This window comes from Lipophrys pholis (genome assembly GCF_963383615.2).
Source record: "Lipophrys pholis genome assembly, chromosome: 3".
Classification (NCBI taxonomy): Eukaryota; Metazoa; Chordata; class Actinopteri; order Blenniiformes; family Blenniidae; genus Lipophrys; species Lipophrys pholis.
In genome coordinates, this window is record NC_137627.1 from 18378640 (window position 1) to 18503177 (window position 124538).

Here is a 124538-nt window from a genome sequence, read left to right on the forward strand (position 1 = left end):
ACTAATAAGTGTTTCCTGTTCCTCTCGTAAAGTTAACATTTATGTGAGGAATACCCTTCAACATGACATCACAATACCAAGTAAAACGGTGATAGGGAGCATACAGAGAATAAGTGATTATAACTTGGTGCAACCAGAGGAAAACGTTGTTACTCCCGTTGTTACAGAAAGTTCACAGAGCCTATCGTGCTCCACCAACGGATCTCCTCAAGGCGGCTCTCAAGAGAAACCATATGATCCACCCGTCAACCTGGACCATTTGACCAGTGAACAAGAAGTCGTGGTGAAACAAATGCTCAGGGAGGAATCCGGCGCATTTGCCAGAAATTCAGATGATGTAGGTTACATCAAAAACTTAAAAATGGACATTAAGTTAACTGACGGTGTCCCTGTAGCCAAAACATACAATGCAATACCACGTCCATTGTATGATGAGGTCAAGAATCACATTCAGGACTTGTTGAACAAAGATTTTATCCGCAAATCCACTTCTCCATATGCAGCTGCAGTCGTTTGCGTGAGAAAAAGAGACGGGAGCCTGAGACTCTGCATTGACTACAGGGGGCTCAATAAAAAGACAATCCCAGATAGGCATCCTATACCACGCATACAGGAGATACTTGATGGTCTTGGTGGAAACGTTTGGTTCAGTGTCCTGGACCAAGGCAAAGCGTATCATCAAGGGAGCGTTAGTGAGGATTCAAAGAAATTCACTGCCTTTACTACCCCATGGGGGCTGTACGAATGGAACAGAATTCCATTTGGGCTCACAAATGCACCAGCAACTTTCCAGCGTAGTATGGAAGAGAGTCTAGAAGGCCTGAGAGACAAAATATGCATTCCATATTTAGATGATATTTTGGTGTACAGTAAAACATTCACACAGCATGTTGAGGATGTGCGAGCTGTCCTAAAACGACAAGAAGACTGGGGAATTAAACTGAGGCCAGATAAGTGTGACCTGTTCAAAAATGAAGTCTGCTATCTTGGCAAAGTGATCTCAGCTGAAGGCTACAGGATGGACAACAAAGAAATAGCAGTTGTTCAAGCGCTGAAAACCAAACCCCCAATGAACATAAAAGAACTGCGTAAACTTCTAGGTTTTCTAGGGTACTATAGAAGCTTCGTGCAAGATTTTTCTCGCCATGCAAAATGTCTCTATGACTTGCTCTCGACAGACGTAACCCCAAACACTGAGTCAAAGCCTACCTCCCGGTCAATTGGGGCTGGACAACTCCCCCCACATCAGAAAATAGTCTGGAATGACACCCACCAGCAAGCTCTGAACTATTTAGTTGATGTCCTGACTAATCCACCTGTGATGGCCTATCCAAGGTTTGAGGATCCATTCATTCTTCACGTGGATGCATCAGAACAAGGACTGGGAGCAGTCTTATACCAGAGGCAGGAAGGAAAACTCAGAGTTATTGGGTACGGCTCACGGACTTTGACACCAGCAGAAAAAAACTACCGATTGCATTCAGGGAAGCTCGAGTTTTTAGCGCTCAAATGGGCTGTTACAGACAGGTTCAGAGATTATTTGTTTTATGCTCCCTCTGTAACAGTCTACAGTGATAACAACCCTGTTACTTATGTCTTGAGCACAGCTAAACTGAACGCAACCGGACATCGCTGGGTGTCTGAGCTCGCAGACTTCAACATAACACTGAAGTATCGCCCAGGAAAAACAAACGCAGACGCAGATTTTCTGTCTCGTACTCCTGTGAGTATGGACTCTTATATGAGCGAGTGTACAGAGCAGTACACCCCTGACATGTTAAACGCAATATTCTGTGCTGTTGAAATGCAAAACCGTCAAGAAGTGGATTGGGTCTCAGCCATTACCTGCAACCCAAAGGTACAGGACTTAGCTGCACATGATCAGCTTGACATAAAGGTAACACTACAGGAGTTACTACAAGCTCAGTTGCAAGACCCACACATATCCCACATACTCCAGTTGAAAACATCAGGGGAAAAACCAGACAGGAGAGCTATAAAGATGGACACGCCAAAAACTAAACAGCTGTTACATGAATGGAAAAGACTACATGTTTCGCAAGATGGTCTGTTAAAACGTAAAACGGCAACATGTACTCAAATTGTGCTTCCGGAACAGTACAAAGAACTGGTGTACAAGTACCTGCATTGTGAGATGGGACATTTAGGGGTAGAACGAGTTTTACACCTTGCGAGGCAGAGGTTTTATTGGCCTGGGATGCAAAAAGATATTAACTTTTTCATATCAGAAATATGTAAATGCAACATCCAGAAAAAACCCCCAGTGCAGAGCAGAGCCCCAATGTGCCATGTGCCTGCAACAGCACCATTCGAAATGGTCTCAATAGACTATCTTCATCTTGAAAAAAGCAGGGGAGGGTATGAGTATATTTTAGTGATCATTGACAACTTCACTAAGTTTGCACAAGCCTACCCAACCCGCAACAAATCAGGCAAAACAGCGGCTGACAAAATCTTTAATGATTTCTCTCTTAAATTCGGTTTCCCTGCTAAAATACATCACGATCAAGGCAAGGAGTTTGAGAATCAGTTATTCAGACGGCTGCAAAAATACACTGGTATGACCAACTCAAAAACAACTCCTTACCACCCGCAAGGAAACCCAGCTGAAAGGTTTAATCGTACCTTACTATCAATGCTGCGGACCTTGGATGAAGAGAAGAAGGAAAAGTGGAGTGAATACGTGAGTAAAGTTGTACATGTGTATAACTGCACCATCAGTGAGGCAACAGGATATTCTCCTTTCTACTTACTTTTTGGTAGAAATCCCCGCCTACCAATCGATCTGATCTTTGGAATTAATGAGGAAAAAGGATGTAATTCACACCAGGAGTATGCTCAGAAATGGCAGCAACAAATGAAGGAAGCGTATGACATCGCATCTAAAACCATCAAAAAGACTACAATAAGGGGAAAAGTGTATTATGATCAAAAGAGACAAAGTTCAGTGCTGTCCCCCGGTGACAGGGTCCTTGTGAGAAATATGTCAGAGCGTGGGGGACCGGGAAAACTACGTTCATACTGGGAGAATCAAATACACATTGTCATCTCACAAAAAGGGAAGGACAGCCCGGTTTATGAAATAAAACCTGAATGTGGCACAGGGAGAGGCAGAATCCTCCATCGTAACATGTTAATGCCATGTAATGCTTTACCACTTCAAGAACCCGCCCAAAGCACTGTAAGAGGACAAAAACCTGATGGCCAACACAAAAAGACACTCAGGAGCAATACACAAAATGAAACATCAGAAAGTTCAGATGAGGAACAACATTACTGGGCTCATAGATTGAGGAACCATCACCACCAGCCCACAGATCAAAATGTTGCACCCCCTATCATTCCTGAAACGGCACCGCAGCCCGAACTTAATGTGGAAGCAGAGGAGTTCAGGGTTGAGACTCCGGTTCAAATGCTGTTGAATGATGACTTCTCCAGGAATGATACAACCGAACATGATGCTCCAGAGGACTCTCAAACTGGTCAGGCAGCAGACCTGCCAAGTTGTCTAGGACCCGAGTTCACTGACACACAGCCACGTAAGTCACAGAGAGAAAGACGACCCAAAGAGACGCTGACGTATGACTCATTGGGCCAACCTACTCACCGTGTGATAGGGCCTTACATTAACCCACTGTATGTGAACACGTTGGCATCAGTACATGGACAATACAGTGTGCCTTGGATACCTGTACAGATGTTTGGTCAACATCTGGTATATCCCACCCTCGTTCCCACAGGATATTACTAAAAAAAAAGGAAATTTTTATGTCACTGTGGACTGTTGTGATTACTCTGTGTGGGATCGAGACAGTAACATGGACTGTTTAACTGAGTGGTTACTGTATAATGTGAAAATATGAAGAAAGAAAATAACAAAACGTGATTTGAATGTGATGTCAAATTACCTACTGTGATTCTTACACTTGTCTGGTTTAAAGAAAAAAAAAGATTTTTCTTTTAAAGGATGATATCTGCTATGGGTTATGTAACAAAGGTTCCCGTGGTCATCTAGAAAATTTGGAATGAGTTATGACATTGAAATTATGTAAATGGCAATTTGGTAAAGGTATGTCAGTTAAGTTGAAGCTTCCATGGAATGTATAGAGAAATGACAGAAATTTGGATTTTAGAGCATTTAAATGAGTACTGCACTAATAATAATAAAAAAAAAAGAAAACTACTAAGAACTAGATTTTTCCTAGGTTTAAACACTGTAGTGTCATTGGAAAGTAAAATGTGATGAGGTCACATAGTAATGTACTTACTGGGTAAAACCCGTAGTAATGTCTTTTAGGTTCCAAAAGGAAGCTGTTGCCATTGTAGGAATGTGGAAACTAGTTATTTTTCATGTTTGAGTTATGATTAATAACATTGGGTGTGAAAGATACTTTTTAATTGCTGCTAATGTTGAGGACAACATTTATTTAGCAGGGGAGGATTGTAGCACCTGAAAGCGAATGCTTGTATATAATGTATTTCTGTGTTTACAGTTAATATTGTATTCAACTTTAGTTGGTTATTTTCTGTTCTTGTGTTCATGTAGTTAATCATATTGGCCAGCAGGGGGCCGAGTGAAGACTGTATAAGATAAACAGAGCCAGTCAAGTGAGAGAAGAAGAGTGGCTTTGGTTTTGGTTTCCGGTGTTGAAGGCGAAGCTGTGTGTGATCCCGTTTGGTTTGATGGTGACTTGATTCTGTACCTGTCCTGCCAGTAGTAAATAAAGTCAACTGATCTTCACGCCACGTCGATGCCGTCTGAGTGGTGTAACACACGCTGGTGCTCTTTCTGTTATAATTCTTAAGACCAAAACTAATTTAGGCCCCGTTTACTCGAACACCTTGAAAGCAGTGGCGGCTGGTGATAAACATTTTAGGTGGGGCTCTTCATTATGATTTATTTTCAGCCAATGTTAACTTCATTTAAATACGGTGCGTTTATAAAACATTTTACAACAATCTTGCATTTTCTGGACTGAGAGGGATCCCCGGTAATGAAACAATAAAGTTCTTTTAAACAGCTAGTGAACAGAGAGCACTTATTAATATGACTCTTTTATTACCAACCTTGTGAACAAATACAAGCAGAAGCTTCATTAGTCCCTTTTAGAAAATGAAGGTGTTTTGGGGCTGGTTTACTTGAAATGACAGTCTGAGTTTAGGAAAAAACAACGGGTATATCAGGTAGTATACTATCAAAGAACACATCGATTCATCTTTCAGAGCATTTACTGTAAGAACGGGCTCTATTGGCAGGAATAATTTTATCGCTACTGCAGCATTATTCGACATCTATCAGGTGTAATTGGTGAGCTTTTAGTCAAAATACACATGGAAACCCAACATTACCTTGATCTTGGCATTAGACACGTGCATACTGCTTCTCAGAAGACGCCAGAGCTCCTGCGTCAAACCAAGTGTTGTAGTATCATCAGCAGGGGACAAGTGAAGGCTGCAGTGACCACAGTGACACTGCAGTGAGCACCAGTGACATTACTGTGTATTTTTTATTAGATTAATATTGAAGTGTCTGTCTCCGCTGCTGCAGCAGTTTGCAATCTGCAGACTTTCCCTGGTACACAGGTTACACAGCCGGCTGCTCAGAGACCAATCTTATCTCTGCTGCTCCAAAGAAACAATGGCTACTTTTGAGAAAAATTAGCTCGGGACACATTTTGTTCCTCATGGCGATGAGAAAGAGCCTTCGTTTGTGTGTTGACATTTTGTTACAGAGTTACTGATGCCAGAAGTGTGAATCTGTGAATATCTTGGCAACTTTACTGAAGGTCAGTGCAAATGAGAGCCTGCAGTATGTGCTCGCTGCTCCAGCATCTTTATCTCCCAGTAAAGCCTTTTTGGATGTAAACCCAAAGTGTGACACTCAATTCACATTTGGAAAAGTGATTGAGTAGAAAAATTGTTCCTTGAAATGAATTAGGGATTCTTTTTTTGAAGTGATGTAGTGAAACGTTTCCACCGCTCTTGTAGAAATGTATTTTTTTTTTCTATGTTGGATGTGTAGAGCGGGTCTGTTGTTTGCGAAGGCACCCCGTTCTCTGACGAGAGGACGTAACATTTGTGGGTTTAACCAGCGTCGGTCCTGAATTTGAGACTAAAAGTCTCTCTAGATTCAACTATTGTGTGTCTGGGTATGTTAGTTTGTTTGGTCGTATGTCTTGTTACAGTTACGACCAAATATTTCTAATAGGGATGTCCCGATCACACTTTTTTGCCCCCGATACCGATCTGATTTTTCAGAATTGAGTATCGGCCGATACCAATACTTTCCTGATCCGATACTTACATTGCTATTGCAAATATACTCAATAGTCTATTTTTGGAGCAACTAAGATGTCTGAAGCTAAAAGCACTATTGACAGAAGCTTTGTTTAGCTAGAAATTATTGTAAAACTCACTTATTGAATCAAAATTCTTCTCAGAATGACTTAAGAACTTTATTCAGTCATAACAAAAAAACAAAACAATTACACTCTGCAGTCCTGTATCTCTTATTTATGTTAACTTAAACAACTTCACCTGGATTTTGTGGCAAATAAATTTTTTTTTAAAATGAAACCCAGTGAATCAGTTTGACTGACATATAAACTATAAAAAACTACAACATAAACAGTATTCAGTAAAACCAATCAGAAGAACCCAATTCCACTTCAAAGTGTCTTTGACTGGTTGGGTTGAAAATAAGTCCTAAAAAAGTGCAAAAACGATCATAAACATAAGTAAATAAATCTTATACGTAAATGCTCTTAGGCTACAATGTAACTTCTTTGTGTTTTCAGTTTCAGTTTCACGTATGAGAGGTTTGACCTGAATTGTCACAAAACATTTACATTTCAATGTGAATTATAAACACTTAATTCCACTTTAAAGTGGTAAAACCTGTTTGACAAAAGTAGTCTGAACATAGTTCCCTCAAAAACTTATTCAGAATATCCCAGTCTTCCTTCAAACTAGCGCAACCTTCTGGGTTATTTTTTTTGCCATGTCGCTCCCATGTGGGTACTTGTCCTCTATTTTAAAATCCTTTATTTTAAAGCCGCACCGAGTTTGCTGCTTCAGTGCGGCTTTTTCTTAAGTTGTTGTTGTGAACTGAGGGTACATCCACACGATGAAAAAACAATCTTTTGTTCTCCCTGGCCTGCTCCCACAAAACCGTCCACACCTCACTATGAACACGGTTCAACACGAGGCTTCCGGGCATGTAGGTACACATGGCATGCCTTTAGGGGCGCTGTGACTCACCAAACACAACAAAAATGCAGAAGAAGACAGACCACATAGAAATTTAGAAGTAGCCTTCTGTACATGAACACATAAACCACTATTTATAACTCTAGTTTTATAGGTCTATGGCCCCCCTCCGCCTGCTTCTAGCTTCTGCAGCTGGACCGGAGCTTGTAGTCCATGGTTCTTGTGGTTATTAGGAGACGTTGCGGACCGCCTTTTGTTTAGATCGGCGGGGTGATCGGCTGGATTTGCCGATTCCCGATCACTCACAAATCACCAATATCGCCCCGATCCGATATCTACCGATCTGATTGGGACATCCATATGTAAAAGATTTATTTAAGTTAGTTAATATTTCTGTGTAAAAATATAACAATCTTAAATAAAATGGGAAGGTGTGAAATCCAAGCACAGACTGTTACAAACCAGTGAATTGTCAACAATAACTACACAATAATCACCAAGAATCGTTCAATTCAGCTTACAGGCGTTTATTAACAAAATGTATTAATTCATAAATAATTCTGAAATCATCTCATAAATCAACACACTTAAATATCAAACGTCATCTAACACGGAGATCTAATCTATTAAATGGCAAACACTATGTACAGAGTGTGTGTGTGTGTGTGTGTGTGTGTGTGTGTGTGTGTGTGTGTGTGTGTGTGTGTGTGTGTGTGTGTGTGTGTGTGTGTGTGTGTGTGTTCTGGAATGATGAAGCTGATGGGTGTAATGACCTCAAACGTCCACCAGATGGAGGCAGACGTCGGCGGGTCAATATGAGTGGCTGTGATGACCTCTAACGTTGAGTTGGGATCCTCGTTGGTTCTGTCCCTTGGATCTACTGCTCTCTTTACCGTCCCGAGGCAGCACAGACGTGTGTCCCTCTCGGTGGTCGGATTGAGAAGCAGAGGACAGTTGGTTGGAAAGGAGCTTCACTAAGTTGACTTTTGGACCCCTGTGGTGTCTGGGTCGGGTTTGACCATCACCATTGGTTGCCAACCTGGGGGGATTGGAGACTTCCTGGCGTCTTTGGCCTTTTCCCTGCTGTTTTATGGCCTGTTCATTGTCCCTGGTGTTTCTCCTCTGTCACAGAAAATGCTTTGAGGAGTTCAATGGAATCTTAAGCCCAACACAACATTTCTTCATATTTACAGGAACAGACGACTACAGATCACAAACTGATCTTCTGTACTACGCGGTGCTGATTTAGCAACTATTGACTTTCAGGACTGCACAGTTTGAGATTAAATCAGATGTAAAGTAATTTATTGTGAACAAAATGGCAGAATTTATAAAACTGGAAGTGATCGTTGAGTTGGTTGAAGGCAATAATACAATTACAAGTGACAGTGAGACTTCAGACTGAAGGGGTTTATTTATATTCATCCATCATTGGATTGTCATTTATTTTATAAACAGGTCTACAAATTAGTTGCTACAGTTGATGGTAGTCATGACAGCAGGCCCAAGGGGTGGGGCTTAACTCCTTTTGACCCCGTGTGATGTCACACCGAGTCTTGAAGTTGGTAAAGGCCCTTTGTCCTATCACACTGAGCTTTCAAGTTGGTAAAAGTGCTTTGTGGTGTCATACTGAGCTTTGAAGAATCACCAAACAGAGTTCACTGTCCCAGCTGGCTCTTCACTCAGGTGTTTACCTCGGAGATACCAGTCCAGGAACCTTTTCAATGAGAACTGAGCCTTTTTTTGATCTGCCACTGAACTTTTTTCACGAGCGTTTTGACGGGAGAAGTGAGTATATTGATTGTTTTGTTGCTAAAAGAAGTGAAGGTGAAGCCGCTGATGGAGTTAGTATTGAGAACGTATATCAGTTTAGGTCTTTGGGAATCATATTCAGTCTGTGTGGGTTTTGAACTTTAGACACGAGGAGGCGCTGTTTGACGCAGAAGCACAACTACTTCAACTTCTTTAGCATTACACTTTAGCTTTCTTCAGCACCGGCTTTGTATTTTCTTAAGGAAATCCTAAACTTCTTTGTGATCTTGACATTTCTTTTCGTTTGATTTCTGCCCAGTGAATCCACAAACGACGACGACGATGACGGCGCCAATGAGTCCTGCGTTCATCGTCCCACAGGGTCCCGTGTTTTACGGCCCACAGGGTCCCGTGTACTACACCCCACAGGGTCCCGTGTACTACACCACACAGGGTCCCGTGTACTACATCCCACAGGGTCCCGTGTACTACACCACACAGGGTCCCGTGTACTACATCCCACAGGGTCCCGTGTACTACACCACACAGGTTCCCGTGTACTACATCCAACAGGGTCCCGTGTTTCACGACCCACAGGGTCATGTGCCCCCCATGCACCAGGCTCCATTTTACGACATCCCAGAGGTCAGTGCCTTCAATTCTTTGAATTTGAACTATTAGATTTAATTAATTACCTGGAACACTTCAAAATAGCTATATTAGGTCCGGTTCCGATCCAACCTGTCGATAATTCCCAATACATGAAGCCACGTCTGTGCTTTCCTGTTGCTGAAATGACTCTACAAGCGGTACTGATGGGTTGGCTGCGCTGCTCGCTGCCTGCAAACTGTGGACTGGATTTCCCGAAGGGAGGCGGGTCTCAATGAGACGTGGAGTAATGAGTCAGGAAATCCGTTCCACAGTTTGCAGCCAGCTGGCAGGCTGTGTCCTACTCCAATCAAAACTCCCTGAAAATAGTCCCAATTGCTTGTGGCGCCTTGCTAAAGCGTTTCCCCTGGGATTAATTGAGTAATTGTGAGGTTTTAAAGATATAACAAGTTTATTATGAGATGATGACATCACGCAGACACCCACATTGTCCAAATTGAACAAAAAAAGTTTGTAATGCTTCCTTTTCTGATCTTATACTAACCTCAAGTTGCCTTTTGGGAGAATACATGCATACATTCGTACATTTCATACTTGCCTGTAGAGAGGAGTTTATTAAAGCCTCATATAAAATCAACAGTAATGATAATAATATTATTAAAGCAAACAGAGTATCAGTATCGGCAGATATCCAAATTCAGGTATTGGGATCAGATCGGAAGTGAAAAAATACAGATAGATGGATTCCTAGGTCTCAGCAGAATCTAGACCAGTACTATTAATGTTCTGATACTTCAAGCTTCAACATTTACAACATTTTCTCTGACCGTTCTTGGCATTGTCTTGAGCTTTTCTATTTCTTTTCTTTCATTTTCTTCCACATTGATCCTCCATCCTCTGCCTGTTTCCTCCTGTCTTCTCCTCCATTGCTGTTCTCTCTATCTGACCACACCTCTTTGGACTCCTTGTTTCTGCTTTATCCTGCATTTTGGACTTGTTTATTTGTTTGTGTGCTTGCTTGCCTACATCTCGGTGCCTCATTTTCAGTTGTTTCTGTGTTGCTTGTTTTAATGGCCTCATCCTCATTATCCTCACATTTTCTACCTCAAATGGCAGGAACAGCTGAGCTTGAGCCCAGAGCTGCAGCTGCAGCCTCAGGATGAGGAGTGTCAGGATCTGGAGTGCCCTCAGCGCTTTGAGGAGCTCCAGATGCTGGAGGAGATCCAGCTGGGGGAGGTGCTCCAGGAGATGGAGCAGCTTCAGCAGCTGGACGACCTTCAGGATCTGGAGTGCCCTCAGCGCTTGGAGGAGCTCCAGATACCGGAGGAGATCCAGCTGGGGGAGGTGCTCCAGGAGATGGAGCAGCTTCAGCAGCTGGACGACCTTCAGGCTCTGGAGTGCCCTCAGCGCTTGGAGGAGCTCCAGATTCCGGAGGAGATCCAGCTGGTGGAGGTGCTCCAGGAGATGGAGCAGCTTCAGCAGCTGGACGACCTTCAGGATCTGGAGTGCCCTCAGCGCTTGGAGGAGCTCCAGATGCCGGAGGAGATCCAGCTGGGGGAGGTGCTCCAGGAGATGGAGCAGCTTCAGCAGCTGGACGACCTTCAGGCTCTGGAGTGCCCTCAGCGCTTGGAGGAGCTCCAGATTCCGGAGGAGATCCAGCTGGTGGAGGTGCTCCAGGAGATGGAGCAGCTTCAGCAGCTGGACGACCTTCAAGATTTGGAGGGGCTTGAGGAGCTGGAGGACCTTCAGGAGCTGGAGGACCTTCATGAGGTGGAGGTGTCTCAGCAGCTAGAGGTGCTTCAGGTTCCTCAGGAGCCGGAGAGGCAAGTTCTTGTGGAACCTCTGGCCTCTTTGGTTCTTGTGTCACCTCTGGCCCCTGTTCCACAAGAACTGGAGAGGCCAGAAGAGCCTCAGAGGCCAGAGAAGCCTCAGCACCTAGAGAGGACTTATTGGCTGGAAGACCCTCAGAACCTTGAGGAGCTTGAGGAGCCAAAACTCAGCCGGGGGACCCGGAGGACAAAGAACAATATTCTCAAGCTCTTCCAGTTGCTGGAGAAGCCAGAGGATTTCCAGAAACCGGAGGTCCTGGTACAGAGTCAGCAGCTGGAAGAGCCAAAGCCCGGCCGGAGGAGTAAGAGAAAACAAAAGAAGAAGAATCCCAACTGCCTGAGCAACTGGGACTGCTGGGAATCTTGATATCTCATGATATGAAGAGCAGACAGGTGAAGCCCACAGTCGAAATCCTCTTTAAGATTTATTATCCAGAATGACATCGGCACAACCAAAGTGTCTCAGGAAGCCTGCATACAGGCAGATTTCCTAGCTAGAAATACTTGGTAGTAACTGTAACAAGACATATGACCAAACAAACTAACATACCCAGACACACAATAGTTGAATCTAGAGAGACTTTTAGGCTCAAATTCAGGACCGAAGCTGGATTTGGGGAAACACACTTTGAATACCTGTAATGTTGTTGGACCTCTGTCACCCTGTGTGAAATTGTTGAGGAGCTGTTCAACATTTGACCTTTAAAAAGTCAATTTCTCACCGTGTGGTTGTGTGTTCCAGGCCCCTTCTCAGACACCTTCGTGGAGTGGGAAAGAGCAGACTGCAGGGAGAGTCTCACAAGAACAAGCTGCGCCCGCCATAACATGGCGCCACAGAACATGGACATCCTGCAGGGGATGGGTCAGAGCAGACCTCGAAGTCCAGAGAGGTCGCCCCCCCCCCCCAAAAAAAGAATAAAAAACCTCCAACATAAACAACAACAAAAAAGAGTTACATTACTACTTGTGGTCATTAAAAATGTCATCTGTGGCAACTGGACAAGTCGGGGCCTGAGCAATCATAATTAGGGACCGAGCACGAAAGGCCAGGACCAAAGGTCGGTAAGAATGTTGTAGAGAGCTCAAACCAAAACTCAATTGTTCATCTCATCAAGACCTACAAATCACGCACTGATACCCCGGACCTAAATCCAACAGGAAGTCCGCAATATATAAAGATAATGAGGATGCAGCCATAACATTTGCAACACAGACAACCAGAAAGCGAGGCACAGAGATGTAAGCAAACATGCACACCAACAAATAAACAAACCCAACTATTTACGGATCTGTCAGGTTTCCAAAATTATGATAATAATAATAATAATAATAGGTAGTAAATGCCTCACTTAGAATTTCTTTTAGCTATGAAGAAAATGGGAAGAATACAGTTAAATAAAGAAATGAAATAAAATATATTCTTCTCTCTGCTCCTCTCTTGAATGTTATTGACTAAAACAAGTTAAACATATTGATACATTACATTTAACATTACCAGCAGGTTGTAAAAAATAATAATCCGATTTTGTTATTTTACACAACAAATGTGATTTTTAAAATGAAAGCTTGCACAAGCAAACTGAATGAGGGTGTGTCAAATTATAATGTTGCAGTGCTTGAAAGTGATGTGCAGTATTTGTATATGTTCTGTGAAAAATCAAAAAAGATTGTCTTTTTAAATAATCTATTTTCTATACGTTATCTTGAATAAAAAGATGATTTAAAAAAAGAAAGAAGGAAAGAAAGAAAAGTGACGATCAGTGGACCAAGCACTGCTGCTTCAGCGGGCATGAACATATCTTTGTCAATGTTTGTTTCACCCGGACAAAATAAATACGCTCACCATGGACTGTGTTGTGGATAGCAATGTGAAAGTCTCCAGAAAAAGTAAAGACGAGAAAAAAGTCCTGAAAAAACAAATTAAAGCCAGCCACAGTTTGTTGAAGCATGAAGGAATCAGCACGACATCGCAGCCCACGAAGGTACGAGAAACACTGCCTTTATCAGCCGGAAATATCCGTCCGCTCGCTGTCGTTTATAGACACTGAGCGCAGGGAAGTCATCAATCTGAAGTTAAATCACAATTTAGGAAAGACGACATTCGGATAACATCATTGTCGTTATATTGTCTGACGATTGGGAGCTAATTTTCTGCCCTGGAGTGACTGACAGGTTGTGTTCCTAAAAACTGTACATGATGTTCCACACTGAACACAGAAATCCAAACTTACTGTTTCAGTAAATGTACAGTTTCTGTACAATATTTAACAGAGGTTCAAAAGTAAAGCAGTCCAAACATAAAATATCACAGTAGTTCACATTGTTAAGTATCATTTCATATGATCGATGTAGAGAAATACCCCAGAAGCCTTGCAGCGAAAGGCTCTACAAAGCATTGACTCGGGAGTATTGCGTCCGTACTATTGCATTTGTGGTTGTAATGTGACTAAACGTGGAAACATTCAAGGAGTACGAATACATTTCCAAGCCACTGTGCCTTTCACATTGTGATGAAATGTACCAGTAGTGCTGGCAACATCCTCAAACCATATGAATTAAAAATCTGAAGCTCCGCCTCCACCTGTCTGAGCCCATGAGCCCCTGGGGGGGAATTGTTGTGTCACAGTAGCAGATTGTAATTAATTGATTTAATTTCATTCTGATGAAACTTCTTTTTTTTAGGTTTGACTTACCAAAACTGTGTTACTGATCACACCATCCCCATCTCTTCTACTCTTGTGTTGCTTTTGCTCTCAAACTTTTACAATTTACAATGACAAAGCTGCGCCACAGAATTACACAACTCCTGATCACCACACACTCTATTAACGCAGTGTTTCAAGAAATCATCTGGAGGGGCGAGGTTCTCCTTCTCTATCGTCTAGGACAGTGGTTCTCAAACTTTTTACACCAAGTACCACCCAGAAAATACTTGGCTCTCCAAGTACCACCATAATGACCAAGACTATACAGTAGCCTAGTAAGCCTAAGCATTCATCAAAAACAAGGCAGAGGTTTTACTCCTAAAGAAGTAAATTTAATATTGTCAGCCATTGTAACATTTTACACAGTTGGATTAGTAACACTACGCTTAAATATAGGAAAATAAAAGACTGTACTTAAATAATGATTCAATTAAAATATATTGCACAGAAAATTTAAATAAACATCGTACTTAAATAAATTAAAAACAAACGAACAAAAAATAGTTCTTAAAGATTAAATAAAACTGTACTGTACTTTAACGTTAAGTAAAGAATGTACTGTACTTGATTAAAAAAAAATCAAAACAGGCTGCCTGAACTTCACACACTGCTGTATGGCTGAAACAGAAACACACACACACACACACACACACACACACACACACACACACACACACACACACACACACACACACACACACACACAGGAAGAACATTAAGATTAAGAATAAAACTATGATAAAAAAAGATGGTCAATGGATTCTAGTGAATGTCTCTCTATCATTCTACTATAGATCTGGGATGCCCCCTCCCTTCTCGTGTCACATTGCCCCCGCTTGAGCCAATCGAAAATGAAACATGGCTGTCATTTCAGGAATTTATGTTTTATTCACGGACTGAGTGTTTCAGACGATAAACATTATGAAGTAGGTAACGGCTTTAGAAGCGATCGAAGCAACTCATCTTCAATCGTCCAATTCATCCATATATGTAATCAGCGGGCAGCGTTACGGCAGTTGCGGCACTTCGTGTCACGATCGCCCGTAATGCTACGCTTAGCGACCCGCTGACCTCCGGGACTCGACGTGAAAAGTCATTTTACACACGAGAATCCGCTTAGATAGGCCTTTTCTCACAGAGCTGCTAAATCCCGTGTTTCCAGGTGCAGTACGGACTAAGTTACGGGTATAAACGCTCTACCGTGAGTTGCCGTGATGCGAACCCAGAAATGAGGTCCCTTTGTCGGGGTCAGTCCACAGAAAGCACCACTGAATAACCGTTTTCACATACAAACTTTATTTTTTATAAGAACTCGATTGTATATGTCGTTATTCATGGCACAGTGGAGGAACTCTTTGAAATTCATGTTCAGAAACGTTGTCCGGAGCTGTATGGGCGGAGATGCCCACCTGACAACGCCGACTGGCACAGCTGGTCACCCCGCAACCGATTAGTTCACGCGCCGGTACCAAATTTTCAAGAAAAACACTTTATATAGTGAGCTATGAACGTAAAAGCAACAGCAGTGAAAACAATCAAAATGAGCTTTAGGGCCCAAAGGTTTAAAAACCTCCACCTCTTGCCATCAATTCATGCCTGCTACCGTGAATAACTGTTGATGTCAACGCATTTATATTTATTTCAGTGATCCTTTGGATCACTGAAATAAAGTACCACACTTTGAGAATGACTGGTCAAGACAATCCAAAAAATGCTGTCCACATATGTGGACACCAGGTCCTAGGAGTCTATTTTATTTATTTATTTATTTATTTATTTTTGTAATTGTAATGCTCCGTCTTATACAAAGAAAATCTCAAATTCAACCTAAGCCAGTATTTTAGTGTGTTTTCCCCATTTTATTGATTGTTTCAAGTTGTTCAGCAACATTTTTCAAAATGTTGACCATGATCTTTTGTTATGATATCCTGTTTATAATAAGTATATTGTGAGTGTGATGCTGCATTATCAATTCTCTGTCAGCATTTACTTTCAAAGATGTCAGTGTTGGGGTCACTGGGATTCTTTCATGTGGCCAATAATAGCGTAACTCCAGGTTTGAAAAACATGCGTCTCTGGAATCGTAAAAAGTATTTTCAAAATGGTCCTTTTAAGAAGAACAAATAAGTTAAAGGTTTTTGTATTTATTATATTTTGATTAAATGTATTGTTTTGAAGGAAAGTATAAACGCTTGTAAGAAGTATAGGTGATGCAACGATTTGCAAACAAGGTAACTCAACTATGAAATTGTTTAGCAAAGTGAATGACGACAAACTGGACAGAAAACTTTAATCTTCCCACTCAAGAACATCATGAGTTGTGACATTAAGGTCTCTAGTTATACACCATGATAATAGCGTCACTGTTTAAGCCAAAAAATTGTCACTCGAAACAAAAGACAAACTATATCCATTCAGTTAGATTTCTACCATAAAATGCACAATTTCCTGAGTTTCAAAAGTGTGATGGTCTTCGGGAAAGTCTGCCTATTTAACATGAGCAAACAAATCCCAACTGTTTAGGATCAGGTTTCATTTTAATTTTGCACAAAGACTCATGATTATTCTTATATCATGACACTGCCTCAATTTTACAAGCATTAAAAGACATTTTGGTTCATTTGGGTTTCATACCTGTTTTCACAATATGTGTATGGTAATAATGGACCATTCAAACCGCACTGACAATTGTTGACACGCTTGTTAGAAAAATTAGATAATTTCAGACAAAACTGTTCATTTGTTGTTATAAATTTGTTTATTCAGTCTGAGGAATCAACTCATGCAGCACTTTGAACAACCTGAGCAGCTTTAGCCGACCTGACCGGACCTTAATCTGAAATATACGTGCTGACCCGTCACGTAATAGAGCTACTTCCCCCGTAAACAGAATTAAACTGACATCAAGTATAACAGAATGGTAAAATAAATTACATGAGGTGTGACTCTGTTCAGGTTGCCCATGAAAAGAAAAGACTACAATTTAGGCTGATCCAAACACGGCGCATCTCATGAACCGCTTTGTTGTATTTAAAAATTGGATCCATAAACAGTTTAAACCCCCCCCAAGAATTATTTCTGGTGTCCATGTGTTATACGTTACAATGTAAGTTTTGTCTCAGAGCTTGTTGGTCATTGTATGGACGTCTTTGCCGGGTCATTGCGACACGTTTTATAAGAACCATAAAACGATTTTTTTCCCCCATCAAAATCTCTCTAATGAGCGCACATTTAAGAATTAGTCGGAAACTTTCACCAACGTCTAGTTATGAAGCCACATTGCTGATGTGTTTCAATGTAAAGATCACCAATAGAGTTCATTAATTTCCGTTGTTGCAGTAGCGGACATTTGAGCATCAAAAGCCCCGTTTCCACAGTGCCCCTTGGTACCGGTGCCGGTCAGGTGGGGGGTCGACTATCCGTAACCAGACCCGTATCAGTGCCGCGTTTCCATTACACGGGGAACGGTTTGAAATGTAGGCGGGGTTATGAACGGCAGCGTAATCACGCAGGATGTGACGCCATTACGCAGCGGTCAACGCGGGAGAACTCGAGGAACAAACATGGAGGACTATGAGATCGTCGTGTTCTTTCTGCTGGCCTTTTGCTTCCTTGACAAACAGGCTGTTTTGCAGAGAAGGCTCCAGGCTTTAGACGAGGAGAGCGCCGAGGAGGAGAGCCGTGAGCAGGAGAGACGGGAGGAGGAGAGACGCGAGGAGGAGAGATGGGAAGGGGAGAGACGACTGTGGGCGAGAAGAAAGAGGCGACGCAACCGGGTAACTGTACTGTACTTCAGTGAAAATATAGAGCATACTTTTACTTTCACCCCAGGACGTTTGGCCGCGAGTATCTGCAGTTTTTACTCCATTACATGTCTAAAATGCACCTCATGATTAATCAGCCATTAAAATGTCACCTTCATAAAAAAGTTATGTTTTTTCAATAGTTACTACTAGTAGTTGTTTTACCGCTGCGGAAGCCATTTGTACTTACTTTAGTTTATTGTACAGTTATTGTGAAGAGATAAATTTCACCTGTAATTCATAATTCTTCAGATTATGTGTTACCGAAAACGGGAAGCCTCGTACTGGGCTTTTTTCATTAATTTAAAAGTGTTTCCAATTTTCTTATATCACTGGCTTTTAATTAAGATTAGATAAGATATCCTTTATTTATCTCACATGTGGAGAAATTTGCAGTGGTACAACAGGATAGTAAAAAAGAAAGAAGCCCACATAGCAGAAACTAGAAAAACAGCTAAAAATACAATATAGTAAAATAGAAATAGATTGATGTTTAAATGTTTATAAATGGGCTGTTATGTCTCCCAGGTCATCCTGGCAGCGCTGCAACAACACCGCCGCAGGCCTACAAGTTGGGCTGTCACTCGAAGTGCACATGATCGCGAGGGAACGGCGGGGTTTTTGTTGCAGCGAGTGATCGGACTGTGAATACGTCTCACTGGCTGCTCTCTCCAGCTATAACTTTAAAAGTGGTATTATATATATTATCGGAAATCAATCGCATGAGAGGAAACAGAATTCAAGTTCTTTATCGTTTCACTGTTTTCATGAATATAATGGTCTTCTTTTGTGCATAGATGTATAGATAGTGTCTTTGTTTGCTACAGAGTGGTCTGATATGAAGAAGAGCCTTCCTCTGAGCTGCTCTGTAGTAGTGGCTGCCTCTCGCCATAGCTCTTTGCTCTCTTCCTCCTCTGGTTACACTTCCACTTCCTTCTCGCCACGACAATCACCGTTGCAAAGATTGCTGCGATCGCAGCCCCGAGGATGCCGGCTCCCAGGAGCCACTGCCAGATCTCTTGGGCCTGCTCCATGTAAGGCGTCAGGAACTCCTGGACGAACCTCTGACCTGAAGTGAGACGGGCAGGATAAGACATTGAAATGACCGGCTGTATATGAACACATTTATTGAATTTGTCTGCGGTGAAACACTGACCAGGGTCTAGCAAGTAGGCGTACTCAAATCCCAGAGCTTTGTTTGACAGGAAATAATCTCCGTTTCGATAGAGAGGAAAGAAGGGCACCATGTAGTAGCCATCGTTGTGGCCAATAGGGGCGTTGGCTTGTGGATAGTTGGCACGGACGGGCTGGTGAGTCCTCAGCCAGCGTTCATAGATGCTGCAGAAAAGATGTCAAGGACAAAGGATAAGGGGGATATAAGGAACGTAAAATTCACTTCAATGCAAGATTGCCAGCATTACGAGCAAATACTGACGTTAACCTATATATCAGGGGTCTTAAACTCATTTGAGTTCACGAACCAACATAGAGACAAATTTAAACTCAAGGTGGCCAGATCAGTAAAATTATATTGTAAAAGAGAAGAAACAGCAAGGAATGATGTTATTTTAGTACAAACAATTCCAAGAACATCCTGAAAAACTCAACATTTAAGAAACAAAATCTGAACTGTGGTATTTTTTAAACAGTTCTTCCTTGTGTTATATATATATATATATATATATATATATATAGTGAATAGTCTTAAACCCATGTCCTCCCTTTGAATCCTGTATTTATTTATTTTTCTTTGGATTTTTTTGTATCCAAACAAAAGACTTGAGTTTATTCTGTGTTTGTAAAATCTGCCATCTGCCATCATGTTTCTCTTTAGATTTCAGCTCGATCATTTTCATCAATCTACTTTCATTGTGTATTTCTGATCGTAATGCTCCTACTTATGCTAGAAGTAAGGTAGCTGGCTTTCACTGCCATCTGCTCATAAAAACAGTGTGCCCCCAGTGGACAAATAAGGAACAGCAGTTATTCTTAGAAATGTCTTGATTTCATTTCCGTTTTCTTCTCTTCCGTTAATGTCTTCTTGTTGTTCTTACACTTCACAAGTCTTTGTGTAGGGGGGAACTTTCCTTTGGGCAGGCCAGTTTTGGCCCTGATTAACCATAAATGTTGTACCTGTCAATAAAAGCATGGTGGAGCAGGAATATGGGGTCGTTGGCTGAACCCTGGACGGAAGACATGGAGCCATTCATGAAGATATGTAAAGCGTTGTGCATGGTGCTCTGGCCCGGCACTATCAAACCAGTCTGTGGATTGGCAAAACCTGACAGAGACAAGGAGAGTAAACAGTCAACCAGAAATTAGAAACAATGCAAAGCAATGAGCACAGCATGGAGTAGGTAGACATGCTTAGACCAACAATAATAACATAAATATTGATAAAAGTTATGAGTAGATGGAAAAAAGTGTGGAGGAGTATCCCAGAGCGCCACCGTTCAACCAAAATTATTCATTCAATTTGCTTCCCTGTTATTTTGTGATGTTAAGCAATCATATTAAAGACATTGGAAATTTGGAAAGTGTGTCTGATGTTTCTTCACAAGTCCACCGGAAGCTTTTGATATAACTGAATTGGATTGGTAATAATTATTTCTGCTTGTTTGGGCCTCAGTGGATTATGGCTGTGTATTCTTTAAAGATGTGCACAGTGGTGGGACTCACTTTTAAACCCTCGTGTGTATAAAACGAGTATAAAAAGACCAAGAACAAGATCATTTAAAGTCCGTTTCTCGTTCCAACCTTCTATGACATTTCTGAAGCTGCTGTTGGCAAAGCGGTCCATCGGTCCCGTCTCGTAGTCACGCAGGCTCAACGTGAGCTCCACGTCAGCTGATGTGGGGAGTCGTGGAGTGCGGTTTGAATCGTGGTTGCCAGGGTTACGCAGCAGTGGTCCCTCCCCAGTAGCGTTGCATAACGCCTCTCGGCTGTTGTACTCCTCTGGCTGGGTGCAGATCACCTACACACAGATGCATACAGATCCATACATATATGTCAGCAACAAGGTTTTATTGTAGCCTTGATAAAAGGTCAATGATGTATCGCCCCCTTACAGGAATTGCTCTTTTTCCTCACTGAATCGAGGACTGAAATAAAAAGGGCAATAAAAAAGTCGTAATATTAGAATACAGCAGTAGACTGTGTTTTGCATAATATACCCTTGAAGCAGGATGATGATTGTTACCGAGAGTGTGAGTACGAGTGGATATTAGTGAAAACAAACTGTTGTCGCACTCACAGCAGAAAATGACGGGTAGTTACGGTGTAAATTACAAACATTTGTGGATTCCCGTGAATAAAGTGCTTTTGGCGCCAGTTAAGTCCTCAAAAGGAGTATTTTCTCTCTGTGTTGTTACTTTTTCTAAATCAACAGGATGGATGGATAATCTTTAGATGATCAAAGAACTCTGTTGTCTTTTGCAACGGGAAGGAGCTTTCACAAAATGATGGATCAGGAAAGATCTGCTTACGCAGCTCCAACCAGAAACATTCAGAGAGAGAGAGAGAGAGAGAATCGTTTTTTTCTCACCTTCCATGAGGAGAAGACAGACGCAGGACTGATGAGGTTGGGGTTGAGAGGGCTGCGTCCACCCATCAGAGCGTTGGTGCACACCTCACAGGACTGGGCATCTCTCCAGTCCCAGTAGGGGATGGTGAAGTTGAAATCTCCAGTCATCTTCCTTATCTCATTCTCCCAGTGAAGCAGGAACACTCTGTGCCAGGGCAGAAACCCTGCAGACTCGTGGGCAAAGTCGATTTCTCTCCACACGTTCCCTGGTCCTCCCAGTAACGTGTCCCGTGACACATAGTAGTGCATCCAGACGAACAGGTCGTACGTGTTGATGTCGGAAAACCTCGGGTTCTCACCGTTTTCGCCCATCTCGGCTCTTGTTGCAGTGGAGATGACATAGTCACGGCTGATGGTGTTTTTAGCCAAGTTCAGATAAGAGATGAACTTCTGCTGCTCTGCATTCGACATGGTCAGGATGTTTCTGCGCACCGATTCTCTGTACGCCGCACAGTTTGAGCCCCAGTAACCAAACTTGCACTCGCCACAGTTAAAGCCGCCATAGTTTCCGGCGCAGCGGCAAGTTCGGTTGAAGAAAGCTAAAGGCCAGCGCTCCCTGTCGTCGACCCCGCTGTGCGGGTACTGGGGCCCGTGGGGCTCCTCCGACACCAGCACCTCCGTGCAGAAGCCGCGGCCTGACAGGGCGCCGCAGGCCGAGCCGTCCCCGTCCCACACAGGGCAGCACTCTTTGGTTCGAAGCCCCTCTGAGTTGGCACATGGGCGAGGGAATTGGCAGAAACAAGTTCCAGTGAGCTGCAGCAGAAGTAGAGACACACACCAGCTTCTCATGGTGAAAACTCCAGTCACCGAGGGGATGGAAACTCCTGTTTGAAAAAGATAGAGAACCTGATTTGTGATTTCCTCACAGGCCTGGCAGCAAAGAAAATCACAAAACACACTGCGGGCAAGTTGCTTCCAGTTAGTGAAAGCAGAGAGACGTAAAATTACACACTCAATCAGCTTTAGTAATGAAATCAAAGGATTAATTTTACGCTACATAAATTTAAAGTACCTGTATTCATCCACAAGAAAACAACCAATTGTTCTAACTTTTACTGGCGTCTGAATCCTACCACCCCTCTAAGCTACCATCTAACCCGCGACTAAACCTCCCTGCACCCGCTCGCTTGTGCACCCACCCAACAGCCAGCCCGCCTTCTCCCTACTCATTGAGCCGGTTTGGGGGCTGTCCTCTCACAAATGTGTGTGATCTCATTGTAGTCTCACACACACTCACATACACACATATGGGGGCATGTGAGCTCACAAACCGTCACATGCTCGGGATAATATTCTTCATTCTTATTCCATTTTGTCTTGAGAACAGCTGACGTCTGATCCACCGTACCCCAGGCAGACTGTGTGTGTGTGTGTGTGTGTGTGTGTGTGTGTGTGTGTGTGTGTGTGTGTGTGTGTGTGTGTGTGTGTGTGTGTGTGTGTGTGTGAGTGTGAGTGTGTGTGTGTGTGTGTGTGCGGGCGCGCACCACCCCCTCTGCTTAACAAAGTCTGGCCAGGAATTTTTGCATTATTGTGTGTGTGTGTGTGTTTATATGTGTGTGGTGTGTTTAGTGTGATTTTAAAAGTGTCAAATGAGAGTTGGACAAGAAGCAGAAGTCAGCGGAGTGAAAAAGTGATTACACTGTAAATTACTGTTACTATTGTGACCTATTTCTGCCAGGGCCACACATCACATTCTCCTCTGGCTAAAGTAGTTCGTCATCTGCAATTTTTGCAGGGATTGACGTAAACTGGATACATCTTGGCAGAATTGATCTCTGGTCACGAAAATAGCAGAATCAGTTTGACAAGCCTGTTTTTTCAGAGATTTATTCCTTACTGAAAGACACCATAACATGAACACAACAATGTGTGGACATTAAAATAAAAAATGTAGTATGGTCTGTCACTAAACCAGGGTTTTTCTTGCTGTAAACTGCAAACAACTACGCCACTGTGCAGCTCTAACTTTGACTCACTTAACATAGTTATCTGGAAAATGATGAGACCTGCTGAAAACAGTGAGTGAAGTTGTGCAAAAATCATTATTGTTTCACATGACTGAAAAGGTTTTTGCAGTGGTTAGATGATTAGACTTCAACAATGACAATATTTCAGACGTTCACCATTACGATGGAAATATACTGTCTGCAAATAAAAAAGCTTCCCAATGGGAAATCTCTATTTCAGCAGAACCATAAGGAATATCAATGATTAGAAACTTCATTTGATTGGCATGTCTTTATAGGCAAGATTTATAGAATGTTGAACCTTTTTATAGTAAGGAATTCACTGGTTTTTAAAGTATTTTAAAGTGCAGCTTCAAACTAGCTGAAGAGGAGCTCCACTTTGTGTTACAAGCTTGTTGTGTAGCGGCTCATCCCTCCACACTTTGATAGATTAGAACAATAATTAGAATTTACTGCCATAGTTGACAGTGATGCTTGCAGCTCACATGTAGTACATGCAAATGCATTAATTTTATGACACATGAATGAAAACAGAAGCAGTTTCTTGTTATGCCACCACACAACAATAGATATGGAACATCAAGAATGAACATGACAATGGGGACAAACAGTACCAACAAAGACTGTGTAATACCACTGTGACTATATGACAGAAGGTAAAAACCCTTTCAGTTGGAAGGAAAAAAAATAACAAGGGCTATTCAAAGTAAATCCTATCATATGACGTAAACCTTTGATTGGTCTTATTTGTAACACCAAGGCCAGAAGTCTGCAACTTTTAGCCCCTTCCCAAATAGTACCCTTTTTCCCACTTTTAACCAAATAAAGTGTGTTTGAATCTGTAAAACACGTCTAACTTTCAAAATAAGAATAAAAGCTTCAGGAATGTTTCTGTGAATGCAAAAGCTGCAGCTTGGGTTTATTTATGAAACTAAAGAGCCAAAACCCATTTTCTTTAGAATGAATATGAAATCTTTAGCTGGTTTTGGTTTCATAGCAGGGTTAAGCAGTTTTACATTTTTAGCCCTATTAGATTCTAATAAATGAGACTACTTGAGTTTCGTCCAAGTATTAAAAAGAAATTGTTTATGTTGCTTGAATCATGAATGTATCTGGTGTGGAATTAAAAGTGACCACTTTATCTAAATTCAACTTTAGCACCTTTGCATTCAAGAACATTAATGCAAAGTGTACTTTGAGATCGACTGGTAATAAATAGATCCATAAATATCATGGATTACAACCAGTCTTTGACTGTGTCCTCATCATATGCTCCACATGGTTGCCGACATCGTGACAATGAAATGTGGGAACTTGGAGGCCGAGAGAGAGCGAGAGAGAGTGTGAAGGGGTTTCTGTCCCTGTGCTTGGCCCCTCTGGTTCCAGCATGCCTGGTACAGTCGGGCTCAGAGGAAACAGTCATCTGTGCAAGCTTCAGGATCACAAGAGGGTCACATGCTCCCACAGCCAGGCACGGGATGCAGCTTATCTGGCTGCAGGGACTCAGTGGAGCGCACAGGAATGACCATCACAGGATAAACCTGTCCTCAGGGAAGAGAGAAACAGGGGGAGATGTTTCTCTTGAAGACTTTCACTCAGAATTGTACCTCTCTCTAGTATTTTACCCCAAGTAGGAATATTATTGCGTCCATTTGACCGCAAGAAAGGACTTTGAGACTTTCCAATATAACTTTTTTTTTTTGTGTGTATAAAAGACTTTCTCGTCCGGCCACAGGAGGGCAGTATCAGCTGTTTCTTGCCTTCATCTGCCACAGCACACATTCCCTCATCAGTGGTAATGAGACACTAGTGGAGGAAGACCACCTGATGACCTCCTGCTGGTGTTTCTTCAGGTCCTTTAACTATTTTTTCATCTCATAAACCTTGTGCACATCAATATCTGACCTGCTGACCCGCGCAGATGAAAGATGAATCTTCCCGTTTCCTCACAATTTTTATAACATCATTTGCAACTTGATGCCCCAAGAGATAATTTGTCGCTCTCGCTAAAAAGTCTACAGCAGACTGAAAAAAAAAATGAAAAAAGAAAAGGTAAGGGGTTGGCAATTAAAGTGGTGGTTCTACACCAGCCTCTGAGGGAGCCAGTTGCTTTGATAGAGGGGGCATACACTATGTGAAGAGAAAAGGATGAAGAAGAAGAAAATAAGCCTTTGAGAACGTGAAATAGTGTTAGTTTCAGCGTTTCATTTGTACATTATACAAATGAAAACACTGTCAAACACATTCTTAAACGACACACTGGAACTCATTCTTAAATTCCAGCTCAAATAAACCCTCAGCCGCAAACTCTGTGTGACTCAAGGAACACTCGCTCCTCTGTAAAAAGTGGGACTCTACATCTCAGCCTCAGTTTTTGTCAACAATGGGTCTTTCTTTTCATGTTTTGAGTTTTCAATGCCACGGTTCAGGGTAATTGTGGCCTTTGTGTAATAGGCTAGAGGATATAACCTTCTAAATGAGGAGATTATGCTCATTACAGCTGGGAAGTAATGATCAAAGTTCAAAGCTGCTAATTCATTGATAACTTGTATTGCCTTGCATTTGTCCCTCTTCGGTGTTGACAAACCGGTCATCACAATATCAACTAGAACGGGCATACCTTCGCCAACGCCACATTAGTCACCATGGAAACCAGAGAAATACAAGGTTAGTTGATCCACCACGCCACTCCTATGAATTGCTTCATGTTATCACTGTTTGACACAGACGTACACACGTTTGACAATTTCTGTGTGACCGAGGTAATGATGTCATCATGTGGCATATCACAGGACAGGGAATTGAAAACTGAACGTTTTGGCGTTGGTTTGACATCAATCGGAGTACAACTGACCGCAGTAGGACGAAAATACCTTTTTGACCTTTTCGCGACCTTGACCTTTGACCCAATCACTCCCAAAAATGAATGGAACCATTCTTGGATAAAGACAAATCATGCAGATGTCATGCAATTTGGATCAATACATACATATCTACATTAAAATAAATAACCAAATAAATAAACACACACACACAGACAAAGCCATAACCTTTGACCCAACTTTCGGGGCTGAGGGAAATCATACTTATTTAAAAAAATTTTTTAAAACATAATAATTGAATTATCTAATCCTCTATAGCAAGTAGTTTCTACTTTAAGTGTGGTTTGTTTCCCCCCAGAAGTTTGTTGTCTCCCTCCCACAGGGTAAAGCCGCCACACAGCTGCAGTCTCCCCAGCCCGGGCGTCCTCTCTCTGATCAGAGTGCGTTGGTAGCCAGAGACACTGTGGCAGCTCGTCAACCTGCGCTGACAGTTAATGCAGACGCCGCGTTCAGTTTGTGTGCATCCAGACTCTGCAGCAGCCTTGCCTGTAGGCTTTCAGGACAAACTCTTTAGGTTGAGAACGAGCATTTCTCTGTATAAGACATGAAAGAACACGCAGGGCTGGGACATATTTAAACTCACACCCGCTTCATGGGGCTCCTCTTGAGAGCGGGAGGATCATGCTGTTTTTTTACTTTATATTTTCCTTTTAATTAGGTGTGAATCTGCCAAAAGGGGTGAGTCTTTTAAAGTAAGTCAACCTCTTTCAAGAATTTCATTGCACAGTATCAAAAAGATGAATGTAATTATATTTCATGTCAAACTGTCACATGAAATTGCTTCCATGGTGGCAAGTGGTGCAACTTTAATCTACTAGAAAGGACAGATATCATTCAAGGAAGGTTCGGGAAAAAATTGCGTGAAAAGTGTTTACCAACTATCATAAGCTTTATGTAAAATGAACTAAAAACAAATCAGTATCAATCAAAGGCAGTTCAAATGCAGATCGATCTTTCCCTGGTTTCACCGTTGGCATCATGCCCCGGTGACTGTTTTTTTTTTTAAAAGCTCTTATAATATTCGTCCTTCTCAGAATGGGAATATTACAGACAAGTGACAACCCTGCAAATCAGCTGTGTGTCTATGGTAACCATCCACTGTTGTTTTGAAATGCCATTGAATAATTGATTTGCTGACTGTGACATGGAATCTGTTATGCTTGTGATTTGCGGAGGAGTGCGGGGGGAAAAAATTTATATTTTTACCCTATGGATGTTAAGCTTGTGCATTTTGAACATAGCTGCACTATGCACGTATAAAGAGAAGGGACGTTTCCTGTACCGTTATGATCTCCTGCAGAGATTGTCGTATCGCTGTAATCTTGTTTTCTTCTGATCAGGAGATCTATTGCTCTACGATGCAGTTCCATCCAACAAACTCTGCCTGACAGAATCAATGTCACATTATGCACGTGCATCGAGGTAAATGAAGGATTTTTATCTGTCATATCGTTCAATTCAACTCTCCGTTGGGCGACGCACTTTGCTCAATAACGCTGGATTGATTTGTTTCACTTTCATCAATATTAATTCACTTATTGATGTGAATTTGCATCAATCAAGTTTCAAGTGTTCCTCCCCGTTGTTAACAAGATTAATATGAGCGTGTGTGTGGGAAGGAGGGAGAGAGAGTAAACATGACATTTTGAGAAGATTTATCTGGCTGCTTGTTGATTCTCTGTTTTATTAAAACAGTGAAGGTTTTCCATAGAAACATGGCCTCAGATCATTCTGTCATTTCATCGATGCTAAGCAGCACTGTTTGGGAGGTCAGTGATATGATGCGCTGTGACAACAGAAAGGAACATCCCATGTCCGGAAGTCTTTGTGAACACTGGTGGTGTGAGGAATGGAGGCCATTCTTAAATGGCTGATATACAGTTTTTATGTCAAAGGAGATCCCAGACTTATTTACAAAGACTTTTACAGGTCTTATTTACCTGCAAAGTTAACAAATGCACAGTTTTCATCCGTGCATATTTAAACTTAGCATATGGTGAAATGAATTTGCTTAATTCTCATTCAACAAATTCAAACTAAATCTAGTTTTTTTTTTTTTTTTTTTAAAGTTGAAAGTGTTCATGAAACTGTCCGGTTTACCACTGCAATACCACCGTCCGTCGGTAAATCATGGTAGTAATCGGTATCTCATAAGACTTTATGAGGATGTCCATTCTCAGTGAATCATTTAAGTGCAAACCATGCTGTGCTCATCGCACATGCTACCATTTAGTATCAACTTCCCTCAACACACAACAGAGTCTGGATCAATAAAGCTGCTCAACACCAGAAGAGAAAATATTAAAAATCATTTACACATGTCTGTCTTCTTGTTGCAGCTACTTTTCAATGTGGATGAATGAAATTTGCTTGAAATAGAACCATGTGTAACTTAATGAAGGACATCATGGTTGCCAAGTTGCGTTTGTGATCATTGTCACGCTGGAACATTTTTCTTCTGACAAGTTTCCTTATATAGCTGCATTTACGTTTTGATTCTGTGGAGACTCTGTGGTATATTGAAACCCATGCCATCCAATTAACCAATAATATCTCCAGGGAATTAAAAAAAAAAAGAAAGAAAAAAAAAGACTCATGTCAGTTAGATACTTTTTAAATTTTGAATATCTGATATTTTTATATGAAATATTCTCCCGTCACAACTGTAACACTTGTGGTTTTTCACCAATTCCTATGATTAAGTTTTAGTTTGGATTTGTCTCTTCCTCCCGTAAAACATCAACGTTTGCTCTCCACCTCTTTCTTTTCGGTCAATGATGTCTTCTCAAATAGTTCAAGCTGGGACGAGGTGTCCCACTGACCTGCAGGAGATGCTTGTCCCGCACTTTTACCACTAAGCTGAACTTTTTTCCTTTTTTCATGCACAAAGACATGTGAATCCTGTTCTGCTGATGTTCTTGCTACAAGCTTCAACAAGCTTATTTATGTTAGTGTGCCTATATTCAGCAGGCTCATTTGAATGTTATTGGACATACTTAAGTATCCCTGTTTAGTAAGCATTTTTTTTTTTAAAACATCTTCAAAGGTTGACTACGTGCAGTTTGATTTGCATTATGATCCACTTCAAGGTTGTGTAAATAAGATGTTTCTTCATAGTGTCATCTTTTACAGATGACACTTCTGTAATTAGGAACACAGCTTATTGTTTTTCTGCTGCAGTTATGAAGCCTCACAATCTGGTTTCTTCCATGAATGAACAGTTGCACATTATGTTGACCCATGCTGCAAGCATGGCAGCCTTCAAAAGATTCTATAATATCACTCGAAATCAGTACAAGACCATACCACACCTTTTTATGATAACTTTTAATTCCTTATTATGAGCCTGTTTTGCCTGAGGTCCTTTGGCTGTTTAACGTTTGGTTTCCCGACTTGTTGTTCTTGCCATTGCCACGAATGACAGAATTGAACATCAGGAAAGAAGATGAACAGCATATACAATATGTATTAAACATGGAAAACTTTCAGGATGTTGTGTGAAACACACACAGACACACACACACACACACACACACACACACACACACACACACACACACACACACACACACACACACACACACACACACACACACACACACACACACACACACACACACACACACACACACACAGAAGTCATTGTGGACCCGAGGCGGCCTCAGATGACTGGAGTTCTCTCTCACAGGGTGATGCTGATTACCACTCCAGCCCGAAACACTCCACGAGGTAGACTGCCACTGAAGGTTAGAACAATACAAATGCACACATGTAAAAATATCAGCTTTGTTTTCCAGGTATAGTGAAAAGAACAATTCGGGAACTATTTTGCATATCACACAGACAAATTCAGATGTATGGGCCATCTGTCCTCATGAAAGAGTCCAATTACTCTTTTTCTAATGGCAAAACAACCCCTCTCCTCAATCACTGAACCGTCCTGACACTTTTCCCTTCTTTCTGACAGCCTCACCTTTGAGTTTCCTTGTTGACTCATTGGACAGCAAGTTCCAAAGTAATTGCAGTTTTTTTCCCCTGTGCTTCTGTAGTGACGAGGTTAAGATGACTCACTGTAAAATTGAGGGGCATTGTTCCAGAATGAAGTTCAATTGCCATCCCATTCTGTTTTTCCCCAGTTACCTTGCAGTAACATACCAAATGATTATATCTTCAACAGCAGTTGTCTTCAGTGCGACTCTATGTAGATAAGTCCTTCACATTTCTGTGCATTGAGAGAAATACATTACATTTAACATGACCCTTTAAATTAGTTGGGAAAACCTCATCTCAGTTTAGGGCTCACGTAAAGCACACAGCAGGAAAAATATAGCACAAACACATATCAGCAAAGCATTTCACAGTTTGTAATCACAGTTTCAATGCAAATGGATACATGGACATTTAGAAAATTATTTTGAACAAAACCTGTAGTTTGATCGATCCTTAGCCAATTCACAATAAATAGGTGTGAGAGCTTACACTGGCGGAATAATGGGTGAAATCAGGGCACACTTTGAACAGGACACACACAGATAAAGACAAATAGACTAACATATACACTCACATTCACTGTGCAAGGTCACTGAACTTAGCAGAGAAAAACCATCAAAGAGAACCTGCAGACCCCATACAGAAAGGCCTGGTGTGTACTTGAACCCACAACCTTTATGACTATGAGTAGACGAATGCACAAATACCGTTTGACTGAGTAACATAATTGTATATCACCTGAGCTCTGAAAGACTTCATACTTCCCCAGTGACAATTTCCCACACAGTGGGAATCTATTACAGGAATCACAGATCTACTTACTGTATTTCTACCGATAAGTGGGACTGTTCCTATGATCTAGTTACTCATGAATTCCTCATTAAACTGTATGAGAGCTGGAATGTGTGTGTGTGTGTGTGTGTGTGTGTGTGTGTGTGTGTGTGTGTGTGTGTGTGTGTGTGTGTGTGTGTGTGTGTGTGTGTGTGTGTGTGTGTGTGTGTGTGTGTGTGTGTGTGTGTGTGTTAGCCTCTCAGCTGATTTGCTTGTGTGAAAGCAGGCTCAGAAAAGTGAGGAGGGCGTGAGAGATGGAGGTCAGGGTTAGTAAGGCTATCAATGTCCCGACTAAAGCCACGTCCGGGCTGCATCCGTGTGGCTGTGTACGTGTGTGTGCGTGCGTGCGCGCATTCCTATGAATGTCTATGCTCTTTTAATGGTCTACTAATCCCAAATGCACTTGGCTGGCAAATTAATCCAAGCCTTGTCATAGCTGAGCTCTAAACCCCCCTTCCATCCCACACTCTCTACGTCCCCACCGCTCCCTCACTCTCTCTATTCTTCCCAGGCTCCTCTCTATCAGTATCTATCTCCAGATGGTATCTTGGAGGTAGGTGTGATAACGAGAGAGGGGGAGAGAGAGAGAGAGAGAGAGAGAGAGAGAGAGAGAGAGAGAGAGAGAGAGGGACGGAGGGTGAGAGATAGAGAGGGAGGGAGGGAGAGAGAGAGGGAGGAGAAGAGAGAGAGAGAGAGAGAGAGAGAGAGAGAGAGAGAGAGAGAGAGAGAGAGAGAGAGAGAGAGAGAGAGAGAGAGAGAGAGAGAGGATGACCTGTGAATGGAGCCTCCTCATTGGAGAAAGACAGCTGGCTGGAGAAAGAGAGAATGAGGAGCGAGAGAGGAAGGGGGGGGGGGGGGGGGTTCATTTGTTGCCATAGTGAAAAAGTAGATTAACCACAGAGAGTATGATGCCCTAATGGACGCTGTGAGCGATGCTGTGTTTCTCCAAAAGCATTCATCTGACCTGCAAGCAAAGGTAAGGCCAATGGGGCTTCAACTTTCTCTTGGGGAGTGAAACAATGTGGTTGCAAAAAGACAAAAGAATTGTAGTAAGTACAAGCCTCCTCAGATAACCCCATTTTATGTTGCACAGACCTACTTAAGACTAAACCCACAGCCAGGAAATTATTTTTCATATTCCCCAGAGAAGGAGATAGGAGGACTGAGAGCTGACTGACTGCAACCTAATGGTACATATGTTATTTCTTAATCTCGTGTAATTCTGTCAAATACAAGATTTATGCCCTAGTTTATTTACACGGTAGCCCACTGTAGCCATCAGGTTGTTTTTGTGCGCCTCGTTTCCCATTCTGTGGTCAAAATGTCCCTGACATTAGGAATATTGATTGATATAATGTTGCTAAAATCTTTCAGTCCAATGAACTGAAAGTCGCGTGAACTCCAAATGACAAAAATGCAATTGAAATGATAATGTTCTTCTGTCAATCTGGAGCGGCGCCCGTTGGGTGCGCGTTCTGGACGTTTTGCAAGAGGACGATTCGATTTGATTTGCATTGATTTTTCTTTCTTTCTTTTTTCAATGATTGGATCTTTGCGTTTCTTCAAGGTGCACGACAGGCGGAGCTGTATAGGTTAATGGCTCCTTTCACTCGTGCCACCCCTATGGAACTTCAAATGTGTATCGATCTCGTCCGGTGCGTCGTTATCCCGCAGCCCCGCGGTGTCACCTCTCATGTCCGCTTGATCAGTGCGGGAAGTCCACGAGACCCGCACCGCCTTCACCCTGAACAATATCGGACACAAAGTCCCGGAGAGAGAACGCGCGCGCGCGCGTGTGTGTGTGTGTGTGTGTGTGTGTGTGTGTGTGTGTGTGTGTGTGTGTGTCTAATGCATGCGAGATGTTGCACGTTTCGATCAGAGACACTGAGCGAGAGACACGCGCTTATTACGGGGACGGACGTGAGCGAGCGCGCAATGACGCGCGCACACACGACAGACCGAGAGAGTTATCTATAAAGCCCGTTTGATCAATAAACCCCGCACCGCTCTCTGGGTGCAGTCTCTGTATTTACTCCGTCGTCCCCTCTGCTGCTGATAACAGGCTTTGGACGACACACAATCTGTCCATGGGTTTTAGTTGTTGCATGAAAAAAACAAACAAAAAAAACAACTTGAATTCACCCTTTGAGTTCACTGGGTTTAAAACTTTTGTCAGTAGTGCTCGTGCATCGTGACAAACTCCCGAAAAGCCTGGAAAAACAACAACAAAAGACAAAAGCCTACACTTGGTGTACCTTTCAAAGGTAATTAAAATACACATCACTAACAATTAACATGCTACAGGAGAGTGTGCAGCAACCAGTACTGTGTTAATGGGCAGTGACATATTAAGTGAAAGTTGTAATGATTTAACAATAATGTATTGAAACAGAGAGAGTGTTGCATATAATAAGTTAATAAGTATGATGATTTTGCCTATGAATTCATGATAAAAAAAAAAACTACACAAATTCTGCAAAAATGCATTTATTTATAAAGAAATCAGTTCTATTTGTTTATTATTACAATATTGACTGCAGTTATTAATTGGTTTTTTTAACATGCTGCTCCTTTATGAATAACTTATTAATTTCCAATTCCCCACTTATGGGACTAATAAAGGTTTATATTATCTCTTCTTATTAGATTACTGACAAGATCTTATTACAACAATGGCTCAAATATCCTATTACATTGTTGGCCAATATTCCGTTGTTTAATTGTGAAGGGTGTAACTGGGTCCCATGGTGGTGTGATGGTTAGCAGTCTCGCCTCACAGCAAGAGTTTCCCCTGTTAATGATATTTGGGGGCCTTTCTGTGTGGAGTTTGCATGTTCTCCCTGCGTGTGGGTCTGGTTTCCTCCCACAGTCAGAAAACCTATATTTGAGGTTGATTGGTGACTAAACTGTCCAGCTGATGTGGCTGTGAGTCTGTGTTTGCCCTGTGATGGACTGGTGATCTCTCCGGGATGAACACTGCCTGAATTGAAGGTCGCAGTGCGGAAAATGAACTAGATGGTCATGTTGTGTCTTATATTTTTACAGGCTTTGCACACAATTAAGTAACGTTCATTTGGTGGTGGGGTTGCATGGCAGTTGAACCTTCCCAGTGTCAGTATGCCATAGCCTCCTTATTTGACAATTTATACGTGACTTAACATTGTCAGACAAAATGAGAGGTTGAGGGAGATCATATAAAAAAATACCCTCCAACTGGGAAAATGGAAGGTTTCAGGAAGGTCATAAAGCCAGATCTGTCACTCAACATGGCAGTGGTCTAGGGAAAGAAAAAGAAATGTTGTCGTTCAGCATAAATGAGTTATTTTCATTGCACCACGAGACGGACTTGCTGCTTGTAACTGTAAAGCAGAAAAACGACGACTACGAGGACTGTTAAATATCTTACCTGTTACACTACTATAGTGTGGGGAAAAAAATCATCGCTTCTGAGTTTCTTTTCATCTCCGTCTTGGTTGATGTATGTGATGACAGGCTGGTTTTTCTCACTCTGGCAGCAGCAATAAAGCAGCCCTACAGGAGACAGCCATGTTAATAGTTTGGAACTGTCAAGAGAAACTCTACACACAGAGAAATTTGACCTCAATACCAAGTTCAACAACTACTTAATCATCCTATTGACCAGATGCAAATGATACAGTTTCATATATGTACCACGATTGTTTGTGCCAGTCAAATATTAAAAGTATACATACATACCATGGTTTATACAGTGCAATGTGGTAGCCTCTGATCTTCAGACATCTGTAGGGTCTTTAGGCAGTATCACGCCCTGCCCTCATAAAGTTAGAATTCTGAGTTTTGACTTATGACAACTTTGAGGAATGGACTTCAATATGACTGCAACAGTGTCACATTTTAGTGTAAATAGTGTTTTAATTTGATTTTACAGACCATTGCATAGTGTTTTTTGTTTTAATGAATTACAGCATGTTAACACATGACTAGATTTTTCTTTACATTTTTTTTTCATATACTTGAGGTCAATCAGAGGTTACAACTATGCTTTTCCAAATAAGTAGTTGCCATCCTGAAGTAGGTTTTTCAAGTTCTGAGTCAGCTGAAGCTCAAGATTACAGCTTGGCATTATGTGACTGGACATTGTCATTTTGAGATTGGATTTATGTTCTTAATATTTAAAAAGTTGAGTGGTAGCTTAAAGGGAAAATAAGTAAAATGTTTGTCATAATGCCACCTTTTATTTTCATATTTTTTTTAAATGACATCAACACATTTCTTTCCAATAACAAGACAATTGGTCAAAAGATCAATACATGTTATGGTATAACTTTAGTCTACAGACCAACAGAAAATATATCCCCCCTGCAAAGTTGTTCCATGTTCCTTCTTTTGGTGACAGTGGATAAGGGAAGATGGATGAGATGAGGGAAATGCACAAACTGAACTTGGTGGACAGTATGTAACTGGGAGTGTTGCTAAAGTGGTGTTTGCATGAAATGGGGCAGAGGGGAAAATAAGAGAAGCATAAAACTGTGAAGATGCAGAAAAGGAGAGGGGTAAAGAGAGGATACAGAGAGGGGGAAGATGTAGGATCAAGATGGGGGGAGGAGTGATGAGGGGCTGAGGAGGATGAGGAGGAGGAGAGAATAGGGGGTGGGATGAGGGAGAGAGGTGTTTGGAGAGAGGCTCAGGTGTGCGTGACTGGAAAACGGAGGGAGCTGTACACAGCGATCAGAGGCAGCTTTGGGGGTGTTTGACATTGGGACTGCACAGCATCGGCAGCGTCTTTTCTCCGCGGCGGACAACTTGCACCCCCATAGGAGGGCTGCTAGATTCCAGTGAGGTAAGGTTGCACAGTGTTCAGGTTTTGCAGGAATATGCATTGAATGTAAACCCCACTGCAACTCATCCTGCACGTTATTTTTTTCCGATGTGCCCTGATCCAAGTGATTTCTTTATTTATTTTGTTTTTTGTCGCACTTTGTCCTACAGGCACTTAGTTGCAGTTGCATGTGCGCTGGATACCCTTGGATTATATTATAAGGTTGCATACATCCAGTACTGGGGTAACCTAGTTAAAGAGAGCAGCCGGGGCTTCGCTGACGAGAGACAATCACGCCAATGAGACGGAGACGGATCCGAAACGCGGGTTTCACGGGCGCACGCTGGTGTCATGTTCATTTCAGACGGCGTCTCTGTCATGCTTTGCACCCGTCGCTCGTGATAAACGTGTTTGTTCGGTTCGGTGCAGATGACTGACCGTGATCACCCCCTTTTTTTCTTTTTCTTTTCTCTCTCTTTTTTTTTTTTTTTTTGCGGGTGCGACGCTGCGCCAGTGGTTGCTGCTTGTCTCTGGATGTTGTTTCTCCTTGGAGAGGGGCAGTTTTGGAGCGAGACGCGGCGCGCGCATGTCGTGAAATGTCACATCAGCCAATTAATTACGATGATTAGAACGGAAATCTTAATAAATGGAGAGAAACGTGAAGTGCAATCAGGACTGTTGGCGCAGGCTATTGAAGCGTTGCAGGATAAAGTGATTTGAGGTCAGAGCTTGTTTGGGGGAGTTGTGCTGAATTCTCGTCTTGTGTCGATGCAGCAGGTGAAGACTTCACACACAGTATGATGGACCGCGGACACAGTGCAACGATCCCACGGGGAGCAATACAGCGATCAACAGCGTGTTTACAGTTACACACGGATTGGCCTGATGCAAGTGTTGCTTTGATTACCGCAGTTCACCGAGATGGATTTTGATCTTGTGAAATAATGTCATTCATTATCACACCTTATTTAAAATTGATTTGATCATTTGTGTTGGCTCACTGAGATTATAATTGGGTGCAGCCCCAGTGATACTTCAGTGCAAGTACATATTTAATTGTCACTGTTGGTGTCTGGTATGAGCCCTTATGGTGACTGAGGTAAATTTAGGCCAGGGGGCTGCAACCTGGTTAGCCTGTACTGTTTTAGGCGGCATGGCCTGGTAGGTAGAGCAGTCATCTCCCAATCGGAAGGTTGCAGGTTCAATTCCCATCTCTGCACGCTGAAGCGTCCTTGGGAAAGACACTGAACCCCAAAACTGCCTGGGTGAGAGTGAGTGAGTGAGTGGTTGGTGGGGCTGATGGCGCAGTTTGGCAGCCTCACTTCCGTCAGTCTACCCCAGGGCAGCTGTGGCTACATATGTAGTTTACCACCATGGAGTGAATGAAAAATGCAATGTAAAGCGTCTTTGAGTTTCCTGGAAAGTGCTATTTAAAAACGACGCATCATTATTGTTCCCTCAGTAAAATCTGTCTGGAGTAGCAAAACATATTCAGCCTTCAAATTGAAGACTGCACAACTTAGAAACCCTACATTTTCCTAGAGTGTGGCTCATGGGCATTTTGGTTTGGCTTATTTGAAGAACTAAGAACTGTGGGCATTTTTGTTGTTGCTGTTTCAACCATTTCGCTCTTTCAACACTGAGTTTTCAATGTTTACTGATTTCTCTCCATATATATCATATACATGTCAGGCCAAGCTAACATTTCAATCATATGGCAGTGCTTGATTGGCCCAAAAACATACATTTGAGGGTTATTGATGACTTTAAATTGCCACACAACTGTCTCTCTGTAATTATCCTGTCATGGACTGATGACCGGTCCAGGGTGTACACTACAATTCCATTGCCCATTAAATGCTGGGATCAGCTTCAGTGAGCCTCAACCCTGAATTGGGCATGGTGATGGATGGATGGATGGATGGATGGATGGATGGATGGATGGATGGAGAAAATCAATTATTTGCATTTTGGCTTCTCTCCTTCAGGGTTGCCACACTAGCTCATGTAAACGATTTAGGGTTTTGACCAGGGACCCACAGCAGTAAGTCTGGTTATAAGCTATATAGCAGTATTTGGTGTAAACAAGACTCCATTTAGTTATTCTGTTATATCTTATAGTTACATAATGTTCAATTGTTTTTGCCTGACATACTTTTGCCTCAGTATTTGATAAGAGAAACTAATGCATCAGAGAAGCTCAGTATTAACTCCTGGGAACAACTCCAGAAAAAAAAGAAATCTTTTTGATTTGTCTCTTATCTTATCTTCTTTTTGTACATCATGGGAAAGGTAAGCGATCTAAATCTCTGAGCATCTCTACTTTTATGAGTTCTCACTCAGTCTCAACTAATATTGTATGTGTTCCAGTGATATTCTATTGATGTTGGAGCCAGAGATATACATTATGAAACTCACAGAGGATATTGTTTTGAAACCCGACTGTCATAAATAAATGTACTAGATACATATGACCAAAAGCACCACAACCCATTTCCATTGCATGCAGGTAATATACGAAAGGCTTTGGTACCACGTTAGTGGATGGAGCCTTTTCCTCCGTATCTCTTTTGAGATTTCGTATGCCTGTAATTTCTAATGCCATTCAATTATTTGGATAAATGCGCGTCCATTTATTAATGGCACACAGAGAACCAGTATTTCTCATTATTCGCACCATATGTCTCTTGGTGGGAACATGTCTTTTGTGATTATATGCAGCCAGCAGCTGTATTAAGAAGGTTTTCTTCTCTGAGGGAAAACCTGCTGTCCTCAGTGTTTCCATCCTTTCATTTACCGCTTAATCAAAACAAGGGGAGCTGGAGTTGGTCTCAGCTTATTATGGGTGAAAGTCTGGGTGCATAGGGTGATAGGTTGCCAGAACAGGGAGAGAAATAGAACCAGATACATTTACATTATGGCCATTGGTCGGTTTGGGTGCGACCAGCTAACCTCAATCTTCAAGTTGTTTGACTCTGGAAGAAAAACCCGAGTACCTAGAGGAAACCAACATATGCCCAGGGAGAACATGCAAACTACAGTTTTTTCTACATAATTGTGATTTTTCTTGCTGTGAGGCTAGAACGCTATAACCAACCGAACTGCTGCACACTTGCATTAAATCTTGCCATGATAATAAAAAATAAAAATAAAAAAAACCTGCAGTTTCTTTGGAAAGATTCCCACCCTTGCCTCCTGTGCCGTACAAACACAAATGTTTCTGTGTAACACAAAGTCAGAATGAGACAATATATATCTTTCGCCTAAGGGACACTTCTCAATATGTTGTCATTGTTAATATTCCCATTTAGTGCACTGTAAATTTAATTCTTTTAAACCCATAAAATGCTGTCAGCACTAATTAAATTCACTGAATTCAATTTACACAGGGAGATGCAGGAAGCTTTGTTTCTGCCTATGTGTGTGTAAAAGTCGATTGGGAAAGTGTCATGATCCCCCCCTGTGTGTAGTTTGAATAGAACTGAAGGTATAAAGGCCTAATGGTGTGTGTTAGATGTTTGTTTAGGGAATGACATCTTGATTTCCCTCCGCCTTCGGAAATCGCCGAGCCCCCACAACTAGATAGTGACACATAAGGGCAGTGTAACGGAGAGACGCAGTGTGTATGAGACTGACTGTGAACTGGAACAAAGCTGTGGTTTGTCTCGGGGAGACGGAGTGGTGAGGGTTTCTTTTTTTTTTTTCTTTTTTTTTTTGTGACTGAATGGGTCTGTAAATCCTGTTAGCAGGCGATTTTTAAATGAGGAATTGAATATAATGTTTAAGTCTTTATAATAATGTGCCATGAGAAAGATAGAACTGGAGGGAGAGATGGAGACACAGCTGTGTCACTGACAGAGACAGACTCTGTGCGTGTGTGTGTGTGTGTGTGTGTGTGTGTGTGTGTGTGTGTGTGTGTGTGTGTGTGTGTGTGTGTGTGTGAGACAGAGCGAGTTTTGTTTGATTTGTTCATTATTGGAGCAGCAGTTAGCCCTGCTGCCATCCTGACACTGTCATGTTAATTACGTTCAGTGAGACTCTCTGTCCCTCGATGCCACTTCTTTTTTTTATCGCTCTTACCTCTTTTGACTGTTCCTCCCCTCATCCCTCTCTCCCTCTGTCCCTGTCTTTCTCTACCTCTTGCAGCATACATTGCCTTCCTCTCTCCCTTGCACAATACTTCCCTCTTTTTGCTTCTCCCACCATCTGTTTTCACCGAAGGCGTCCTGTTGCCTCCCTTTTCCCCGAAACCCTCTCATCTTTCTCTTCATGATTCCTCTTACACTCCACCTTCATTTTAAGTTTCCCCCTTTCACTTTTGTCTCACCTCCTTTTACTTCTCAGCGAACCACCAACGTCCTGGTCATGACCTTGATCCTGTTTTGCATAAGCAGTGGATGCCATCCTCTGCTGTCTGAACCGTCCCAGCTCCCCCTGCTCCAGTCACGGTCAATTCAATTGCTCCATTGCTACGAAGTAAAGTATTTGTGTTGCTCCAAGGTTGAGCAAATGATAAGGCTTCCTCCATTAATGCAGAGGGATGGCTACTTGAAAAGTTTTCCCAGAGGAGGAAACTGATGTCCCTCCTATTTGCCTGACTGTTAAACACAGGATGCTCGCTGCAGTTCTTGCAGCTGGACGTGTCCTCTATGTCTGTTTGGATCATCCACTTAGTGGCTCACATTTTGCAAAAAAAAAAAGGTTTTCGACTGTTGCCCAACCTCTGTTTGCACTTCATTATAAAGATGCTTTTCTATTATTTATCACAACAAACCACGTGAAAGAGCCTACCTTCGTTCCGAGAACAAAAGGAATACAAAACAGCTCTGTGCCAACAGTTTTTGCCAAAGGATGTATTGCAAGTCTTTGTTCACGCTTGAAAACAATTTAAATCGTAATGATGGCAATAAACTGGGGCCACTTTAACGCTCCAAATCTGCTATTAAAGTAACACCATTAAATCAGCAGGAGAGAAGGGTGACACATTGCCACAAGTGTCATTAGGTTAGAGTCATGGGGCAGACACTTGAGGATTGACTCGCAGTATGCTGATGGGGTTTCTTTTTTTTTCCTCCTGTTCTCATCATGGCTTTTCGACAGTGGAGTTAGTCATCAAGGACCAAAACCAAAGAGGAATTTAAAAGAACGATGGGACCCCCCACTGGATTTATGTGACCTTGTTGGCGCCATAGTTTTCTGAGTGAGTTTCACTGTAAAAGTTGTCCGACAACAACACTTTCTTCCAGCAGCTATGATGTGCGAAGTAATGTTGTGGTTGTTGTTATTGATATTATGTCGACGCCTGGTGACTGTGGTGCCTCTACTCTGTCACGGTGATTTAGAGCTACTCCCCAGGAAGAAAAGCGCGGGGCTTGAAAGCTGGGTTCATGTTTGTAAGCCCTGCTTACAGTACGTGTATTTAGGAGTCACTGGACTACATCTGACACCGTCATCTTATTAACTGGATATCAGTAATAGGCAATGCAGCAGCTAATACACTTATCCGTCATCTTCTGTCATCATCTTTTAGGCTCATTGGTTTGAGATTGCAGCATCATGGTGTTGATTGTTTTGATTGCTCTGAAATAAAAAAAATACATGTTGCACCTTTCAGTATACACCATTTTCCAGGGAGTCCTCAAAAGAAACACGACATCATTGGATTACAGAGTAAATTAATCCTATCTAAGTATTCTGCTTTTTGCGGGCACTGGAACCAATTGCACTTAACATTGGGTGAAGGCAGAGTACATTCTGGACAGGTCACCAGTCCATCACAGTGCAAACACACAACTTTGCATCTGTGAGAGAAAACCGACACAAGAACACGCACCTTGTAGGAAGTCCCAGCTTGGATTTGAACCCATGACCTCCTCGCTATGAGGCAAGATTGCTTAACCCTACTCCGCTGGCTTATGCGCAAACTAAATAAGATATTTTTTTGTATCATTTCTTGTAATGTAATTACTTTTTTCTTTACTTCTGTTGTTCTCTAGAGGGGGAAAGGTTATTTTTCTATGTATTGTTGGAGATATTAAGAACCTTACAGCCCGTGCGCATATGGTAGTTACACATTTTGCCCGATAAGGCTGTTTTCACAAATGAACGCTCCTTGTTTCGATTTGAGAGGCTGATATATATTCGCCAAATGATAACCTAATGTTTGCCTAAAGGACTACTGCACCGCAGTCACACAATTAACTCTGAGGTGATTTAGTGTGTTTTTATTTCTAGGATGAAGATCTTTGTTATGTGTGAGCTTAGAACAGATAAACTGATGAATCTACAAATTGGAAAGTTTGACTAAGAATAGTTGAAAGACCACAAGTTTCTAAAGATGGATTAGTACGTGTTCAATATGAAAACATGATGTCCCCAACATCCTCTGAAGGCCATTATAGCTGCTTTTGGAGCGTTTTTCTTTTTTTTTATTTATGTGTAAAAGCTTCTGAACCATTAGCAAAAGTCTTTCAAAATGCTTTTATGTTGTAAAAGACTCATCGTTTTCCTGGTATCCTTTCAAAACTTATTCACAGAAATCTGGACATGCAATATGGTGGTTTTCAATCAGGTTTAAAAGTTTATTGTTGTCCCACTGTATTCTAGGTTCTGGGTACAGGTGAGGCTTTGCCTGCTTTGAAAAAAATTAGATTTGCATGTCAGTGAAAATCATAATAAGACATTCTCTATCCCAGCCATTCTCAACAAACCTCCATAGGGGTTATAATTTCAGAAAGCAGCTACAGTAGATAATTGTGGGTGGAAAAAGTTTACAATATTAATGAATAAATAAAGGCAAATGAAATGAAATGAAAAGAAAGAGTAAATAAAATGAATTCATGTAGGGAACAGTTTGGGTGGATGGTCACAAACACCAATGAAAGTTTTCCCTGGGGTTCACAACTTCAACAGATTAATAATGCTGATTCTAGACAGCAGAGCAGGCTTGAGAAACTTCCTATTTGATTTTATTTTGAGGGCTCTTGTGTTTATATATATATATATATATATATATACAGTATATATATAACTGAATTGGTTGAATCAATGTTAAATGCGTTTTTATAGCAACATGTTGGTTCATCTAAGGTCTTTTGTGCACACCTTGAACCGTCATACTTGTTTTTGTTCACAATATGAAGTGATTGGATTACGCTGCTAGACATATCTTAGCTGTTTGTAATTATGTAAAATCCAGCTGCTGCCTAATATTGAAATTAAAGTATTTCCGTCTTTCAGGTGATCGTGAACATGCCAGTCTGTTAGCTGTTCCCGTGGAGACAGAGTCTTTCCATTTAAATAACTCAGACAGTGAAACTTATCCCAGGTGTTTTTTTCTTTTGGATTCCCCAGGTTGTCCTGTTGCACGTGTCTCAGCGGTCGCAGTGATGCTTCCACCTTGAAACATAAAGGCAAAAAAGCAGAAGGAAGGAATTCACTCAAATCACACTCCTATGTGCAACAAGCTCCTGCCATGGCCAGGAAAAGTCTGCGTCGGATGAGTGATTCCCTGTGACGGCTCTGCGCTACGAGTTTGAGATCTGATACTCCTTTGTAAGCCAAAGGCCACAAGATGATGCTCTGGCTCTGGCTGCTACTTCTGTCCAAGCTCTATCAAGCCGACTCCGCCCAGTCCCTTGAACGGCGAGTTGTAGCGCACATTCCTGGAGATATCATCATTGGAGCGCTGTTTTCAGTCCATCACCAGCCTCCTGCTGACAAGGTAATGTTTTATTTGTTTTTGTATGTTTCTGAAATATGTGCTGTTTGTTGTAGGACTCTATACACTTTTCCACATTTAATTTCGACTCATTCACTTATAATGCTCATTGCTTTTTAAAAAAAACAACAAAAAAACAACGAAAATGATAGGGAAGTCAAATAGATATTTGAAATGGTTAAATGTTTGGTATAATTTCCAGCCAAATGTGCAATCTATTGCACTGAGACTCATAATGATGCTCATCTTATTAAAACCCCAGAAAGACATTCAATTTGTTGGATGTACCTCCTCCATGAACACTCAAGCTCCATTAGCTACCCCAGGAACCAGGAGTCACCCACTGGCATTTAAGCTTTTTTCCATCTCATTATAGATAATAGCAAACAGAAAAAAGAAAAATTCAGTACTTCAACATGACATGATGCAAAACACTGAATCCCAAAGTCCAATTGTGGGTTTCACAATGCGTTCGTGCATCCTGCTGCATCTGTTAAAAGAATTTGAATAATTGAAGTCATTGTGATGACAGTACTTAATACGGCCTTGTTACCCGAATGACAGTTCAATTAGACTCGACTGAAAGGGGATCAATACTGCATGTTTTCAGTGTTTTTTCTTCATATTGTGGACGTCTAGAAGAATAGATTTTGTTCATGATTTCACCTTTCTTTTCTTACCTGAGTGCAGCACTTGATTCCACCTCTTTTGTTGCTTTGAAGACATCCACCCTTAAAACCTGTTGAAATTTCAGGACTCAGTCTGGCAACAGTTTTGCATCATCTGACTGTAATTCGACGCCAGCCTCAATCATTTTTTGTGGCAGATGATATACCTGCAATGAGCTGGTTTTTCAGAAAAATTAATATGAAACCTCCCATTGAAGAAGCTTTCTCAAGCATGTGCCCATTGTTTCATACTTTGTCCATGAATAATACGAGCACACGCCGTTGTAACATTCTGCATTTGACAGACTCACATAGTAGGTCTACTTCAACCGTTTTCCACAATGTTTTCTCAGGTACATGAGCGCAAGTGCGGTGCTGTGCGAGAGCAGTATGGCATCCAGAGGGTGGAGGCCATGATGCACACGCTGGACCGGATCAACGCTGACCCGTACATCCTTCCCAACATCAGCCTGGGCTGTGAGATCCGGGACTCTTGCTGGAACTCGGCTGTGGCTCTGGAGCAGAGCATCGAGTTCATTCGGGATTCTCTGGTCTCCTCTGACGAGGCTGAGGAGTGGGGTGGAGGAGGCGCTTGGGGAGGAGGAGGAGGAGGAGGGGGAGGTGGAGGAACGACCATAAAGTGCGCCGACCCTGCCGCCACTCCAATGCGAGGGAAGAAACCCATCGTGGGCCTAATTGGGCCGGGTTCAAGCTCAGTGGCCATCCAGGTTCAGAACCTCCTACAGCTTTTCAACATACCGCAGATTGCCTACTCTGCCACCAGTATGGACCTCAGCGATAAGGTGAGCGCTCTTATCGACGGGCAAATGTTTTCAAAGCTGCGCATTAATATCAGACAGACTATATTAAAGGGAATCACTACTGCTCAGCTTTAATGTAACTTTAACTTAATTATTCAAACGTATCCATTATCCACTCGGCTGAAAGTTTTCTCCTGACGCTCTGGAATAACTTTCACTGCCTTTGTTTCCGATGTTTCAGAGCCTTTACAAATACTTTATGCGGGTGGTGCCTTCAGACGCACAGCAGGCGAGAGCTATGGTGGACATTGTCAAGAGATACAACTGGACCTACGTGTCTGCTATACACACTGAAGGTACAACCACCCACACACTCTGTATCTAGCTCTAATGATCTCTCTCTTACACATACACACACACACATATACACACTGTCCTCGCCTCTTATTTTCTCTGTGTCTCTGCCTCAGTGATACTCAAAGCAGACAGTCCGTGATGGTGCTCCGGGGTTTAGGTTTTTCTTTCAAATTCAAAAATAAGAGTGGAATATTAGTATTTATCAATGTGAGTACGAGATGGAAGATGCAGGTCTTTGGCAGGATTGCTTGCACTACAGTGAGATTCTTCCGGAGATGGGAAGGAGAAGTGTTTTTTTGAAATAGATGTGTTTTCAACCTGTGAAGATAAATGTGGAATAAATGCGTTCAAACTCGCTCCAAGTCAAAAAGGTGCTGAAGGGGAAGTCTTCAAAAAATAGGGAATGCTGATCAGCAGTTAACCACCGCCTGTGGATACAACAGGGTCATGAGAATATATATTTATGTTGTCAGTTATCACTTATTTCAAAGTGCTCCACTCAAAAGGGCCTGAATCCTCAATGAAGAAACAACAAGGGAGAAAGGGAGAGGTTTGTGTACTCGATGAAAGAGAATGTGCTTCAGCTGTGTTACTCATCCATTCAGTTACTCACTGTGCACTCCGAAGTTGGAAGGGAGTTGAGTCACTGCTGGGAGATGTTGTCGATGGTGTGACAGCCACCTGGACTAGAGGAGAATGCAGTGAGTGTGTGCACTCACTCCACCGAGGGAGGGGAGGTTTGAAAGCCTGCAATAAAAAAATGCACACACGTACAAATGCACACAAACACCCCAACACATATAACTTAATACAGAATGACTTCTACTCATCTGTCACCTTTGCCCTGAAATAAATCCTCTTTCAAAGAAGTAAAAGATGTTGGCTTGAGCTGTTTGAACCTCACGAGGGAGAGCAGGCCCTCTAATGTGTATGGGACAACAGGGTTCAAGGGCACACATGCATGAGGCTCCATAATGTGCCTGTATAAACAGATTTAGGTCGTGACAGCAGTAGTAAAACCTGCGCACACAGTGAGGACTACAGATTCTGTCCTTCGGCCTCACCTGGCGGCATTACAGCAGCATTGGACCTGAGCTGTACATGGGCTAATGTGATTGTGCCGTTCATGCCCACCAGTACAGTTCTTCTCAAACTCTGAGGGATGTGTGTTATTGTGAGAGGAAAAGAAACAGATAATGACTGAATAAATGGATTGGGAACCATCTTCGATGTGTCTCATCAATCCGAAATTGTATGTCTCTGATATGATCTTTTTCTTTAATCATACTGGTTGCTTTTAGGACAAACCTATAAATTTCAAGTCTGTTTTTACTAGGAACTTGCATCAAGAATGGGTCTTAACTTAAAATTAAAATTTCAATTAAAATAAAATTTAAATAGTGTTCTGAAGACAACAAGAAGAATAAGTAAGATGATCTTTTCAATAACTAATAGAAACTCTCACGCATGTTTCAATGCAACATGGGCTAAAGCTTGACCGCCATACTCCAAATTAAGCCCTTTCATAGGGTCAAGCTTAGTACATTTTTTGGGGCGAAAATTTAAATAAATGAATGTATTTCTTTTGTTTAATTTCAGCAATTTTTGCTATGGTCACACTGTTGCAACATTAGACTCTGAAGTTACAGTCAGCTGTTTGTCTTGCCTAATATCTGATAGTCAAGGTGTAAAACATGACCCGACCTTTGCTGGAAATCATATTTTTCTACTCAATGAAAAGGAAGACAATATTAAAAACAACAGGAATAAAAGCAATACAAATTTGATAAAAAAAAAGAAGGAAATAAATGAACTTAGTGTTGTCCTATAATAACCTGTCATGTAACTTAAACTTATTTATTCTATTTTTACTTCATGATTTGCTTCTTTTTGTCTGGATTTTCAAAAAATGTTTTTTGGATGAAAACAGGATACAAAGTAATTATTGTCAAGTGATTATACCAAGAATTACATAACCCGAACACATATACCGGTACATATTGCAGTGGAAAATATACGTAACAGGAAGCCTTTGGCTCCAATACATCTTATTTCCAGGGGCTTCTGCTCTCGGTGCTGACTGGGAACCGAATGTTGTTCGACCTGATATCTTTCATACAGGCAATTCTATTCGGGAGATTCTGCCTCATGCGGCATGGTGGAACAGTGTTTTGCATCGTCACCTCACTGCAAGGATGAGCCTGGATATTAGTTCTTCCGACTTTTTCCTCACAATCAAAATGACACATTCAATATCTATTGACGGCTTAACTGGAGACAGTAAATCACCTAATTACAGATTTCATCTGTGTGTGATGAAGCCGGGACCTGTCAAGTCTTAACTAGACTGTGTGTTAAAGATCGATGGCTGGTTTTCTCTGAAAACCGTGGCCATGATCGCATTGATCCTTTATACGTAACATTGGGCTGTGATTTATTTCCTCACACGGAAAATGAAGCAGAATTTTTCTGAAGATGTTGTCACTTATTTGCAAATCTGCCTGTATTTGTTTATGGAAATGAAGAGTCAGAGACAAATCACTCTGCATATGTATGACAGTATGCTGTCAGAAATAACATTTGTCTTGTGTGGGACAGTATTATTTTTCCTTCTCGTGAGACCGAGCTCTGAGTGTGTGTGGGTGAGCTTTCAGGGAGTGTACATGCCTTCCCGAGTTTGTGTTTGAGAGGGTGTTTGAAGCTGTGTGTGAAAATGGCCATGATTGTGTAGAAACTCTCTGTACTTTCGCAGACAGGCAGCATTGACCTTGAACTACTCTTCAAAGTCGACTGCGCCCTTGTCAAGTACAATCACTCTCAGACACCAAGACCTGAAGTGGAAAGGTGGCACTGAGAGGGCTGGAGAATTAGAAAGGGTTATGGAAGTGTGTGGCTGAGAGGGACATAGAAGAAAGACGAGCGGGGAATAGGAACTGCTTTTGGAAGAATAAAGTGGAGGTGGAGCAGACAGTTTGGAAAAGGATGGAAAAGAGGAGCAAATTAAGGTTTTTGGATGAAGAACGGGGGTGAATGAGCGATTCTGGTAAATCTAAGAAAATGCAGACAGAGCTCAGGGTGTCCCTTTGTGTGTGCTTGGATGTGGAATGTTTAGAATAAATAGAGAAACATACAGATGCTGCAGATTCAGAGAAAGATTGGAATGATTGTAGAAACTCATTAAATCTCTGCATTAACATTTTGCATCTGGGGGCAAAAGTGATATGCAAGAAACTGAATAAAACATGTAATATCAACATAGTAATTACACTGAAGTAATGAAATACTACTCTACAGAGCGGAACATTATTTGCTCTATGCGAGGATATAACCTGCTTGTTCGAATTTGTGCATGCAATCTGTGTCTTTTGCAATGGTTTGGCTTGCTTTGCAAAGGGAATCTCAGTAGGCTGGACAGCATTTCCTTACAGTTGTGACTGCAATGCTAAAAGCCACGCACAGCGCAGTGTCGTTTCGAGGGACTGGAGATGGACATATGAGAACTCTCCAGCCAAGCAATTTCTTGCAGCCCTGAATACAAAGTAACAGTCACTCGGTTCCTCAAGGTTAAAGGGAACATGCTTTTCTGTGAATATGGCGAGCTCCATTACACAAACACGATAAGACACCCTTATTCTTTTAAACCCTCTTTGCACCCCCTGAGAAACATTTATTGAACACCAGCAGTTGGCTCATTGTTGTTTTTGTTTTTTTCCTCATGAATTAAATCTTTATTCTTTAAGAAGTGACCATCATATGTGTGAATGTGACTGCACTTCATGACCAAAGCCATTGAATTAGATCAGACAGACAAGCTCAATGTGACGTGGTTGTGTCTGTCTCATGTCGAGTGTCCCACTGTGGAGTGCATTTGCTGCGTGAAAGCTAATAGAGGGGAGCGGGGCCGATTGATTGGCTCGGCAGAGAAGGGACCCCAAATTGTCAGCATTGCAGGGTGAGAGGAGTCGCACAGTTTCATCCTGTGCAGTGGTATTTCCTAGTATTTTTAAGACCCCCTCCAACCCTCCAAGCCCCCCCCCCCCCCATCTGGGAAACCAGAGCTGTGAGTTATTGTTGAATCGACATAACTCATTGATTTTTGTCCACTGACTCACCACTCTGTTTTCTTTAATCACTGCTGAGTAGACTATAAATCGCACGGTTAGATCTTTAGTAACAATTAAACTCTCCAGTAAGTGATAGCACAGGTCCTCCTTTGATCGCAGGGTTACATCAGTTTGATCCCTTTCTTTTCATGTCCATGTTTAAGGGTAAAATACTGAACACCATCATCATTAAAGACTGTGAATGTGATGAAAATGGTTAAACATTTAAGACATCCTCGGAACCGTGGCGCATAAGTGCAGTATATATTCTACCTGCATGGAACAAAAATGCAAAAGAATACAACAAACACTGTATTCTCATCGAATGTTTCAAAATCATGTTAAAATGGAACTTCTGATGGGCCACCATCACTCATTCGTAATGGGCCATTGTATTATTCAGTGGGTGAATACTTTCACCCGCTGGCACAAATCACCTCACCAGACTTTATAAATGATTCTCAGCGGTTTATTGTAATAGCAAATGATTATATTTGTTATTTTAAAGATGGAGTAGCTCGATTTTTTTTATTATTGTTCTTTGTCAGTTAATTTTTTTTAACTCAACATAACAGTGTAACTACCACAAATAGGTGGTTTTTGAGCAGCACTGCAAAGTCAAGTATTTATTTTTACTGCATATTCAAATGAGATACTTTTTATTTGACCAGCAGCCTACAGATAAACAATATGGATGTGAAAAAAAATCATTATTTTTTTTTTTTACTATGACTATGTTTTTTTTTTTTAATAATGCTCCATCAGTAAAAGTTACAAAGATTCACTTACTCAAGAAGATTAATGGTGTAGGTTGTGAATGTTCTTTTTCTCCATGCTTTAGTAGATGAAACAAGCTATATATCATGAAGATAAATTCTAATACATTCTGTACTGGAAATGTATAGAGGAGGGAGACACGTCATGTCTATGCAGTTCTAGGAAAGTATCCTGTGTAAGTCAGATAAGATTTATTAAATAATTGCAAGGTCAGTTACACAAAAAAGTGCCTATATGTCTGGAAGATAAATACCAAACTAATGAACTTTCATTGGACTAATGTGTGTGTAGGACATCATCAGTCTGATGAAGCAGAGGCGAAGGCTGGCACTTCTTAAAGCCTTTTCAGGGCACCTGAGGGAAACCAGCCTGTAGCTGAAGATGCTCATCTGCCTCACTAAGCACCGTGAAGGGAAACCGAGCCGTATTTCATTGTTCTTTGTCAGCATTTTTCTTTTAATCCACATCCCGTTTCCATCATAGCTCACATGTACAGGAGAAGCTCTGTATGGACAAAATGTGGATTCTTTGTGCTCTCTAACTTTTTGATCAATCTGTCATTGTCATTATATTGCAGACTAATGATAATGATTCACACACTCAGCCGTTGTTGGGATTTTGGTTTGTGTTTCACTGGAGAGAATCATCATTATCGTCTTCCACGACACTGAGTTTAATATTTCTTTGTCCCATTCTTTCCCTGCCAACTCCTGCTGTCATTTCTCTCTATTTAGCTCAGTTCGGTTCAGCTCATCAGGTTTTATTGATGTGAAATTTGACATGTGTCACCCAACCACACTCCAGAAAAGAAATGGATCAACCTCTCAATAAATCAAGACGTCAACCTTCTCTCCAATTCTCTCATTGCTGTTTGCGTTTCTTGCTTTCTCCTGTTGGTCCCGACTGGTTTTGCTGACGTCACCGCTGATCCTCTCTCCCCCTCCATCCTATTTCCTCATCCTTTCACCTCTCCTGTCATCCCTTCGATGTTTCCCGGTAACTCTCCAGCACAGTGCGACCTTTCCCTGCTTAGATTTTCTGGCAGATTGGAGGAAGAGGGAAGCTTAATGGCTTGGGTACCGATGTTGTACATAGAGGGAGTTGTAATAAAGGAGAGAGAGGAGAATGACTGACTTGAATCTGCTCACATTTATATCATTGTCTCTGCATGTGTAGCTGGAGGGTGTAAATTCAAAGTGGGTCATGGGCCAATTTTTTGCATTGAGCAGACTCTAACAGTCTACCTCTAGATGAAGACACAAAATTGCAAGTAAATACTCAGAAGAGCAACAATTTTCACTTCAAACACTCTGAATATGTAATTTTCTGCATGTTGCACTAATGTTACAAGAATGTTGTTGGAAATTATTTGTCTGCATCTCACCCATCCCATTCATTGATAAACGAAACTACACATACTACAAATACACCTGCAGATGTTTTGAGATATTTTGGAAACTCTTTCACAAAATATGTTTCTGTTCATCGCAGCCCATTTAAATGGCTTTAGGTTTTACACACTAATAACTGTAACCACATTTGGACCAGCTTGGTCAGGGGGTCACGTTAGAATAAACTATATTTGTGTTTGTTTAAGTTCATGTTCAAACCAGCAAGAATGTGTCACCAACCTGAACCCCCCCCCCCCCAAAAAAAATGGCTTGTTCAGATTGAGCTGAATCACATAAGAATGTTTGAATTTCAATGTTTTCTTTTGAATGTCTTGTTTTCTTTGAATCTGTGACAGCGGGGAATGAGGAAATAGAGAAAAAGAGGGGAAAGAGAGAGAACATGTAATTGCATGTAATGGAGCTGGGACGAGTGACAGGAGGATGAGGATGCTTGTTGAGAAGGATGGGGAATGGGTGAGAGGGAGAGCGAGGGGGAAGGAAGGAAATGAGTGCGATCTGCTGCTGAGAAGTCGGGGGTGAGTGGCTGGGGTTGGAGGATCGGCAGCTTTGCAGAGTGCGGAATACTCTTTAACTCTGAGTTCAATAGCATGTCGCAATGTATTGTAACATACCAGAACACATGATGAGACATCAAAGAAGAAAGGAGGAGTGATATTTTCACTTTCATGTTTTTCACATTTTTTACTTCAAGTAAAGTGAAAGAGAAAAGTAAGAGTTGAAGTCAAAGCCCAGTCAGGAAGAAATGCAAGAGAACAAAGCTGTGAATGGGTGATTAATGTTATTTCTTTATAGTGGAAGATGACAAAACAACAAAAAATACCATTTGTGTAAATGGAAGTGTTGGCAGATGTCCCTTGGACCAAAGGTGTTCTGCTCCAGATGATCATCATTTTGCACTTATATGCCATTAAGGTGTTTTCAACTGCAAACACTCCTTTGTATGCGCTCCAGAGAGGGGCATTCAGTTTTCGGCACAGTGCAGAAGTCGACAAAGTGTTTGACAGTGTTTGGTTCACGAAAGAAGCACATTTATGAACTAATGACATAGAGCAGAAGCAACAACAAAACAGCCGAGATGAACTAACGTGCAGACAATAGCAGACAGCTCGTAGACAGGCGAGCCAATGTTTAATTTGAGGCTGGAAATACATCACAGGTACAAGCGAACCACCAGCTGTGGGGGCAGAATAGAGAGAGACACTCAGTTCAACAACTTTTCATGTACAAAAGTTACTAGATAAGAGATCCCAGAAACTTTAATGTGATAGTCACCAGTTACCAGGCAAGGCAAAGCAGCTTTATGAGAATTAAAGTAATGCAAGATTAAAAAAACAACAACATTATTAAAAGCATAATTATATTCTTATTGGTAGAGTGAGTCGTCTTTCTGCATCTTGGAAGGCTGCAGGTTCAATCTCTCACTTGATGAAAAACTGTGAGGTTACGGTCGTTAACCTTACAGTGGGTTACCGTGAGCTAGGATGATGAGCGTCGAAGACAGACATGTTGTAGAGAAAACATGATTTTTTGTGAAAGTGGAAAAGGTTTTGCTTCCTCGTGGAAACTTAAATATTTTCATTTAGCAGATCTGCAGATTTTCATGGTACATACATGCTGAGAGCTACTTGTTGCCATGTGAACGCTCCTAACTGGGAAACAGGACTTTCCCAGCTGGTAACTTCACGACTTCCCAGCTGGAATACTTCAATGTATAAAACCATGTTCATTTGCTCCTTCTTGCATTCATGTGTTATGTATTGGAGCACAGACCAGGTACAGATAATAATAATAATGCGCCATGCAGTAATAATATTTGTAGTTTTAAATTTTTTCTCAGCTGGTCAGCTCTTTAAGAATACATTGTATTGTTGTTTGGATTGGTTTAGTATGGCTTGTTAATAGATCATCAGAATTAGTCTGCAAAAACGTTTGTGATTATTAATCATGTTATATGAGATTGTTGATGACATTTTGCCCCTTTTAGTAACTGTTCAGTGCTGCCAAATGAAAACATAATAATAATGAAGTGAACACGTGTGTTGGATTTAGCTGGAAGGTATTCTGTAATATGAAGTTAGCTTTGGGACGCTCTGATGGGAAGGAGAGCACAGACCGGCTCGTGCTGTCTCTGTTTGATCGTAGCCCATCTCTGCTTGTGTGGGTTGGGCTTCCTTTAGGAGAGGCGAGGGCACAAGTGTATTTGGGTGAGGGTGTGCTGGTAATGTGGAGTAGCACAGAGAGAGAGGAAGAGAGAGAGAGAGAGAGAGAGAGAGAGAGAGAGAGAGAGAGAGAGAGAGAGAGATGTCTCACACGTAAATCCCTGTTGAATCCAGAGTGAAGTAGGTTACAAGCTTTATCGATTTTGATGATGGTAACTGTGTGTGTGTGTGTGTGTGTGTGTGTGTGTGCGTGTGCGTGCGTGTGCGTGCGTGCGTGCGTGTGTGTGTGTGACGGGCAAAGTGTAAAGTCCTGTAATTAGTGTCTCAGTGAGGAGTGGGAGACAGATGGTACAGACCATCCTTCCCCTGCACGCTTTGACACACACACACACACACACACACACACACACACACACACACACACACACACACACACACACACACACACACACACACACACACACACACACTGGTCAGGGATTGCGGGACCTTTTCTTCTCTTCATTCCTGCTCCTCTTCTCGATGGGCTCTCCTCTCTGTTCCCGCCATGATTTCTCACACCTACTGTATCTTTTAATCACAGAATTTCCTTATCTTGACCTCTTCATTAATTTCATGTGGCGCAAAGATCAGTGCCGCCTAACTGGGATGCTTTCAGTGACTATAAACATGCACTGTAAACAGGAACAAACAGTAGGCATTAAATATGGATTAAAAGGGGAGAGTTTTGATCTTCTCTTCAATCAACACAGAGAGGGGAATGAGATAAAAGAGGAGAGGAAGACAAATTAGAGAGGGGAATCCTATCACAGTCTTTGCCAGTGTGTACAACCCTTCATTTGCATAAATTCCAGGTCACCCAATTTCTCTGGCAAAGGAAGGGGTGCCACATTGGGGAGAGGCTTCCTCTGACATAAATTTGAGTTTTTATTTGTATTCACTAACTGGAAACATGCTGAAGTGGGCCTGTTTCTGGATGGACTCTATGGATCTCTATTTATCTGTCTACCCAGCTATCATCTATCTAGTCATCTGTCTTTTATTTTTTAAGCTGGACCTTTCAAAGCGGAGTTAATTGAAAGCCTTCTGACCTTGTTCTGTGGTTTTGTAGGCAACTATGGAGAAAGTGGAATGGAGGCGTTCAAAGACATGGCAGCCAAGGAGGGCATCTGCATCGCGCACTCCGGTGAGTCACACAGGTCAAGATGACCCCACTCCTAAACTTTGAAGACCCGAGTTCATGTGGAAAAACGGATTTGCGTCAATTAATTTTTATTTGATGGTCACTGCCTAGATTATTATGCTCATGTCAAACTACTGCTGTGCAAGGGTTTACTGTCAAGTGTACTTTATTCAACATGTATGACTTGCATCTAATGTTGTGAACACAGCCAACATGACTTAGATATTCAGTTAATAAGAAGAATCAAAATTAGGTTGTAAGATGCCAAATTATGATGGTTTCGCTTTCTTGTGTAGACTTCCATTTCACACTGTGGGTGTCATTTGTCTGCATGGCTTTAGGCAGCGAGCCATTCAGCCGTCATTTGGACGGTCAATTTTCGGAAAAGTCGAACAAAACAATAGCGTACGGGTTGCTCGAAGCCGTCTAAAATGTGTATAATGTCCATCACGACTTGTCTCCGTCTAGTTTTGCCCAAATTCATCTTTTTTTGCCAAAATCTAGGAAATATATGGCTTGAGCACACAACTCGCAACTGACTTCCGGGTTGTATTACGCCCAGTAACGAGCAACGTGATTGGCCAATTCATACCATGTGGTATATACGTTTTGAAAGGCGACCTCTGATTGGTTCATAATTCTCTGACTCATTCAAATGCTGGGTCACGAGAGAGGAATTTAGGTAAACTTTCTTTCCAAAATGCTGAGGAATAAAATTTGCAGAATCCACACCGATGAGACTAATTCTATGGACCTCTTATCAATGTAATTTTTCCTTTCCAAAATGTTGACACATGTTTGGATAAATGCATATCATTCATGCGTTTTATTGAAGAATGAAATATTCTTTCTTGTGAAAATTCTGATTTAGATTTTAGTATTGACAATCATGCTTGCTCCATCAGCAGTTTAACTATGTGTGACTGTGACATACTAAGGCCTTGGGACTGAGCTATAGGTGGAATGAAGGTAATAAATAAGCATTTAATATTCAATTAAAAACTAAGAAGAGGATAATAGAAACTATTTCAGGGTTCAGAGTCTACAGATGCTCAGTTTAGGGGTGCAGATAAAAGCAATGTGTCAACTACAGGGGGAATAAACAAGCACATGTAGTGAGGTTTGGAGTGAGGTGAGTCAGGTACAGGTACAGGTATAAATGAAAACCATCACCAATGAAAAACCTTAACCTTAAAACAAAAACGACAACTTTTTAACAAAGCAAGAAAGTATATTGGATGCATCAGCAACAAGAAAAGGAAATGTATTACTGTTAAGAAGCAAAATCCACAATCACAATGTATTATTTAGTAGTCCAGGATGCATTTGAATGCACCATTTAAGGCCCCCCACCCCCTCAATCAAAAACCTTTTGGACACCCTGATTTTATGGATGGACACCCACGAAATCCAATTTCTGCCTAAAACCATGTGTGGCTGCAACATGACTGAAATGAAAGAAACTACCTCACCGATAGAAAGAAATACATGCTCAGAGGGTGACACCGAGCGCGAAGAACCAGAGATCTGAACATACCTTTATGTGACATACTCTCCCCAGGCAAAATCTGGAGCAACGCTGGAGAGCAGAGCTTTGATCGACTGCTGGAGAGGCTGAGGGCCCACCTGCCCAAGGCCAGGGTGGTGGCGTGTTTCTGCGAAGGCATGACCGTCCGCAATATCCTCATGGCGATGAGACGTCAGGGAGTGGTCGGGAAATTCCTCCTCATCGGCAGGTTAGTGGGGCTACAAAGTGAATCTGTGTGGTGTTGATAAGATCTCGACTTGACAAGGTTTCTTCAGAGAAAATGAGTCTCTGCCTTTGGATGCTGCATCATTTACACACTTCACATGAATGACTCAGACGTACCAGCAAATTCTTGATTTCCTCTATCCACATTTGGTGTTTCGGATGGGCCTGACTGACAGAAAACTATTGGAATCAATTAAGGAAAACTCACTTCAAACAAAAACACTTGAGATGATTAGATGTAAGTGTGAACAGAGCTGTTGGGAGCTGCAATGATTAGTCAATTGATTTCTCTTTTCAGACAAAAGGACTATTATTTTGATAAGTTACTCTCTGAAATCTTTCAGGAGTCATGCCAAAAATACAGCACAGTTTGTTGTCATCTCACATATTTTAATCCGCCTTTTTTTGGAAAATAAAATAAGACATTTGAAGGTACCATGCTGTGCTCTAGAATGTTTTGACAGATATTCTAATTGTCATTCATCAAATGATAAATTAAGAAAATAATCAGTAGATTAAGTGATAATGACAGTAATTATTGGAGCTGATCTATTAACATAAAATGGAAGCCTGGCATTTGAAAATGTACTTCAGACTAGTTTCAGGTCTCTCTTCATGTCCATCCAGCTGGTGATTATCACACTTCAAAGTAACATCCAGCAGCTCTTTGACCAGCGGTACTGCATAAATTCACACATGTTCATGACTGATGTCTGTGAGATATTCGCAAAGTTCGCAAATGCTGACGAGTGCTTTCTTTCCTGATTTTGTGGCGTATTGTTTTTGTTATTCCAGAAATTTTTATTAAGAAATTGAATAATGAGCATAATAAGCAAATCACTGGAATTAATTGCTCTGAGCTGGACTGATAAAGAACACGTCTTCTTTTGTAATCAAAATGGTTATTAGATACAGTTTATTTCATAGATTTGCAGTAATTGATTTCCTGTGAGAGAAGTGGAAGTAATAACTTCAGTAAAAATTGGCTGCCTCTGCTGCAGAGGGCTGCTGGAAAGTCTTGCTTATACGTTAACTGTCTAATGGTCTCGAACATTTGCAGTTAAGATTGCAATCAGATAGCACTTAAATACATGAAAGTACAGTTGTCGGACAGGTACCGACATGTACCCAGGCCACGTTGTGATTGGATCGATCGTTCCTCCTCCAGAGGTGCTCGGGGACGACGTGAACACAAGCGGAAACAATTAGCTTGCCAGTCAGAATACAACAATGCTCCCTGTGACCTTCTTCTCCTGCTGAACCACTAAACACCAGTGTAGGCCTCTTTTGTCTCCCAATAAGTAGATTTTCTGGTTGAATGCCTTGATTTCCTTGTGGGTTTTTTTGTTGTTGTTTTTTTTACATTATAAAACAAACTGCATCACCCTTTCAATGCTTTTATTCGGAACAATTTTTATTTATAGTCTGTTGCAATACAGTATTTCTTTTGTAAAACTTATTTTATGAGTTCGATTACTCTCCATCATGCATCGAATTATGCTCTAAATATGTGTCCTTGTGATATAATTAATCACTTTTTTCTTTTTATGAGGATTTCTTTAAATGGAAATCAGGCCGGAAAATAGTATCCCCCTGACCCTCTGATCTTTGTTGCTATTGTGTCTCCCTGGAGCTCTCTGCTGGCCCCAGGGGGACAGCACTCCATTGGCTAACGGTGACCTCAGACTTGAACAGATTTAAGAGCAGGGCGACATCAGGTTGCTCCTCTGTGTATTTATACATAAGCCACAGGTGTGTGTCACCCATGCTTCTTAAGTGTTCATGCTCAGTTACTGTAAAATTGTTAAAAAGAAACTGTCACTGTAGAATCAGGTTTTGCCTTGTTGGTGACACAAGTGGTGTATTTCTAAACAGACGTGTGTGGATCGATTCTGTGTGTGAGATAATTGTGGTCCGTACTTTTGGAAACTGTCTTAATTTTTCATGACGTTTCAATTTACTCATAACACTTTTTTTTTTTTTTAACTTGTGAAACTGCACATTTTTGCTATTTATTTAGCAATTTTTGGAGTGATTTTTACTAAGTGTTATTTACTGACACTGTTGTTATTTATAAATTCACAGAACCACACACAGGTTGTTCTGTTCTTAAAAAAACAAACAAAAAAAACAAAACAAACAAACACCCCACATGATTTAATTTACAGAAATAACCTTTGAAATGAACACATTTGATCTATATCTGTGTGTGCGGGCGGGTGTGTCTGCATGAAAGCTGCTCCCTGAGACTTTAGTTGCCATGCCAACTTTATAATTAAGAGGGGATGAATAATGGTTTTAACACCTATGCAAGCCAATTTTTTTACAAACAAAAAAAAAAGCCTCCAAATAGATTTTATTGGAAATCGTGGGATTACTGCTCAAATGCCACAAATGTAATTCTTTTCAATTCTGTTCCACTTTCCTTCAGTGAGCTGTAACTAAATCATCGTATCCAGAATTCATCTCACTCATCACCATCATCATCATCATCATCATCATCATCACAGTCATCTTTTTTTCCCCTTCGGGGATACAGGTAAAGTTTACAGTTGTACTTTTAAGTATTATTGTTAAAATGTCTATTTATATTGAACATGCAGATTTATACAGTGATGATCACAGTAGGTAATACGTTTGTTTGTTTTCCCTTACCTTTGAACCATGCATATTGTTGTGAAATTGGCAAAAAAAAAATCTGATACATAGTTTCTGTTGAATACGAGTGAGCATGTTGACTGAATGAGTGTTCGCTCTCTCTTTTTTTATTTTTTTAACTTTTAACTGTGTGTTTGCAGGAGAGCTTCTCACAGTATTATTGATTCTTAGCTCAAGTTTGTTACTGTCTAATTTAGCAGACATCACTGATATTCCAGTTCGTTAATATTTCTGAAGCACACGTCTAATAAATTACAACAACTGAGTGGATCATTTCCCATGTGAGGGCTCAAATGATGAGACAATCTTCAGATGTTGTGCGGGGTATGATTTCGGTTGGAGAATCAACAGAAAGTTGTTGGTAATGTTCGAGCACATCTGTGCTACGACATGTGCATTTTGCTTACAGTCTAAAAAAATACTGTGAAATGTTTGTCCAAAAGGTATGGACACAGTTTTAACACTGTTGTTGAGGATTTGAGAAAAAGACAACCGTGAAATGTCTTGTAAACAAACGTTATGAAGTACTCTTGCCATTTAGCTTTTCAGTTGTGTGCAGGAAACCGTTTACTTTCAACCATTCAATGAAAGGTTACTTTATATCGCACTTTCCAAGCAGGTCGGTACAATTCAAAGTGCCTCACAATAGATTGACACAGTGATCCTCACACAGATCATGTCAGCGTCTCGCAGCGTAGGAGCGGAAAGATGCCTCACCAAGGATGAATACAGAACTTAATGGCTTGTTAAAAATGGATGTTTTGCACGGCACATCTTGTACTTGTCTGTCTCAGTCCAGTCTGTTCTGATTAGGGAAGTTAATTTTACATAAGCCCTGGTAAACATAAGCATCATAAGCAGGCTATAGTTGTACATGAGAGATGGCCATGACGGGGGATACTCTGCTTATAGGAGGTTTGTGGAAGGAACCTCGGATCAACCCAGGTAGGCAGACACTTGTTTTACAATCTCTTGCATTTAGTTTGATGTCATGAGTGGACATTTGTCGTAAAATATACATCATGTAAGTGTTTCTGGTCCCTTTTCCAAGACGTCACCTTTCAGTATCTGGCAGCCATTCAGTTGTTTTATCTTGCATTGTAGGTGTGTGTACCTAAAATCTCATGTTACTAATGGTAAGTCCTCTCTGTGATAAGATGGTCATACTGCAGACATCCTGGATTCTCCCCTAATAACTATATATAATCACAAAGTCCCTGTTTCCATTCTTGTGGTTGTCTTTGAATTTTGCACATATGTTAAACAACAAAGAAATTGCAGTTATGTTAAGTACATTGATTGGAACCCAGATGATGATAAAGCAGATTTAGTTACAGTGGGCAAATAAGGAAGGAGTAAATGTAAACTTGTTTGGCCAAGGGAATCAATGATGACAATTAATTTGCATTTTAGTTGTAATGGTCTTCACCCATAGCGGGGATCAGCTCCAGCCCCACATTCAATAATGCATGTGCCCTGCTTGTGTCATGTATCACAACGTTGAGGTACAACTGTCATTTCAGAAACTATCAACAGTGTCAGAGTTTAAATGAGTCGCACACTTTACATTTTAAAGCTTTCCTTTTAGAGAAAAATATAAGCCTTTATACAGTAAACCCTGTGGTGAAGTATCCCATCAAAAGATTACAACAACACACGTAGATGTTGTGGATCCAGTGTGTCAATCTGCATCTGGGATCCATCTATATACCTCAGTTGCTGAATACACACCTATGTAGTTATTAAGACGGTTGATTGAGTGGTTGTCATTTCCCTTTCATTGCAAGCGCAGTTGTTTCCCCAACCACAATGGTCTTGACTGATCCTTGTCTGTTTTGCCTCAGTTCAGCATCAGCGTGAAATTGACTAGCCAGTAGTCTGTTGCTGCGAACAGTCGAGTGGATTGTTTCCTGAGCAAGTCCAAGGACGAGAGGAACACTTGTTAATCACTTGTCAAAGAACAACAGATTTATTATCACCTTCTGGTTCTTCTGCTTGGAAAATAAAATAAAGACACAACACATTTGAATGGATGAAGTGCTTCTCTGGAGGCAATAATTAAACATCCAAGTGTTTGTTCGAACACAAATATGCACAAGCTCATACAGGTATACTCATATGTTAGTTACAGGTGATATTCTGACCTCCGAGTGTCCCCTGACTTCAAACTGGAACCTGATTTTACAAAAAGAGAAACATATTCAAGCCATCGCATATGCTTCAAGGTTATTTCCATAAGGATTTCAATTTATTAATGCAGAAACGTCATTGAATCTTACCTTTTGTCGTCACTGTGTCACATGCAGCTTTTCTTTATGAAATGGCTGTCCGGACCACCGACAAATTCCTGCATCTAATTCGAACCCGGATTTTCTTGGGCAGAAACAATATTCAGATATCAAGGCAAAAAAATCAAAAGGCACAGTATTAAGACCAGAAATGTGTTTTTTTGATGGAGGGCAATGCTATCCTGAAGTGGTTCAAACTAAGTAGCTCCCTAACTCAAACCTCTCTAACACGTATCTCTCGAAATATTACAATACACCGTACTTTATACATTGTCTTTATAAGGCTAACTAGTCACTGTAATAGTAATTGAGGTTCTCAGACCAGTCATAGTAAATACCCCCTGCAGACATGCAGATGCACTTGCACTCCTGCCGGGGTATATTGATTGCTTTTGTTATATAATTCCTTGTGGTGCCACAGGGCTTCAGGCCCATTAATGAATAGCTGGGATGAGATAAATATCTATTACCTCATGGGACACATAAACCATCCCCCTACTCACAAACTTATCACAGATCTACACACGCTTTGACACACACACACACACACGCACGCACACGCGCACACGCACACTTTTACGCACAAATGCACAACCAAAAATATTTTATTTGTCTCCAAGACCACCATCCTCTTCTTTGTGGAATCAATTAGATCATATTGATAACATGAATAAATCTGTCGGCTCCCACTTAAGTGAAATGTTACCTTCCCTTTGCCGCCATCTTCCAGCTCCGCAGTCAGTCACTGATAATAGCTGTGACTTTTGTTGTGCTTGGTTTCAAAACAAGGCTTATTGTGTGCTCGCTTTTTAACTGTTGCACTTTCTTTTTGTGCGCTTTCTGTTACATAACGACAGAAGCAATTTTTCCTAATTTTACAGCCCTGCCATTTAATTTCTATACGAGGCAGAATTCCCCACTGAGCTGTGGAATATGAACTGAAACCAAACAGTTTGAATCGGAAGTCAAATAGCAGACTCTCTCTCTGGAAGATCATCCCGCTCAAGTCTGCACCCCTTCTGTCTGCTGTTGCCATGGAAATACTCTTGACCATATTAGGATGAACCCGGCGCAGCAGCTGGGGTGATATGAGGCGCATGCGCATGTGTTCATTGTGAATGGCTCCGTGCATGCGTGGGTGCGTCTTCAAGTGTGTGTGACTGCTGTTAATTGTGTCCAGTTTTCTAAACATTCACATTGATGGCGTTTCTACCTGTCGCGGGCACATCTTCTACCTCTTTCTTTTTTTCCTGTATTCCTCTTTCTTTGATTGACCATTTATTTTCCAAAGCCACCGAACTCTTTTCTGACTTAATCTCGTCTTCTTGCACTGTCACAGTCTCACTCTGCATCAAGCTGTATTTTGTCACAGTGGTGGCACATGATATATCACATGGACTTGGAGCTGATCGTTTACCCAAAGTCAGACCCCCTGCAGCGTCCCACTTCACACCGCAGCTGTGCGCCGACGATGCACTTCATTGCGACTCCATTGAGAGGAACTGAAAAGAGGCATCTCGCATTAAAGTGTCACGTTAAAATGAGTGGCTCATGATGTATTTGAGCTGCCTGCCTTTTAAATAGATTTTTTTTTTTTTATCTTAGTTGGATGTACACCTGTAAGGTGCAGAGATGAGACCAAAGGCGGGAGTGGGGGATTCAGAGAGATGAGCAACTGGGAAGAACCAGGAAGATGATTGAAGGTTCCATGGATTAGCAGTCGAGGGCAAAACGGAGGGCACACCGGCTTTCACGTGTGCATGCTTATATGTGTGTCACACTCATATATTATGCTGATAAAAGGGATCTTGTCAGACATGAACAGGAAATCGCTTACAGGAGCAGCGTAATTCATGCTTCAATGTTGCAGTTGGGATTTATCTGCACTTTCATCTACATGGACACATTGCAAACAATCACAGGTCTTGAACACACACACATATGATACACGTGTATGATACCCCATAAATCCTACGTTTAATTCAGTCCGTTAGGAGATATTGGAAAATGTGATGTTGTCTCGTATCATGTTAATATATTTGTGATTAAAACAAAGGCGTTACCTCAAGTTAATGTTAAGGTAGGGCACGCGATCATTTAATTCGTGGCCATGAATTAGATCAGGGGTGTCAAACTCAGATCCTCGTGGGCCGCAGCCCTGCACGTTTTCAATGTCTCCCTCCCCTGAATGTCCTGATGGTTCATCATCACATTCAGCACAAAGCCAGATAACGAGCTGCTCATTGCAATCAGCTGTGTTGAAGCTGGGAGACATGCAAAACGTGCAGGGCTGCGGCCCTCGAGGCCTGGAGTTCGACACGTGTGAATTAGATGATCAGTCATCAGTAACTACAAAACACTCAAAGTACATAGTACTGTAAATGAAAGCTTGGGTTTTTCAGCCCCCCAAAAATTGTATTTTAATGGTGCTTCATGTGAAAGAGAATGTTTGCTGTTGTCGTGTTTACATAGGTTGCAATGGAAACAGGTGTAGAGCTGCGTTCTACCATTGTACACCTCAATCCTCCTTTATGTTGAAATATTTGATTGAGGCACATCCAGAAATAAAGTGAGCAGAGCAGAAATTCACAATGTGATGCCAAAATGTTGAAAAATATGACCTAAGCTTATTCATGTATGGTAAAGAGGGGATACATGAATCGGCAGGGCAGATTTTGAAGCTGCTGAGATTTATATCCTCTCTTTTTGGGCCAAGATGAATTCTACATGTATATAATTCACATGGTTTAGTTAGAAAACGACAACAAACAACAGCAAATAAGATGTGAATGAAGGTGACATTGGTGAAAAAAATAAAAAATGCGAGGGAACCAAATAATTAGTTGTTCCCTCATATTAATAACTGGCCTGTTGACTTGGCCTGTAGGCATCTCTTCATGGTTTCATGGGTAAACGTAGAGAAATCGCAAATTATTGTTTGGCTTTTCTCTGGAAATTCATAGCGAGACAAATGCATGTACAAATACTGTATGTCGTATGTTTTGCACAATGTCTCTGACATCTTGGAAAAGTGTGCTCGTGACGCAGAACGTGGAGTATCGGGGCCATCGAGCTCCGGGACTGAATTATACTCTTATCTTCAGAGCTGACTTCGAGATAATTAGTCGTCAAATCATTAATCTATCTTAAAGAGATTTGAGTTTCTTTGTGCTTATTTTCTGAGTGAACTCACATCCAGCCTACTGTCCGCTGTGGGATTCTTTTGTGAATTCTCATTGTTTCAGGTTATATTTCCTCATATGTTGCAGTTCCTTAGCCTAAAGTTCAGAAAGAAGCATTCTGCTCTGATCTTCAGTAGGTTTTCTTCAATAATTTTAGTGTGTCATTGAAAAGACTTTACAGCAATATTTATCTCAATCGTGTGTATGTCAGCACCTGTGTCCTCATGCCTTTTTAAAATATTCCCTCGAGGATAAATAAAGAGAATCGAATTGAAATGAAGGCTGTTGCACGTTGATGTAGTGTTTCGTTTTCTCGCCTCACAACAACTACAGTCTATCTCTGGTTAGACGATGGTTGTGGGATCCTTCTGTGTGGACTTCACATGTGCTCCCTATGGGTTTGATCTGATTTCCGCCTAAAGTAAAAAAAAAAAAAAAGCTTTTGAGGTTAAATGACTCTGAACGTGCTTCGAGGTGTGACTGTGAGGTTGTGTGGTTTGTCTGTGATGGACTAGTGACCAGTTCAAGATTAATATTGGTTGACCAAACCAACGCTTTAGGCTTTATTTTCACTTTAGTTCACTATAATGCACCGGTTAACTGGTATTATATATCGATCTACTAATCTAGCTATCGACCAACAGCAACCAATAGTTATCACATCATTGGCTTTATCAATGGCCAAAATGATCACGTTATTGGTTGCTGAAGGCACTGGTCAACTCACATGGTCAGAGTGTCATCCCGATCAGTATATGGTGCCATATATGCCACATACTTTGCATGAAGCTGTAATGCTACTATCAGTCATATAGGAGTTCTGCCTCAGAAGTATAAAAATGGCTTTTAATTTAGTCAACCCGTTGAGCTGTCGTGGATTATGTTGGTGTCGGACTAGATTGATGTGGCTAAAAGCAGAAGAAACATGTAGGTTTATTTGATGAAAAAGCAGATTAGTTGAACCGTGTAAGTGGAAGCGTTGTCACATTGTAGTACACGTGACATGGGAGCTTTTGAAAACATTTTTTGATCACCTTTGTTGATATTTTTTTTTTATCGTGCCACTTCAAACTGTTTCCTTTTGAATGCGACAGCGGAATGTAAAAGCAGTTTCTTGGATTTCTTGTCTTCCTTGGTGCCAAAAGTGTCAACTACATATCAAAGCATGCTGGCAGCAGGTTCATGTCTTCACATTTTAAACTCCCAAAAAACTTTACTTTGACTTTCATTTTCTGTTGTCAGCTTTGTTGAGCAGCCAATCAAAAGGCTGTTGGACTGAAACTACCCAGTATGAAAGAATGTATTCTTATTCAACTCACAGGTCTTACCCCATCTTCTTCTGTCACCATCCGTCTCTTTCTGTTGCCCTTCCGTTTTTACTTTCGCTCTCTTGATTCTACAACATGCTGCATAAAGAGATTAATTGTTTACATATCCTTAATCAAGATGAAGCTGAGAGTCTTGTCTAGTTTACAGTGGCACTATTGAGTCTAAAACTAAGAGAGCTCAGAAACGTGACGACTGCCCGGTCTAATATGATGCTGTCATCGTGTTACTCTCTGACTAATCTTGAATCACTACAGCTGGTCTGATCTTCCCCCTAATTATTTTTCTCATTTTAACCAGCAACAGATTAAACAACTACAGGAAAAAAGTACTAAGCTGCTTTCTTACTTTTTTTGTTCCGTGTTTGCTTTTTTTGCTGACGAGAGAAAAAGAGACGAGGCTTATTTTTTCAGTAATTTGATATTTTTCCAAGCCTCGCATAAATTCTCACTTTATAATTAGTGCAATGTTGTTGTTGTTTTTTTTTTTTGTTTTTTTTTAATATTAACGCTTTGAGTGTTCAGATTGCTTGCAGTGTGCATCCGCACTGTTATTAGAGAGAGAGAGCATTGAGAGGAACAGACTATACCAATGGTCTCATTCCATAAAGTGAGAATGACACTCAAACATGAAAAATGTAAAGCAAGGCTATCTCACATGCTTTGTTTGTTTTACAACAGAACTGGCTCAACTGCACAATTACATTAAGTGTCCTCATATTAAAGGTGAATAGATCCTCATACAACAAAATATTTTTCACTCTCAAAAAATATATCGCTCTGTCAGATTCTAACCCTTTACCATATTGAATAACTTTCTCAATTGTTACTGTTTCCTGACAAAAAAAAATGCTTAATGACAAGATGTAGAACTATCTGTTTAAATACGGCTTTTCTTTTCTTCGACCACTTTAATAATCATCACAAAAATTGTGAAAAACAATTAAGGAAGACCAGCCAAAACTGTTTAGATTGTTGAAAAAAAGGAATGAATGAACGATTGATCCATCCATCCATCCATCCATCCATCCATCCATCCATCCATCCATCCATCCATCCATCCACCCATCCATCAATCTTTATTGCAGACTCTTAGTCCATAAAAAAACTTAAAAAAAACATGTAAAAACTGTGAAAACAGCAACCAGGCATCAACAATAAAAAAAAACCATAATAATGCATAGGTTTTATGTAGCACTCAAACTCAAACTGGATGGTGGTAAAACTACGTATGTAGCCACAGCTGCCCCGGGGCAGACTGACGGAAGCGAGGCTGCCAATCTGCCCCCGTCCGCCCCTCCGACGACCACCAACCACTCACTCTCACACTGCATTCACCTAAAAAACATAAATGCAACCACAAATATATTTTTTATGTGTATGTGTATGAGCTTTGTTATCCCGACTTTGAAGGTTAAATAAGTTCTGCAGCTCCAGACTAATTGTATTTGGTAGAAAATAGCAACAACGTCTGGTCTAGGAAAAGCGTCTATTCTAGGTTTAACAGGAAGCCAATGAAGTGAAGCTATTATGTGATCTCTCCTGTTCAGTTCATTCATTCATTCATTCATTTTCTTCCGCTTATCCGTTTCCGGGTCGCGGGGGTGACAGTCTGAGCACTGTCACCCAGATCACATTGCACCATTTAAGAACCTTCCTGCAGGTGGTGAGCCCACGGGAAGGTGGCGCCCGGCGTGGGACACGAACCCACTACCTTGAGATTGTGAGTCTCATGCTCTACCAACTGAGCTAGCCGGGGGACCTGTTCAGTTCAGCTGAATAGTTTTCAGTTATTTGGTCACCCTGATTATGGGGCATTACAATAATCTAGTCTCGAAGCAACAAATGCATGAATTATGTTCTCAGCGTCACTCCGAGTTCACATGTTCCTTGCTTTAGAGATATTGTGCAAGAAAGGTAAAAAATAACTCAGACAATGAGACATTCAAAGAACTTCTGGTTTGTTTTAGTTCTGGACTGATAAAACCACCACAGTTATAGATTGATTCATTTGTTTAGAGGCTGAGATATTCTCAATTCTGTAACTAGGTTTCAATGAGGTTTCCATAAAAAGCCAAATTTTTGATCAGTTTTTTACTACTGGAGATTTGTACAAAACTATAGGATATTTATCAAACCACTTTTGATTATTTTCAAATCTTCCACTGCATAGTTTTAAGATAATTTTTTGCGGGAATTTAGTCAATTTGATACTTTCCCATCAAGATTTTGTGGTTAAATGATTAGCACACAACTCTGGTAAATTTCAAATGAGCCTTCAATATGTCCCATTTTATACTTTGTGTGAAAAATAGTAGATAGATATTATTTACACTTAAATTTAATCAAATGCATTTTGTTTAGAATTACATATAGTAAGTATAGTTCTTTTTGAACGACTCAATATGAGTAACGTTTTAATAAGTTACTCATATTGAGTCGTTCAAAAAGAACAGTACATTTACTCATAATTTGCTGGCGACATCTCGAGAGTTTACCATTTTAAAAATAGCCTCACTTTATACTGATACCTCTAATCTTTACTAAAACCATATTAATATGGTTCCATGAGGGACAATGACACATATGCTTGTTATTAATAGCTGTGATTCTGATTCCGTGAATGCTACTGTACTTATATTTTAGTGGCCTCTTTTAAATAAATATATTGTTGTTGTTGTGTTAGACAGTTCTTATCGAAGCCATTTCCTCTAGGAAAGAGTCCACAGGGGGATATTTTTACTGTGAATTCTTATTATTGGATGTTGAGTTTGCTAAAATAGCATTACACCACACATCACCAAAACCTTGTGATAAGTCTAATGCTGTCGTGACCTTGCACTACTGTTGCATTACACTTGGGAGGTATTTTTAGCAACAGAATTAAACCCAGGCGGCTGAATATTTTTTACTTTTACAATCATTTACGATCGCAGCAAGCAAACACTGTCGTGTCTTCAGCAGTCTGTGATAATGAAGACAGAAACACTTCATGTTGATGTATTTTAAAATGTAAGCAAAGTGCTGCAACTTGAGAACAGTCTGTGGTTGAAGGAGCCGGTATAAATGTATTTGAACTGCAGTTTTCCCAAGTATCCCAAAAAGTCTGTTGCCATGTGAAATCTTCTCCTAAGTGATAAAGTGATTGTTGGGAATCAATTAATTTAATTTATTTATTTTTTTAAAGATAAACCTGAAGTTATAAAGACACTTGCAAATGATAAAGTAATAGAAAAGGTCAATCATACTTCAGTGTTTCATTAATTGTTTTTGTTTTTTTTATTAGCAATAAGATAAACCAACATTCTAGCAACTGGTAAAATAATGGAGATGTAATAATCGAATCATACTCTAAAAATAAAGGCACATTTTGTTTGAAACATTATTATGAAGATTTTTTTTTTCCAGATTTATGTTCTGTGCTGCTTAATAGATGAAAATCTAAATCACATCCTTTGATGGAGGGATAAAAAAAAAAACAACAACACTGATTTCAAATACTGATGACCTTTCCAGTCCAGTCCAGAGATATATAAAATAGATTTTAATATATTACAAATATAGAATTTATAATATATTACAAATTGCCTGTTTTGAGCAAACTGCTGGATTTCACATATTACAAGAATGTTTGCGGCAGGATTACCATATATGTACCACACATGAGGAGTCCAACCCGTGAGACTTTGTTTACCTTTAAGAATAAACTCATGTGAAAATGTTAGTTTAAATTGGACCTAGAAAATATTACTTAGAAAGACCATGTCATGAATGAACCATCCACTTAAATCTCTGCCAGAAAAGAAGCTCTTACAGATCTTAAAAGAAGTAACATATCAGTGGTTCTGCATTATAATGGAATAACAAAACTCAGGATAAGGAAGGTCAGAATCTGAATCATTCCAGGAGTGAGAGATTCAGCTATCCTGTTATTACCCGGGAAAAACTGTTGACCAGATGAGCATACAATTCTTATAAAAAAATAAAAAATAAAAAATCCCAAAATGACACTGAGCAAGTCTGCTGCTGCACATCTCCTTTATCTTTTTCCCCTTCGTGTTATCTCTGTGAGACACAGTTTGATTAATGACTGCGTGTGATCACTTGACTCGATTAAAAAAACAAGAAAAGAAAAAAAGCATTCAAAACAATAGAATGTATAGAATTTCTAATGGTGTTTCCACTCTCGGAGTCCCCCGACAGGGAATTAAGAGGTTTTGTATATGTAGGGCGGACCCGTGGGCACTGGCATTTGCACACAGCGCACTCAGCCAACATAAGACAGAAACAGTGAGGATGTTTCACACACAAACACACACTTTCACAAATACAGTCACAAACACCCCTCCACTCTGTGGCACACTAACTGACCGACCATTGCAGCATTTCTGTGCATGTGGACAGACATTTATTCACGTTCAGACCCACAAAGACACCTACGCACACATATTCATCCTCTTATTGCTCTCACAGGGAATGGCCTTATCCTCTTACAGCACTCCAATGGGAGAAGTGCTTGGAATTAGAGGAACGGAGGGGGGAGGCAGACAGACGGAGGAGACGGACAGACAACAGTAGTAGAAAAGGGTGGGGCACAACGAGGGTAATCCAGAGGAAATATTTACCTCTCCTTGTGTGAATACATGTGTATTTTCATCTGTGTTGGTACAACAATTTTTTGTTGTTAGTCTGTAATGAGCTCTCGGTATAGTTAGTTTTTTTTTTGTTTTTTTTTTTGCTACTCATTTTCTGAGACTTACAGTGTGGGATTAAAGTGGCTGTTACGTCAGGCCAGCGGCTCGGCGCACATGATTACACACGCACACGTTCACCCAAATGCACACACCCCAATGCATGGAAAAAAAAATAATCCTTTTTGTGGTTGTTATAACTGTAATCCACACAGGATCGAAAGGGTTTACGTTTTTTTTTTTTTTTTTTTTTTTGCAGTCTCATTTCTGTGATGTGCTCTCTTTAAGTGAACACTCAGTTAACTGCACATTTTCTTACCCTGGAATGTAGTTTACACAAGCTAGAACCACAGCCTGGTGTTTGTTTGTGGTTGACTCAATTCTCACCGTTTCCGTTTTCATCCTTGACTGTTTCCTCTCTTATTATTTCCATCATCAACGACACCTTTCCAGTCTTTCTTCCTTTTGCCTAAGTATACCTGCTTTTCATCCATTACACGTTTGTAAGGGCATCTGTAAAGAATTGCTCAACTATCTCCTGGAGTGCCTGGACAGGAAATGAATTGGCCCTTAATTTAGCTCCGGCTCCAAACCAGGCGAAAGTAATTAAGAAAAATATGAACTGTATTGCCTTAGAGAAAAGGCTCCAGACCCCCCAGTGAAACTAAAGATGTGAATATGGAGAGTCGGAAGCTGTTAAAGGTTTTGTCGGTAACCATATTTTAACATTGATTTTCTTGCTTTTCTGTGGATGTAAGTAGGCGCAATTGAAAAAAAATGGGATTACAGGCTCGCAGACAAAAAGCGGCTCATCCTTGTGTTATTATTAAACAACCACCTTTTTCCTCTTACTCTTATTCTGACATGTTCAGTAAAACATACACCGTTATCAGTTTATCACATGAGGCCATTTGTTCAGTTGCCTAATGTGTCAATAGGTTACAGAGAGAAATGGGCCATTGAATTAAATGAAACATTAAGTGAGAATGGGCTGCCTTGGCAGACTCCTACAAATCTTTTGAGGAAATAGACTCACGCTGGCTTCTCGGAAAGTGTCGTCGAGGTGAAAACGTGGAAGTCGTGAACCAAAGTTCATTCATGCAGATGAATATTAAGGTTATTCACCACCACTTTTAGGTTGCCTAGGGGACTGGGGGGCATAACAGAAAGTTAAATTGATGTAGTGCAGGACGGCAAGGCAGTGTGGTGGTGAGCACTCTCACAGCTAGAAAAACATGTATGAGTCATGTTTGGTATGGGTCCAGGCTCTCTGCGTTTCTATGTGGGATTTGCATGTTAATTGCTCCTAATTGTACATGACTGATTGTGTGTTTCCCTTGTGATTGACTACTATCCACATGATATGACTGTGCTGGTATAATTTGAATAAACAAAAATTTTGCTGCCGCACGTTTGAGCAGTGGTTAGCCCCATGTGTGCGTGGGGTTCCTCCAGGTATTCTGGTTTCCAAAAACGAACATGTGGGTTTAATTGGTGACCCTAAAGCAGCCCTAGGTGTGAATGTGGGTGTATGTGTGTTTTTGTCTTGTGCGTTTGTGCTGTGATGGACAGGCGATCTGCCCTCACCCATAGTTAACTGGGATTAGCCCCAGCGCCCTGCGGCCTTGTACCCGATTTAGTGGTGTAGAAGATGGATGGATAAACATTCGAATCTAGTCAAGCTTGCTGCTTTAGACGAGGTGGAACGTTTCATGTTACACCGAGATGACTTTAAGTTAGATAAACCCAGTATAAAGGATAAACGGACTTTGACTGTGTCTCCTGGTGATCTGATCGCAGACTGGCGATTGATGAGCGACTGTTTGGCCTCGCTACAAGGTGTGACATGGCGTGACGTGGCAATTCCATGGCATCTGGGGAGATTCATGCCACTCTGCACAATGCTTGTTTTATCCCGGACAGGTACCAGATGCGACTCGTTCACCTGTCAATATGCCGCAACTCTGTTTTTGATGGAAGCCTTGTTTATGCCCCGAGAGGACAGGAACTTCCCTCGCAAAAGGTCTAGTTAATTCAAAATAAAATCTCGTGTTGATAATTGGTCATATTTAATTTCTCTAATGACGCATTTTGGCAGCCTGTTGGGAACAGGCCAGGCGACAGAGGACTAAAATCACAGGTTTTGGTGTAAATCCTTATGGACAAGAACGGCGCTCTGTTTGCTCATGTGAAACTGCAAGTTGACCCTCTGCCACCAAGTTCATAACCAGATGCTACTGTGGCGTGTCACTGTCATGGCTACACAAATACCTCGTGTGCCCTCTATCAACGTTAGTTCTTAAAGTTGATCACTCAATTGTAAAGTACACAAGTAAAATAAGCCTCACAGGCAACATGATGGCAAAATGGCTCATTTCAGCACTTAAAATACCTTTCATGTGCCAATTTCTTCATTCGTGTGACGCTACAGAACCATCTTTGCATGATTATATCAAAGTTTTTCAAGAAAATAGATGATTCTAGGATCATATCCTGATAACCTGCTATTTTTTGTTCTCATAATTAGTTTTCTTAAGCATGTAATCAGAGTCAGCGTCGGAAACGTGACGGGAGAGAGTTGAAACAGTTCACGATCTGCCTGGAAACGTCCCGTCTTTTAACACGTGAGTCGTCCATTTCGGTATCTGAATTCATTTTCATTTTGCAGGTACATGGCCAAATGGTTTTATTACTGCTTCATAATGTTAAAAATGATGTCCACTTTACTGTAGGCGTGTCACTGGTGTCTCCTCTGTGAAGGCCGTTTACGGAAGGACAGTCAGGTTTTATGCTGTCGTTTTATTATGTTCAGATGAGCCACCAATGGAGCAGTCATTTCATTTTCCTAAGTCTTGAACCGTGTGCGCGCCCGAAGCATTTTTGTACCATAAATAAATCATTGAGCCAGCTTTCATTTGAAACCCAATCTTTATGTTTATTGAAATATCCTTCTACAGCAAAATGGGTACATTTTTATCATCGTGAGAGCTGCAAACATTCAATCCTCACGGCTATCCGGCCAAGTTAGAACAGAGCGTTTTAACTGGTTTGTAAGAAGAATATGGCTACAAATTTAATGGAAAAGATCCATCTATACATAACATAGCACAACTAACATTTAACCTCTGAAAATATTTTGTTTATCTTTTGTTATTTTCCAGTGCTTAAAAGAATTTTCATCAGATTTTCTGTTTTATGTGGAAGGGCACAAAAGGTAACATGGCTCTGAGTGGGTGTAATAAAAAAGAAAGCAATTCAATAATATTCAGTTTTTTGTTAGTTTAGCCTTGGTTAATTCAACAGATTTCCCTTAGAGTTATTGCTGATTATGTAAATATAGTTAAATAATATATTGTTGCGTATTTTCACCAGTTCTTAATTATTATTGGAGATCCCAGATTCATTGTAAAATCCTCAGCTCTAGAGTCAAGCCATCCTTTTGGTCGGATTGCCGTATGTTTTCTGAATTAAGTTTATGCAAATATCGAATATTTTGACCTTTGAAAACATTCATGAATTTACTAATTTTATTGTTTGACAGTGATTAAAATGACTTTTCTCTTTCTATCGCCTGTGGAATAGATAATTGGTAATACACATGTTGTGGCTCCCTGGTCCACAGTTTCCACAATTAAGAAAAGTTATTATCTAATGTCAGTGTTGGCATTTTGATTCCAACCCCACTCTGACCGTTCGTGGAAATTCTTTGGGCTTCACCCCAGGTTTCCCTCAGCGGCATGTGAGCACCTTGCAGGGCAGCTGTCGGGCGGTATGTGAGTAAAAGGGTGAATGTGACTGATCGAAGACTGTGAGTAAGACGAGTTTAATCTCTGTGATGGACCATAAGCAGGCAATATTTTAAGTGTGGAGCTCTAACTCATGGGCAATTACTCTGTCAACAACCGAGCTTATGTTGGGTGACTTAATCAAAGTGTCAGATTGTATGATTGGCTTCAGTGTGTAATTAATTGTAACACCTGAAAGCTCTTGACAGACAGCAGTGTGCGGGTGGCGGCCAGGTTTAGCACCGATGTGGGGGTTGAGGAGGTTAGTTTGATTTTGTTCACAATTCACTTGGACGTGGGAAAACGAAATGGTTTTTTTTTAACTTTGCTGACTGCATTGTTTTTTTTGTCTGGGTGTAAACTGACACTGACAAAGGAAGTTAAAGATATACTCTCCAAAACTCCAGCCAACGCGCACACCAACACCCCGTCACCTATTTGTCTCCGTCTCCCTTCCTCTCCCTGTTTTGCACCGAGCTCAGCGAGACGGGTGTGATGTGTGCCGCATCACAGCCCCCGCACTGCGAGTTACCATGGCAACAGAGGAGACAGAGGGTGAAAAAAAAATAAAAAAAATTACAGGAAGACAGAGATAGATGGTATGTGAGCGAGAAAGTTTGCAAGAGAGGGATTAGGATGTTTACCTTTGGACCACATGCAATGCCTCCCTCTCACCCATAGTTAAGAGGATCTTGCAGTCAGCAGCGCCGAGGCGAAGTTATGCAGCGCAAAGACGGTATCGCAAGTCATCCCAGCCTTGTCTGCCATCAATGTACTGTAAAAAAAACCTAAATATTAATGATGTACAGCTTCCTGCTTCTTAAATTTAAGGTTGGAATGTAGCTACTGACACAAAAGAAGCAGAGTTTATTTTAAGGTGTAATTGATGGCGGACCGTTCCTGTAAATACACACTCAAAGGATAAAAGAAAAAATCACAGCTACACTGTATCAGGGGTCACAATATACATTTCTCAGGTATATGATATTGAGTTGGTGTCCACAAAACATGGAAGATAATCGCTTCCTCTGTGAATACATTAGAAAATGCTCTTCGTCTCATCTGACCACATTAAAATGCTCGATAATAAATTTTTGTCTTTTCATTGATTTGCTGTATTTGGTTTTTATCTTGAATTTATTTGGACTTGTACATGTCCGTGCTCTTAGAATTCACTCCTGACAAGACTTTCTTACCAGCACTGAAGAAAGAAAATGTCCACGCTCAAAATGTACCGTAACATTGTAGGATTATCAATAGATACAGACAAACTGAATGCGATAATGTTTTCAAAACCTTGAAACATCTGCACAGTCAATAAAACTCTGATCTACATCAAGTCATGATTGAAGAAGTAAAAATATGTTGCACTGGTCAGTTTTGTTCAGATTTTTTTTACATGTTTAAATTAAACTGTTGAAGCAGGATGTTCATCATTACTGGATATGCAGAAATGAGTTTTTATAAAAGAATTTTAAACAATGAATTCCTGTTTTTGTTTATAATTTGAGAAAAGAAAACCCCTAAAAATTCAAATCTTAATCAAACGGTCGTCTGGTTTTGACCTCCTTGTTTATTTCTTGATCCAACACCTAACAAAAAAAAAAAATCTGTGACAAAAACTAGCATGCAATGTAAATGGTGCAGATTATTTTCAAGTCTCCATAGGTGAGGGAGGAGAAAAAGGCAAGAAAAAGCAGTGGTGGAGGCATCAGATGGCAATGACATACTGTATGTGAGGAATGTCATTAAAGCGTAGAATATTATGCAGTTAATTTGCAATTTGCTGTAGATCTCACACATACACACACACACTCACACACACTCACACACGATTCTGTGGGCGATAAGCTGGATGTCTCGTTATTGTGCATTAGCCGCACCTCTCCCTGCTAATCCCTACTGTCAAACAGACACACTAGATGTGTGTGTGTGTGTGTGTGTGTGTGTGTGTGTGTGTGTGTGTGTGTGTGTGTGTGTGTGTGTGTGTGTGTGTGTGTGTGTGTGTGTGTGTGTGTGTGTGTGTGCGCGCACCAGTATAATTACTGCCACCATGAATAGCTCTGACTGCTGATTCTAAGCGGGTCCATCATTAGGGTTGAACAAGACTGTTCGCTAATGGTCGCGTGTTTGCAGACGAGTGTGCAGATATGCAGCTTCGCCTGTGTGTGTATAAGTGTGTGTGTGTGTGTGTGTGTGTGTGTGTGTGTGTGTGTGTGTGCGTGCGTGCGTGCGTGCGTGCGTGTGTGTGTGCGTGTGTGTGTGCACGTGTGTTTGTGCATGTATATAAAGTGGACACTTTAACATTGCCGATTATGTCCCAGATATTAATGTATTTGCAGAAGTAATTTTAATGAATGTGTGTATATTGAGCTTATTAAAGGGCCTTCAGCTGCCAGTGTTAAGCCTCACAATCACAACAGACTGACATGTGAAGAGATGCTTTCAAGTCTTTGTTTTTATAAAGCTCACACGCAACATATGTACTGAATGAGTCAGGACCTTTGGCATTATCCTTCATCTGTTGATTTATATGACTGGTTTAATATGTAAATGCTTCTTCTCAATATCCACACTATTTAATTAAAATGCTCACCTTTCAGACCAGCGTCAGGTTGGAACTTTGTTTTTGAAAATCACTTAAATAATTTGGCTTCAGCACATACAGCAGTCTTTGGATGGAAACAATAAGAAAGTGAGAATAATAGGGAAGAAGAAGGAAAGGGCTGAGGAGGAGGAGGAGGAGTGAGAGAGAGAGAGAGAGAGAGAGAGAGAGAGAGAGAGAGAGAGAGAGAGAGCATGAGCGAGGATGAGGAAGCAGAAGAGCAAAAGGCTACTGTGGTGATAAAGACAAAGCAGGAATACTAGGGGAAGAGAGTAATGTTACAGGGGTGGTGCATTACCTCAGTAGGTGATATTACAATGTCTGCTGTGCTGAATATGAGAGATGACACTTTTATGTGTGAAGCAATAAAAAGTGATGGGGCCAGACCAGGAGGAATACACAGAATATACAGCACCTGTCTTCCTCTAGCTCCTCTTCCACTGACATCATTACTCCTCCTCCTCATCTCTCTCTCTCTTTCTCTCTCTCTCCTGCTCTCTATCCATCCCTTCTTGCAGGTAGGAACTTGTAAAGTTATCAGGTTGGAAAAAAAAATCAAATTTCCCAGTTTGGAACATTTAAGTGTAAGCAACTTTGAGAAACCTCCCACTTTCCAAGTGAGAATTGCCCAGTTTGACAATATTGAAATTTATTTAGAGGGACCTTTTGTCATTTTTCACCTACTAATGGAAACCCTCACTGCGCTGAGGTCTTGTTTTGAATTTCCTTTTCTCTCCTTCCATCACTCAGTTTTTGCCCTGAAGATCTTATCTGTGTCACTTCATTCTCTCTCTCATCGTCTCCCTCAGTCCCAACTAATCTCACTGGATTTTGTTGACGTTAACCTCTTCTCACCTTCTGGCGTTTCACTTGAAGGTCTCATTGTCTCTTGCTTTCTGTCTCGCGCCTCTCGCCATTTCTTTAATCACCCACTCGAGTCTTGTTTCCCTCGCTCGACCTGTATTTTGTTGCTACATTTTCCTGCCTCCGCTATAAGGCCTGCGTGGTGGTGCCCGGCCTTGAGCTGGTGAATAAGTGGAGACTCAAAAATGCTGAGATATAACAAAGTAATGAGTCATAGAAGAACATATGGAGCAGATTCGATTCATAGTGAACCCGTGTGTGTGTGTGTGTGTGTGTGTGTGTGTGTGTGTGTGTGTGTGTGTGTGTGTGTGTGTGTGTGTGTGTGTGTGTTTTCTTACTCTCTCTGTGTGTATGTGCTGTTCTCACAGCTGACTGTGTCCAGACAAAGACCCCAGCTGGAAAGGAAATAATGTCTGTTATCAGCCCTCATCCATCCTCTTTCTTACCATATACTCCCCTTCTGCATCATTCTCCACTCCTCCATCTCAAATCATTTTCACCCTTCACTTCCTCTTCACGCCTATTTATTACTGGGGATCTCCGGCTTTCTCTCCTCTTGTTCATTTATTTATTTTTCCCCTCAGCACCCCCAATTGGCACGCAGAGAAGAGGGGTATTTCCTACTTTAATTCAGATGAACGTGCTGGCAGATTGTAGCGTTTCGCTCTTACTCAGCAAGCACACAAATCACAACGTAATTGAAACTGAAATTGAAGGTTTACGGCAGGAATGGAGACTGGAAAAGCAGGTTGTTATGGCCCCTCACATCAAAACTCTGCGGGATTGTGACACACACTTAAATAACTACAAATACTGAAATGTAATTGAAATAATTAATTGTGATATTATCGTACTCCAAAATGGGCTTTCGCCGTCTTTGCGACGGCGCTGTGTTGGCCGTGCCGTTTCAATGTCCCGAAATGCAAATGTGGTTTTTTTTTCCTTTTGGTTCTCTGCTCTCACTGTGAGCAGAGATATTTACTCACAAAGAAAGTGGAGGCTTTTCACTTGAATCGGTTTGTGTAAATTTGAATTCCATTCTTTGCTTCTTGGACATGAGAGACATAAAATGCTTTCAATTATATTGTGAGCGCTGAGCCTCACTTTCCTCTGAGGACACGCTGATCAAAATATGCAGACTGTTGGTACCAGACTGAGGTGCAATTTCACAAAGCATCCAATTACGGGTAAATATTTGTTTTCAGTTTTTTGTTCAGCGATACAAACGCATTTAAAGGGACATTGCCCCCTGCACCGTCTATACCACTGAACTGGTTCATGTGGTAAACACTATGTGCCTGATTAGTTAGTTAGTTAGTTAGTTAGTTAGCTCTTTAATGCATAATAAAGAATGGAAATGATTATTTTGGTTTCTATTGGAGGGTGTTCCAGGCAGATGTTGTAGATCCACTACTTCCAAAATTGCTTACATTGTTTATCACTGTATCTCCTTTTTTAACCGCCAATGAAAAAGTGGTGGGGATGGGCTCAGCCTTCTGCAGAGATCCTGCTGCTATTGTGAGAAGATTCATTTCCCGTTTGCAGAGTTTATTATAAAATATTTTCTGTGTTGTATTGCAAAATTCTCACTTTATGATTTATCATTTATGGTGAATCATTTTCCTCCACAAGCAATACAGGTTACAGCTGATCGTCCCAGTGGGAAAAAAAAAAACCCTTTAAATGCCCCATCTCACTTCACCTGTGAACAGAAGCAAAGTAAACGTGCGATACATTTGAACGTGCATTTCTTTGTAAATCAAGCCCTATGTTCTTGAGGACAGGAAGATAGACAAGAGTACTTCCATTCTTAAGTATAAGTATCGTTTATCCAGGCAGTCAACAGTTTGAGGGAGACGAACCTGAAAAATAAGGCTAAAACATTTTGCCAAGACAATGTGGGGCTGGAAGGCCAGACTACAGTGGGAGTGTCTCAATAAAAGAGTGATAGATAATAGATGTATTTCTGCAACAGACATGAACTGTTAGAGCTGCTTTTGTTACTTTCTGCCTCTTCCTTTTCCCTCCCTCTGAAAAGTGACCTTTTCCCAGCCGAAGGTTGCTCTTCAGTGAGTCAGTCCACAATGAATAAGATTTCTGAACGTCTCTTTTTTGCTCGATGTGCATTATTAGGAGACGGCAGTAATCCAGGGGTTGCTCTGATCTGTCATTTGTCTATACTTTACACTCCTCTGTCTCCTTTCTTTTCTATGCTTTGTGTGCGTCCGGTTTTCCTGAATGCTTTTGTAGTAACATATTCTGTGTTTGTCAGACGTGTTTCATGTCAAGTGTTGTTTGTTGTCTGACGTTGGTGGGAAATCAGGACAGTTTCCCTTATTCTCGGTCACACTTGGTATGCTTGCACTGGATAAAAGCATAGGCGAGTGTGAGGAAAAAAGTGGGAAAGTAAGTGTAACAATAGAACATGTTGGTCTTTGGTTTAACAATATTTGGATTGCGGACATTTTTCAAGTATGGATGAAAAATTCATACTTTGATTACAACTTTGTGAGGATTCATTGTCGCCCGACTGCGGCTCAAACTGTACATTGACTGACACTTTGCACCTTTCTGCAGCACACCTGCGAGAGAGCGGCAGACAGAGAGAGAGAGTTCTGACATTTGCGGTGATGAGTTTCTCTGTTATCCCGCTGAACTTTGACCTTCAGTCGCTGATGGAAGAGGTGCAAGGCTCAGCAGCAGTTCATACGTCTCTTCAACTTCAAGTCAGCGCTCATCACTTTTGTTTCCCGAGCGCTCGCCCTCAAACCACTTAGTGAGTTAACAGATTTTCACGCTTTTAGTGCTCCTGCGTGTCAATGAAATGACGTGTTGAAACATTAATTACACGATGGACAAAATAACTTTGTTCTTTGCTTTTTTACCATTTGAATTTCAGTTTTTACACAATATAAGACCTAAATATGTTTAGTTATATTGACCAGAACATTTAGTTCATATGCAGTTTGTTATTTTCAAACTGAAGTAATGTAGGTCACATATTTGAAATATTTTAGTTGTAATAACAAATTACGATATTAATAGAATTAGTTTAGGTTAGTTTTGCTCATCCTTATACAGGTATACTATAAGCTCCAGCTTTTTTTTCTAAATATTGAGTTGTACATGCAATCTTGAATCTTGATAAACAAATAAATTCATTAATTTAGATACTGCTTGGCAACAAGTGAAACTTGTGTTCCAAAAGAATATACAGCTTTAAATAATGTGCTGGATCTATGCAGAGCTTGTAAAACCTGAAGAGACATGTGTCATCTATATAAGGAATTTTTGGCAATTTTTCATCAGTTACTACCTTGATTGTGATTTACGATGAGAATAGACTGAGATGTATCAGTGCATTGCATGTCTGTGCTTGACATGGGTATTCTCAATGCCATTGTTGGGAATCATAGTCATTGAAGTCCTCATGATGAAGGGACAATACTAGATGACCATCAGTAATGTCTAGAAATAATGATCTTGTGATTCCTATCACAATGTTTGTCAGATTAATTATATGACACGTACTCAGCCACTGACTCACTCTGCCATTCTGTGAGACCTTAATAATTCTAAATCCCACTTTACAACATCCAAGTCACAAATAAACACAAAAAGAACACATTTCCTCACAGTTTGGTTGTTTTTTAATGGTATTTAAGCTAATAAGATCTTATTATTTATCTGGTGTTGATATGTCTGATGAGGCGATTAATAATCTTTTTTTACTGCTGACAATCTCTAGTGCTTAACCTTCTACAGTAGGACCACTACCATTAATGATTCACTGAAATTATGACATTCTACCTCTTTAGAATAATTCATTCTTTCACTTCTATCAGTGAGAAAATTTTATTTCATATAATTATATGCAATTTTACGAAAGCCTGAAGGCAATTATTAAGAGAGTTTTTCTTGAAACATTCATTCATTCATTCATTTTCTTCCGCTTATCCGTTTCCGGGTCGCGGGGGTGACAGTCTGATAACTGTCACCCAGATCGCATCGCACCATTTAAGAACCTTCCTGCAGGTGGTGAGCCCACGGGAAGGTGGCGCCCGGCGTGGGACACGAACCCACTACCTAGAGATTGTTAGTCTCATGCTCTACCAACTGAGCTAGCCGGGGGGAAGAGACTAGCTCTTCTTGAAACATGCTTTATTTAAAATATATTCCAGCCATCAGATTGCATTAGGTGGTGCAGCGGGTGACACACTCACCTCAAAGTGACGCAGTTCGGTTTTCTCTCACAGTCCAAAAACAGTATTTTCGGTCAGTAGGTGACTGGATATTGCCCGTAGGCATGAATGTGAGTGTGCTGGCCTGTCCAGGGTAAACCCTGCCTTCCTTTACTGTATGTTGGTACCGGATTCACCACCCAACAGCCCTGAGTTGACTGAAGTTGCATGACTACTATGAATACATTATTAGGTCTCACTGTGGAGAGTCATTTGTAACAGTAAATCTAACATTAGATTTGCATTATGCATCAACGTCTCCTGAGATGCAATGTTGCATAATTAACAGAAAAAATAATATAAAACTGGTCCTATGCACACATATCCGCAGCTCTCTTGTGATTTTGTGGACAAACCCACTATCTAGTCCAAAACACTTCAGGTAATTTCACCTCATGAACATAGAAATTGCTGTTCCAGCGCTGTGTCAGCAGAGTTTCTTCTGTGATTTCATGTTCAAAGAAGTGTGCCTACAAACTGCTTACTAAACAGGCACACTGCATTCCGGTGGGTGTATTTAACAATGCTTCAAAACACAACAGCTCCATCACTGTGAGGTTAACATTTGCGGTCGCCTGTAACCACAATTAGGGCAACAAACCAGTGCAGCTCACCATAACTCACCGGCTCTCTTGTTGCCTCAGTTTTTAGGTACCAGTCTATCCCAGAGAGCTGTCTGTAAATAGCTTTTTTACACACTTGCCTTTTGGCTTTGTTTCAAAGACCCACAGCTCTCTTTATTGTACACACACAGGTGAGCTGTCCAAACATGCTGCAGGGCTGAAGAAGAACGAGGGCCAGCCACTTCCTCACAAAAACATAAAACCTTAAGTTCTAAAGTAACTGCTGCTTAACACGACCAGTTCACATGCAAGCAACATTTAAAATACAAGAGAATAAACTCTTATTACATTTAAGTACTATAAAAAACACCTGGGCTAATAATGCTGTATGCACTCTGTGACCCGGTCTGCTTTTACTAATGTTCAACATACACCACAGCCCCTCTCATTTTTCATAATCACAGACTATGAGATGGCTGTATGGTTGTATGGATGGATGGAATGAGCCATTAGCAACCAAGAGGCTAAAGCAGGTGCATTTTTTTAATTGGGGGGAAAAAAACAACACCTGTGGACTAATAAAGCCTTCAAAAGATCAAGGCTGCATTCATATCACACCTTAAATGCATCAGATTTTTAGATGAGACTTCATCTCAAACACAAAGAATTTAGTTCCACAAGAAAAAACATTTTTTTTCCTGCTCGTGAAATCTGTAGAACATCTCCGAACACAATGTCTGGGCTTGCAACGAAGTAGTGTTTTCACTGGCAGATATCCCGTCTGATTTAGTGTCACCAATTAACCTCACATGCATGTTTTTAGACTGTAGGAGGTAACCACTTAACTGCTGGCCCACTGTGTGCACATCCAAGATTCATTAAAGATTACAATATTCTGTTCTGATGGATGAATGGACAGTTACGACACAGCACGATTGATGGCTGCGCTGTTTGGACTACATTTCAGTAATGCAGCAATTTACTCAATTCCAGCCTTCATCATTTGCAAAAGCAAACCTTCTGCTTCACTTTTTTACGAGATCACTTTGAAGAATTGCTTTCTCGTGGATACCTTTTTATCCTTCATGAATTATAATAACTGTGCTGCAGTTCAACTGTCAGCCATAAGCATACCATCACTATCAAACGTGAGTTCCTCTCACTAACCGGCAGCTCTCACTGAAGTACATCCATGCACTTCCCATACCGCTTTATTAAACTTATGGCTGAGAGGCACTCGAGCAGATTCATACTGTCTGCGGTGGAAGGCAAGGTGCTCCTTGGACAGGTCACCAGTCCATCACAAGCTGTAGCAACTATTTAAAAAAAATGAAATCCTGCTTAGAGGCTGACTAAGGCTCATTCCTTTAACTCCTTCAGTTAAGTCCACCATGTAGCTGTATCATAATTATGACAGTTATGGTGAAAGAAATATAACGAAATGATGAGAAGTTATTACAGACAACAGAGAGTACCGGATTCCTACTCTTCCATTATGTTCATGTCTTGTCTCCAAATTTTCAAATAACATAAATCACACTATGTGTGTCAATCAATGAACACGAGAACACATGCATCGTCTTATTTGGCTCCCACACAAAGAAACAGTCGCTCACGCTCGAAATTAATTTAGTGTCTCCAATTAGCTTCCCTTGCCTGTTTTTATTTCAACTGTGGGAAGAAACCAGAGTCCTAGTACAAAACCCACACATGCACAGGGAGATCATGCAAGCTCCACACAGAAGTGGGGACAACCTCTGAAGTCCTCACATTGAACCACACTTAAAAAGTCCATCCTCTTCGGCTGAGGTCTTGCGAAGACTTCAGGTCCTATGATTTAAGTGTGGGCTTACTAACAGCAGCATTGTGAAGGGTTGAAATCTAACCCAGGTTTTTGTAGGGGGGGCCCTGAAACTATGAGAATGTACAAAGATGTACAGCTTTTCTTACATTTTCTCACTGTGCTGTGTTCACTATCTTTACTTGTGCTGTCTGTATAACTAATGATTGATCCCATTTTGCTTTCTGCACTGCAGGCTTGTGTTTCTATGTGTGTGTGTGTGTGTGTGGGTGCGGGTGCGGGTGCGTGCGTGCGTGCATGCGTGCGTGCGCTCGCATGCAGTCTGTGGTCGTAAGCAGCAGATGCTCATCTCAAATCACTGCCAGGTTGCCATGGTTGTGGGGGAGTGGGTGGGCTGGGGTCGGGTGGCATGTTATCATTGAACCCAGACAGTAATTACTGAAGTGACCTATTGGCAGCATGACTTCAGATCACTTTTCAGATATTTTGATGACACAGATATGGTGGCCTCATTTACTCAAGCTGAATCCAATTCAGCACAATTTGAAAACAATTAAAAAATTTATTTTAATGTACAAGCACTGAAAGCTGAATGCATGCCTTCTTTCTCTCGTCAAATATTGGCAGGCATTTTTTTTCCTGCAGCCGTGTCGTGACAAAGTGGTACAGTACTGAGGTCAAATGGAGGCAATAATACAAACTAGACAATTTCGGATTAAATCGTTTGTGCCTGCCAGTTGCTGCTGACTAGTATCCCTTCCATAGTGCCACTGCTAAGTGAGTTCAAATGGCAATAGCTCTATCATTGTGTCTGTGTCTAAGAGAGAGAAAGGATAGTATGTATGTGTTAATCATAGTAATAGTGAAAAAGTATCAATAAAGTATCACTAATAGTGAAAATGTATTACCGTACCAGTCAAAGTTGAAAAGTATCAATAGTGTACCAGTAAAAGCTAAAAAATAAAGCAATGAAGTTACAGTTATAGTAAAGAAGTATCAATGAAGTATCACTATAATGAATATGGGTGAATATATAAATATATATATATATATATATATCAGTAAATGTCGCCTTCCAGAAAGAAACTGTTGAGGGTATATGGGAATGTGTTTAAGAGAGTGGGAGAGAAGAAGAGTATGACATTAAAAACGGCAGTGAGCAGCCATGGATATTAAGAACAGCAGGTGTGTAATCACAGTAGTCAGGGTCAATTGCACAGCATATTGGGAAGAGTTTAATAGATTAATGTACCATTTCTTATGTGATTTTGGAGGAAAATGTTGGCGTTTATGATCACATCTATTTTTGAATGCGTTTGAAAGGTAATGCATATTAGCATTTCCTCGTGTTTCCTCTGTGAATTATTCCTGCCCATATTTAAATGCTTAACCAGATTACTTTAACCGAGACAAATACAGATCCTTGATAGATGGATAGAAAAAAAAAAATATTCTAAACCAACACAGATTTCACTTCGATGCAAATAGCTGTAATCATGCATTCGATTCAAGTTGGACTGCACCATGGATGTTCAGAAAACACAATTTAGACTGAAGCCTGCTTTTATATCAGAGAGAACTCAGACAAAGAGCAGACAGACAAAAAAAGAAGGGGGAGAGACCCTTCGAGAAAAGAGTTTGTATATCACACAGGCCATTGATTGAAGTCATTGATAGTGTTTTTTTTTTCCTTTGTGATGGACACTATACTGATATTGTATTTCAAATTCTTCCAGCAATATGTTCCTTCCAACCTTGTTCGCAATTGCCTAGAGCATGGTGCATGTGAGGCAATCTACATTGGGAATTTCCCAAGTTGCATCAAAATACACTTTGTTTGCTATCATTGTGACCAAATCTACCTGGAGATCCTTCACTGAGATTCAAAGAGTGAGAAACTCACGGCATGTAATGGATTTCAGAACCAAGAAAGAGCCATCTGCAAATTAATAATTATTTGCAAATGAGTTCCAGTTTCTATTTATAGGAACGGACTGGAAAGGCAATTGCCGCCGGCCTCGGTATGTGGAACTGGTTCTGCTTAAGGTAGTGCAGTGGCCTATAACACTGGCATACTGTATTATTATTGCAAATAGCATTTCCAATATTGGTAGAGACAGGGCACCCAGTGTTAATTGAATAGTGATATAAGTGTGTGTGTGTGTGTGTGTGTGTGTGTGTGTGTGTGTGTGTGTGTGTGTGTGTGTGTGTGTGTGCGTGCGTGCGTGCGTGCGTGCGTGCGTGCGTGCGTGTGTGTGTGCATTTTACTTCATATAATCCATACGTATGGATGTGTGCATTCAAATCCAATGTGCTTCTAATGAGACACGAAGTACAGACAGCCGGTTGAGCGTGGGCTGGAAACCATGGCAACGGCCTTGGACTCTTAGACATGTAGAGAGAGACAAAAACAGAAAAAGCCAAGATGTCATTTACAACAGTTAAAATGATCAACAGCACACATGCACGCACACCCCAGAGGCTTCTTCCTCTTATGGCAGCATCGCCCACATCATTGCATATCATCAGTGCCTGTCTGTAAACATGTGTGTGTATATTTGAATAGGACAGATTTTACAATCTATACAGTCCACGAGAGCGTACAGGCTGCAGTCTGTCTTTTCAGTTAAAGTTAACCGTTGTCATATTTGGTATTTTCGTGTTTGAAGGCATGTCATGCTGGTTGTGCCCAGTGATTTTGGAGGGAAATAAATCAATTACCATACGTTATCAGTGGGTGGGTTTGAAGTCTCAGTTATTTACTGTCACATTGAATAGAGAGTCCAGTCCCCAAACAGGATCCTAAAATCCTGGTTCATGACATGCTGCTTCTACTGCTCTACTGTGCAATGTGTTTTTCAGTAGAAAAGTTAGTGATACACGTCTTGCAAAGCCTAATTCAGGCATTAAATTCAGCCTTGACAGCAAAATTACATTTTTTTTTTACTGTGAAAGACAGCAACGTTCAAATGCGTTTCGCCTACTTAGACACGAGGCGTGCCAGCGATGTACAAAGTAGGCACAGGTAAAGAAAATATATGCACAAAGAAAACATGGCTTCTAAAGCCTGAATTGAACTTGTTGTGAGGCTTGAATACCATCAATTATTTCACTGTGCTGCTTCATTGCATTGTTTCATCGTTTAAATTTGTTCTTTGCCCAAATAAACGTACACAATACACACATTAAAAAACCCATAAAAGATAAAAAAAAACATTTTTATGATGGATTGCTTTTTGTCGTCGTTCTTATATTTTCCCATGCTTTGTGATCACAGACAATTTGTAACTTTACCAACTATCTGTGTAGGTCAAAGGTCACAGCAAATATAATTTGCTGTAATTATATAGGGCTACTGACTGAACATGACTTCCTGAGGGTCCAATTAGAAACTGTTTTGATTAAAAACCATGCACATCTTTTTTTCTTTTTTTTTTCCTCTGTCCAGAAGTGTCCTTTTTTATTTATTAACTTTCTCTACTACTAGATATCAGGCAGCGGCGAATCAATAAAGTGTAAGTAAAGGGATTTGGTGTGACTGTATGACGACGAACATGGGAAAGGTCACAAATTGGGTTCAAAACCTCAACGGCTCAAATGAAGTGGCCCTTTGGAATTACGGGCAACCTCCTTGGCTTTTCCGAAGGTGATTAATGAAATAGCGGCAGGGCGTGTTTGTGTGTTTCGCTGCCATGGTGTCGCGTCATTGTGGCCTCTGAGGAGCTGCGAGTGCGACCTGCTGGGAAGCTTTCCAAACGCGTGGCAAGCCAAAGAAAGAAAGGACTCAGTCAGAGACAGAAAGTGAGAGGAACAGCACAGTTAAAATGGAAACAAACACTTTGAAGGAAATGAATCTGATATACTTAAAATATACTAAAAATAATTCATATGGAAACTGGTGTTCTGTGATTATGACTAAGAAAATGATTGAAAAATAATAATAAAAAAAACTGGAATGAGGCCAGACCAGGTTGAGATATTCGAATCTCAGCTTTTGTCATCCAGACCGCAAACTTCTTCCATCTGGTGAAGAAAGCCCTACGCCAGGAGGCTGCAACCTGCGGCTCTGGAGCCTCATGTGGCTCTTCAGCTCCTCTGTAGTGGCGGCCTGACGTTTGCAGTAAATTATACCTAAATAAAGATTTAATTTTGGTTTTAGCTTATTTACACAACAGTCATTTTGAAAAGGACTCTTCACTAAAAAAGGGATTTAAAAAAAATATTAAAATGGGGGGGAAAATTGTCTAAAAAATAGTCTAAAAAACCCCCTAAAATGACTAGAATTTTAAATGAAATTTGCTTAAAAATTGTAAAAATAAATAAATGCATAACTGCTACTAGAAAAGTCAAAAATCTCAAATGTCAAAATTGTAAAAAAATAAAATAATTAAATGCTGAAAAAGAATGGTGAAACTGCTACAATCAAGTCATTAACCCAAAGTCATCAAACGTTTCCCATCCTAAATTGTAATTGAAACTTTTTGCGTCAAGGTGAAGATGCTTCGCGGCTCCACTTAAATTTGATTTGCTGTAAAGCGATAAAAACGTCTCTTTTGGTCATAAGGGTTGCAGACCGCTTCCCTACACAGACTGTACTCATGTCGAAAGCCTCCAAACGTACTGCTGCACTGTGTGGTTCTCCAGCTCTACAGTAGGGAATAGGAAGACGCTGCAGCAGGTGGTGCGGGTGGCAGAGGGCATTATTAACAGACCACTATTGCCCACCCCCCCAGAGGTATTTACACCGACCGTCGACAGTAAAAAGGCCAGATGTATTTCGAAGGACCCCATTCACTCTGAACATCACCTGTTATCCCTGCTGTGCTCTTCAAAGAGACACACACGTAAAAAAAACACACTTTCACAGACACAAATTTTCAACAGAAGACATGAGGTGATACATCCCAGTATCCCTTTAATCTGATTTTTTGCCTTTTTTCATTTTCTTTCTTTCCTCTAATAAATTCTATTCTATTCTGAAAAGAAAATGACATATTGACAGGTGGGTGCAGTGAAATGTGAAGGGACACGTAGGCGAGAAAACAGGTTGGTGGGGCTCGGGGGAAAAACAGAAGGTGTAAATGAGAGAAGGTGAAGGAGACAGATTGAGGGGAAAACCTGTGTCAGAGGGAGAAAGAAAAGACAAGAAAACTATTGATCAGATGAGAGAAGGCTGATTGATGATCATCGATTGTTTACTTCGCTCCTCAATCTCCTTCATTCTTTTCAATATATACCTCTTGTCTCTAACTTTTACTTTCTCTCTCGCTCTTCCATCCACTGTCTTTTATAACGTCAGTGCAACATTGTGCTCAACACCGACCAGTAAAATCCCACATTAATGTCCCACATCCTGCTTTTTTTTTTGTCTTGCCCCAGGGGAGCCACTGATCGATCCTCCATTATCTGCACGGCGCAAGAGACAAAAACTGTAAAAGCTGCCACAGCCAGCAGTCAGAACTATTTCAAACTCCACTGACTTTAAATTTGTATCTACAGGACTCATTTTACAGGCATGCGGTTTTAAATGAAGAGAAATAATAATGCAGAACAACAGTGTAAACTGAAAATAAAATACTAAACCTTGTGCTGTATTTAAATGATATTTAAAAAAGTGAGTGTAGGATAAGCCGGTTGCTGTTTTGTCTTGCAATACACCTGACATAAAAAGTCAAAGATCTCAGTTTTTAGATGAGGGAAATGGGAAGCAGATCTGCTGTGGCCTTGCTGATGACCTAACAGGTCTCCAAGATGGACTCGCCCAGTGGTCCTACATTTGCAAACAGTTGTGATCCAGTACAGTATCAATACATTTGTAGCTTTCGACCATTTCAGTGGCTGAGGCCTGAAAACAGATTTCATATCTCCTCTTGCCAATCAAATTTCTTGGCTTGTCTGTTCAGACATGTGTTTATGAAAATATCTGTTTGCGAAAGGAGCTGCGCTGCTTCCCGTCAACCCCCAATCATGCAAATACGGCACCGTCCATTTACACACATTACACCCTCATGCACATTTATTTGCGTGGTTACAGGTAATGGATCGCAATCTCGACATGCTTCCGCTGTGATTTATGGCCACGAATGGCTCAGTCTGTGGCTGAAGGAGACGGCAGGACGCACACGACATGCATGTGGGTGCTTGCAAACCCTTTGGATGTCCAATCAAACAGACGCCGCGAGGCTCGCTGTCGGAGAAAATGGGTTTTGTTCTCTGACGGCTGAGGGAAGGAGAAAGTGAGACAAAAGAAAGAAAAATGGGGAGAAACTAATTTCCAGTGGAGGAGCTGAGGATCATTGTTTTGCTCAAGGCCGCGTTGGCATTAGTTGTGAAAGGACGAGAGTAGATTTGTCATTCACATCCACTTCTGTGTCTTTATCTCTCATGTTCACACATGCAGACACACTCACTTTGCCATCTGTTCTTCCTTGAGGAGCCATAACCCCACCCACCCCCACCCACCACCACCACCCCTCCAAAAAAAAAGAAAAGAAACAAAGAATCAGGAGAAAAATGTAAACTCCCGCGACATGTCTCCACAGTTTGTGTGTGTGTGCATTGTGACGCGGTTTATATTCATCTTGCTGGTGTCTGACGGGGCACGGCTGCTCAGCTGCTGCCAAAATACTCCATTTGACCTAGATCATCTCAGCACCCGGCTGTGTGTGCATGTGTGTCTCTCTGTGAATAGTAGTTCTGCTTATTTCTCAGCCATATGACGCATTTTGGACGTTACCCACGATGATGTAAGAGCTGCCTCCCACATGTCTTCTGAGTTCCCTGATTATCACTCTGTTTGTGCCTCCTTCCGCTTTGGTTCTCCGTAATTTGCTATATCTGTTGCTCAGTGTCTTGCCTTGTCTTTCATCCTCTTTCCTTGAGTGTCACCCCCCCCCTGTGAGGGGACATGGACATTTACCGAGGAAATGGCCTCCCCGTGCTGTGGATGTGTGCATGTGAAAGAGGGTTTACTTATTATGGTGACATGTTAGTACACCCTCCTCACCCTTAAATCCAAATTTAATGACAACCCTTGTAATTGTGCGCCGCGATTCCGTCTCTACATGGAAAGCATCAACACTAATGGGGTCATAGGCATGACCCACTGCTCTTTCCATCTGTGCATGTTTGTCCGTTTTCATGCAGTCAGCTAATCAGGTTGATTATTTTAACTGCGCATAACAAATCCTATTGAGCTGCTTAAATAACACGTCCATCGCCCCACATGACCTATATACCCGTCAGGTAACTTAAAGGAAGTTGCTGCAGTTGCTGGTAATGCCGCTCACTCAGCTGTTTCTGTTTTTGCATAAATGTAAACTTGCAGTTGAACTAGACATTGCACACATGTATCAAAGACGCTGACTGCCATGGGGAGAAGATGCTGTGAAAAAATATAAATCGATTTTCCTGTTCTTCCGAATCAGAATCTCTTTTATTGTCATTGTAACACCGGTACGACGAAATTGTTGTGGCAGTCGGTGCGAAGAGCGCACCAACCCCGCCGGGGCAGCCAGCATCGCGGCGTCCCTTGCAGATGAAAAAAAAAAAAGAAGGGTCATTCAGTCGGTATGGAGAGAAAAAAAAAAAAGACAAGTCCCAAAATATGCTCCTTATGAAGGGGCACAGTGTGGGAAGCATTTGGAAGACGTCCTCAAAGAGACTGAACCGAGTATGAAAACCAAATGAGTGTTTTGCGCATCTGAATGAGAGGCTGCAGATGAAGCGTGGAGGTGTTACCTGAACCCTGACTTTGATTCTTCTCCTGCAGCGTTGTTTACTTGAGGTGCACGTGGGCCGTGCTGGCCCAGCGTCCTCTGGTTGATTGCCAACTGTGCACTGTGTCTCACAGCTCAGAGCTGGTGTGGGTTCATTAAGATTGAGACATGAATGCCGACAGCTTGCAATGCAAACACAGTGTGTAACTAGTACTATAGTAGAACTATGTAGCTGGAGGTACTGTAAATAAAAAAAACAAAATTTCTGAATAGTACTACCTCTGATGTTTACCTTAAAACCTTCGAGTGACCATCATTTGTCCTTAAGAACCAGGGACAGATGCTCATTAAACATCAAACACCTGTCGGTCTTCATTATCATTCATGTCTTGTTCTTCAGTGAAATGACAAATGGCCCCATCAAATAGTTAGAAGAAAGTGCAGATTCCAGGCAATAAAGTACGTATTTTAAATCTCAAATCTCAAATTAATTATGAAATACAAGGCGAGCCCCCCCCCTAATCGTGCCTACGCCCACTTTAATTAAACAAGCCTGTCTGCTGCTCAGGTTGATGCAGTTTTATGTCTGTAAACGTTTTTAAAAAAAACAGAGGATACTCCTGTCGTTAGGTATTATTTATTTGCGTAGGCACCTCTAGACTTGTTATTATTCAGAGAGAAAACCTGTTCCGATATGTTAACATTAGAGCATTTCTCCGGTATCAGATGCGCCAGCACAAGATGTTCAGCGAATACAAGATGGTGCATCTGAAATGTCTCCAAGCTGGTTTTGTGGACAAACAAGAAAATGTTTGGAAGTTGTTGAAAAAAATATTAGATCCAAGAACAATTTTGACTGACCTTGTTGCTTTAAAAAAGATTAACTGATGGGTTGTAGGAGTGTGTTATGTATTTATTTGCCCTTTTGTGTGTTTCTTGTTCAGTGATGGATGGGCAGACAGGTACGATGTGACGGATGGCTACGTCAAGGAAGCCGCTGGTGGCATCACCATCAAGCTCCAGTCGGCGGACGTGAAATGGTTTGACGAATACTACCTGAAACTTCGCCCTGAAAACAACCTGAGGAACCCCTGGTTCCCCGAGTTCTGGCAGCATCGCTTCCTCTGTCGGCTGAAAGGCCATGCGCAGGAGAGCAGCAAGTACAACCGCACCTGTGGCAGTAAGTCCAGACGATAGGAGGGAGTCAGGAAGGAAGGAAGGAAGGAAGGAAGGAGTTTAGTAGGCATTCAAATGAGAATATATGTGATGAAACATGTAATTAATTTGGTTTAAACTAAATTAACAAAGACTATGTACATCAAATGTAAACAATGTTTGCATAAAAACGATCAAAAACTAATGTGCCGAGTAAAATCTGCATATAACATCAGTTAGAATCCCGTACAAATTTACAGTACTCGTTCCACCCCTGATGTACTACATGACACATGATCATCAAGCCTTTTGAAACATATTGTGACGAACCATGATGTTCCCCTGTGAACACAGAGGCTGCATTGTTCTGGGCTAATATAACAGGCTGCAATACCAATCTGCATTTTTTATTGACAGATTTTCACAATGGACACCATTAATGCAAATAAAATACAAGCCCAATGGTGGAAAGCACACCCACACACCTCCAAACAGGCCATATGTACACACAGAGCTTTCTGGTTAATCCAGAGATATCTGTTCTGGCAGTGAGCGAACCCTCTCTTTATATTCATCTTTGTATTCATCTCCCCATCTCTCTGTCCTCTCTCTGTTTGGTCCCCTCCATTCATAGGCAAAACAGTTTGTGAGCGCTGGATCAAAGGGAGTCAGGTCTCGTGTATTCTAATGAAATGAAACATGAAATCCAAATGAACAGAACCCAGAAAGAGACAGAAAGAAATGAGATGTGGAGGAGGAAAGTCTCCAATGAGGAAGAGGAAAGAGAGTGGTCTTTGATGAACTCTGTTTTTATAAAACCAGAGGGCAGATTAAGAGTTTCTCTGATATGTCTGTCCTTCTCTTTCTCCCTCTCTTTCCACCTCCACCTCCAACTCACCCTCAACCCCCCACCTGCAGAGCAAGACTCCCTCCGGCGGCAGTACGCGCAGGACACAAAGATGGGGTTTGTCATTAATGCCATCTATTCGATGGCATATGGCCTGCATAACATGCAACGGGCACTCTGCCCAGGCTATCAGGTAGGTGTGCTGCGATGGATAAAAGCATGGGTGCAGTAGGGCGAAGCAAGGAGAGAAACAAGGGGGGTTGGAGGGGCGGGGTGGGGAAGTACTGGATCGAGCCAGGAACAGCCATATCTATAAAAGGTTTCTCAGTGCAAAAGCTACATGTTAATTTACTTAAATGCGCTTTCGATCAAATCTGACGGTGACATTGTAATGTCACCGTAATGAAAGTGCAACAACTGAATAAAATGAAACCTCTTCTTCAGAGCAGGCAGTGTGGCCAAGACCACAAATGTATGAGAGGCATCGACAAATAAGTTAAGATAGCGTTAAGGAATCAAAAATCTTTCATGAAATTGAAAATAACTCCAAATATCGTTGAGAATGGACCACTTGCACTCTCCAGCATAATAAATGTAAAAGTTATCTGAATAAGTGGCACTTTTAACATACACCTGCCACTAAAAAACACTTTTTTTTTTAAAATCCTTCACTGTTTGTCAACAGGTTCACACTGACAAACGGGACAGACGTATGATGTGATCTGTGTGTGTGCATGTGCCACAAAAAACTAATCCTGCACTATTTTGCCTGCATTTATAGATCCAGATAGCATGGAACAAACAGTCAAATACATGTTTAATACCTGTATAGTATTATCACTGTTCTCACTGTCGATCAGAAATGTCCCCACTGCTCACTATGAAGACTTGCTGATATGTCTTTTTATTTACCACATCATTTTTACACACTTATAAATAGAAATAAGATATTTCTGCAATTTCAGACACTGGAGTCGTGAAGAAATGTCATGACATTGTAATTAAGGTGTTGTGATTAACTTCACTCTGACATGATAGAAAAACTTATTTCACTTTTCTTTTGTGGGCTACTCCACCTTCAAGCATTGTTGATATTTTCATTTGCTAAAGGTTATTTTTACATTACGCCACTTCTCCCAGCCCAATAAAGCATGATTTGGGGTCTTATTTACATTTTGGATTATCTATTTGAAGGTTTTACCTTTCTTGAGCTGCAGCAGCAGCAGCAGCTCATCTTGACCGCTGAATGCAGTTTCCCTGCTCAAAAATACTTCAGCTGATTTTGTGCGTGCGTGTGTGTGTGTGCGTGTGTGTGTGTGCGTGCGTGCGTGTGCGCGTGCGTGTGTGTATAGGGCCTGTGTGATGCCATGCGGCCTATAGATGGTTCTACTCTGTTGGACTTCTTGATGAAAACCAACTTCACTGGTGTGTCTGGAGAGGGAATTTTATTCGATGCAAATGGAGACTCGCCTGGCAGGTAAATGATCTCATCCAAAGTTAAGGATGGATTGTTTCTTTTTGTGTGTGTGTTTTTTTTTTACCTGATTATTTGCAGACTCTATTGCTTATTGTGTGTTTCAAACATGTGTATGCCTTTGATTTTTAGGTATGAAATAATGAACTTCAAAAAGATGGGCAAGGACTACTTCGACTATATTAACGTGGGCAGTTGGGACAACAGCGGCTTGAAGATAGACGACGATGAAATCTGGCCCAGCAAAGATGCAGTGATCAAGTCTGTGTGCAGTGAACCCTGTGACAAAGGGCAGATCAAGGTAAAAGTTACTACATGTTCATAAGTGATCATAAATGGTCACCTCCAGCAATTTCTTCTTTAAAACTAACTTTTGTAACTTCGTAATAATGACAGAACACACCATTTTTCTGAGGAAATCACAAATTTTGCAGGGCGATAATACACTGGAGTGATTAGGATGAGACAGCAGAAAGTCTTTTGGAAGACATCCAGTGAAATTTCAGACTATTTGGAGATTTGTATTTTAACCTGAAAATACAATATGCAGTGTATGTTGACCATTTATTTATTACATTTGATTAAAATGAATAAGAGTTGTTTTTAAACAGACTCCAAAAACTCACAAATGTTAAATTTGTATCTATAAATGTTTAGAATATTGTGGTTACTTTACTACTTGGTCAAAAAAAAAGGTTGTTTTGCTCTGAAAGTTATTGCGATGACTGATTCATTCAAAAACGTCAGCTGAAGTTATATCAGTTAGTTGACTGTCAAATAGTAGTCCACATTTGGTACATTTGTCTCCTCAAGTTAAACATTCTTCATTTAAGTGTCATATTTCCAACTGCAAAGTCTCCATTACAAACACTCCCATGAGGATTTTGCATTATTTGTTGATTATGCAAAATTCAGCAAAACACCTGCACTTGAAAGAAGCGCATTAATCTACAGATGATAATATGAAGAACCCGAAAAAAAACGACAAACAGCTGAAATCAACTAGTTCTTTGAAACGCTAAAGCTAACATCTGCCTTATAGAGCAGAACAAAAAGAGACAGCAGCTTTGTCGCATCACTCAAGCCAAAAGTAACAATCTCACAAACTTCCATAACTTTAACTAAATCCAGAATGGATCAATAGTGAAAATTTACCCGCATATAAAACAGGGGAGCTTAAGGACCATGGCTAACTTAGAAGAAGTACATTTTTAACAATTGCCCTCTACTTTTGCTGTTGATCATTGAAACATTATGGAGTATGTTTTTATTGAGACGTGACAAAGCACCACTTTCAGACTCGAGTTAATACGGAAGTAAAATTGCACAAGAATTTTGTGGCTTTTGCCGACGTTTGATATACTTACTCACTTGTACATATAGAAATATGCATCTGTCCATTCGAGCGTGTGTTTTCGGTCTCTTCCAGGTGATCCGTAAAGGTGAGGTGAGCTGCTGCTGGACGTGCACTCTCTGTAAAGAAAACGAGTTTGTATTTGACGAGTACACCTGCCAAGCCTGTGAGCTGGGGTCGTGGCCTAATCATGGCCTCACAGGTCAGTATCTGCATATTCCTGTGTGTGTGTGTGTGATCGCATCTTTATTGCTTTATTCCTTTAACACCTACAAGAAAAACATTGAAGCGTTACTATTACCCTGCTGAGAGCTCCTAACTGAATAAGGAACACTTATGCGCATGTGCAAATCTGTGAGAGGGATCTCCGGGAAGGTGAAGGATATTAAGCAGAATTGGACTCACTGGAGCACTGTCCAGTTTTCCAGCGTGTCATTATAGCGCATTGTTATAGTACAGTAAGTCCTTCAGCAGCTACATTAGCGAGAGAACCTGAGAGGAGAAAACTGCTTTTCTCTTTCCCCCCATGCACTCCCTGTCATTTGCCTTTTCTTTAATTTCTCATCAGCTTGGTCACGGGAGTTTAAATTATTCCGCACCAAGAGCAGCCTTCAATGCATTTCAATACATTTGAGTTGCTGTGAGAATGTATTTCCCCTCCGTTGCGTTGGAAGCGGCTGAATATTTCTGTGCTGCGCTTTCAGCTGCTCATTATACTAACTGCTCCTCGACAAGCTCAATGATTAAAACATGAAGCCATCCCTGTTGAAAATTTAGATCAGATTTCAGTATTGAAGACAGAAAAAAAAATAAATAAATCTCTCAGCTCAAACGTGCGGTAAACTGATACAGAATAAGGTGTAATGAGCTAGTCCTGCAATAATAAGCAGAACAAAGACATAAAATATTACGGAGAGGTTTTCTGTCGGGTGTGAAGGTTTTGGGAGTCAGGCTGGGCGTCCGACTGTCTGGTCAATTAGTTCTGTTTCCTGTGGTGATAAAAGGCTACCACCCCGAATGGGGAAAAAGCATTTTCATCAGCAGAGCAGTCATAACAAACACACGAAAAAAAGAAACATATATTTAAACCGAAATGCAACAGCGGCTGTCATGTGTCACACATCTAATGTGTTTAACTCTAAAATCAGTCTCGCTGTTTGCCTCATGCCAAGTCGTTGGCCGAATGCTGAATTCCATGTATTATTGTCCTCAACTGCCGTTTCATGGGCAACTTGAAAGTGGAAGCTGTAGGAAGTCCACATTTAATTTGGTCTTGCACTTCATTTTGTCTGCATTACATCATTCAGTTCATTCCATAAATGTTTCACTATAAGTCTGAGTTTTAATCAAATTATACTTAGACCTAATACTAAATATTTATTTTATAACTGGAGAAAGGATTTTCAAACTGTAGGATTTCCACTAATGGACCTCTCTCCTCCCGTCCCACCCACCTGTGGTCAAAATAACTGCCCCTCCCCTTCTGCTTCCACCGCAAATTTCACCCAGGTTATCACTGCATTGGCTTCTGTGTCCCAGTGGGAGAGAGTTTATGAGTGCGACGACATACGCGAGTCTCATTTCATCAACGATAAGCACCGTGCGTCCCACCCCGTGGGGCTATATGGCTCAGTAATAACGAGGCGTAAACAAACTGCTTGTCCTGTTCCACCAGCAGACAATTTGAGGTGTCTCCCCTAGGTCAAAAGAAAGGAGAGAAAAGTGGTGAAGAAGAGAACATAAACAGGATGAGACAATACATAAAGCAGTCCCTCAGCTGATGGGCAGAAGTGAAGTGGGCGTGAAAAGCCGCAGAAGCTATTGAGACTGCAAAAACAAGACAAGACAAAAAAAAAAATAATACACTGAAACACGAAGTCATGGAAAAAGTGAGTCTGAGGGAGAGAGGCGGGGATGAACGGAGGTGTTGAACACGAGTAGCCGGAAGTGAAAGGAGCATAAAAATGGAGGATTAGCTTTGGGATTTGAGCCTCTCCGCTGGTTTCACAGTTTGGAGTCTGAGAATGTCCGATGGAGTTTGTTTTCAAACTTTGCATTGGCTGAACCCTCCAAATGGCTCCTCTCCCCTTTATGTGCCGGTTTGCTTGATGGTCAGACGCCGCACGGTTTGCTCTCGGTTCATGGAACTAATTAAGTATTAAATCGCTGACATAGACAATTATTTTGGAGTGCTCTGAGAGAAGCCAACGTGAACACTGATAGGGGATTTTCTGCCCAGCATCTAGATTAATGTGGGCAGGATTATTCGGAGCTAAATTCCCTCCATGTTTCTTAGTTTCATCCCACCTCACATTTTTATTGGTGGCTGGTCTCCACCCCTAAAAGAGAGAAAAGTTAATAAAGAAACAGGGAGTTGAAAGGAAGATGTAGGATTTTATCAAGCATTTCCATTTATGAATTTGTGATACGACAATCTGCTACACGACATTCAACACTTTCCATCATTGAAATCATGGCGGAGACGGATATTTTCTTAACTTTTTACTGAAATGTTACTCTGGGGGGACTCTGTCGGTGAGCCCCATGTCAACCGCTCCTGCTTGACTTGTTTCTTTCTTTGTTACCGCCCCCTTGGCTCCCGTTCAGCAATTAGTGGGTTGTTTATGCCCCGAGACCTAACCATATCAGTGATTTAATAAACTTTATTGACCGTGGTTAAGACATTGTTATTATTAAATAACTTCAATCTCTTTAATGACTTCTCTGGCTCTTCCTCTCCGTTATTAGAATCATTTGCTGTGTGCATGCGTCCATGAGTGTGTTTGCATGCGTCTGGACAGAAAAGGAAGAGAACACAATGCATAAATAGCAGGAGTTACTTCAGAATTTAATTATTAGAGAGTTGATGTATGTTCAAACACTTGCAGCACGAATCCTCAAGCTACGTGGATATTTTAAATAAAGCAAGTGTTTGGATGGATCAGAATTAGAACTGTCCCTTTAATTAATGAGACTTGGGAAAGATGGAAAGACACAGTTTGAGGGAGAGAATTAGGAAACAAGGTCGGACAGATGAGGGTCAAGGGAGGTGAGGCAGATATTAGAAGAGGAAAAAAGAGTGCAGAGTGCTATAATGGAGTATTACAGAGACAAAAAGTGATATGAAACAGGATGAAATATTGAATGACAGGGAAGTATGAAAAAAAGTTGGAGATTAATGACAAAAATGTAAGAAGAGTCATGAAGGAGTGGACGCCATAGATCAGTGAGGCAAGGCTTTGCACAGGGGCGCCAGAGGAGAGGGACGCTCCAGGGGGAGGAGGCCTTTTCCCAGCATGCTTCCTTTCATTTTTAATGTTAAGACACACATTTTTAGAGCTCAAGTAAAGACAAATTAAAATTACGAATTAAGGATTTGATATAAAACCGCATGTTGCAACACTTCCATTAAGACTTAAAAGGGAATTAAAAAAACAAAGAAGTCTGATTTTCTAACATTTTAAAAACCGCTGACATAAAAGCAACACCGCGGTACTGACATCCCCTGTTTAAACCTGCTTTTCATTTAAAGCCACTATTTGCACATGCACAGCTCATCAGCCAGATAACAAGTCTTTCCCACCTGTGGGCCCAACAGACGTCAAACTTTATCTGTCCAGTCTCGTGGCCTCAGGGACTTTTCCCCCCTGCAGTGCAATGAAATTTCTCTTAATTGGTTCCAACCTTGAATAAAAAAAAAACCTCTAAAATGTCAGAAGAGTTTGCTGAAAGCTCACTCGACATTAAACAGCTACATAATCTTGCATATCAAATAAGGCAGTCAGATACATTAATCTATATATGCTGTATCTGTTTCCAGGCTGTGACCCAATCCCAGTGGAATATCTGCGTTGGGGAGACCCTGAGCCCATTGCTGCCTTGGTTTTTGCCTGCCTCGGCCTCCTGGCTACATTCTTCACCACTGCTGTATTTATCAGGTAATCAATCGTTGCATATCTCAGAAAGAACCAATAACAACGGCAAAAAGACTTGAGATGAGCGGCATCACAGCCTCTCTGAGCTTATTTATCTTACGATTGTCTGTGTCTTTTCAGGTTTCGGGACACCCCAGTCGTGAAATCTTCCAGCAGGGAGCTATGTTACATCATACTGGCTGGGATCTGTCTGGGATACCTGTGCACCTTCAGCCTCATAGCCAAGCCCCACGTCATGCACTGCTACCTCCAACGACTTGGAATCGGCCTGTCGCCTGCCATGAGCTACTCTGCACTTGTCACAAAGGTAAAGGGCTGAGTGGAGAATTTATGACTAAGTATTAGATAGCCTTTGCAAGAATTCTGAGAGGCTAAAGGTTAAACTAATTACCTCCAAAGGCTAGGGATCCCCTTGGCATTAGAAATTGTACATAGTGCATTCTGAGCCGCCGTAGGCCAGTGGGGAATTACCACAGAAAAAAGTTCCGACACCAGAAAGTCAGCAGTAGAAATGCTTCTGGGAGTAGGGTGAAAACGCTGGGTTTAATCAGAAGAAAACTCGCTAAAAAAAGGTCACAGTCCCCCGATACAGCAAATTATCGAGCCAGAAAGCACAGTAACATCATAATGCAGCGGGTTTGTCCTTCTGTCCACTGAGGTTTTGGGAATAAAAGTCAAGTGAACATATACAGCACAGATGTTTCACAAATAACTTGACATTACAGCTCCAGACTCGGATTTTGACTGTGCAATGTTTTTTGTTTTTTTTGTTAAACTTGCTTATTTCTCGTTGACGGCAGCATGAGCGTGACTGAGAATGACGTGGGGAAAAAAATAAAAAGAGCAAATGTCTAGAATATGCTTTTCATTCAGTGCGCTCAGTATACAATCTCTCTACTGATGTTGTTGGATGATGTGACTACAGACAAATCGCATCGCACGGATCCTGGCAGGAAGCAAGAAGAAGATCTGTACAAAGAAACCTCGCTTCATGTCTGCCTGTGCTCAGCTCATCATTGCCTTCCTGCTCATACTGCTACAGCTGGGTATCATTGTGGCTCTTTTCCTCATGGAGCCACCTGAGGTGAGCTCTGTGTGGGCAGGCATGTGACTATTCAGTAGGCAGGCTGAAGATGTATACTGTAATTAGGCTTCTAATCTCTCAAAATTCAGTTTTTGCTTAAAAAACTGAATTTTACAGTGAAGCAAATACAGTCAAGCAAATACAGTGCTTGACTTCTGTGCTCATACTTTCAAAAAGCTTTTCAGTAAAACACTGTAATTTCCATGCTCTAAGAGCATGTAGCATTGAGTTGTTTTGCCCACAACCGTAAGGTACCGTGCATTTGAAGTTGGAAGCGTGCTGAATGAACTCATGAGCTACTTAATTGGCACTGCTTCCAAAATCTTCTTTTGGGGTGTTGTTGCATAATCATAGCCACCGCTTGTAGTTTTCCTAAAGAAGTGCTGAATCGATTGAAAAGATGCTTTCAGGTGTGTCCCTGTGACACTCTGCCATGTCCCTTCCTGCACCCACAGGTCATCCACGACTACCCCAGCATCCGCCAGGTCAACCTCATTTGCAACACCAACAACCTCGGTGTTGTTGCCCCACTAGGATACAATGGCCTGCTCATCCTCAGCTGCACCTTTTATGCCTTCAAGGTACGGGAGTGTTTGTAGCTCTTCTGAAGTATTTTTTTTTTTTGCTTTTTTTAAGAAAGATTATCAGTATGTGAAGCTTTAAGAGCACATACAGTATGCACAGTGCATTTTTTTCTAAAAGCTGTTTCATGAGAGGAAAAAAAAAGCCACCGACATGAATTAAAAAAAAAAATAGAAACTGACTGAACTGCAATTTGTTTGCTTGTCAGAAACCTTTCACCAGCAGTAAATGATCACATTATAAAGTCAATGTTTGATTATCAGTGGCCTGCAGCTACATATATTCGGTGGAGTATGAAAGTAGAATCATGAAAAAAGAGACAATAGCTGGAATGCAGTGCACCTCTAACAAATCTAACCTGTGTGGCCCTCTTTGCGTTATTGTTCCAAATAAATTCAAGATGCATAGAATCTTTCAACAATTGTAAATTTGTGTTAAGATATTTTTTTCTTTCTCTTTTACTCTCTCTGACTCTCAAAGACCCGCAACGTCCCAGCTAATTTCAACGAGGCGAAGTACATTGCCTTTACCATGTACACCACCTGTATAATCTGGCTGGCTTTTGTCCCCATCTACTTTGGCTCCAACTACAAAATCATCACGATGTGCTTCAGTGTAAGCCTCAGTGCCACTGTGGCTCTGTGCTGCATGTTTGTACCTAAGGTAAGTCTAAAATAACATCCCACCGGTTCCCTCTTTTTTCTGCTTTGGTACATATTTCCCTCTCATTGTTCACTCCGCCACTAAAAGCCCCAAAAGAACCGTTTCTTCTGATTTGCTTGTCGGGCGTTCTTTTAGTGTACAGGACAACACACCTGCTTTGCTCTTGTTTTTTTATCTTCCCGCTTGTTTTTGGTGGTCATGACCACCCTGACCGTACGGAGTAAAGATGTTGTGTGGATTTGTCCTGCACAGGCATTATGTGAACCACACACTTAGTGATTAAAATGTAATATTCAAGTCCAGTTTTTAGACGAATCAAAAGAAAACACCGGTTAAAAATAGTGTCTCTGCCACAATAGCTACCTATTCATACTCTTGAACAGCACAGGGAATTCAATCACTCAAAGCATTTTTGCACTCTACCGTTTGTATTACATCAGAGATGTGAGTCATTGCTCTTCGAAAAAGCAGTTATTAAAAAAATACAGTAAACAGACAGCACAATGTGTTCAGCAAATGAGCTATGTATCAGGACATTTTGTTCACGCTTGAATAATATCTTTTTTTATGTTTTATTATTCCATGTCAGGTGTATATCATTCTGGCCAAACCAGAGCGTAACGTGCGCAGTGCCTTTACCACGAGCACAGTGGTGCGCATGCACGTGGGCGATGGGAAATCGTCCTCCGCGGCCAGCCGGTCTTCGAGCCTGGTTAACCTGTGGAAACGCAGAGGCTCGACTGGAGAGACACTCAGGTGTGTGTGTGTGTGTGTGTGTGTGTGTGTGTGTGTGTGTGTGTGTGTGTGTGTGTGTGTGTGTGTGTGTGTGTGTGTGTGTGTGTGTGTGTGTGTGTGTGTTGTTGCTAGATTAATTCCAGGTTTCTCATAAGTATTAATTCCAGGCATCATTTCTACAATGACTCCACTCTTCTTGGACTTTCTACTGTGTGTGCGGGTGTGCATGTTTGAGCTTTCTAAGAGATTGATCCTCTGTACTCCCCCGGAGTCTGCTCAATTGTTCCTCTGACCGTGGCATGAACTGCAGAAAATTACCTAATGGAGACATGGCAGGGACAGAGACAGACAGGGATGAACTCAGCAGGCGAGAATAAAAAGACTGGAAGGAAAATTATAAAGAGAGATAAAGATGGATGCAAAGCGGGAGAGTGAGAAAGATCCAGATGTATTGGGAAAGAAAGAGCGGAATAAAGAGAACGAGTAAAAAAGAGAGATGTAATAGCTTTCACACGCAGCTTAAGGCCATCCACAAGTCATCTACAGTGACAAGGAAGCGATCAAAGAATACAAAGGGGGTTGACGCACAGCCACTTGCCCAAAATGAAAAAGGGGAAAAAAAAGACAAGAACACATTTTCGTTTGTCAGCAGGTTACACCAGCTCACCCCGCTTGGCAAGCAAGATTTCAATCACACTCTTACAAGACATGTCAGGAGTGTTTCCATCTTGGTTCCCTTCTTCTTCTCTTCCCCTCGCTATCTCTTTTTGGTCCTGTCGTCCTCTGTGGGCGATGGTAATTGGCAGGGCTGTCTGTCTCCTCGGTGCAGCAACTGGGAGCTGTTGCCTTTGAGATGCAGTCATTGCAGACAGACATAAATCCTGTGGGCCAGAGGGAAAAGAGTCGATATTTGAAGGAAATATTTGATGGAACCAAATGATTGAGATACCGGGGAGTGCTTGGTTTACTTTCAGCAGACATTACAATCAGAAAATAAGTTATCCTTACAGAAGTCCTTCGTCACTATGTGCAACATGTCTAAAGTCTATTGTATAGCGCTTTTCCTCCGGGAACAAACGAGTGGATCACAGTAGAAGTGCAGCATATGGACATGTGCGTGTGGACATGCACTGTGTTCACACAAGAGCGTCGCACAGTGTTTGAATGTGTGGGGCCGTATTTGTCTCTGGGGGGATTTGAGTTTGTTTCAACCTCAGCCACAGCAGCGCGAGGCTTAATCAGGAGTTCCTCCTTAGATTAATCACACTAATTAACCTGACAAAAGGAGGGGGAGGACTTTGACTGATGCGATGTAGAGAAAGGTGGGGGAAATTAGAACATGCAAAGGGAAATGGGGAAAGAGAGAAGTTGACTCAAATGAAGAACAGACTGTTAGTTAAAAATAGGGCATAGGACATTACTTATCAAGATAATGAAATGAACTCAAACTGATAATGAGCAGCCTAACAAACTGGCAGTACAGATAACTTTTTTGTTTTTTTTAAAGTATGAAACATTTAATTTCAAGAGTTATATAAGCAGAAAAAGATGTACAATTAAGACAGTTTAATCATCAAAGTGGCAAAAAGCATCCAAACCTGCCTTCCTCTTTCTCACTCTGCAGCTCCAATGGAAAATCAGTGTCTTGGGCGCAGACAGAGCGCAGCACTTCCCGTGGAAACCACCTGTGGCAGCGTCTATCCTTCCACATCAAAAAGAAAGAGAACAATCAGACTGCTGTCATTAAGCCCTTCTCCAAAACCGCTGAGGAACGGTATTGCGGCGGAGCCGACCTGCCCCCGCACATGCCCCTGCCCTCTCTGCCCTCCTTGCCCTCCTTGTCCTCGCTGCCCACTCACCTTGACTCCAGCGCCGATAAGACTCTGTACGACCTCTCTGAGGCAGAGGAGTGCTATTCCATTACGTACCGGCCTCAGACGCCTTCGCCCATCAGTACAGTCAGCCAGAGGATCGGCGTGAGCTTGGCGGAGGAGGCTCAAATGGCCGGTATACCAAAGTACTCGAGTAGCATTTGCAGTGGCGGCAGCAGCAGCAGCTGTGGACCCCCCAGCAGTGGCTCTGCTGTGGCTGGTAGCGACCTGCGCCTGGTTGCGATGGACGATCACCCCAGAGAGCCCCAGAACGCACTGATGGCTCAGATCAGCTGTGTGGTAAACCGCTTCACCGCTAACATCTCCGAGCTCAACAACATGATGCTGTCACCCTCTCCGACGCACTCGCACACGCACAAACACCCACCCCCTTCTCCCCACCCCCCCGACCCCTACCTGTTACCCCGTGAACTCCATATGCCTCCTACCCTCACCACCTACGCCGACGTCCAGCCGCTACCCCCCGTTGACTCCAACTTGGTCAGCCGGGGAGGCTGTCCCATTCACTCCATCCCTCATTCACCTTACCCCCTGCCGCCCCCTCACCCACAGCCCTCCCCTTCTATCTCCCCCATGCGAGGAGCCCTGGTCACCTGTCTCGCCGACTCCCCACTGAGAAGGGCAGAGTTGGAAGAGGAGCTAATTGCTTTGACTCCTCCATCACCGTTCCGCGACTCTCTGGCCTCCAGCAGTGGCTCCCCCATCTCAGAGACAGGTCTGTGTCTCCCCCCAGTCCCTTCCCATCCTCCCCCCTCCCCGCCCTCGCCCTCACCCTACAGCAGACTGACTCTCAGAAACTACAGCCAGAGCTCGTCGTCACTGTGAGGCAAAGATGACACGTTGAGAAAACATGAAAGTGAAGTGGAGCACTTGAAAACAACCCAGTTCACGAAGGGAAAGGAGGACGGTTGGACTGAAATCTCTTCATCTCGTGTTGGAGTATAAGGAGCAGTTGTCCTGGAGGGCTGGTCAGTGAACACACAAAGCTGTGTTTGTGTTTACATGTTTGCGGTGGAGCGCAAGCGTATGAAGCTTGCCCATGTTGTATTTTCTTAGTGATGTCTGAAACAAATGAAGATTGGAAACTGCAAAAAAAGAAAAAGGCCACTAAAGCTTTGGGTGTAGGGGACACAAGAAATCATTCCTGAAGGTCTAAGTCTATACATCATTTAGGTTTGGGTAGTGGCCTTAAAGTAACTCGGCTATCAACTAATTAGAGATATTGTGTGTGTGTGTGTGTGTGTGTGTGCGTGCGTGCATGTGTGTATGTATGTGTTTTTGCTGTGTCATAGTTGATGTAAGGTGATGGCAACATGACGGCAAAGAGTATTGATGAATCAAGACTCCTCTGGCCTGTAAGAACTGCACAGTGGCTACCAAGGGCAATCATATGTATTTGCTCATCAACACTCACACTTACTGATACAATATAAGGGAAAACACTGTAAATATGAGAGGTTTTGCAATTTTTTTCTTTGATGACGTAATCCATCATGCTTCGGACAAAAGTGCATTGCGTTGCAAGAGTGTCGGCATACACTGTATGTTACTCCGAGGAACATTCTGACGAAAGCACATTTTTTTGTTGTTCTTTTCTTAATGTCTTTTTTATGTGCTTCTGCTCCCATAGCATGTCATTCCTGTCCTCTTGGTTGGTTTTCTTAGTGTTCATTTTGTCAGATGTTTGACTGTATATTTCTACATGATTCTTGCAGCAGAGAGAACCAAACCTTTCGTAGCTTTCAACCTGTGACTTTAGAGAGAGTGAAAGGAAAAGACTGATGGGACTGGGCTTACTTTGATTATGTTATCACATGTTCAGATGTTACTGGAATCCAATCACGCCATTTTCTTAATACAGTGTGTCTGAAGGACACTTTGTTTCATCGAGGACATTGGTTTGGATGACATTCATTTAGCTTTGGCCAGCAAAGATTGATGTATTTAGTTCTGAATGAGCCTCATCTGCTGCCTCTTTTACCCCCATTTTGATCAGAATGGACCAGTTGCTAGTTTTTCATTGGTTACACCTCAGACCCTCCAAAGAACTGGCTTGGGAGTCACAACAAAGACACATAATCGGCAAACTTTTTTCTTGCGTCATTCTCTTGAACTAGCAATGGTGTATTTTCACACATTGTTGTAGCAATGGATAAAAACATTGCCTAGTCTGCAATTAAATTGTCTAAAACCTTCCTGTAGTTCAGACTAGGGTATTATATGGTCTGTGGGTCACATGCTGTCCTTTGGCTGTCCCTGAGTCAAATGGAAATTTTATATAGCATGTAATCCATCATTGTTTGCTCCATTGATAAAAAAAACAAACTGTCTGAATCACCACTATCAGTCAAAGCATGCAAGGAAATACAGTAGCTTGACTAATGCAGACCAGTTAACAAAGTCAAGTAACATACTGCCTTTCAATATCAGTATACAGAATAAGAATTGAGTAGACAATATGATTCGACGCTCCATGGACGTCTGGTTTTTCCTTTGGCCCCTTCAGAAGAATTAATTACCCTACCACTGCTTCTCATCGCTCAAAAAGATCAACCAAACGGCAAGGTGTTTTTTTTGTCCACTTCATAACAGCGACAAATCAACAGAACTGGTAGGATTTCCTTTTTCTCCCCAGGTCTTGCGTAGACTATAGAATGTTTTGTTTTTCTTTCGTTTTAAAATGTTAGTCAGTCGGCTTTGAGTGGTTTTTAGACAACTCATGTCTCTGATATTTGTGGGGCTTTGCTGTAGTGGACCAACAAAAAGTTGGTGCCAGCTCACCACCTGTTTCCCTGGCCTGGAGTCAGTTCTTTAGCTGTCCAAAAGCTAAGATCTGATTCCAATGTTGGCGATAGCTCAGAACTAGCACCTGGATATTTCTGGTCCAAAAGGGTTTGTTAGGGTCGTCTGCTATATTTTCAGTTCTCCACACTTTTACACAATGAATGATAGGAAACCAAAGACATTCAGTATCGCAAATCAAGTATTAGGTAGACTTTTTTTTAATTGATTCCATATTATCGTTAGTCCAACAAGACCACACTGATAGATTGTACATGACGAGTGACATCAGTTTCAGCCTGTCAAAATAGTGGAGAAGCAGAATCAGGAGACGTTAAACTGTATTGACTTAAAGGAATACGTCTTCAGTTTTGGAAATTTGCTGTCTTGCTGGGACTTTGTTGACACAATCGATTGCCGCTCTTGCATCTGTCAGATAAATTTCTAAAGTCTTTACTAGTTGCCTAGCAACCTCATGGCGACGACGATACCTGAGGAAGTCGCGGCCAAATACAAGTCTGGCATGTAGTTCTCTGTAAAACCTGAGGGATAACATTTCCTTCAGTCAATTTGGAGTTGTTGCGAGGTGCCATCGCTTCAAATTGTGGACGGAGCTGGGCTGCAGGTTTGAGCTTATTATTGATTATACCGGCATGAGAATGGTTTCCCTCTCAGCAAGATCAGTAAACTGCAATCAAAAGTCACGTTGTGAAATTCTGTCGAACCTAATGAAAATAGCAATCATAGATTTGTTAAAAAGATGCTGAACAATAGCTGCAGTCTTTTGCAAAAGACAGCAATTGTCCAATACAGAGCAAATGAATTGTGGAGTGTTGACAGTTATTGGCATCGATGCGTGAGAAGAATTATTCAGAACGAAATTTTCTGATTTAGCTGTTTAGGGTTCAGGCATGCCTTTAAACGGAGTGTCTTTATATGTGCCAACTACGAGTAGTGCCGGGAGACAACTTGTGCCGATGAATGCATTCACTAAGATGCTTTTGAGATCTGGGGCCTTGGCTTTGGGTCAAGTCCCTCCACAGAGGAAAACACTCAGCTAAGCAAAGAAAAAAAGAAAAAACTCCAGTTGCAAGGTTGTGATGCACAAAATCTTTTTTTTACACTTAATTTTACCTTAATGGTATAGACATATGTATACCGCTACAGTCAGCCCTAATTAGACATTTGGTATCACAAGGAAACTGATACCTTCAATGAGTCGCCTGCGCGTTTTTGCCTCTCTCAATTTCCATATATTCCATGTGCATTTGTCTGCATTGAGTGATGCAGACCAGTGTAGTTTCTCTGTTTCAATTTGTGCTCTGTAGTAGCCAGCAAGAATTCTGTAAATAATAAGGGCATGCAAAGACAGTTCTGTTTTGTTCCAGATGAAAGTAAATTTATTTACATATCAACAAAGATGAACAAAAAAAAAAAGAAATGTTTTTGAGCTATGTTATAACAAACAGTACCAATATGTGTTATGACTACAGAAACTGTGTTACTACTCTGAATGTGAGTGACCATTCCTCTTCAAATGTCTTGTAATTCAGCATTATAAAAATATTTATTATGAATATTGTGCCAAAGGGGCTCGGGAGGGTTTAGCTTACTAGGTTGTGGGTAAATGCGTGGTTTCGTAAAAAAAAGAAAAAAAGAAAAAATTGTTAATGTAAACTAGTTTTTATTGTTTTGGATTTTTTCTATATAAATATATTTCACATTTTCCAGTGTAAAAGCAATATTATCCATGTGTGTAAAAGGTGCACATCCCAAGTTGTTAAATCATTTTTATTGTCACTGTTTTTCAGTCTTTTTTAATGTTTAAGAGGGTGCATTTTTATTTCAATTTTGTCTAAATTTGTATTGAATGAAAGGGACATACTGAGTGGTTTCTAATAACAGAGGGTGTGAATCCTTATTTTTGCAACGTTGTCTTAGGAGTTCTACTTTAGTTACAATTTCCTGCTATTTATTCCCACATAGCTGGAGTTTCTGATCGCTAAGAAGAAAAATTGTCGGTGCCATCATTTTTATTTATTTATTTAGCCTTTTTTTGTGGTGCACAGGGAAATTAATGAGGAGCGCAACAAAGTGGAAACTCGCAAGCATCATCTAAGATAATTGCTCGTAGACTTTTGCTTGTGATAAGGATAAAACCAATTTGCACAGATAAAAGCACGACACGAGACAACGGTTGGTCATAATTATTAACATTAATTGGTTACAGGTCCCTCAAAATGCTGTCAGCGCATTATTACTGCTGCCGCTACTCATCTAATTTTAATAATCTGCACACTGACCTGATGTCTGAGACCGACCTGTGCTATTGTTGAGACGTCACAGGGGGGGGGGGCTTTATGTGCTGCTGTCACTGGCAGTGTTTATAACGTGTTGTGAGAGTAACGAGGAGCTGCATATTATCAGCCCTCCCCGGGTGAGGCCCAGCACTCTTGTGCTGCCTTTGCAGAAAAACACAGGATCAGTGCTTGCGTCTGTAGCTTCTGTATCTTTCTTTATTCAACAGTTCAGTTGTGTGACATCCTCTCGCATTAAATCTCACATTGAGTCTGACGATACAGGTTGTAGGCCTGCACCCTACTTGTAAGGAAAGTGTGCTAAAAAAAAAAAAAAGCACGGTGAGGGCAAGGCAAAAGGCTCAATGAGATTATAGTTAAGGGATATTTGTATATTCATGTTTGATCAGTTCAGTAGTCACTTCCATTGAATGTGTGATAACACCCCCAAAAGGGAATACTGAAGTCAGGAAAATCCCCTGAGCCATCTGATTTGGTACAAAGGAAGTCATCGAGTCCTCAAAACTCCACAAATACACTATTTGGCAATGATCCAGAAGTAACAACTGTTCTATGGACACTGTGAAAATATACATTTTTTGTTTGGTGGGGTCTTTCTCTTTAATATTCCTGGATTTTACATGCATACGTCTTCTAACTATAACTGTAATTTGCAATTGATCATGCAATTTACTTTATTGGACTACCTAAAAGCATAGAAAGGAGCTTTTTGCCCCTATAGGAGTCATTATGATGGCCTCTAAGACCTCTGCCTCTAAGACCTCTGCAATATGGATGACTAATCACAGATGATAGCCCCCCCCCCCCCCCCCCCCCCAGACATTGAAAGTTAATATCCAGTCCATCCAGTAACAAGAAGGTGAAGGTGAAGTCATTTGTCTTTATAGATGTGAAAATGATTTTGTCATATAGCATTTTGACATAATAAGATCCCAAGTCCTCTTGTTTTAACATTATTTGTCTATTTTGCTCAGAGGCTTTATTAAGATGAGTTTCATAACAGTCTGATGAAATATGAACAGTAATATTTGATTTATGGGAAAATGCTGAAAAAGGTCCTGCGACAAGAGTAGTCATAAGAGACAAACCCCCCCCCCCCCCCCCCCCCCGCCCAAGAGAAAAGACAAATCAGAAAAGTTAGCGCTCATTTTAATGTATTACGATCTCAATTCTTCATAGTGTCCAAAAGATGAGGGTGATTTGGAGTAAAATCTTATACTTGCCAGGAAGATGATCTCCTCATGAAGTTCATCCAAAAATACTGATGGCTGAGTTTGCTTCATAAATGCACTCTAAAGAATTGGATTGGTAATCCCTGCGCTCAAAAACAGTTTTAATCCAGACACGCTCATCTGCTGATCGGGAGTCAAAAAAGAGACCCAAGGTCATTTATTTTATACCTTTTGAATGAAAATATGAAGCCTTTCCATTAGTTGTTATGGGGGTGGTGGGGGTGGGGTGGGGATACTCTTTTCTCAATCCCTAAATCCTGATTTAAAAAGAGATAATCCTGCTGACGTCTCACATATTTCCCTTGTGGTATTAATATCTACATTTCAAACAAGTTTTTATTTGTGATTTACAAGTGAGTGAGGTGGTATTCATCAAAGTGACCAACCTGGATATAACTAAGGGATCTGTAAAGTGTGGGATGACAGCTTGAATTATGTTCTCCTCAAATCTCCCGCTGCTCATGCTTTAGCAACTTTTTGTTGAGCGCCATCCTTAACGTTTTCCACACTATAAGACACGCTTGGTAGCAGAAGCTGGAATCAGTCGGTAATATCAAGAAGTCGGGAGTTAGAAGTTTGGATGTAATCTGTACAATATTAAGTTATTGCTTTGCACTATGTTTGTTTCTGAATTCAGTTCATGAGATTTAATTAGTATTGTTTCAAAACGATTCTTACACTTTCCACCTATTTATTTTTTTCATTATGTATTTTCAGAAATTGAAAGGAAATCAGTCACAAGAGGGAAAAGGCTTTCCCCCGATTGTTTTGGGGCCGCTCCACCCCCTGGAGCTCTCTAGCGCCCCCACTGGAGGTTTGCTCCATACTTTGAGAACCACTGCCATAGTGTTAGTTATATTTAAAAAAAAAAAAAACAAACAAACAAAAATAACAGGGGCTTCTGAAATAATAGATCTATAGAAGGTGTCTCTGTAGTGCCGAAGTTCAAAGCAGACCCTCCCACTGCTTTGCTTTCATTTGATATACAATAACCGTAAACAACACGTAAACACACAGTTGTTTCCACTGGTGGCGCAGGCTCAGAGGAAGTGTGTTTGCAAAATGCTCAGACGCTTGTGTGATTATTATAACTGTGTAATGACGAGCACCTTGGTGAGTTTAATTTGGACGATATCACGACTTGTTTCTTAATCTGTAAGTCACAAGTTGGTTGCTCAAACATATAGGAGGCGTCGAGTGCGGAGTCAGTGTCAAAAAATTGTTGTTTACTTGGAGGCTCGGATCAACAACACCCTCCACTTGTGATACATTCCCTCACGTTCATGGTAATTTAGTCCTTTGCTTTGGTTTCCTTGCAAAGTAGCCAACAGGAACAAAATGTCTCCTCGTGTCTGAAGCCAGTTCATTAAGATGCTCTGCACTGTGAGGCTGTGAAGTAGAAACAGGAGCAGTTTGTGGACAACATTCAAGTTTTGAGAAAGGCTTTTTCTTTTTGTGGCTGCATCAAGTATTTTTTAATCAGGGGACTAGGTTTAAAGTTTTGTGTTTGTTTTTTTTTTTTCATTTTTGGGACAAACTGTGCTGCAGAAGACTTTACTAGATGCTTGAGATGTCGGTGTGGGGCGGTGGGGGGTGGGGGGGCGGGGGGGGGTTTAGAGGAATTCACTTTAGCTGCAGTTATGCTGCTTTCCAGTTGCCTCAGACTTCAGGATTCAGAGCCGTTAGGAAGCAAAAGCAATAGAAGACATTTTTGACAGTTGCAGCCCTGAAATATACAGCTCAGCTACAGCTTTGCCTGTGCATATGAAGTTATGCTGTTTCCATAAATAAAATGCAGTGTCATGTTTTTGAACCAAATAAAAAGAGCAAAGCACAGAATGTGTTTGAAGCGCCGGTGCCGCATCAGTACCGATGATACAGCTGTGGTTTTATTTGGCATCAGGATGGCGATCAGCCGTATCGCTGGCCTTGATTTTAGGGTTTGGAGGCCTGAAAGAGAGTTTTTCTGACTTGTTGTGATTACACTGGAACACAACAGTGTGTTGTGTTTTTTTTTTTTTTTTCAATTCCGTCAGGAATTCTGAGGGAACGGGAAAGCAGCATGAGTTTCATTAGATGGACAGCCCTCGAAAGAGGGGAGTGACGTCTTATAAACCGTTGATAGTATTTTTGTAAGTTTGTCTGAACAATCTGCTGATTTTTGAGTGCTGCTTTTTATACACGAGTAAAGAGCATGTGCATTTTAATATGGAATTGTTTCCCGATAGAATTATAAAGGGTTTACGTAGTCAGTGTGTTATATAAGAGCGGAGGAGAGGGAGGAGGAAGAGTTGCATAATTAAGAAGATAGTGTGTGTATTATATAGATAACAAATAAGAGGAATTTGTCTATTTATGCAGCTTCGGGATTTATAAGAAAGTCAAATAACTTATTAAGCTGGTCTGTGTTGTTTTTTTTAAATTTTGTTTGTTTAAGGGGAATATTGCTTGAACGTGCTGGGAAGCAAGGTTCCAGTGATGTGTTTTGGTGGTTTATAAGTTCTTAGTTAAACGAACTTCTCCCCAAACCTTTTTTTTTTTGTTGTTTATAGGAGAATCAAACCAAACTGAAACATTATATTTACCCCACATGACGGAGGATGTGCTCCCTATTTTCTGCATTTGCGGTGTACTTTTTGTAATCCTTTCTGGGATTACTGCTGTCGACACAAGCAAAATCCCCATTAAAATCCCGTCTTTAAAATGCTAACCAGATTCTATTTTAGTACAGTGTTTGAGAAGTTAGAGTGTTCGCGATATAAACAAGAGATGAATGTTGCCTATAGAAGCGATGTTTACATTCTAAATGCTCACTTGAGATAATCAAGACTCATTTCATCGCTGACTTCAGTTGTAGTAACATTGTACGAGCTTATTAGAAGAAGTACACGTTTTTGCTTTTCTTTTTTCCTTTTTTAATCGGCTGAGGTGGATTTTCTGAGCAGAACAACAAGTTTCACTTTTCCTTGACAACGACGGCTCATCTGCATATAAATGAGGGGCCTTGTGTTGTGCTCCAATCTCTTCACAGCCCAGATTTATCAGCCCCTTAATTCAGTCCCGTGCTCGCTGGAGCGGCGACTTTGGGCTTCGTTTTGATAAAGAGGAAAAGATGATTGGTTACCATAAACATAATTACGCAGAAATGGAGAGAGCTGAATTCCCTTGTACTGAGTCTGTAGAACTTTATTGCATTTCTTGCATGTTCATTCAGAAGCGTTGATTCACTCAAGGCAGACGACTACTATTACCCAAATGAAAAATTATTATAAATGTATGCTGGTTGTTTTGTTTTAGCTTTGTTTTTTTTTGTTTTTTTAATTATAAAAGCAAAGTCAGGCTTTAATTGAAGCATATACGCCCACTGGTGTTTTATCACTGCATTATTAACATAAGCTCATCCACTCAGTGCCAAATTCTCTTATCGTTTTTATTTTGAGTGCTGCTGCATTTCTTTTTTCAACAAGGGGGGATAAACTCTACAAAAATGTGACGAACTGTGGCTGCATATAAAGGGGTTTGAAAACCATGTATCTAAAAAAATTAAATAAAAAGTTGTATACCAGTGCCAAAAGATGGCTAAAATGTACCACTTTCTGAAAGAAACATGCTGGTGTTTATCCATTGAGGACATTTGATTGTGAATTATTTTTGATGGATATTCCTTCTTTTTTTTTTTGATTAGTTTTTTGTCCTGATGTTCAGAAATGTAGAATGTAATTTGATGCTATATATTGGTGTTATAGAAGATGGTTTTATATTTGAATATTTGATTATTATTAATATTTTCACTCAGCTTTGTAAAAGTGTCAAATATAATATATAATACATGGCTCTCGCGGTTTGGAAAATACAATTCTTTCAAAGTGATTTTCCGGGGGGGGGGGGGGGGGGGGGGGGGGTTGGTGGGTTGAGGAGGTTTTACGTATCGCCTCCAGAATTTATTACTCTACTTTTCATTTCCCAACGTGCACACAAGTGAGTGTTAGTCCAGCCTTGAATGGAACAAACTCAATTGGTTTGTGATGCTGCATTCCACACTACGTGTTGCTCATGTTAGAACCTTGTTCACAGGCTTTTTGAAGGTTCCCAACAGACCTGCTTCAGATTTGGTAAAAAAAAACAGAGTCCCTCCCATCTCCCAGTTAATGACCCTTTAACTTCTCTTCCAAACTGACCATTGGCTGTTTTCATGAATTCCCTTCTCTGTGCTGATCTTCCAGTGGGAAGTGTTCGAAGATGTTTTTGTATTTCAATATAGTTTTATTTAACAAGAAAGGAGCAGGGAGACTTAGAAGCACGACAGGAAAAGGGTCAAAAAGGCATCCTCTGTTGTCTGTAAGCATTTACAAGCACATTTACTTATTAAGGCACTGACTATTTAATTTCCTTTAATACACTTGTACTTCTAAACCACCAGATTTGCATTGATTGTGCCAAACACTTGCAAAGTAATGTGCTCACACTAAAGCTGATCAGATAATGTTATTTACCACTGAGAGAATTAAATCCACTCAAAAGATACCAAAATATCTGATCTGGAGTCCTTCACAGGGGTACCCATCGTGAGGATCATTGAAACATGTTGCGTAAATCTTTATACATTTCACACATATTATAGTCGTTTCAGATCTGCTGCTTGCCTCAATTTGGTTTGTACTTTCTAAATAGAAAGTATGAAAAATGAGCCTGTCCGTCTGGGCTTCAGGTTGGACTTCTCGTCCAGCAGCTTCTTTCATCAGCTCCAGTTTGTTTGACGGATGATCACATAATGATTGCTGGAGTTGGGAGAGACCCCATATTTATATTCTCAACAATTTTCAATTGTCTCGTCTAACTGTTGCATGACATTCATGTGCTCATGACTGGAGAAGCACACACAATTTGCACTTTCATGCGGCGACTGTCATGCAAATCTAGAGTGAATGCTGTGTGACATTCATTTGAACTCTAGGTGGTTAGGACCAAATCACCCCGGGGGGTTTGTGCACCATTGTGACAACATTTATGCAGCAAACCACCCATTGCGATTGTGATTACAGGTGAACAGGGATGATCATTTGCGTATTTTCTCACATTTGCATCACCGAACACTCACGAGTTGTCACAGTCCAGTGAGATAAACAGACCATATTGGAGACTTCCTCTCATTGCAATTCTATAATCACGTCTGTACTCTGTGTCCTCAATGAGGAGAGCTGATGAACAGCGACAAGACAAAAGGCAGGAGGCACAGATGCACTGCTGATTGCAGAAGGATCACGAGCCTCCAGAAGCCTGTGAAGAAAGACCAACAGTGAACACTGAAAAGCGAGAGGCTGCTGTAGTGCACCTCCAACATGGAGGAACGCAGCTCTGTGATTTTGTATTTGCTCCAGGTAAGGGAGCAGACACTTCTGTGAAACACTGTGCTGCTGCAGTACTTAATGGTTGGCTTTTTCTTTCTTTCTTTTTTTTTTTTTTAATCATTAATGTTTGACTCACTGCAGTTAAATGCCCACCTGCTGGGCACTAAGAAAGAGTAGCTGACCTACAACAGTAAAGTCACAGAGGCTTTGCTGACTGTGGCATGCATTATTATTATTATTATTATTATTATTATTATTATTATTATTATTATTATTATTATTATTATTATTATTATTATTATTATTATTATATCCTGAGACCCTACAGACAGTGTGACCTCCTTACAGTGGTATCATGAAATTTGTGTGAGGTAAAAATAAAAAGGGAATTCTCTTTTGCCATTGATAATCATTGTGTAAGTGTACTCCGAAGTACTCTTGAGTTATTATTGACATTGTTAATAAAAAAAAGAAAAAGACTAAGATCCTTGTCTTCTAATTTTTTTTTTCCTTAGTCAGGTGAGTGTGTGTGTGTTTTTATATATATATATATATATACATTGACCTTTTATACATTGGAGGAGTATGATGCGATGAACCTGTGAATAATCAATCAATACTAAAAACAAAGTAGAGTTGGACACATTTATGCTGAAGAGAGGCTGTTGAGGACTGATTAATAGTGGTCACAAAGGCTTTGTATTGACTTAGATTTCAGTTCAGACTAATCAAATAAGATCACACGCATGACCAAAGAAAGAATCAGGCAATAAAAGAAAGTATGCATGCTGGTGTTAACTATTGTCTGTGTGTAGACGTGTATCAGTGCGGTAAAAGTATCAAACACAGCAAAATTTAACTACAACCAAACCAAAATCCATGTAGTCAGTTAAGACAAAAAGAAAGAATGAGCCCAACCTTCAATATTGGTAAGTTGGAGTGATCAAAAAGACCTGACTCTGATGCATCTTATCTGATCACCCCCCTTTAAAAACAAAATGCCATATAACCTCAAGACCTTCAGGCCAAAGTCTTTGTGTTCGAACAACGAGCTCTAGCAGAGACTCAAAGTAGAGCAGTTACCCAGTTGTCATGGTCAAGACGGACGATTTCAATACCCCCAGTAGCTTCTCATTGAAAGGGCTCAGTGACTGCGCACTGGGTCAATGTTGACCCACGCTCCATTGAAGACAATATATGTCTTGGTTGGCCTGAGAGCAACTTGGGATCCCCTCGCAGAAACTGAAATAAGATTTGGACAGACAGGTCTGGGTTTCTTTGCTGTCCGTATCCCCACTTTGGACATTTATCAAATCCGCAGTATAATTTAATTTAAAAAGACACAATCAACTGTAGTCATTGAACAAATGTTAGAACATAATTTATGCCAATGAAACCATCATTATGCCTCGGCTTTACAGAGAGATTTCCTTTGCACCTTTCTAGAGCAGTTTTTTCTCTCCATATTTTCCGTCTCTGCTGGCCATATTGCATTCAGTAATTGGGCTCAGTCCCAGTTTTATCGCCCACAATCAATGAACTGAACAGTCTGTGAGTCTCTGGCCTACATGCTTAACCCAATCAGTGCAAACTGCCAGACAGCGTCTTGACAGCTGCTGTGATAGTTGCTTCCCCATCCGTCTCCTTCCGTGTCACATGGCAGTCAGCCTGACAGAGTGACACTGCTCCTTTATAAATCACCAGCTTCAAAAGGTATTGTATTCATTTATCTACAGGCATACAGGTCAGGACAATGGAATTACCCTGCCATCTTTCATTTCCCCCTATCATCTCCTGATCTCATCAATTCACCCTCTTTCAGTCCCCTCTGTTGCTTCACACTTCTTTTCTCCCTTCCTCAATTCACTCCTCAATGACAAAGATTGGTCTGTCCAAAATGTTATCGCCAAATTGTCCAAAATTGCTCACAATCTGAGTAAATGGAAAGGCTGAAAAGGCAATAACCAAACAACAAGAGTGCAGATAAAAAGTGGAAAATGAAACGAGAGAAACTGATTCAAAGTTGCTCATTTTCACAACGGAGAGATTAAACATGTAATATGTTCGCAAACGCATTCATGTTCTCAGCTCAGTCGTTGATGGGTTTATTCAAGTATCATGACCGTGTCAATATTTCAATATAGTCAATAAAGTGTCCTTTGGGGATATTCACAATTATTTGTCTTCAGATAACATATTGATTCGCTACTCAAGGACGACTGCAGTACGTGTTATACATGTTTAGACTGGTTCTTCAAATGTTTTTCCAGAATGGACTTATTATGTGGAAGGAAAATACAGATCCTTATAAAATATTGAAAAAAAAGTAACATTAAACAGTCGCTGAATTGTTGTTATAATTAAAACCAAAATTTGAATAATGCATTTTATTTCCGAACGCCTTTCAGGAAAAACTACAATACGTTTTCTGGTAACAAAACAATCCTGCATGTGAAATTCATTGTGAAGTCATCAATCAACAACGACTACCACAAGACAATGTGTGCATTAGCAGCCATATTTAAGCTTAGCTTTAAGTGACTCTTGATGCTTTGAGAGCCTTATTTGGCTTTTCAAATACAATTATTATTTCATGTGTTTTCCCAGTGTGCTGGTTAAGCAGCTTTATTCACTGTGAAAGGGAAATAGATTTCATCCCAGTCACATACTGTATATTCACATGCTCACCTACAGGCAATTTACAGTCACCAGGTAGCCTTATATGCATGTTTTTGGACTGTGGGAGGAAACTGGTGTCATGAAAAATAACCCTGACACGCAGAGGAAGAGCGTGGGTAAAATACAAAAAGGCGCAAATGAACCTTGAAACATCAATTCTGATATTGCCTTGAAATCTACCATAAAACGTTTTATATATATGTAAATGATATAGTGATGTCCTGATGGGATTACTTGTTAATATCATGTGATTTGTCAGTGCACAGCAAATTGAGGCTATTGATATTTGAATGCTTCAGTCGGCGCAAGACCGTCAAACCTAAATAAAACTCAACAGATGAATGAGACAGACTGAACAGAATAACATTCAACTGAGATGGCGGGTTAATAGGAAGTGGAAAAGTGGCATCTCCACCTTAAATTATTAGCTGGATATGACGTCGGAGTGCCCATCTGAGCTTCTAAATGCCCCTTACCGCTTAATCTTTACCTCTTGACTTTGGTAATGGCAATGTACCAATAAAAGATTAGCGAGGGAATTAACATGTTTGTAGAGAATGGAGGACTGGCAAAGCGAAAAGAAAACACAGGAATGAAATCATCTAGTACAGTAAGAAATCATCAAACGACATTCTGGAACAAACGATTGTATGTACAGAACTAATATAATGTAATTTACGTGTTATGGGTGCATCATATCAGATCTATATATAAAGTCTGTGTGGGCAAGTGGTGTGTCAAGACAGCATGTGGTTAAACAGTTTTTGTGTGTGTGTGTGTGTGTGTGTGTGTGTGTGTGTGTGTGTGTGTGTGTGTGTGTGTGTGTGTGTGTGTGTGTGTGTGTGTGTGTGTGTGTGTGTGTGTGTGTGTGTGTGTGTGTGTGTGTGTGTGTGTGTGACCATCAGGCTGCTCTGGAGAATTTTAATTAAATGTGAAGTAGTAACATTTACTTTTCGAGCCTGCAGGTGGCCTCCAGCACTCTGCGGTGGAGAGGCGCCACCCACACCACCAACTTGATGAATAAAATTCTTCTTACAGCTTCCTCACTTACTGGCTGAATCAAAGAGTGAAACAAAGCCCTGAAAGCAGAGAGGTCATTACAGGAGGGGAATCGTTATGTGTCACAACACAGTTAAATCTTGCTCAAGTCATAATAAAGTGTCAACCAAGTAGAATTTAGACGGTGGTGAAATTAGCAAAACACTTCAAAAAGCACATACATACATACATACATACATACATACATACATACATACATACATACATACATACACACACACACACACACACACACACACACACACACACACACACACACACACACACACACACACACACACACACACACACACACACATACATACATACATAATGTTATCAATCCTTTCTGAACTGAAATGTATTCCAACCATTGTGATCCATAAAGGGTTATAGGAGCTTAAGCCATTTGACTGTAGACTTAATTTACTCAGATCTTGTTTAAAGTATACGAAATTGCAGTTATGTGACATCAGGCCCAAACATAAGTATTCAAATTGGAGTTTTCACTCAAGAACAACCTGCTGAAAACTGCATCGCTTCCGTATTCATTTGCTTGGACGTGATATTGATTATCAGTGTCACAGCAAATAAATCTGTATTTGGGGGGCCCTATGGGAGATGATCGTCCACAAAATCAAAGTTCGAGTTACGACACAAAAAATTGCTTATAATAGAACCTGCAAACAAAAGTCATGGGAGCCAGGCCAGCTGAGCAACCAGGGCCGATCAGCATGTGGTAAAAACAGATCCCCTCTTTTCTATGGGAAACAAATCCTAAGATCTCAGACCTGCTGAAGCTATTTACACATTTTTAAATTAGACCAGTAAAGGACAGTATAGACTGTACAAACTGAATAGTGGGAGATATATAAATATGAGAGATGCAGAGTGTATTGACTTTTAAATATATAATAGAATTTTAATTGCACCAGTTGCACAACTCAACACTTCCATATGAGCAACAGTTGGTGACAGTTGAAAGGAAAAGATTTCTATCTGATGGCTGCTTTCTGCTTGCAGCCATTGAGATTACTGGAAGATAGAAATGGATAGGATGGAAAACATCAGACAGAAAGTTAATCCACACGCTGCTGACGTCACACAGATAATGAACTTTCAGTTAGAAATGCAGTAGGAAGGTACAGAGAAAGACAAGACAAAATGTTCTTGACACGGTGACATATGAATGGAAGAAGAGAAAGAGAAAATTTAAAAAATCAGGCATCTAAACCTTTCTTTCTTCTGGAACTCCTGAGTCTTTAACTGCCTTTTGAATTAATTCACCAAACCAGTAGACCAGTAGAGAGCCAGCAAAGAGATCCGGAGTCGCCACAGATCTGAAAACAATAACGTGGGACTGATAGGAAGTTTCAAGTAATGGACCTGGGAGTGTAAGCAGAATATAGATGGATAAGTTCAGCAATATAAACAAGTGCTTGTCTGTGTAATACTTTATAAGTGAAGGTGGGAATTTTAAAGTGTATCTTAAATAAAGTGGTGAACTAAAAAGACTTCAAGTAGTGGGTAATATCAGACCGTCTGCAGAAGAGAAGGAACCAAGCAAGGAACATATCTGCGGGTGTTAATACAGCCAAACTCAAAGTCATTGGAGTTTTAATTTCCTGCCAGTGGAAGCGAGAACAATATCAAGATTGAAACACGTCTTTCAATGAGTCACTCTTCGAGGGAGCTCAGCGGGTTCAGGCTGTTAGCATTTGTAACCTCATCCTTCCATCTCTTTGCTACCCGTTCCCCTATTTGCATTATCGCACAGGCGCACGCACGCGCATGCACACACACACACACATTCACCCCATTGCATAAACACGGTAACATACACGTGTTCCCACAGTCATGCACTCGCGCACACACATACTTGCACACAGAGTGTAATGGCACTAATGAGACAGCATGACTAATACCTCTTCAGTCCATTCTTCAGATGAGTGCTTATTATGGTCTGTTCTCGGAGATGAGTCAGTCTATGTCATGGTTACCATGGTGATCAAAGCCCCCAGCACTTCCCTTAAGTGCCCGCCAGCTAAAATAAGCTCCTTTAACCCCTTTAACTACAGACTTATCAGGGTACACAAGCACCCACGCGCAAACATGCCAACAGGTGAGATGACAACATTGCCTCTCTCTGGAGACGAGTGAAAATAAAAATCCCCCTCAGGGATTGTTTGAAATCCAGCTAATACACACAACAGCCAAAGTAGCAGTCATGAGTGAACAACTGACTTAAATTCATAAGAACAAATGTGAGTGTCATTGACACAAGCAAATGTAAAAGAAAAAACAAACAAACTTGTGGATGAGTAGGATTTGCATAACTGACCTTAAATTACCCCTGGTTGATCTGTGAGTTTCTTCTTATATGGAGCAATTTGCTGCTGTTACATTCAGTGCGGGCTGCTAATGTGGTGTCGTTTGGTCTTTCTGGCTCATCACACAAAACATCACAGACTCTGCTGATGCTTGGACTTTGGTAGAAATCCAAATGACAAAAATGACTTGTTTCTTTGTAATCAAACTGTCTTTTACAAGCAACACTCCGATTTGGGAGTTTTCTCCATAGTCTCGTGTGTATCAATGAAATGCCTTTATACAAAGCAGCTCGTGTTTAACTTAAATTTAAATATTCACCTCAAGAAGTCATGTTGGGTTTTCATATTAGTCATTTTGCTCCTGATTGTACTTAATGGTTCTTGGAATAGAAGGAACCTTTTGGTCAAATTTTGTGAATTTAGTTCATCCATCAAAGGCCCAAAGGCCCCTCATCCATCAAAGGCCCCCCCCCCCTCCTTTTTATTTTTTTTACT

General features: G+C 41.0%; 2 protein-coding genes across 3 annotated transcripts; one reads left to right on the top strand and one right to left on the bottom strand.

Annotated features, from left to right (window-relative positions):
• Nucleotides 1-16402: 16402 nt before the first annotated feature.
• On the bottom strand, nucleotides 16403-22679 carry tyr (tyrosinase). 2 transcript variants are annotated; one of them, XM_080460063.1, is made up of 6 exons: nucleotides 22524-22679; nucleotides 21473-22335; nucleotides 20686-20902; nucleotides 20062-20209; nucleotides 19085-19266; nucleotides 16403-18997 (listed from the first exon to the last, which is right to left on the bottom strand). In XM_080460063.1, exons 1-6 carry the CDS (start codon nucleotides 22531-22533, stop codon nucleotides 18750-18752), a joined length of 1668 nt encoding a protein of 555 aa, XP_080316189.1. In that variant the 5' UTR covers nucleotides 22534-22679; the 3' UTR covers nucleotides 16403-18749. The 2 variants fall into 2 exon arrangements, with proteins under 2 accessions (XP_080316189.1, XP_080316188.1); XM_080460062.1 differs by having other exon boundaries at nucleotides 16409-19266; nucleotides 22524-22644.
• Nucleotides 22680-43555: 20876 nt separating this feature from the next.
• grm5b (glutamate receptor, metabotropic 5b) lies at nucleotides 43556-107142 on the top strand (the record flags this gene model as incomplete). The annotated part of the gene is made up of 17 exons (XM_080459569.1): nucleotides 43556-43705; nucleotides 44724-45173; nucleotides 45373-45487; nucleotides 55051-55125; nucleotides 56684-56858; nucleotides 93541-93776; nucleotides 94670-94791; nucleotides 95951-96075; nucleotides 96205-96373; nucleotides 97502-97628; nucleotides 101247-101364; nucleotides 101482-101668; nucleotides 102287-102445; nucleotides 102901-103026; nucleotides 103508-103690; nucleotides 104280-104446; nucleotides 106050-107142. 17 exons carry the CDS (start codon nucleotides 43556-43558, stop codon nucleotides 107140-107142), a joined length of 3777 nt encoding a protein of 1258 aa, XP_080315695.1.
• Nucleotides 107143-124538: the final 17396 nt, after the last annotated feature.

Excerpts from the sequence above, each read along its gene's own strand:
- tyr (XM_080460062.1), bottom strand. Across the intron at positions 20,903-21,472 it reads CTGTCTTCTCCTCATGGAAG|GTGATCTGCACCCAGCCAGA; the intron begins GTGAGAAAAAAA and ends ATCTGTGTGTAG. Across the intron at positions 20,210-20,685 it reads CTTCAGAAATGTCATAGAAG|GTTTTGCCAATCCACAGACT; the intron begins GTTGGAACGAGA and ends TGTCTCTGTCAG.